Source organism: Miscanthus floridulus, chromosome 13, assembly GCF_019320115.1.
Source record: "Miscanthus floridulus cultivar M001 chromosome 13, ASM1932011v1, whole genome shotgun sequence".
NCBI lineage: Eukaryota > Viridiplantae > Streptophyta > Magnoliopsida > Poales > Poaceae > Miscanthus > Miscanthus floridulus.
This window is the reverse complement of record NC_089592.1, coordinates 81380527-81522936: the sequence shown is the minus strand read 5'-3', so window position 1 is coordinate 81522936 and position 142410 is coordinate 81380527. Positions and strand designations below refer to the sequence as shown.

At 48.9% G+C, this 142410-nt stretch overlaps 7 protein-coding genes and 3 pseudogenes across 11 annotated transcripts; 5 read left to right on the top strand and 5 right to left on the bottom strand.

The window, feature by feature from the left end:
- The first annotated feature begins 19560 nt into the window (after window positions 1-19560).
- Window positions 19561-23536, top strand: LOC136500935 (AT-hook motif nuclear-localized protein 10-like). 3 transcript variants are annotated; one of them, XM_066496414.1, is made up of 6 exons: window positions 19561-19730; window positions 20179-20816; window positions 21278-21331; window positions 22240-22334; window positions 22536-22697; window positions 22872-23536. In XM_066496414.1, the coding sequence occupies exons 2-6, from the start codon at window positions 20285-20287 to the stop codon at window positions 23112-23114; spliced, it is 1086 nt and encodes a 361-aa protein (XP_066352511.1). In that variant the 5' UTR covers window positions 19561-19730; window positions 20179-20284; the 3' UTR covers window positions 23115-23536. The 3 variants fall into 3 exon arrangements, with proteins under 3 accessions (XP_066352511.1, XP_066352509.1, XP_066352510.1); XM_066496412.1 differs by having other exon boundaries at window positions 19563-19730; window positions 21278-21330; window positions 22203-22334; window positions 22872-23530; XM_066496413.1 differs by having other exon boundaries at window positions 19726-19823; window positions 21278-21330; window positions 22203-22334; window positions 22872-23531.
- A 421-nt stretch (window positions 23537-23957) lies between these two features.
- On the bottom strand, window positions 23958-26516 carry LOC136500936 (geranylgeranyl transferase type-2 subunit beta 1-like). Of its 3 annotated transcripts, XM_066496416.1 has the most exons (9): window positions 26168-26366; window positions 25924-26077; window positions 25717-25833; window positions 25487-25553; window positions 25255-25403; window positions 24721-24854; window positions 24529-24627; window positions 24354-24429; window positions 23958-24236 (listed from the first exon to the last, which is right to left on the bottom strand). In XM_066496416.1, exons 1-9 carry the CDS (start codon window positions 26228-26230, stop codon window positions 24142-24144), a joined length of 954 nt encoding a protein of 317 aa, XP_066352513.1. In that variant the 5' UTR covers window positions 26231-26366; the 3' UTR covers window positions 23958-24141. The 3 variants fall into 3 exon arrangements, with proteins under 3 accessions (XP_066352513.1, XP_066352514.1, XP_066352512.1); XM_066496417.1 differs by having other exon boundaries at window positions 24529-24854; window positions 26168-26516; XM_066496415.1 differs by having other exon boundaries at window positions 25924-26366.
- A 44430-nt stretch (window positions 26517-70946) lies between these two features.
- Window positions 70947-72655, bottom strand: LOC136498865 (heavy metal-associated isoprenylated plant protein 44-like). Its single transcript, XM_066494581.1, has 3 exons — window positions 72512-72655; window positions 71777-71849; window positions 70947-71529 (listed from the first exon to the last, which is right to left on the bottom strand). Exons 1-3 carry the CDS (start codon window positions 72515-72517, stop codon window positions 71339-71341), a joined length of 270 nt encoding a protein of 89 aa, XP_066350678.1. The 5' UTR covers window positions 72518-72655; the 3' UTR covers window positions 70947-71338.
- A 1180-nt stretch (window positions 72656-73835) lies between these two features.
- LOC136502075 (uncharacterized) lies at window positions 73836-76495 on the bottom strand. Its single transcript, XM_066497564.1, has 2 exons — window positions 75666-76495; window positions 73836-74442 (listed from the first exon to the last, which is right to left on the bottom strand). The coding sequence occupies exons 1-2, from the start codon at window positions 76088-76090 to the stop codon at window positions 74118-74120; spliced, it is 750 nt and encodes a 249-aa protein (XP_066353661.1). The 5' UTR covers window positions 76091-76495; the 3' UTR covers window positions 73836-74117.
- Window positions 76496-80630: 4135 nt separating this feature from the next.
- LOC136500691 (uncharacterized) lies at window positions 80631-84848 on the top strand (annotated as a pseudogene).
- A 3573-nt stretch (window positions 84849-88421) lies between these two features.
- Window positions 88422-90364, top strand: LOC136501586 (pentatricopeptide repeat-containing protein At2g03880, mitochondrial-like). The gene has a single exon (XM_066497097.1). The coding sequence runs from the start codon at window positions 88422-88424 to the stop codon at window positions 90351-90353; it is 1932 nt and encodes a 643-aa protein (XP_066353194.1). The 3' UTR covers window positions 90354-90364.
- Window positions 90365-90450: 86 nt separating this feature from the next.
- Window positions 90451-93638, top strand: LOC136501587 (uncharacterized). Its single transcript, XM_066497098.1, has 2 exons — window positions 90451-91025; window positions 93142-93638. Exons 1-2 carry the CDS (start codon window positions 90651-90653, stop codon window positions 93313-93315), a joined length of 549 nt encoding a protein of 182 aa, XP_066353195.1. The 5' UTR covers window positions 90451-90650; the 3' UTR covers window positions 93316-93638.
- A 2518-nt stretch (window positions 93639-96156) lies between these two features.
- Window positions 96157-99597, top strand: LOC136500319 (plant intracellular Ras-group-related LRR protein 4-like). The gene is made up of 3 exons (XM_066495659.1): window positions 96157-97571; window positions 97834-98747; window positions 98840-99597. Exons 1-3 carry the CDS (start codon window positions 96887-96889, stop codon window positions 98975-98977), a joined length of 1737 nt encoding a protein of 578 aa, XP_066351756.1. The 5' UTR covers window positions 96157-96886; the 3' UTR covers window positions 98978-99597.
- Window positions 99598-100323: 726 nt separating this feature from the next.
- LOC136500148 (putative wall-associated receptor kinase-like 16) lies at window positions 100324-129501 on the bottom strand (annotated as a pseudogene).
- A 7385-nt stretch (window positions 129502-136886) lies between these two features.
- LOC136500147 (wall-associated receptor kinase-like 9) overlaps window positions 136887-142410 on the bottom strand; it is a 14413-nt pseudogene continuing 8889 nt past the window's right edge.

Sequence of the window (142410 nt, the reverse complement as noted above, 5' to 3'; positions counted from 1 at the left end):
ACCCACGGTGAGCCCCGGTTCATTCCCTGCTCGCCACTGGACCTTGCTACTCTGGCCATGGCGCTCCATACCGTGAGCGCGTAGGACACGGCCATCCCCGGCCTCTAGGCACACTAGCACAGCACACTCACGATGACCGTGACCATCCCCGAGCCCTTGGACGCTATAGGCCTCTCCAGGTTCCCCGGACGCCATAGCCGAGCACACATGCCATGCTCGCAACGCCGCCGCCATGGCGCAGCCACCACCGGAGCACCGGACCACCTCCGAGCACCAGACCACCTCCGAGCACTAGACCACCGTGCCGAGCACCAGACCACCGGTCCGAGCACCCAACCACCGTTCCGAGCACCAGACCACCGTGCCGAGCACCAGACCCCCGATCCAAGCACCCGACCATCGTTCCGAGCACCAGACCACCGTGCCGAGCACCAGACCCCCGGTCCGAGCACCCGACCACCGGTCAGAGCACCGACCACCGTGGCCAGTACTGCTGGGAGCGCCTGGCGCCCCCTTGACTCGTCCGCTCCGTTCGCTGAAGCCACGGGTAACTCACGCGCACGCCGTGACCACCCCGCAAGAGCCCGTAGTGACCCGCGCACCTCGTCGTCTTCACCATGTCGCTGTGGCCGCCGGGAAGACCCTACCGGCCACCTAGAAACCGAAAGTCCTGCCCTGAGCTCTAGATGCCCTCGCCGCGTCCACACGGATCCATAGGAGCCTACACACCCCCACTGTGACGACCCTCCGAGGCCATAGCCACCACACCGACGCCGCCGACATGATCGGAAGGCCGTCCGCTGTGGCCAAAGCCACCGGAGGCCCTGGAGGACCCCTCGACCTACCCAACACGTCCGCTGGAGCATTGTGACACCCATGCGCACCACAGAGCCGGCCAATGCCGCCGCACCCGCGCCATTCCCGCACGCCAGTTGTGCTCGAGCCGCCGTTCGCCGAGACCAGTGACTTAGGATGCACCATCCGTCGCCCTGACTCCACCATTGCAGTCGCCATGGCACAGGGAGGCTTTTCCCCACCTCAAATGGATGCCTGAGCCATTGCGGGAGCTCACCGGTGAGCACGTCGTCGGTGGGTGCGCGCCGTGGAAGAACAGAGGAGAAGGGGCAAGGTGAGCAGCGCAGCCTTGCACCCGGTGCACATGAGCCGAGCCGAGGAGAAATGACGATGGGCTCGGTCCACCATGGACCCTGCCTTAGGGCCATGGACCAGGAGCGCTGGTCCACCGTGAGCCACACGGTGTGAGCCGTGCTGTGGACGAAGCCCAATAAGAGCCCACGGCCGTGACGTGGCTGTGCCACAGCACGCCACTTGTCCGGCCCGACCCGAGCCCACCAAGGCCCGTTTGAGACCCGGCATGTATTGACCGTTGACCGTTCAATGTTGACCGTTGACTTGGCCCCACATGTCAGCAGCACAGACACGCTGGACCCACACGTCAGATGCTGACGTCATGATGACGTCACGAGGGACCCACATGTCTATGACCCAAGAGCCCTGGACCCACCTGTTAGCTCGGAACCGAGACGATGATGTCATGCTGACGTCATGATGATGACAGCATGCCACGTTGACCAGTGACACCGTGACACGTGTCAGCCTAGGATTAATTCAGCCTTTATTCAATTTCAGAAAGGATTTAAACTTCAAGAATTCATAACTAATTCATACGACCTCGGAAAAATACGAGACCAGGACCAAAATTCATCTAAAATCAAGCTCTACGCAATGAACTCATGTTTGAATGCATTTGACTCTTTTGAATTTTTATTGCTTCTTTGTGCTACTCTATAGACGTCGCTAACGCGACTATAATGCAAACGTTGCAGACTCGGAGGAGAACCTGACAGACGAGGACCGTGAGTACCGTGAGGAGAACGGAGACGACTACACTGAAGGTGCCACATCCCACCCAATCTCGTAGCACCTATTACGCATGGCTAATATAGAACTGCTATTGCTTTACTTTACTGTTATAATCATACTATGCTAGGACTTGCATGGTAGTATGCTTGCTTGAAAGCCTTTACCTTGGCGCAACCTTACCCCTGCATACCCTGCTATTAGGCTAGACACACGCTTATTGCTGTACATTTCATTACTCATACTTCTACTACGCTTATACTACGTACGTGGTGGATACTGGTGTTATCTGGACCATGGGGAGAGTGCTGCGTGTGTGACTTAGGTGTGTGGAGAGTGAGGGTTGTGTCGACCAAGTTGGAGTATACGACGAGCCTGGGGCAAGTCTTGCTATGGGATGCTACCTGGGCACCCCTGGAAATGGATACCTGTAGTGAGTAAATGGTATATGAGGTGGACCTGGGTGTGAACCTGTGACGGGTGGAGCCCGGGATGGAGGTGCTGTGGTGGCACGGTAAATGGAAACCCTGATGGAGACATTCTGGCTTGGTCATCCCTAAGGACTTACTAGTACTCAGATTCACCGGGAAGCCTTACGTACCACTCGCCCTATATGGTACGGGACGGCTGGACTACTTGGTAGGATATTGCCACTACTGCTAGGTTGATAGCGGACAGTGTAAGGAGGTACGGGGCGCGAAGAATTCCCCCCACACCCTTCCGAGACTTCATGGAGACCTTGTGGACCCGGCTCGTGACTCACAGTTTCAGCCACCCCAGACTAGACTTGGGGTGAACCAGGGCTGAATGGTAGAGTGGCATTATCCTAGGCTAACAAGCGGCCGGAATCAGCCTAGTTGACGACGGTCAGCGAGGAAGGCGGATCTTGTGGTTATGTAAAACCTCTGCAGAGTGTATGGTTGATCGATCGATACATGTGCCGACTTGTCGGCTATGGACCTTTCCTGGGTTTCGCTTAAACTAGATAGAGAGATGAGTCCTTCTTTTCTCCCCTGGGATGAGTGATCGGACGTAGCCAAGGGCTACGGGCCTTGAGACAGTGCCGAGAGGGAGTTGGCCTGTTGACTGAGCGATGGTATGGCTGTGGTATGACGATGGTGTGGGGATGGTGGTTATCGTTCCTGGCTCTGGAAAGGGAATGGGATGGAATGGGTGTGTGAATGGAGTTAAAACTTGACCAACTATTGTTATATACTTGATTTACTAATGCATAGGAAACCCCAGCCTTATAGGTTCCTTTTGACTATATCCAACTTGCATCCAATTTCCACAAAGCAATGCTCGTAGGGTTGGGAGTGGCCAGTACAAATCGTACTGATAAATTTTGGCACACAGGTTCTGCTGAGGTGTTTAGCTCCGAGGAGTTTGACGGATGAGGGATTCGTGCCTACGCTCGAGTTTGGCGATCTTATCTTCAAGCTGTTCTGAATGAATGCTACTTTTGATTCCGCTAATGCGGCGATGTAATAAATTATGTAATTCCGCACTATTTGTACTCTGATATTATCGTTGTATGGATGTGATATTCGACTGAAATTTAGATAATATGATCTACAACGATCTTATTACACTTCGACGCTGTGGATTTCCCTTTGTGGAAATCGGGGTCGTTTCACGAAAGCAGCTAAATTATGAGCTACCTTATTACAATCACGTTTGCACACACTAATTTTACATGAGACGAACTCACTGTTTATCAGGTGCTTCATCTCCGTGATTATTCCACCAACTGCAGAAAGTCGGTAGGAGTTCTCCATTAGTTCCACCTTGACCAGTGTTGCATCAGTCTCCACACGTACCCGTGTTATCCCCAGCCGGGCTGCTACCTGCATCCCTGCTTGAAATCCCAGGAGTTCAGAGTGGAAAGCGTCGAACACGAACTTCTCACTTCCAGCAGCTCTGCTCTCGCAACTCGGCCCAGATCATCTCAGATTACAAAACCTCATCCCCCTTCTTTCGTGACACTGTCAAAATCCCCATCTGAGTTGATTTTCAGTTCACACGTGTTCGGTCTCTGCCATTTGCTTCTTCAGAGCGTACTCTGTCTGTACTGCAGCTAGGTACGCAATTTCTGCTACTCCTCCTTTCGCCACCACTGTTCCGGTAAGTACAGAGATTAGTCTCAATCATAGCTACTATTCCAGTTGATCTAGAAAATTTTGGGGGAGTTTTAGTTTCAATTGGAAGTAGATACTCACATTATGGATCCGGCTTACCAACTAACTCTTAGTATTTTTCTTCACTATATATTCATCCTTGCTGAAATTTCTCCTTTCACTACTACACAAAATCTTTTGCGATGCGTTTTCAAATTGACCTCGGAGGCGGGCGGGCGGGCTTTCAAACCGCCTCGGTTAATGTCTGGGATTAACCGAGGCGGTCATTTTTTATTAACTGAGACGGGCACAGTCAATCGCCTCGCAAAATCGATTTATCGAGGCGGTTAAAAAAATAACCACCTCCTAAAATCTATTAACCGAGACGGGCATCTTAAGACAGCCGCCTAAAAAAATGGTCTATTTTCGGAGGTTATTTTCCTGGTCGCCTCAAAAAAATTGGCCCGAGGCCCAAATAAGCCCAGAAGGACCATTACCTTAGTCACATATAAAACCAGCACTTAGGGTTTTGTCCCTCACTTCTCTCCCCCTCGCGCAGTCCCTCACTTCTCCCTCCCACCGTTCCTCGCGTCGTCGCGTCTCCTAGGTGTGCGGCCGTGACTCCCTCTCTCCTCTCCCTCACCTCTCTCACTCTCTTCTCTCCCTCACTTCTCTCCCTCACGGGCGCGGCGGGCCACGTCCCGGCGGTGTGGTGCAGGTGCTGGACGTGGGGCTGGTCGGGAGGGTACCGGCGGTGTAGGTGCTGGACGTGGCAGGCGCGTGCACCGACGGCCTCAACCAGCTCGCCACCGGCTTCGACGATCGACGCGCTCGGGCCAGTCCTTCACCGACCCGGGGTGCGTCGGGGTACACCGACATCGCCGGCGTCTGCTGCGGGAGCGGCCAGTGCTCGCGGCCTCTTTCCCTCGCCCGTGCTCAGATCCATGGCGGCGCTCCTCCCCTCCCCACCCTTCAGCTCGCAGATCCGGCAGCGGGCGGCCCGATCCGACGGCGTGCGGCTGGATCCAGCGGCGGGCGACCGGATCCAAAGGCGGGCGACCGGATCCCGGCGGTCTGGCGAGGATGCGTCACCGGCGAGCAGCAGCGGCGCGTGGATGGGCTCGCCAGGCTTGTCCATGGATTTTTTTTCTTTTTTTCTTTTTTATTTGATTAACCGAGGGGGGCAACCAATCACCTCGAAAAATACCGCATTTACCCTGACCTTTGAATCGAGGCGATTGCGATGCCCGCCTCGATTAATTATTTTTGCCCGCCTCGGTAAAGTTTCCTGTAGCAGTGTTTCTCCTTGAAAATTGATGAAATTTCTGATTTTTAAAGGAAGCTGCTATAGTTTTCATGTTTTGCCTTAAGAAGGTGACATTAGATAGAACAATATGCTTTATAAGTGGACTTGAGCTCATTTGCGAAATGAATGAGAAGATGGGTACCATTTCATAATTTTCCTTTGAAATGGATGCATTTTACGGGAGACCCTGTAATTCTTTTCTTGCAACTGTGGAAAGAAGTGCCACTTATATCCTTTTTATTCTAGCAACTTGGGAGTATGCAAAGGCGATTCAGTTCATCATCTATGTTTTCTGTTTTACAGGGAAATTGCTGATTTCAATAAATTTGTAATATAAAGGTCATCGTGCTGTCTTGTTTTGCTGGCTCTTTGTGTTTTGGGCCTCGCTTGAAGAGGACAAGCGTAGAAGTCTCTGCATGGGCCAGACCGGTTCACTGCCAAAGTTGACGGCCAACGTGGGATTTGAAAATAATATAAATAAGCAAGCGCCAAGGAAACCAGGAGGTCCATGTCACCATGTGCTATTGAAATGATCAAGATGTTCAAGAGGAGGTTGAATTGGACTAATTCTAAAATTCTTTACAATAATTAAATTCTACGGTTAGCCCACTTCACCCCTTGTACCTAGAAAGTATTTCTATTGTTCCAACACACAAAAGTTTAGCGACCTATCTTCCAATCCTATTCTAGCATGCCAATTCTATAAATATAAAGACAAGAATTGAATTGCTAAGAGTAAATGCTTAAAGTAAAGAGAAAAGGAGGAACGCGACGATGTTTTACCGAGGTATCAGAGAGTCGCCACTCCTCACTAGTCCTTGTTGGAGCATCCGCGAAAGGGTGTAGCTCCCCCTTGATCCACGTAAGGATCAAGTGCTCTCTACGGGTTGATTCTTCGACACTCCGTCGTGGTGAATCACCCACAACCGCTCACAACTTGAGTTGGGTTATCCACAAGCTCCGCCAGATGATCACCAAGCTCCCAATCACCACCAAGCGGTCTAGGTGATGGCGATCACCAAGAATAACAAGCACGAACTCTCACTTGATCACGACAAGCCTAATGAGAAGGGTGGATGCACACTTTGCTACTCTTGCTTTCACTAATGAGGTCTCTCTCTTGGATTCTCAAATCTCAATCATCTCACTAGGACCTTGCTCTTCTTGGCACTCTCAAGGGTGTTTCTCAGCTGTTGGAATGAGCAAAAGTGATCCCTTGAGTGAATAGAGGAAGTATTTATAACCCCTCATTCAAAACAAACCGTTATGTGCCACTACGGGGTGACCGAACGCTCTGGTCAGTTCTCCCCACAACCAAGCAGTTAAGTTCTGACCGGACTCTAACCAGCGTCCGGTCAGCACTGACCGGACGCGTCCGGTCACAAAAACTACTCTCTGGAACCTTACTGATGTTGACCGGACTCTGGAACCCAACGTCCGATCACTTTGCTGCTCAACGTTCGGTCAGTAGCCGGAACCTGACCAGCATCCGGTCAGCACTGACCGGACGGGTCCGATCATGATTCTCTCTCTCTGGAACTATACTGGAGTTGATCGGACTCTGGCACCCAGCATCCGGTCATATTTCACTCAGCGTCCGTTCGCATCCAGACGACCTTACCTTGATCAAATGAACTGACCGGACTCTGCGCCAGCGTCCGGTCACACCGGAACTAGCGTCTGGTCAACATTTGACCCTCCATTCACTTCCAACTCGTAATCATATGTGAATAAAGTTTGCTTCAATTGATCTAAGAGCTTTTTAGAAGCTACCTAGTGCTAGATTTAATAAGTGTGCACCACACCTAACCCACTAGACTCACCTAGGTCAAGCTACCCGTCCATACCCCCCTTAATAGTACGGCCAAAGAAAAAACAAAGTCCTAAACTACTCTAAGTGTCTCTTCAACATCAAACGACACTTAGAACTAGTCCATCCTTAACCTTATCGTCCATCCTCTGAAAACCGAAACGATTTCTATCGTAGGGGCATGACAACCATGATTGCCTAATCAATTGTCATTACCATGACCTAACTTAATCGCATCTGTAAAACACACGTTAGTCACAGTAATCTTGTATTCTCATTAATCATTGAAATCCAACTAGGGGCCTAGATGCTTTCAGCTATAAAAGTCTAGACTGATCTGTTCATCAAATCTGTGGTAACTAGTTCGATCAAATTTGACATAGTGTTATATGGAAGTCTTGACCGCTTGAGCAACAAACTCATTTCAGAAAACAAAAAGTGATCTGAATAGAAAAGAAGGCAATCGCTCATAGCACTGTAAGACTGAACAACAGGCGCCGTAGATTTTTTTTTTGAGCTAATAATGCCCTCTTGAACACTCTATTTATGTTTCTTATTGCGAGGCATACAACTGGGAGCTGTAGCAATAGAGTTCATGCTTTCCCAAGGAAAGAGCAATGGAACTAATTGAGTAATTGGAATGCGCAGAAAAGCTAGTCCCAACAACACAAATGATGAGCTAGTGGTATACATATCCGATAAAAACAATGGTTTGAGATGTACATCTGGCTGGGGTAAACCGAAACACATTTCCATAAAACCACTAGATCATGTTAAGGCTACCGTTCTCTGACTTGCTGACTTTGAACTACCCGACGACCTTGTTCTTTGGTCTGGTCGTTTTTCCATAACTCCAAATGTTAGCGTCAAATGTGGTCTTTAGGATTTCTTATAACCAGGAGAATACCCCGCGCGTTGCTGCAGAAATTTCTAGATAATTTAAAAAAGAAATTAGACTATTTATAGTTATAGTTATATGAATGAAACTATCTTACATTAATTTTGATGAATGGTTTGACATCTCGACGTTGACAGCTAAATGAACGTTAGTGGATGAATAGATAACTATCATAATTATATGTGCTAGTTGGCTATAATTGCAAGTTCTAGTAGATTGTTGATGTAGATAGCTTGCATGTTGAGAGAAGAAATCTCCGGTGTTGTTTAGCTTTATAAAAATATAGGATTTATTTTTTTAGGAGAATTTCTTATAGTTTAATTAAAAAGGTAAATAAGATTAAGCCCAATTATCAGCAGGACTCAGGAGAGCGAGTTAGCGGCCCATAACCAAACGGCCCATGAAGATAGAGATGGAGCTCGCTTTCTTCTTTTTTTGGGAAAAAAAATCTTTCCGCAATAGCCAGCCAGGGATATGTGAAGTACTATACTACTACTAGCTATTGGAAGAAACGGTTGGGGTGTCTTTCATAAGATGACCTATCAATCTTTGCCGAAATGGCCATATGCTCATATCTTCATGCACTGCACTGCATCTTCATTGGACTTTGTGATTGTGAGGAGATGGGCTATGGCAACGCCAGAGAGAGATAGAGAGATTGTTAGGTCAAAAGGCTCCAAAGGAGGCTATGATACTGTAATGGCTTTGTGTGAAAGGTGAAGCCGATTTGATCATTTCGAGGGGCACATGGTGTTAGATTCATCTTCACCAATTGGCCCAACGGCCAATTGGGCCCTTGGATCCGCGTCCTGATTGAGGACGTCCAACCGCTCCATGGTTGGTGGGCCCTCATCGCACAATACCATAAAAAGGGAGGTGGGGGCTGGGACACAAGGCACGGAGTTCACCTGAGCCGTCAGATGCTTCACCTATAGTCCCTAAATCCTAAGCCTATCTAGTGAGGGGGCATTGCCAGCGACGGGAAGACCGCCACCGGCCACCGTCGCCTCTGCACCGCCGCCACCGCGTCCGCGACTTCACTGCCGGCCCTCACCGTGCCACCGACAAGCACCCCATGGCAAGCTCGTCTTCTACGAAGACGGCCGATGGTTTGCACCTCCATAACTCCCCCCTCTCTCTCTCTATCTGTTTCTCGCACTAGCATATTCTAGGGTTTGCTATTCAATCAGATGTCAGTATATATGCTAAATCTATGGCTAGTGATCCTGTTATGCAACTATCAATGGTATCAGAGCATAACTAGGCGTAGATCTAGCTCTTGGAGTAGATCAGAACAAGAAATAGAAAGGGGATTCGATTTGAATAAAAGGATAACCCTAACCCTAACCCTAGAGTATGGACGAAGGAGGGAAGGACCTACCCGGACTCTCCGCCACGCGTCACCACCACCGTCGCGCGAGTAGACACCCGCCATAGCGCGGGAAGGAACTCCGTCGCCACCTCACCGACGCACAGGGAGAAGCCGAGCAGCTCTCGCCACCGTGCAAGCGAGTCCGACTGAGGGCACCATCACAGGACCGCTCGACGGCGACGCGCTCACCCACTGAGGAGCGCGTGCTCCGGTGAGGGGACCTACGGCGGTGTCGGTAAAATCTAGGGTTTGGGGTCATGCTCCACCGCAGCGGTGTGGGGGCGCAAAGTGCACCACCGTGGTGTCGCTTCGACTGCGCCGCGCGCGGATCAAGCCACATGCGTGCACCGGCGAAGGGCGCCACAGCGGCGCCACCACGCTTCTCTCTCGGGCCGTCGTGGTTCGGAGTGAGAGTGGGAGACAGAGCCGGCGCAGCGATGAAGAGAGAGAAGAGAAAGTGAAGAATGAGCTAGGGTTCGGGCGTGCGACCGCGGTCGGTGTTTTTATGCGAGCGATAATGACAGGCGACCGTCCGATCTGATCGAATGGCTCCGAGCGCTCGGGCCAAAAGCGGCCTAGGTGGGTTCGGAGATTCCCAGCCCAGGCCCAGGTTGCGGCCTAGGCGCGGGGGAGCGAGCGTGCGCACTGAGTTGGGTCGTTGCTGGGCCACGAGCGCAGGCGCGCGGGCGGCAGTTTGTCGCTGCGCAGAGCATTGTTTCAATGGGTTTGGGCCAAATGAACAGTGGAAACTGTGTTATTGTTTTATTAATTTTTAGAAGCAAATTTTGATGATTTTTTGTCTAGTTTAAATCTCTATCAAAATTTAAACCAACGGGATAATTTTTTCAGAGAGTAGATGAGTCAGTAAAATGCTTCAGAAAAGTAGATAAAGAATTTTTTTAATGTTTCCGCTGCAAAGTTTAATGTTTATTATCTTCTAATTAAATTCGAACCAACGGAAGAATTTAATTTGAAGAGCAGTTATTTTCATTCAGTAAATTATGATATTATTTTTTTTGACCAACGTTGATAATAGCAATATTATAATGATTATTCATAAGTTTTTCTATGCATTAATTCTATTTCTGCCTAACGGTGATGTAGAATTAGTGTATAAGAAAGTTGTATGTTTTAATTTTGACCAACGTTAAATTAAGGCATGCAATTATTATGACATATTTTCTCACTATCTCTGACGGTGTTTTTCAGGACTTAACCCAATGGCATTTATCTCGCACATACCGCCTCTTGAAGGGGGCAACTATAGGGTATGGCGAGAGAAGTATGAACTAGCACTTGCGCTGTCTGAAAATGACCTAGCGCTTATATCCCCGTGTCCTACTAAGCCAGTGGACCCGGTGAGGGAAGAAAATAAGACTAATGTTGATTTCACTGCTCGACAGCGAGATCATGCAGAAGTGCGGATGAAATATGATCTCGAACGCAAAAAAAATGGGACATTTCAAACCGCAAGTGCTTGATAGTGGCTAAGTCCACTATTTTAGATGCGATAAGAGGGTCTATCCCAGATTGTGATACCACCATAGAGTATCTTAAGAAAGTGGAGAGTCAGTTTACTGGCTCTTCAAAGACTTATGCCAGTATTTTGATCAAGAAATTATTCAATGACAAATACACTGGTGGCGGTATCAGATAGCACATACTAAAGATGAGCAACACGGCTTCGAAGCTGAAGCCAATGGATTTAGAGCTCAATGATGAGTTCCTTATTCATTTGGTTTTTGCTTCATTGCCCAAAGAATATAAAACTTTTGTTGTGAACTACAACATGCAGTCCGATAAGTGGGATATAGAGAAGCTCATTGCAATGTGTGTTCAAGAAGAGGAGATGCTAAAAAGCTCATAGGGTGACTCTGCTAACCTTGTGAAGGACAAGAAGAAGAAGAACTTCAATAAGAATGCCAAATCTCAAGGGAAAGCCCCTCAAAATGACCACCATCTGAAAAACAACAATGCTCAAGTTGAGAAGGATCAGTGTAAATGGTGTAAAAAGCATGGACATTACCAGAGGGACTATCTAGACTTCCTGAAGAACCTTCTAAAAAGAGGTGAGGATTTCATTAAATTCATAGATGAGTCCTTGTATTTAAGATATGCAAAATCTACTTGGTGGTTTGATTCAAGTGCAACTGTTCATATTGCAAATTAATTGCAGGGATTCCGTATGAGGAGGATCCTACAAAGAGGAGAAAGAAAAATTAAAGCAGCAAATGGAGTTGAAGCTGAAGTTGAAGCCATTGGAGATCTCTCTCTAGAATTAGATGATGGTTTTAAACTTCAGCTTTCAGATATTCTTTATGTACTCTCTTTGCATAGAAACTTGATAAGTGTCTCATGACTTGACGATGATGGTTATGATTGCCATTTTAGTAATGGCAAATGTCGGATTGTGTATAATAATAAGTGTGTTGGTCTTGCCTTTCGACAAGATAAGCTTTATTTATTATCACTTTCTGAGAATGTGAATGCTGTGAGCACTGAGAATGAAAATGCTTCCTCGTCTATGAATGTAACAAATAAGCGGAAGAGAGTGCATGGTGTATCTTTGAAATTATGGCACTATCATTTATGCCATATTTCGAGGGGGGAATACAACGATTGATTAAGAAATCAATTCTTTCGCCTTTAGAATTTTTAGATTTAGAACAATGCATTGATTGCATAAAAGGAAAATATGTTAAGAAAATAAAGAAAGATGCCAAACGAAACGTATGAATTTTAGAAATAATTCACATAAATATCTGTGGTCCTTTTTCTATGAAGAGTGTGGATGGTTATGATTCATTTATAACATTCATAGATGATTATTCTTGTTTTGGCTATATTTATCTAATTAAGAAAAGATCAGAAGTATTGGATAAATTTAAGATATTCAAGGCTGAAGTAGAAAATCAGCACAACTTAAAGATTAAGGTAGTAAGGTCCGACCGTGGGGGAGAGTACTACGGTCGACACACCTCATATGGCCAAGTTCTTGGACCCTTTGCAAGGTTCTTATAGAAAAATGGCATAGTTGCCCAATATTCTACATCGAGCGAGCCTCAGCAGAATGGAGTAGCTGAAAGACACAACTGTACCTTAATGGATATGGTGAGAAGCATGATAAGTTACTCTGCCCTACCGATAAGTTTATGGATGGAGACATTAAAAACCGCCATTCATATTCTTAATCGAGTGCCAAGCAAGTCGATGCCCAAAACACCGTATGAGTTGTGGACAAGAAATGAACCATCACTTAACTATTTATGTGTGTGGGGTTGTCCAGCCGAGACAAAAATCTTTAACCCAAACATAGGGAAGCTAGACTCCAAGACAGTCAGTTGCCATTTTATTAGCTATCCAGAAAAGTCAAAAGGTTACCGCTTCTATTGTCTTAACAGACAAACGAAGTTTGTAGAAATAAGACATGTTGTGTTCTTGGAGGATGATATGATCAGGGGGAGCATGGTAGCGCGAGAAATTAATTTTGAAGAGAAGCAGGTATATGTGCCCACTCCGATGGTTCATGAACCATTCTTCACGCTACTTGTTGTTGCTGTACCAACAGTGCAAGACATTGTAGTAACAACACATGCTGTTAGTTCTCCTGTGGCAACAATGAATGAACATGAGGAACCTGTCGTTCAGGATCCCATAGAACCCGTTGTCACACATAAGGAAGAGCAACAACGGTCTCATATAGAACAAGAGTTATCTAACGAGGCCCCTAGAAGGTCTCAAAGAGTCAAGAGATTAGCCATTCCTGAAGATTACAAAGTTTATGAATATGAGGAATTTTAAATAGAGGGTGATCCCACCTCATTTAAAGAAGCCATGAGAAGCGCTCACTCATCAAAGTGGCTTGAAGCCATGGAAGATGAGATGAAATAAATAAAAACCAACGGTGTTTGGGACTTAGAAACAATTTCTAAAGGAGCCAAGACAGTAGGTTGTAAATGGGTCTACAAAACCAAACATGACTCCAAATGGAATATAGAAAGATTCAAAGCGAGACTTATAGTGAAAGGGTTCACACAAAGAGAATGTATAGATTATAATGAGACATTTTCTTCAGTCTCATGTAAGGATTCTTTTAGAATCATAATGATGCTTGTAGCACATTATGATTTAGAATTACATCATATGGATGTAAAGACGACGTTCCTAAATGGGGATCCAGAGGAAAATATTTACATGGCACAACCGAAAGGTTTTATTGTGGAAGGAAAAGAACGTATGGGATGCCGCTCGAAGAAGTCCATTTACGGATTAAAATAAGCTTCAGGACAGTGGTATTTGAAGTTTGATAGTACAATAAGAAAGTTTGGGTTTCAAGAAAATATAAAGGACAATTGCATTTATGCAAAGTTTAAGAATGGGAAATACATTTTTCTAATCTTGTATGTGGATGACATCTTGCTCACTAGCAGTGATGTTAATCTACTACTAGAAACAAAGAAGTTCTTGTTCTCGAAGTTTGATATAAAAGATCTCGGTGAAGCTTCGTTCGTCCTAGGAATAGAGATTCACCAAGATAGAGAAAAGAGGGTTTTAGGATTATTACAAAAGGCATATTTAGAAAAAGTTCTAAAGAAATACAATATGCAAAATTGTAAGTCTTCGCCTGCTCCTATAGTCAAGGGTGATAGATATGGTGAACTTCAATGTCCCAGGAACCAATATGAGATCGATCAAATGAAAGCGGTTCCATATAGTTCAGCTGTCGGAAGTTTACAGTATGCTCAAGTGTGTACTCGCCCTGACTTAGCATTTGTTACCGGGTTACTTGGCAGATATCAGAGTAATCCAGGAATAGAACACTAGAAATTAGTAAAGAAAGTTTTGCGTTACCTGCAAGGTGCGAAGAATCTCATGCTAACATATACAAGATCTGATTCCCTGCACATAGAGGGGTATATAGATTCTGATTATGCAGGAGATGACAGAATGTCCACGTCAGGATACATATTCACTCTCGCAGGAGGAGCTATATCGTGGAAAAGCTCAAAGCAAACTGATACTACATCGTCCACAATGTATGCCGAGTTTGTAGCATGTTATGAGACCACAGGGTAGGTGAATTGGCTGAAGAAATTCATGCCCGGGTTAAAAGTGGTAGACGACATACATAAACCACTCAAGTTATACTGCGATAATAATCCAGCAGTATGTTATGCTCACAACAATAAGTTAAGTGGTGATGCTAAACACATTGACATAAAGTATTATGTTGTGAAAGATAAAGTCCAAGATCATATAATTAGTCTTGAGCATATAAGAACAGAAAAGATGCTCTTGGATCCGCTTACAAAAGGCTTACCACCCAGCGTGTTCAGAGAACACTTAGCCCGCATGGGTTTAAGGAAAAGCCTATGATTCCTGGACAATAAGAGCATAGTTGAGAATCTGTTTCAAAACAGAGAGGTGCATTATAGTTGTTTAATTTAATGGCAACAGACCGTGACAATGAGGCACGCTCTATGCACTGATCTGTGATGAAATAGGAACAAGATAAAGCAAGTAAGTTGAGTTTATGTCATAAGGTGAGATCAATGGGGAGAATGTTAGATTGATCTCTACCAATTGACCCAACGGTCAATTGGGCCCTTTGATTCGCTCCCTGATGGGGGCGCCCAACCGCTCCATGGTTGGTGGTCCCCCATCGCACAGCGCCATAAAAAAAGAGGTGGGGGCCGGGGCACAAAGCACGAGGTTCACCTGAACCGCCAGATGCCCCACCTACAGTCCCTAAACCCTAAGCCGATCTAGTGAGGGGGCGTTGCCAGCGACGGAAGACCGCCACCGGCCACCGCCGCCACTGTGTCCGTGACTTCACCGCCGGACCTCATCGTGCCACCGACAAGCACCACATGACAAGCTCGTCTTCTATGAAGGCGGTCGATGGTTTGCATCTCCACAACCTCTCTCTCTGTTTCTCGCACTAGCATATTCTAGGGTTTGCTATTCAATCCGATGTCAGTATATATGCTAGATCTATGGCTAGTGATCTTGTTATGCAAGTATCACATGGGAGTCTCTCTCTCTCTTTTGTTTTCATTTTGTTTAGTCAGTATCATCCTTTTGTTTCCTTCCCTTCACAATTACTACTTTTGATACTCGAGTAGACACTTATGACAGTTTGAATTACATGTCTTACTCTTTTTTATTTTTTATTTAATTTAGTGGCCTGACAGATTGCTACTGGTTCCCTTTGAAAAAGGAGATGAGAGATATCCAGTCAACAATCACACGCATCACTTGCAAACTTTTTGCACTAATTTGTCTCTGATCCCATCATTTAACTCGGTTGGAAAATTGGCGCGGCCTGTTTAACGTACACTCTACGTCTCTACCGATTTATATATATGCATCTCCCATCTCGAGGACGTGTTTTTCTCCCTGCCTAGTGCCTACCATGGGAAAACGGCCCCGCGCCGACTTTCGCAAGAATTTATGTCCTTCATGTTCATGACAGAATACGCCGATCTTCTTGAGTTGAGCCCATGGAATTCAAATTTATTGCATGCACTTGCTACAAATCTTTATAAATAAATCTTTATAAATACGCGCGCGTACATGTGATCATGTCTGAACTCGTGAAGAAAATGTACAAGTATGCTGTGTAGTCTGTACCTTCCCCCACTAGCAGTGCAGCCCAATTCTCTGAAGATTGAAGAAGCAGCAGTCCAGAGTTCTGACGCCGTGCGTCAATGAGATGAGCGAGAGCGGCTGCCCGGCAACAGCGAAAGATTCCAAAACGGAGAGCGATGAGGATGTGGCGCGAAGTCGCTGGCCGCCGTTTCTACCCGCCAACAACTCTCCGGTTTTTCCCCCTCTTCATTTCCTTTAAGCTTTTCTCTTTTTTTGTTTTTTGTTTTCAGTTTGTGTCATTTAGGATAAGCTCGCTCGATGGACAGGCAGGCAGGCACCACTTGGATTTAATAGGTAGAATAGTGTCATGCTGAAAAAGTCATGGCGACAGGACATGCATATACTCGTAGAATGTAAAATGGCGGACGTACGTAGGCATCTGCAAAATTTGGAGGGCAAGGAATAACAAATTGTTTTTGTGATACACCTGTCCCGGCTGTTCGCCACCTGCATGTTCTACATTCGCGTCGTCGTGATGAGCTAGCAAAACAGGGCGCATGTTCCGGCCGGACCACGACGTGTTAAGTTCGTGTTCGGATTTTGCTCCTGTCTCTTTCGTGGATCATGTTGAATAGGTTAAGGCAGCATCGAGGGAGGAATATATGTATACAATATTCTAGTAGAAAATCATTTTTGTTTTCGTATTTTAAGTTTCAATAGTTGTTTAAAGTTAACTAGCTCCACTTTTTTAATATTTATTCATTTATGTCTTTTGAGTTCACCAAACTTAAGTTTGACAATGTGATTTGGGAAAGAAAAATTGGTATATTAGGAGGACCTAATCGCCTTTAAGGGTAACCTAGCGAAAGAAAAAGGCCTTCGAAGGCCACTAGTTGATGAGGTAACATAAGTGAAGAGCCAAGAGCCCCCATCCCCCCTGCAAGGAGGAAGCCCTCCATCCTTCCATCTCAAGGATGTAGCGTCTCTGGAGGAATGAGCCCCCATAAGACAAGGAGGGATCGAGACAAGACTCTAATGAAAGATTTTGGTCTTTGCAGTTTCAAAGAATCGAGTCGGAGGAGGCCTTCGGGAAGCCTCTACCCACTTGCTTCGGGAGAGAGAACACGAAAGGAAGCGGGAAGCCTATAACGGGAGCACTTTGTCGACCAGGACATGAAAGACGACCATGAATTCATGATAGTGGAGGGAGAAACGAAGATTGTCGATGACTCATCTTGTAAGGTCAGGGACCTTAGTCCTGAATGATAGCTCAAAGTCAACAAATGGTAAAATCTAAAGACTTTTCCCACAAAAGATCAACCATAAAGCTTTAGACCATGAGGTGATAATATTGCTAAAATACTTATTATCTATTTTCCATAGCTTCATCTTACTCTAGATCCTTACTACGATGTTGGTTGGGGAGAGTTAGAGCTGGTGAAGCGTCAAACAATGATTTTACATGCTTCAAATTTATTTTGTGAACAGTGATAAAAATAGCTCATTGCTATAGTGTATCTACATTATAGAGAGGAGTCAAAGCCAATGGGGCTTCACCAAACGAGGCCTTACTTCCATAATAACCTATTCTTTGGCATAATATCATAGCAATTTCTTAAGAAGAATATTTTTAGTTTGGGGTACTCAAATCTTAGCACGAAGTATATGCAAGCTTACCGGCTTTCAAGAGGACTCATGTCGGTTCTCGCGAGGGAACTTCTAAAAACGTAAGCTTGGTCTATAGCGGTGCATCAAACCATGTTTTCTAAAAAGCTACGGCAGATGGGATGCCTTATTAGGAGAAAAAGGTATGAACTCCTCCTATTGCTAGTTTTTGGTACTCCAAACTTAACACAGTAAATGCCAAACTTAATGTGCCAGTTTTTATGGTAAAAGCTATTGAAACATAAACCACCAAGTTCTACACATCATAATCAATATCTATAAAGTGTTCCTAAGGCAAAGAAGCTCATGTTTCTTTCCATGATCTGGTCATGCATTTCAATTGTTTTAGGGCTTGTTTGGTTTAAGCAGAACCATAGCATGCCACAGGGGCGGCTACTCCAAAAGCGTGGCAAGCATAACAAGCGCCACACTTTTCGTAAGGAATGGCATCACCTCAAGACAGTAAACGTTGCCGCACATTTGGCTACCCGAAGCTATGACTAAACCAAACTCTGACCTACTACGCTATAAGCGTGGCATGGCTAACTCTCTCATGGACTAAATAGGACCTTAGTTTCTTGCTTGGTAATATGATCAGTCAAATAGATGCTGCTTAGGTCAATCAGCCACAACCTCCTATATAAACCAAATAAAGAAAACAACACATAAATCATCCAGATAGGTTCTATTTGCTTTATACTAAGATAAATTTGTCAAACATGCGAAGCAACCCAGGCATGCGATTTTAGACACTTATAAAATGTATGAGCTAGCACTAGCTCTAAGCTAATAAATATAAAGGAAAAAGATACTGCAATAAGTAGTCTTAAACATCGTGCTATGAGAGAGATGTGTCGTGAAATGTGCTAAACTATCTCTCGAGTCCAAATTAATCTCTTGCTTTTCATATTATTTCACGATTAAAAAATTGATTCAAAGTTTGATTATTAGAGGTGGCCTTTGGGCCATATTGTTGCCTTGGTGATAGGGAGACTTAGGTCCTGTTTAGATTCATGGGGGCTAAACTTTAGTTCAGAGCTAAAGATTAGCTTTTAAAACGAAGGAGCTAAAGTTTAGTCTATAGGACTGTTTGGATTCAGAGGCTAAAGATTAGTCATGTACCCTACCATGACCCATTTACCCCTAATTAATACTTATGCATAGGACTAAATGAGGGGGTGAAGGTAATATGCGTCTTTTATCATGAAGGGACCACTTTTAGCCCTCTTTAGGGCATGTTTGGTTCCATGGACTAAACCAAAATGCTCACTTTTAGTCCCTAAAATGCCAAACACATGGACTAAAATTTGGACTAAAAGGTTTAGTCCTCTAGTCCATGAGGGGGTGACTAAACTGGACTAAAGTGTTCTGGAGACAATCCTGCCCCTCGTTACTCCTCATCCCACCCGTGGCCAGCAGCTGTAATATCTCCATCTCAACAGGGGTAATATTGTCTTTATACAACTGCATTAATAGACTTTAGTCCCTGGAACCAAATAGGGTCCGGACTAAACTTTAGTCCGCGGACTAAAGGAACCGAACAGGCCCTTAGCCCCACCTTGAAGGGGCTAATGAAAAAAGGGTGGGTTAAAGTTTAGCTTCCACTTTTAGCCCTATGTTTGGATCTATGAGGGCTAAAAGATGACTAAAAGGAATATGCTAAACTTTAGCCCCATTGATCCAAACATGCCCTTATTAGAGCCAAACAAAGTCGCTTATGCTGAAATTTAACTTATGTTAATACTTATGCTAAAATATTGTGAGAGAAAAGTACCGTTCCATGGCTGGAAAATAGCTTAGGCGAAGAGGGGATCTCAAAGTAAATACCACATAGCGCTGGGGTCAAATGAGGTAGACCGCCGCATCCGTGATCCATCTACTCCTCTTCCCTTCTGATCTGCTACAGCAATAAATCCCCCGAGGCAATTTTGGCGTGCTTTACTTACCTGCTTCCTATTTTCCCTTTTCTGCGTCAAAACCCTTTTTGTTAATTGCGAAAACGAAAGAGCCCGTGCGAACTGGAGAGGTGAGGAAAAGAGGAAAAAAGAGAGATAAATTGGAGGCCATTAGCAAGAAACCATGAGTTCTAGGTTTGCTGAAATCTCCCGTATCTTAATCTGTTCATCTCCTTGCGTGAGTCTGTGGTGCTAGTGTGATGCCTTCTCCTAGCTCATGAGTTTCCGGTCTGGAACTTGCTTATCCTTTTGAACTCATATTTATTTTTCTTCATTCTCCAACTGTTGGGTCAGAAATTCTGGTGATTTGTTGGGTATCCCCCCTGCGAAATCCGGGCAAAAGTGGGGATCTACAGCTTCTGTGCTTTGTTGGCTTTAAACCTACCTTTTTCTTGGACCTTTTACCATTTCCTTTGCCCATTTTTTTAAATCTCCCATTTCCGCCAGTAATTTACTTTTCTTTTCATTTCTACTTATTTCCATCTTCCATTTCTTCGAGAAATTTGCCGGCCGTAAAACTGTGTGTTTGTCGCGTGAAAGATCTCGTACTTGAGGAGTGAAGGGTTTTATGGGTTTTTTGCAGGTTCGCAATCCCTAGTCCTGACTTCACTTGAGCGCTCGTGAGCTCTCTCCAGTGGCTAAAGATTGCAGATTTGAGTTCTAGTCCAAGAAACGCGTGGTGGTCCGCCATGGAGGTGAGGTCCGAGCAAGGGCTGATGGCAGGGAGGGATCTATTCGGCATGCCGAAGAGCCCGCCGGCGCCGGTGCCCGGGCCGCCGGCGTCCGCCGCCATGCAGAGCGTGCGCATGGCGTACACCGCGGACGGCACCGCTGTGTACGCTCCGGTTAGCTCCTCGCCTACGACGCCGTCTTACCAGCCGCAGGGCGCAGACCACGGCGCTAGCATGTCCGCGGCGACGGTCGTTGGTGGCAATGGTGCGTCAACTGCGCCGGGCATGGGGGAGCCGGTGGCCAAGAAGAAGCGCGGGCGACCAAGAAAGTACGGGCCCGACGGGTCCATGGCGCTGGCATTGGTGCCTGCGTCGGCAGCTACGGGGTCGCCGGCTACAGGGTCGCCGGCGACAGGGCAGGGTTCTTCCGGGCCGTTCTCACCGGCTGGGTTAAATCTGGCGAGCTCTCTGCTGGTGGTGTCGCCAGATGGATTTAAGAAGCGGGGCCGGCCTAAGGGTTCTACCAACAAGCCGCGCGTGGATGTTGCCAGTAAAATTTCTACTCCTATCATTTACACTGATTTTAAGGTTTTGGTATGGTTTCTAGACTCAGAATTAGTAGGAACTGGAGAACTACTTGTGGATAGTTTCAGCATGATATATCAGGATAAAGTTGTTATTGAGATTGAACTGGCTCAAGTGCCGTTGTCCTTTTAGAATTTGAATCTGCTTCATGGTGAGCTGAAGGATGTACTGGTTATACTACCCTTCTAGCTTTAATTAGTTAACTGTGCAAAACTATAAATTGTGGATGGACTTATTTGTCCTCAGTTATTTCAGTGTACAATTTACCACGTGTTCGTTATGAGAGTGGTGGCATGTGGTTATTTCTCTGCTGAATTATGTTACATGCTGCTAGTTATTCTAAGTTCTGCAAAGCTGATGTACATTGACTCATTTTTCTGTTGATGATTTCTGCATAACTAGCCCTAACATGAAATCATCTTGCAGGGTCATCAGGAGCTGGATTTACACCTCATGTTATCACAGTTCAAGCTGGCGAGGTATAATACGCTATCTTGCATTTGAACATGTTGATTGTTTCTTTTTTATTGTCAGAATATGTTCTTGCTTTTATTTGCACTTGTCTACATTCTTTTGGACTTTCTCTTTTTGCTCTACTTTTCTATATATAACATTCCCACTAGGCAACCTTTTTTACAAAAACAAAAAAGGTATGGTTTGTCGTTCCGTCAGTAAGTTGAACTGCCAAATTGTTCATTCAGACATTTAATTTGAAGCACTAAACAATTCCAACTAAGCTATCACATTATGCTTAGCTGTCTTCCTTCCATGATTTGGTGCTGAAAGTAAATTCTGCCATTTTGACATTTTGTACTTTGGTAACTGATTGTTCTTCTCTTGATTGTTTGGAACATTTCAAGTTTTGCCCTCCCAGTTTTGGCTTGTGCATATGGTTGGCACTTTTTAGCATTATTGTTTAACCTTCATGTTTGTCTATTTCATTATATGATGTTTGATGTCAAAGAATTTTGGTTGCTGTAGCTTTGCCAATTACTGGTACTCCCATAGCATTTTATTCCAGAGGCACCGGTGCGTAGTGGAATCCTAAGCCAGGATAGTAACGTGAAGAGAGGCAGAGGAAGACCGAAGTTGACTTGGGTAGAGGCAATAAAAGGAGACTTGAAAGGATGGAATATACCCAAAGACTTAGCCTTAGATAGGAGTGCTTGGAAGACAGCTATTCACGTGCCTGAACCTTGATTGCTTCTGATGGGTTTCAACTCTAGCCTACCCCAACTTGTTTGGGACTAAGGCTTTGTTGTTGTTGTTGTTGTTGTTGTTGTTGCTAAGGTGTTGAGTTCTGGACGTGTGTTTTCTGAAATAATAACAAAACAAACACACTTCTTTTCAGGATGTGTCATCAAAGATTATGTCATTTTCTCAGCATGGAACCCGTGCAGTTTGTGTTCTTTCAGCAAATGGCGCCATATCAAATGTAACGCTTCGTCAGACTGCTACATCAGGGGGAACTGTAACATACGAGGTTTGTGCATATGGCCAGTGGAAGCTAATAAACATACTTCTCGGTGAAATAGAAATAGTTTCAAGCTTTTAATTGTGAAGGTTCTAGATATTATGATTTGATCATGAGAGGTGGAAACTTCTGGTCTAGTTGCAGACTCAATCACTGTACAATGTAGATACCTGTATTACAAATGATTATAATTTCCTTTTTTCCCTGTAGGGTCGATTTGAGATACTATCACTGTCAGGCTCATTCCTCCTGGTGGAGAATGGTGGTCAGCGTAGTCGGACTGGAGGCCTCAGTGTGTCATTGGCTGGTCCTGATGGTCGTCTGTTGGGTGGTGGAGTCGCAGGACTTCTCATAGCAGCTTCACCAGTTCAGGTCCACTGCAATTTTCCTGCATTCTCTCGTTTTCTAAATGCAGTGCTCCAAAATGGGTTTCATATCATTGAAGTCTGAAATCACTGTGTAATTTCTACTGCCTTACTTTCTTGATTGTTGTACGTGTACGCTCAAGACAATGATGCTGATTATCTCTGCATATATTCTCTGCAGATAGTACTGGGAAGCTTCAATTCTGGAGGCAAAAAAGAGCCAAAAAAGCATGCTCCTTCAGAACCCACATCAGTGCCACTGAAGGTCGCTCCGACAACCGGGATGGGACCTAACAGCCCTCCTTCAAGAGGTACATTGAGCGAGTCATCTGGTGGCGCTGGAAGCCCACCACCACTGCATCAAGGCATGGCTGCTAGCAATAATTACCAACCGCCATTCCTGTCAAGCATGCCGTGGAAATGAGTTTGCAGTTTGCATCCTCTTGACCAATTCCAGGCATATACCATTATCAGCAAACTGCCTCCCGGGCGGGATGTAGCAATTTGCGGTTCAGTAGCGCTCATTCTCTGAGTAGCTCTTATGTAGTATAAATCAGAAGCTTGAGTAGGAAGAGAATTGCATCTGGTAAATTTGTAGCTCTATTGTAGGTTTCACCCTGAATTCCTGTGCTAGGTGTATTGAGCTGTAACCAATGTGATCCTTTGAGCGTTATCAAATGTTATTTAGTTAAATGTTCTACCAAGGCATCGATCTGAATCAGAAGATTCTTGTATGAATTTGTTGTTTGTGCCTGGCCATTGTTGCTTTGGAGCCAAGAGGCTTTTTTTTTTTGGAGGACAGTCCTCACTGAAATTTGAGCCTTTTCCCTTGTGGCAAGCCTTGTATGCGCCTGACCGTTTTTTGCTTTGGAGCCAAAGGCTTTGTGCAAATATTTTTGGTCCTCACTGAAATCTGAGCCTTCTACCTTGAAAACGTTTTGCTTCCTTGATGGTATGGCGAGCCATCGAAGGTTCTGTGTCAGACTATGCCCACTGAGATGGCGTGGCTAACCTTGTTTTTCATTTAGAAACAAAAGAAGTGACCTGCTGTTTATCCATATATAGCTCATGACTAGTGTGTCAACAAACACACAATGTTGCGACTTAAACAAGAGAATCAGATCAACTGGCAAAACACAACATACATGAAACATTCGACAGGGCAAGTGGCAAATGCTAGAAAAAACAGTATCTAAGCACAAATTTAGGAAGCGGTCACAGGCCTACGTTTGCGGCCGAGTTAAACGGTAGGACTTCAGTCCTGATGTATGGTCGACGCTCAAAAAAGTCCAAGATGTGCTATTATGATATTCCAACATGTTCCTGTTTCCATGTAAAATTGATTCTACACCTCAGCTATTTCTCCGTCAAAGCTAACTGCTGTGATTCTGTGAAGTAGCGTCCACATTCGACAGTGTAATCTGAGCATATCTCAGCATAGATGGAATGTTCTATTTTTTCAAGAAAATCCGATTGACAACATCCAATGGCAGTGCATAGGCAGGATCCAAAGGCTTCACCCCAGGGTACTCCATTAATGAAAGCCCTGCTTGCAAGAGAGGCTAACTGATTCAGCAAATAGTTCATAATCTGTTCCATTTACCTGCCACACAAAGATTCTTATAATAAAAATACCACAGTGTTATGGGAAGAAAAGCAGCACCTGCAATTCCAAAGTATGTGTGATAGATATCGACTGCATTATCTGGTCTATCTGAAATGCCACCATTCTCTTTGTCCTTCAGATCAACATGAATGAGAAAAGTTGGAACCAATATTTATAAGTCAAGGGACATACGGTTATCCACATGGCGGTAGTGGGAATAATAAACAGTTACCTGACAGTTTAGTATGAATTTAGTTAACTTCTCCTTGTCAATCCAATGCACTCTATCAATCATTACTAGGCTTGATAAAACCCACCATGAGTAGCAAACCTTGAGAATTTGGAACGGTTCAATTAAATCCATAGTGGCAACATGTATTGAAGAATGCAAAGCATACACGACATATGACAAAGTAAACCTCACATCAGCTAGTTTCTCAGGCCGCCCATTAAGTCCTCCGTCTTTACACTGGCGCTCACAGAGCCACCATCCGAGGAGATCTCTATCAATGTGATGGAGGGAACCGGTGATTGCAAGTGCACCGACACAACAAAATACTGCATGCAAATGCATATGGTGTTCAGGTTACCTGGACCACTGTTAAAGCGATAGCTTGCAGAAAATACTTGAGTTTGGATTTGAAATAATCACATTCAGCAAAGGTAGTTTCAAGCTACTAGGCAGCTAGTCTTATGGTGATACTAGAGTAGGTCAATTAAAATGTCATCAATAACCAAACGAAGTTGTAGTGCTACAAGCCTACAATAGTACAAGTCAGATTATATGTAAAAAAAATTAGTAATATTCCTTTTAAAAATAGTCTACTGCATTCTGTAACCAGTTTGCCCATTCTCATTCTTTGATAAAGCATCCTCTAGAACCAATAGATTAAATACCAGTTGCATTCAGAAATACCACAAAGCAGATTTTTTAATGAAGTCAAGGTATAATACATACTTTGTCCAGCATGAGATTCCCCTCCTGGCATAGCACCAAATCCACCATCCAAGTTCTTACAGCTAACAATGAAATCGACAGCTTTTTGCACATCGATTTTATGCAGACGGTGCAGTAATGATAAGGTGCATAAGGCAATATACGAGAACCTACATACAGAAATAAAAAGCAACATCTGACATGGATTATTATGTTGGGACCTTGAAATTGGGAACACATAAAAGGTTTTTACCTAGTGTCAACTTCACCCCAAATATCGCCAGAAAATGATCCATCCTTGTTTTGCAGTCCGGCGACATCTGTCATGATTTAGATAAGGAAAAGGAACTGGATTTCAAGTTCAGTGAGCTTAATAATAAAACCAAGGTTACAGAATTCGTTTTGCTCATTAGGACATTGGTAATCTCAAGTTTACATACACCAACAGCATGAACCCAACTCAAAATCTGGGAAAAAGGATACAATCAGCAACCTTGTCGACATCAAGGACATCGAGCCGATCGAAGAGGCAGAGGACCTGCACGGCGCTAAGCGTGTAGAGGACATGCGGATCGTGCCCAACGTTTCCTCCAAATCCGCCTGCGCAACCACATACAGTCCAAGCAGACCACACATACGAATCAACAACCTAATTCTCCACAGTCCAATTCACCGTGGGGGTTGAGGTACCAGATTCGGGGTGGTAGCAGGACATGATCCAGTCGACGACCTCGGCGGCGTCGACGGCGTGGAGCTTGTGGAGGAGGTCGAGCGTGGTGAGGCCCCAGTAGGCGCCGTTGAGGCGGATGTGCTCCATCACCAACGACTCGAACGAGTCCTTCTTCTGCGCCGACGACAACAGCGGGCGTTGGAAAGCGGAGGGAGGAGTCGAGGGGGCGTAGGGCGGGAAGGGCGCGGTGGCCGCGCTCGTTACCTTCTCCACGGTGACGATGTAGCGGACGTGCTGGTCCGCCGTGAGCTCGGCCTCGTCCGCCATGGCCAATTTCTGCTCCGCTCGTGCTCCTCCTTCCTGAACTGACCAGTCTTCGCTGATTGAATCCTGCTGGGATGAAGGGAGCTGCCGCCCGCTGGCCGATTTGATGGTGACGCGCCTAGCGCTGCGCGGTGCAGGGGCACCAGGCTGCAACTGCAAGGGGCCGGGATCTGGGAGGGGTGCCGCCAGACTACGTCGCCGCCGGCCGCCGCTCGTCGTACGCCTGGCGGAGTGCGTCGGGCGTGCTGGGCGGTGTGGCTGTGCGGGAGGCTGGGAGTCCGGGATTCGGGACGCGGCGTTGGTGATTTTTTTTAACACTTTTTAAACTAATTTTAAATGTACCATTGTTTGGTCGTTTTTCTCCAAAACTAACACTTTTGACCGCGTCTATTATCATAGCATGGCAAAACGTCTGTGCCGCGCCATGTATGGTGGTGTGGCGGGAGGATGACGTGGCACTTCCACGCACTATGGCCGCTGACGTGGCAGGAGCTGCCGCGCCGTCATGCATGGCGCGGCACTGCCGCTCCCTGGCCCACGGCGCGTCCCTTCGCCAGATGTGTTCTGCCTTGCCGTAACGATGGTCTGTTCTCCGTTCAATGTACCTTTTTCAAACTTTGTATCTCGCTTCTATGGTCCCGTTCGCTGGTCTGAAACTTGGCTGAAAAACACTGTTTCGGCTGGTTTGTTGTGAGAAAAAACACTGTTCGGCTGGTTTGGTGGACAGTAACTTGTGAGTGGGATCAGCCGACTGGCTGGACGAGTCCAGACCAGCGAACGCCGCCTATGTTGTTGTACTTGTCCTACTGTATCACATCTTATTGGTTTATCGTGACTTACATAGCACTGCATTGCTGACTCTAGTTTCATAGCCCTGAACTATAGGTCATGCTGCTTTGCTCTGTTACGCAAGACTGGTCATACCGTGTCGGGTACCATAAAACGAGGTACCCCGAGCATACACCAAAAGAATCACTTAAACCCCATCAAAAACAAAGCCAAAGGGTAAGCCATTTGTTAAATCCCGGCCTCGTCGAATCCCACCGGCTCACCGCCTCGCTCCTAGTCTCGCACGGGAGGTCTCGGCGGCCTGCCAAATCTCCGCCTCGCGCGAGGCCTCGCACAGGGGGCCTCGACGGGGAACCGATTCTCCGTCTCGCCCGAGGCCCCGCGCGTAAAGCCTCGAACAAGATGTTGATTCTCCGCCTCGCTCGAAGCCGGCTCGGCAACGACCCGCCGCTTCCGCCTCGACCAGTCTCCCCGACAGCGCGTCACGTCTCATTAATGTGCCAACTACTACCGCGATATCAGCCGAACGACGCCCCGACACCGCAGAGCGACCGACGAGACGGGAAGTCACGTCAACGCCATACCGTCCCGGACAGAGCGCGGCGGGGATTACCGGCCACTGTGCTCCGGTGCTGTGCCCACGATCAGCGCCTGTGCTACACTGTACCACCTAACCCCCGCCCCAGAGACAACGTGGCATGGGGAGTCTAGTCCGGGTCATCATAGCCTCGAAATCAGCGTACGAGATCAAATGTTCCCTCCGAGCCTCGGCAATCTACGTCAGGGTCTCGGCAATCTCGGGATTCACGTCTGCCGAGACCCCCACGATGGCTCAGCCTCGGCACCAACTGAGCCTCGGCTTCTCACGCAGTCAACACACAGTGACCAGCACGTCGACCGCCACGCCCGCTTCAAGGTAATACTGGAGTTCCCACGACGCACAGGATCGGATGTGACCAGCGCGTCGCCCCAGTACTTCAAGGACGAGACCACTCCGTCGCCCACACCGCCACAGTAACAGGCTACAGGGCTCGGACACGCCACCTCCGTTCGCACGACGCTATGTGGCTAGCGCATGTGTCACCCTTGTCCCCCCTTCAACTATAAAAGGGAGGGATCAGGACCGTTTCTAGGGAGGAGACGAACGATTAGGCCTATGCCTACGCAACGAACTCACGCATGAACACACAGACGAACGCTCGAGATTCCCCGCTGTCTGAGATCAACATCTCAAGAAATCCACACCACTCCACGTAGAGACCTGGGACTAGCTCTCTCTCTCGCCCTGCTTGTAACCCCCTACTACGAGCACTTCGGTGCAAGGAATACAAGATCGATCTCTCAAACTGGACGTAGGGTGCTCATTACCCGAACCAGTATAAGCCTTGTGTCTCTTTGCATCACCATCCAGGATTAGGAACACGCAGTACAAATTTACTAGTTGATTGAGGACCCGCCGGTCCGAAACACCAACAGTTGGCGCGCCAGGTAGGGGCCTCTGCGTGTCAGCTTCGTCATCCCAACAAGTTTCGGATGGCAGACCCCGTACGACCACTGCGTCTTGGCACGGTGGTCTGGTTTGGGAGCCTAGAGTTCATGTCTCTAGGGCACGAGTATGACATGGTACTCCTCACACCCCGAGCCCCGCCTGTCGATGACGACGTCACGCACCCACAGCCCAGGCGCAGGCGGTGCCCGGGCGGCCACTCTTGTCGCGCTTGCCAGGCACGACGCGAGTGGGGCCACGCCGACACCATGTGAACCCAGGACGACACGCCGCGCTCCACCGGTATCCCATGCCTAGTTGTTGGCACAAGGTCCCTGGTTGGGGACCTGTCTGGCCTGAACCTAGATAGGGGAAAGACGCCAGTGGCGTGCGGCAATGCCTCGTCACCAAGCTCTACCCCGCCACCTCCTGAGGAGCCGGCTCCGACGAAGCGGAACTCGGCGATGGCACCATCTTCGTACCCCTTCGGGTTGAGAAATGCCGCCGCCTCCTATGCTTATGCCTACGCTTCCATTCACGCGGAGCCCTCAGGACACCACCAACGTTTCGCCCCCGACTTCGGTACCGCGACTTCGACTCACTCCCACGCCGACTCCTCGGAGGAGGACGAGGCGTGGGCCGGAGCGGATTTCTTTGGGCTTCGTGACCCTAAAGTCATGCGCCGCTTCCTGGCCGCGAGTGACTATTGCTTTGGCTACTTCGACTCTGACGATGAAGGTACTTACGATCCCACTCGTGAGTGCTTCCACGTCGGACTTGGGATGCCAAGCATGGGCGATGAGGATGAGGGGGCAGGCAACCGTACTCTGCTTCATCAAGGAACGGGTGATGCCACGCCCTCATGCATTGTCCCACCGGCAGCGTGGAACGAGAACCTTGCCCTCGGACAACTTCGACGCCCGGACCTAGAGCAGCTCTGTGAGCTTCAGGCCAAGGTCGAGCAAGATCGTCTCCTTCTGCAATAGCTCCGAAACACTCTCGAGCAGGAGCAGCAGGGCCGCGGTGACGGCGGAGGAGCCCGGCGGCGGGCTCGCGATGTCCACCACCGCATCAATGACGACGAAGGGGACGATCATCCCCCAATCTTCAATCGCGCTAGCCAGAATGTCGCAGCTGCGGCGATGCTAGTGCGCACGATGCCCGAGCCCTCTACCACGGAGGGGTGATGGGTTCGTGGCGAGCTCCGGGATCTCCTCAAGACCGCCGCGGTGCAGCAGGCCGAGAGTTCCGCCTCCCGGCAGCGCAGAGCCGCCTCGGACTTCCCCTCGGCACTGCATCGGTAGGATAGGGAGGCCTCGGTTTGTCCCGAGCCCGCTCGAGCGCCGACAATCAATAGGGTCCCCTCGGTCCACGACCGCCTCGACAACCGACGTGAGGCGCAGGGCGACCACGAGGTGGTCGCCCGACGACGGCGCCACGACAGTGAGGGGCCCACCCGGGGCTACCATCCGTATCGGGGCGGCCGCTACGATAGTGAGGAGGACCGCAGTCCCTCTCCTGAGCCACCTGGCCCGCGAGTTTTTAGCAGAGCCATCCGCGTTGCTCATTTCCCGGCCCAGTTTCGGCAACCAGCCAACCTCGCGAAGTACAACGGCGAGACCAACCCCAAGCTTTGGCTTGCTGATTACCGCCTAGCTTGTCAGCTAGGCAGCGCGGACGATGACCTGCTCATCATCCACAATCTCCCCTTGCTCTTGTCAGACTCAGCACGAGCCTGGCTCAAACACCTTCCTCCCTCACAGATCCACGACTGGCGTGACTTGGTTAGGGTCTTTGTCGGGAACTTCCAGGGCACATACGTGCACCCTGGAAACTCCTGGGACCTTAAGAGCTGTCGCTAGAAACCGAACAAGTCTCTCCGAGACTTCATCCGGTGCTTCTCCAAACAGTGCACCGAGTTGCCCAGCGTCGACGACTTAGAAATCGTCCAGGCTTTCCTCTCCGGCACCACCTACCGAGATTTGGTCTAAGAGTTAGGCCAGAACGTGCCGCGCTCAGCTGCCGTGCTCCTCGACATCGCCACCAACTTTGCCTCGGGTGAAGAGGCAGTTGGAGCCATCTTCCCCGACAACAACACCAAGGGAAAGCAGAGGGACGAGGCCACCGAGGCCTCGGCTCCCCGCCTTCCTAGGAAAAAGAAAAAGGGTCGCTAGGGGAAGCAGGAGATCCTCGAGGCTGATCTAGTCACAGCCGCGGAGCGCAAGAATCCCCGAGGCCCTAGGGGCCCTGGGCTCTTTGACGACATGCTGAAGAAGCCCTGCCCTTATCACCAGGGCCCGGTGAGGCACGCCCTCGAGGATTGCACCATGCTTCGGCGTTATTACGCCAAGCTCAGGCTCCCCGACGACGATGCCAAGAAGAGGGGCGCCAGCGACCGGGACGACGACAAGGACGAAGGGTTCCTCGAGGTGCACAACGCCTTCATGATCTTTGGTGGACCCTCGGCATGCCTTATGGCGCGCCAGCGAAAGAGGGAACGCCAAGAGGTCTTCTCGATTAAGGTGGCCACTCCCCGGTACCTCGACTGGTCTCGAGAAGCGATTACCTTTGGTTGGGATGACCACCCCGACCATGTCCCGAACCCTGGGCAGTACCCACTTGTCGTCGACCCGATCATCAGCAACACCCGACTCACCAAGGTGTTGATGGACGGAGGCAGCGGCCTCAACATCCTCTACGCCAACACCCTAGAGCTCCTGGAAATCAATCGGTCGCAGCTCTGGGGTGACGCTGCACCTTTCCACGGCATCGTGCCGAGGAAACGCACGTGACCCCTCGGGCGTATCGACCTTTCCGTTTGCTTTGGTACCCCCTCCAACTACCGCAAGGAGGTCCTTACCTTCGAGGTGGTTGGGTTCAAAGGAACCTACCATGCTGTCCTGGGGCGGCCATGCTACGCCAAGTTCATGGCGGTCCCCAACTACACCTACCTCAAGCTCAAGATGTCAGGTCCCAATGGCATCATCATGATTGAGTCGATGTACGAACATGCATACGACTGCGACGTCGAGTGCATCGAGTACGCTGAGGCTCTCGTGGAGGCCGAGACCCTCATCGTCGACCTTGACTGACTCGGCAGCCACCTGCCTGAGCCCAAGCGTCGAGCTGGGACTTTTGAGCCCACAGAGGCCATCAAACTCGTCCTAGTCGACCCTGTGTGCCCCGACGACTGGGCGCTGAGGATCAGCGCCACTCTCGACATCAAATAGGAAGCCGTGCTCGTCGACTTTCTCCACACGAATGCCGATATGTTCGCGTGGAGTCCCTCGGACATGCCGGGCATACCGAGGGAGGTCGCCGAGCACGCCTTGAATATCCAGGCCGGCTCCAGGCCGGTGAAGCAGCGCCTACGCCAATTCGACAAGGAAAAATGCATGACCATTGGCGAGGAGTTGCAGAAGCTTTTGGCGGCCAGATTCATCAAGGAGGTATCCCATCTAGAGTGGTTAGCTAACCCTGTGTTGGTCAAGAAGAAAAATGGGAAGTGGAGGATGTGTGTAGATTACACCGGTTTGAATAAAGTCTGTCCAAAAGTTCCCTTCCCATTACCCTGAATCGATCAAATCATTGACTTCACTGCAGGATGCGAGACTCTATCTTTCCTTGATGCGTACTCCGGTTACCATCAAATCAAGATGAAAGAGTCCGACCAGCTCGCGACTTCTTTTATCACACTGTTCGGCATGTACTGCTATGTGACTATGCCTTTCGGCCTCAGAAACGTAGGAGCCACATACCAGCGGTGCATGACCTAGGTCTTTGGCGAGCACATTGGGCGAACCATCGAGGCCTATGTGGATGGCATCGTGGTCAAGTCTAGAAAGGCCGGGGATCTCGTCGATGACCTAGAGATAGCCTTCAAATGCCTCAGAGAGAAGGGCATCAAGCTCAACCCTGAGAAGTGTGTGTTCGGGGTTCCCCGAGGCATGCTCTTAGGGTTCATAGTCTCAGAACGTGGCATCGAGGCCAACCCGGAGAAGGTCTCGGCCGTAACCAGCATGGGACTAATCCGAGACCTCAAGGGAGTGCAGAGGGTCATGGGATGCCTTGCGGCCCTGAGCCGCTTCATGTCGCGCCTTGGCGAAAAGGGCTTGCCTCTGTACCGCCTCTTGAGAAAATCCAAATGCTTTTCTTGGACCCCTGAGGCTGAAGAAGCCCTCGCCAAGCTCAAGGCACTGCTCACCGGTCCTCCCATCCTGGTACCACCAGCCAGAGACAAGGCCCTCTTACTCTACGTCGCCACAACGACCCAAGTGGTCAGTGCGACCGTGGTAGTGGAGAGGCGAGAAGAGGGGCACGCTTTACCCATCCAGCGACCTGTCTACTTCATCAGCAAAGTGCTCTCCGAGACCAAAACACGCTACCCCCACATCCAGAAGCTGATCTACGCCGTAGTCTTGGCTCGGCGCAAGCTGTGTCACTACTTCGAGTCCCACCTAGTGACCGTGGTATCGTCTTTCCCCTTGGGAGAGATAATCCATAACTAGGAGGCCTCAGGTAGGATAGCCAAGTGGGCCGTCAAGCTTATGGGGGAAGCCTTGACTTTTGCGCCTCAGAAAGTGATTAAGTCTCAGGTCTTGGCTGATTTTGTGGCTGAGTGGATCGACACCCAACTGCCAGCTGCTCAAATTCAGACGGAGTGCTGGACCATGTACTTCGACGGATCCTTGATGAAGACCGGGGCAGGCGCGGGTCTGCTCTTCATCTCGCCCCTTGGAGTACACATGCGCTACATGGTTCGGCTCCACTTCGTCGCCTCCAACAACACGGCCGAGTACGAAGCCCTCATCAATGGCTTGCAAATCGCCATCGAACTTGGGGTACGGCGTCTCGACGTCTGGGGCGACTCGTAGCTCGTCGTTGATCAAGTCATGAAGGAGTCAAACTGCCTCGACCCCAAAATGGAGGCGTACTGCAAGATGGTATGTCGCCTAGAAGACAAGTTCGATGGTCTCGAACTCAACCACATCGCATGGAAATACAATGAGGCCGCGGACGAATTGGCAAAGATGGTGTCGGCACAGGCTCTGGTCCTCCCAAACGTCTTCGCCAGAGACCTCCATAAGCCTTCCATCGACTATGCCTCGGCAGCGGAGGAGAGCCCACCGGCCGAACCCACCGTAGGCCTCGAAGCCCCCTCTGCCGCCGAGACTCCTTCGGCCGAGCTCAAGGTCATGGAAGTCGACGCGGAGACTCCCTAGACCGACCAGGACACGGACTGGCGAGTCCCATTCCTTGATTGGCTCGCTCGAGGAGAGCTTCCTAGTGATAGAACCAAAGCCCGACGGCTTGCGCGACAAGCCAAAACTTACATCCTCTACAATGGCGAGATGTACAGGCGAAGTCCAACTGGCATCCTCCAACGATGCATCGCCACCGAGGCAGGCTAGGCCCTACTTGGGGACTTGCACGCAGGGGCCTATGGGCACCATGCGGCGCCTCAGACGCTCATCGGAAACGCCTTCCGCCAAGGGTTCTACTGGCCGACGGCGGTTGCTGATGCCACCAAGTTAGTACGCTCTTGCGAAGGATACCAGTACTACGCGCGGCAGACGCACCTCCTGGCCCAGGCCCTCCAAACCATCCCCATTACATGGCCATTTGCCGTGTGGGGGCTCGACATGGTCGGGCCTCTGTAGAAGGCCCTTGGGGGCTACACCCATCTGCTGGTAGCAATCGATAAGTTCTCCAAATGGATCGAGGCTTGCCCGATCAATCAAATCAAATCCCAGCAAGCGGTGTTATTCTTCACTAACATCATCCACATGTTTGGGGTTCCGAACACCATCATCACCGACAATGAAACACAGTTCACTGGCCAAAAATTCCTGACATTCTACGATGACCACCACATCCGGGTGGCCTAGTTGGCCGTAGGACACCCTAGGACAAATGGCCAAGTAGAACGCGCCAACGGCATGATCCTACAAGGCCTCAAGCCAAGAATTTACAACCGGTTGAAAAAGTTTGGCAAGAAATGGCTCGCCGAACTCCCGTCGGTCATCTGGAGCCCGAGGAACACTCCAAGCCGAGCCACGGGGTTCACACCTTTCTTCCTGGTCTATGGAGCCGAGGTCGTCCTCCCCACTGACTTGGAATATGGTTCCCCGAGGCTATAGGCCTACAACGAGCAAAGCAACCGCACCACCCACGAAGACGCCCTCGACCAACTGGAGGAAGCCAGAGATGTGGCGCTACTACATTCGGCCAAGTACCAGCAAGCCCTATGGCGCTATCAGGCCCGGCGCATTCGAAGCCAAGACCTGAAGGTAGGCGACCTAGTGTTGAGGCTAAGGCAGAGCAACAAGGGCCGCCACAAGCTGACTCCACCATGGGAAGGACCATACATCGTCACCCAAGTGCTGAAGCCCGGGACCTACAAGCTAGCCAACGAGAAGGGCGCAATTCTCAACAACGCTTGGAAGATAGAACAGCTATGTCACTTTTACCCTTAAATTTCCAAGCATTGTATACATTGTTTTCTCGGAATACAATTAAGAAGTGCTCTTCAGTTGTTTTAATTCCTCGAGAAACCTCCCTAGCCCCATCATGGGCCTGAGTAGTATGATAACATCACAAGGGAGACACGGCTCTGCTTCTGCAGAACCAAGCCTCCCTCGGGGGCTAGATGGGGGATTCCCCCCTAAGTCCCACGCACCATTTTTTAGTCGTTTTTCGAAAAAATTCCTACGCTAAACTCTCTAGCACGCTCTGATGAATCGGTTGTAAAAAACCCAAGGACCAAAAAGTCTGTTCCAGGGACAGAAGGCCGGTAGAGTCGTGAGATAGCCTATGCCCCCGGGCTATGGCACTCCCTCACCACCTTTCGCCCAAGGGCGGCTTAGGTTCCGAGGAGGTTTTTTGCAAAAGAAATCTGATCAGAGACAACAGAGGGCAGAGGCTCAGAAATACAAGAAAAACCATTAAGAAACACGAGTACTTTAAAAAAAGCCTCAATGGCCACAAGTGTTTCGATACAAAGTTAATCCCTATTCTATTTACATGGCCTCTTGGGTCCAGGTCATGGCTCAGGGCCTCTAGCATCGGCAGACGGTGGGGGAGGGACCACCTCCTCTTCGAACAGCTTGGCCAGCGCCGTGCTGGGGCCCTCCGCCGCCTCCATCAGCTTCACGACCGCCTCGTCAGCCTCCTTGTCATCGTCGGGCAGGACATAGCCATCGCTGATGGCCTAGAGGTCAACGCCAATGTAGTACGAAGCGATGATGACTAGCGCGCGCTTGACGCCCGTATGCAGCGCCCCTCGGAGTCGCTCGCCCACTTGGTCGCTCAACGCAATCAGGCAGCTCCCGAGAGAGCTTCCTGACTAGACCCCCTCGACTTCCAGGGCCTCGCAGGTGGTACAGGCGGTGCTCTTCAGCGCATCGTGCTCCCCGATCTCGGTTTCAAGCACCGCCTGCACTGCGGCGGAGGCCTCAGCCACCTAGGTGACCTCCTTCTCCAGCTCTGTGCCAAATGCAACGGAACAAGGTTGAGCGCAAAGGAGTACAAGCCAGAACGAGGTCGGAAGCCTATGGAACTCACCCTCGGCCTTCTGCCCCCGGCGTCGAGCCTCGACCTGAGAGGCCTCGGCTTTCTCCTTCCAACGCTGGGCCTCAACCCGAGACGCCTTGGCCTTCTCCTTCAGGCGCTGAGCCTCGACCCGAGTAGCCTCGACCGCCCTGAAACTCTCTCTCCCCAGCTCTACATTACACTAGGGAGTTAGGGAGAGAACACAAGAAAAGCGAATAAAACGAGGGGAATAGGACTCACCCTCGGCCGTTCTCCTCCAGACCACAGCCTCAGTCCAGGAGGCCTCAGCCATCGTAAGGGCCTCATCTAAGGCGCCTTTCATCAGCTAGTGCGCACTCTGCTCTGCCCCTAGCTGCCCAGCAAGGACCTTGCCCGAGGCCGTGGCTTCTCCAGCCCGGGACCTGAAGGCGTCCCGCTCACTGGCCACACGGGTCAGCTCCTCCTCCAACTCCTTGACCCGCGCCACCAGAGGGGCGACCTGCTCCTGGGCCGTGGCTGCCTTGACCTTTGCATCAGCACAATGAAGGCGGAGGTCCTCCACCTCCGTGCTCCATGCCGCCAGAAGTTCATTGGCGCCGGCAAGCAGGCCCTTCTGCCGCTGGAGCTGGTCCCAGACATCCCTCTCCCATTAGAGAAAGACCGACTTCCCGAGGGACCGGGTCTCGAGCTCCTGGGTAAGCAGAATAGGGGTCATTCACTACAAGAAAACTTGAGAAAAGACAACACCGCATGAGAAAAGAAAGCGTGAACCTGGGCGACACTGGGCAGATCATCGGCCACCACGGACAGCGCCGTCCGTAGTGACCACTCCGACAGCTGGCGGTATCGCTCGAAGGTGTCCCAGCGCCCGCCCTCAGCTGTGTCCTCAAGGGCGAACAGAGGCTCCCCCTCAGGGTCATCCTGGCTCTGCCATAGGACACGTGGGTGATCCCACCCATAGGGCTCGGGTCGTACCCGCACGAGGGCCGAGCTTCCCTCGCCTAAGGTCGGAACCGGCTGTTCCTCGGCGCCGGCCACCTCAGCGTCGACCACCTCCTGCACCCGGGAAGTATCGTCGGAGGAGATCGGATGGACCTCCACCTCCCGGGCGCTCTCCCGCAATGACGGCGGACCTTGAGCCAAGGGTGCCACCAAGGCCTCCGCCACCTTCGTCTCCACTTCTGGGGCCGACGGCCTCGCTGTGATCACGTTGGCCTCGGTGGTCCCGGGGGCTCCGGCCTCCGCCATCGTGGCCTCGGTGGTCGTGGGGGCTCTGGCGCCTGCCGCTGCGGCCTCGGCGGTCCTGGGCGCCCCGACCTCCATCGCCTTGGCCTCGGAGACCCTAGGGGCCTCGACCTCTGTGGCCTCGGCAACTGAGGGCACCTTGGCCTCATCCGACTCATGGGCCTTGCCCTCATAGGGTGGAGGCGCCCCCTCCCCCGTCTGTGCCGGGGGCCACCTCGGCAGCCCCTCCTTGGGTGGCCGGCTCCTTCAGGTCGGCCCTCGCCGACGCCGCGCCACGTTGTAGGGCGGCTTGCGCCTCCGCCACCCAGTAGGCGGTGGAGCCAGGGTTCACCTTGAGCGCTTTAAGGGGCGCCAAGGTAGGCACCTCCGCAGGTCGCTTCCAGCTAAGGACAAAACACTTACAGGGTCCGCACGAGACAAAAGAACGAACGGAAAACGCCGTGGCTCCACCAAAAATACGCTTACCTCGAGCGAAGCTACAACCGCTTCAGCACGGCGACCCTTGTCTGCAAAGGTGGCGGCGGCGGCAGAGGCATGGCCTCCACATCCGTCGGCGCCGACTGGTCCTCGATGGACCTGGCGCCCCCTCGATCCTCTGCAGGGGCTGTTGCGTCGCGCCCGCCGCCACTCGCTCCACCGCTGCCGCCGAGCCCACCGGGCTGACGGCATGCTTGCCCAACGCCCGCTCCTCAGGCGTGTCGGCCTCGGCCCCGAGGCGGGCAATCGCTGACCCCGGGGTGGCTCCTCCTCCTCCTCCTAGGAGCGCCGGGCCGCTTGCCGACGCCCCGGGCACTGTCTCCTCAATATCAGGGAGATGGTCCAGGGAACCCCGCCCTATCTCGCCCTCGTCATCTCTGTCCGAGGCATCCGTCGATAGCGATGGCGATGGGGACTCCTCCAACGGGAGACCGTCCTTCCTTTGCTGCCGACGGCGCTTATCCAGTTCCTCGCACACAAGGATCTTCTTCATGCGCTTCACCACCTTGGCATCCTTCCGCCTTTTCTGCGCCTCGGCGTGCGCCCGGTTAGCCACCTGCCACCTTGCGTCCTCGGGAACGGGCAGTGGGGAGGCTCGCACGTCCCTCATCGCCTGCAGGAACGGCGAACATGGATAAGGGAACAAGAAACAATGAGAAACGGGGACGCCTTGGGGGTCGCAGCGGCACGTGACTTACCAGCGAGAGGAACCCCCGCGACGGGCGCATCGCGAAGGGGGTCAGGCCACTACCCCTCAGCTTCGCCTCCACTATCTCCCCCACCCAGTGAAGAATTTCCTCATCGGAAAGGGCGGAGGCAGACATCCGGATGCCCTCGATTGGCTCATCCGGCCTCATCTCGAACAGGCGCTGCCACCGAGCCATCAGCGGCAGCACCCTTCGGCGGTGGAAGGTGGCCACGACCACGACCATAGTAAGTCCATGGCCCCACAGCCTCTCTAGCCCCTCTAGGAGCGGCTGCATCTTGGGCTGATCCTCCCTCGGGACGCCATACTTCCACCTCTCCGGGCAGCTCCCCATGATCCGCCCGATGTAGGGGGGAAGTCCACTGTCATCGTTGCAAAGATAGAACCAGCTCGAGTACCATCGGCGATTGGTTGATGAAAGCTAGGCTGGGATGTAGAGGTGCTGACGGTCCTGGCGCACTTGGAGAGTGCAGCCGCCAGCCCTCACCGCCTTCCTTGTGCCTGACGTACCTATCAGCTTGGTAGTATGCCCCGCTCGAAAGAGGTGGAGCCATAACTCCCAATGGGGAGCAATCCCCAGATACCCCTCGCAGACAGCGACGAAGATGGCCGCCTGTGCGATGGAATTGGGGTTGAAGTTGTGGAGCTCCACACCATCGTAGTGCGGGAGCGCCTGCATGAACCGGTCCACCAAAAGGCTGAGGCCACGCTCGTGAAAAGACACGAAGCTCATGACGTAACCGTCGCGAGGCCTCAGCCCTGGCTCGCCTGATGGAGCGATCCACTCTGGCCTGTTGGGGTCGGTAACTGGACGAAGGAGCCCGCCATCGACGAGCGACTGAAGCATCTCCATGGTGACGTCGGATGGACCCCAAGGGTCCGCCTCGATGACAACAATGTCGCCGGCCATGAGTGCGGTGGAGGGATCGACTACGGCGGTGAGTCTCTCTCTCTCTTTCTCCGCCTCGCCTCTCTCCCTTCTTCCTCCCGGGGCTCTCTGCTCTAGCGACGGCTCAAAGACGGCAAAGCTATTGCAAGCAAGGTAAGGAGGGGAGGGGCGAGGCTCATTGCGTATTTATGTAGGATGAAGGTGAAATGGACGGGCGACGAAATCGGGGAAGTTTCCCTCAGATCCGGCGCGGTTAATCCCGATCCGATTTTACTGCCCACGTGCCCACCTTTTCCTCATTAATCGCGGGAACAGTTACGTCCCATCCGGTGACACCACGTCACGCTTGACCACTACAGCAGCAGGCGTCGTTCCACCTCCCCAAGAAATTCACCTCAAAAGGCACGCCAGCCGTTGTCGAGCCGATGGGGGAGACATTCCCCCCACCCTATTCCTTTCAGATGAAGGAACTGGGCGCCGAGCCCATTATGGTCTAGGGGTTTGAAGGTTGGGCCCCTAAGGGTTTCGATAGCTGCCCTAGGGCAACAGAGTCAGGGACGACCATGGGTGAGCCCACATGGGGCCGAGGCCCAAGCAAGCGAAACGCTTGGGACGCCCTGAGTCATGTCCGAGACCGGTAGGGAGGTCTCCGAATGGGATCCCACCGTAGGGAGGCACCGAGCCACCGGGGCCCAGCAAACAGCCTCGGCACCCACTAGAGAAACCCTCTGGTACTCTTGGAGTGTGTCTCTGGACCACTAGCCGACCCCTAGCGAATGGGGCATGGGCCTCCACTTGCACTCACCCGACAACAGCTCACCGGAAATGCCACCGCTCGCGCCCATCGAGGGTAGCTTCGGCATATTCCACCCCTCCTTCCGAACGAAAAGGAAGCGCGAGGGTCGTACGAAAAGCTAGGAAGACGCCTGATGGCCCTCTTGCTCCGTGCAGAGGCTAAGGGGCTCCTCCTGCAACCTTGTCGAGACCCAGTGACCCAGGCTCGCATTCGAGGGGGCTCGGCAAAACAACCCCTCCATCCGAGCGAAAAGGACGCACGAGGGTTGATTCAAAAAAGTTAGGGGAACTCCTGATGGCCCTCTTGCTCCGTGCAGAGGCTAAGGAGCTCTTCCTGTAGATATGCCGAGACCCCGCGACCCAGGCTCGCACCTGAGGGGGGCTCGGCAAACAAACCCTCATGCGCGAGGGGCATATAAAAAGCCAGGGAAACTCCTGATCGCCCTCTTGCTCCGTGTAGAGGCTTGAGGGCTCTCCCTGTAGTTTTGCCGAGACCCAGCGACCCAGGCTCGCACATGAGTGGGCTCAGCAAAAAACCCCTCCGTCCAAATGAAAAGGATGTGCGAGGGTCGAACAAAAAAGTTAGGGGGACCCCTGACCGCCCTCTTGCCCTATGTGGAGGCTTGGGGGCTCCTCCTGCACCCAAGACAAAGACAAGTGACCCAAGCCCGCACTTGAAAATTCGAGAAAATGCGACAAAGGGCATCGAGCCCGTTACGGTCCAGGGGTTCGAAGGCTGGGCCCCTAAAGGTTTTGACAGCCGCCCCAGGGCAACAGAGTCAGGGACGACTATGGGCAAGCCCACACGGGGCCGAGGCCCAAGAAAGCAAAACGCTTGGGACGCCCTAAGTCGTGTCCGAGACCAGTAGGGAGGTCTCCGAATGGGATCCCACCGAAGGGAGGCACCGAGCCACCGGGGCCTAGCGAACGGCCTTGGCACCCACTAGAGAAACCCTCTGGTACTCTTGGAGTACGTCTCTAGACTGCTAGCTGACCCCTAGTGAATGGGGCACGGGCCTCCACTCGGACTCACCCGATAACAGCTCACCGGAAATGTCACCGCTCGCGCCCACCGAGGGTAGCCTATCATATTCCACCCCTCCTTCCGAGCGAAAAGGAAGCGCGAGGGTCGCACAAAAAGTCAGGAGGACTCCTGATCGCCCTCTTGCCCCGTGAAGAGGCATGGGGGTTCTTCCTGCGACCTTTCTGAGACCCCGTGACCCGAACTCGCACTTGTGGGCTCGGTAAATACGATAGCATCCCTCGGTCAACGTGAGAAAAAGACCCTGGAGGAATGAATCCCGTGTCGAATCCCACCGGCTCACCGCCTCGCTCCTAGTCTCGCACGGGAGGTCTTGGTGGCCTGCCAAATCTCCACCTCGCGCGAGGCCTTGCACAGGGGGCCTCGATGGGGAACCGATTCTCCGTCTCGCCCAAGGCCCCGCGCGTAAAGCCTCGAACAAGATGTCGATTCTCTGCCTCGCTCAAAGCTGGCTCGGCAACGACCCGCCGCTTCCGCCTCGACCAGTCTCCCCAACAGCACATCGCGTTTCATTAATGTGCCAACTACTCCCGTGATATCAGCCGAACGACGGCTCGACACCACGGAGCGGCCGACGAGACGGGAAGTCACGTCAATGCCATACCGTCCTAGACAGAGCGCGGCGGGGATTACCGGCCACTGTGCTTCGGTGTTGTGCCCACGATCAGCGCCTGTGCTACACTGTACCACCTAACCCCTGCCCCAGAGACAACGCGGCATGGGGAGTCTAGTTTGGGTCATCATAGCCTCGGAATCAGCGTACGAGATCAACTGTTCCCTCCGAGCCTCAGCAATCTACGTCAAGGTCTCGGCAATCTCAGGATTCACGTCTGTCGAGACCCCCACGATGGCTCAGCCTCAGCACCAACTGAGCCTCGGCTTCTCACGCAGTCAACACACAATGACCAGCACACCGACCGCCATGCCTGCTTTAAGGTAACACTGGAGTTCCCACGATGCACAGGAGCAGATGTGACTAGCGTGTCGCCCCAGTACTTCAAGGACGAGACCACTCCGTCGCCCACGCCACCACAGTAACAGGCTACAGGGCTCGGACACGCCACCTCCGTTCACATGACGCCGTGTGGCTAGCGCATGTGTCACCCTTGTCCCCCCCCCTTCAACTATAAAAGGGAGGGATCAGGACCGTTTCTAGGGAGGAGATGAACGATTAGGCCTATGCCTACGCAATGAACTCATGCATGAACACACAGACGAACGCTCGAGCTTCTCTGCTATCTGAGATCAACATCTCAAGCAATCCACGCCACTCCACGTAGAGACCTGGGACTAGCTCCCTCTCTCGCCCTGCTTGTAACCCCCTACTACAAGCACTTTGGTGCAAGGAATACAAGATCGATCTCTCAAACTGGATGTATGGTGCTCATTACCCGAACCAGTATAAGCCTTGTATCTCTTTGCATCACCATCCGGGATTGGGAACACGTAGTACAAATTTACTAGTTGGTTGAGGACCCGCCGGTCCGAAACATCGACATACCGTCTAATCAGAACCAACTTTTTGTAGTCTGAGACGACGTGCGTGTAGATGCTGTTGTCGGTGCTGTAAACAACTACAAGTGCTGCCGTGATGCATTAAAATGAATATGAAGCAAATAAATGGAGTCCGTGCGCAAGTTGACAAGTTGCCACATAACATTTTCATTGGTTCATGAGTCTGCAAGTTTCGAACGACAATATTTGTTCGACATAAGTTCGACATAACAAACTAAGTTCTAGGAGTGTAAGGACCCCTCGGACACCTCTGTCTCTTTAGATTTGTAGGCAACACATTAGGAGTGTAGCCAACGTCGGTGTGGTCGTGTTGCCGGTGCGTACGGCTCGTACCCTGCAAGTATATGATATGCACGATTACTTATAATCTTTATGATCGTTAGTTCATGGAGCCTACGTATTTAAAAAAGAACTACCTTTGTTACTACCTGTGAGGCTCTTTGAGTACCAAACAGGGCACCACCTAGCTGACACATGTCGATCTCATCCTGCGGCCAATCGTCCCATTGGTCGTGCTGTCTGTGGAAGCCTGAGGGGTCATCGTCCTCGCTTATAGGGTCCTTTCCAGCGCTATGATGTGGTGGTGTACGCATTGTGGAAGTGACACCTGTCACCGGCTGAGAAGAACCGACTGGTGTCCTCAAAGAGCCAGAAGACGTGCCACCCGACCGTGCCAGGACTACCAGTTCCACCCAAGGAGTGTCCATGCAGCTCAGCTTCTGAGCTAGCTTCATGCAGCTCCGCTTCACCTTCTGCATAAATAGACATTAAAGTTAGTGTATTTTCCAAATGCATATACACTAAAGAAACATTTTTGGAACAAAAAAGTTTATTTTTACCTCCACAAAAGCCTCGAGAACGCCTGGCCCTAGCCCTCTCTAGACTCGTAAAGCCGAAACGCTGCTTCGTTGGAGAGCCTTGACAATTGTGTCGTCTAGGTACAGAAACACGGTTGGATAGTTTTAGTACACATCCAAATACCAAATGGATAACAAATTGTACCATTTGAGTATCTTACCACGTATTTTTGAAACGGGGCTCTCTGTAGTTGTGTGTCGTCCCTAGTGGCAACGTTGTACACATTTTCGATCACATCTGCTTTGTCAATCATCTCCTCAGTGTATGGGGGCTTGATATGTGTCCTCGTAGACCTATGGAGCCATAGTAGGTACTCATCGAAGGTGTGCTGGTCGTGTGGGGGACCAGCATCGACCGGTTGCTGGTCCCTGTTCTACCACAACTGGATGTACGCGTTGTGTGTCATGCACCAATCCTTGGTCTTGTACCTCTTCCTGCGGTCATACCTACAACAAAACGATTGTTAGTTGTACCATACACACCTCTGAATTGTAGCTTTGTTATTAATCGATAATGCACCCGTGCAATTCTTGGTTGGTGGAGTAAAGCGGTGGTGGGTAGCCTGTTATTCTTCCAATCTGCCTGCAAACCCTGATGGGCAAGTAAATCTCGACCACGTGGAAGAAAATAAGAAGGACGTTGCAGCGATACTCGTCTAACTCATCCCTAGTGACATGACTCAGATAGTACTCGAGCTCCGGAGCATCCCAAGGACACCAATGCACCTGAACATTTTATAATTGAGTTAGGTTGTGATATAGTGTACATCAAACAAGACACATGTATAATAGTAAAGAGAGCGTAACCTGGTGCTGTGTCAGGACGTCGAGACCATCCGTGTACTCCCTATACTTATGCCTCGCATTCCCTCTAACTAACTCTGCTTGCGTCCAGATATACAGAGTTGTAGGGAGTGTATCCAGCCCGTTCTAATGCTGCATTGAACAAAATAATGAATTAGCCATTAATAATTTAATCATATGTAATTGCCTCAAAGAATATAGTGAACTGAAGTACTTACCGGTAAACCAGTAGCAAGGGGCCTCCCAATGGGCCATCATTCCCAACACCAAACCTGGAGTAGGTAGGAGCAACCCCCAAGGTTCGCATACCCTAAGTTGCGACGGCAGGCAACGCATAGCTATCGATACGTCCATGTTAGGACTGCGCTGCCCCAGCTGTATGCCGCTATGTTATCCCACGGCTGGCGTAGTATGTCAAGGAAGATACAGTTGATGGTGTTGCTCGAGGCGAATGGGAAGAGGAAAGCACCAAGGAAGTGCCAGAGTCACACTCTAGCAAATCTATCGATCTGAGCCTCATCAGCCTATGGGTCCAAGTACTCAAAGCGCTCTGTGATCCACGGCGATGAAACACCAGAACTTTTCTTGAAATTCACCAAAGAAAATGAGACCCGATGGCTGCAGGAAAGCAATGCAAGTATTAAATATGCTTGAATTGTTCACTTATTTTTCTTGGAAACCTCATCGTCCAGTGGAAGAAAGCCAATGAACTGAGCCACTCGCTCCAGTGATCGTTGTCAACTATACCTATCACTGAAAGTCCCCCCAATCGAAGGCCAAAGATAGCCTTCATGTCCTATATGGTCAAGGTCATCTCGCCGTAAGGTAGGTGGAACGGGTGGGTCTCAGGGCTCCACCTATTATAAGAATAGAACAACTGTTAGTTGCCTCAAATTTGTTATAAGAATGTTTACGTACAATGAAGGCACTCGCACCTATCTACAGCTACAGTAAGTAGTGCTGGGTCAAGGGGCGAAAGACCGTAGTTGACAACACGGACAAACTCGAGGAAGCCGGCACGCCGTATGTACAGTGCGTAACGCTCGTCCCACTGGTGTGCCCTGGTGTATGTGCGGGGCCTCAAAGGAGGCAAGGGCACCTCTATGTCGGTGTCACTCAAAAAGTGTGCTCAGTGCGGCTCGTCGTACTCCACCTCAAGAAGGGGGTACAACGGGTGCTGCGTGGGAGGGACCATCCTGTTATAAATTGATAAACAAAGGGTTAGAGTATTCAAATTAATGATATTCAAATTAACATTATGTAGCATTGCAAAATTTGAACTACTTGTTATGCAATAGGAACACAATATGAAAGCACATGCATATATTCAAAGTAACATTAACAGACATATTAAACAACTTTACTTAGAAAATAAGCAACTTCTATGTATTCAAATGGACACAAACGTCATTGAAGCTAGGAGGTTCATCAAATCATTCCAAATTGCCGTATCACGCACTACTAAGTACCGACACTTGAAAACTAGTATCTATATTGATAACATTTACTACTATAAACTAACTAAATAACAAATACCTAATCAATCCCTAAACCCAAAGGCCTAACTAACAGTAACCTAAACCCTAACTACCTAACCAAACCTTAACTATACTACAACACACAACCTAAACCCTAAAAACTACCTACCTAAATAAACAAATTCACTAACCTAACTATACTAAATCACTAACCCTAACTATTCTAAATCACTAACCCTAACTAAAATAACATTCATAATAACAAGAAATCGAGAGAGAGAGAGAGAGCTACCTTGATATGAGCCGAAGGAGAGGAGGCGGCGCTGGCGGGCGAGGCGGCGGCGGCTGGCGCAGGTGAGGAGGCGACGCTGGCAGGCGGCGGCGCTGTGAAAGGACCTAGGATGCTATCTAGAGGGGGGTGAATAGGCGTTTCTGAAAATTAACACCTTTAAATGCGGAAATGATTAGTAAAGGGAGTTTCCAAAATGGAAACTCCAAATACAGAGTAGTACCACCCCTCGCAAGTTAGCCACAGAGTATACAAGGTATAAAGAATATATCTAGAAGCTACAACCCTGGAATACAAAGTTAGAATAGAGAATGAATATATTCAGCACAGGCAGGAAATACCGAACGTGTCCGGTAGGTATACCGGACGTGTCCGGCATGCACGTGTTCTTCAGAACTGCCTGACACAGTGATCAATACCAGACGTGTCTGGTATGAATACTAGACGTGTTTGGTATACACGATTTCTGCAGAACAGCCCCAAACTTGCTCCCTTCGATTTCTATCTTCAAACCAAACTGCAGGTATCTATTGGAGATGACAATATACACAGAGAACCTACGTAAGAGCTAGAGCAATACAAATATCAAATGAAATGCAAATTGAGACATGATATTTGTTTTACCGAAGTTTGGACTCGTTTGAGTCCTATTCTCCGTTGAGGGGGCTGCGGGCGACCCAGCGAAGGTCAGCCCTAGAGGGTACTACGAAGGTCACTCTAGCCGGAGTCTTTTCCAACTCCTTTTCCTCCTTCCACTAAATGATTCCGAGGCGGCGGAATCGACCGTTACAAACTTTCCGTGGCACACCACAATCTCTCGGGTGCTCTCCGGCGACGCCTAACCATCTAGGACTGAAGAGTCCAAGAGTAACAAATGTGAATCACGAGATTGACAATATGCACAAGTGCTCAAGTGGTGGCTTGCTCTCTTTTTCAAATTCTCTCTTAACCCACAAATGGATTTTGCAATTTGTATCACACACTCACTAAGAGAGGGTTTAGGAGAGTTGGCAAGGCTCAAAAACGTGTGTGTATGTCAGCAGAATCAGTAGCCTCCAAAGGTGGAGGCTTGGGGGTATTTATAGCCTCCTTGAAAAACTAGTCGTTTTATAGCTGTTGCCAGGTATGCATACCGGACACGTCCGGTATGACTTACACTGCGCCAACGATAACTAAGTTATAATGATGTTGTGAGGCATCGGAGCTCCCGAGGAATGTCGAGACTTCCGACCGTCGGAACTCCCGACTCACGTCGGAACTCCCAACCCTCAGCAATTTTAAAAACATGTAACTGAGTTAAAGTTAGTGTGGTGTCAGAACTCCCGACACATGCTGGAACTTCCAACCATCGGAACTCCTGACTCACGTTGGAACTCCCGACCCTCAAGGCTTTTGAAAACTAGCCGTTGGCTTCTGGTCATGCATACCGGACACGTCCGGTATGACCAGGACAACGAACCATCCAAGTCAGTTCAAGTGCAAGATGTCGGAACTCCCGACCCTTGTCGGAACTCCCAACGAACCAACCTGAGAACAACAATTTTAGCACTGCTGGGTAAATACCGGACACGTCCGGTATTGCCAGATCAGTAAAAATAAAGTTAGCTCTTTTGTCGCTCAAATACTCAAAACTCACATGGGTTGGCTTGAGCACTTATAAAACATTATCTATCAACATGATGCATCCCTCTTAATAGTACGGCATTCCTATTAACTCAAAATTAAAAGTATAACAAAATAAAACCTTTTGAGTTAATCTCTTTCAACCGAAGCCGTGTATTCCAATCTTCATTAAGTGAGGGTGCTAACATGTCAACTTTGATCTTTTCACCTGAGCATAGCCATCTTGAGCACGTGACTTGATTCCATTCATCAAATATGAATAACTCCAAAATGTATCAAGTCACTTCCATCAAACAGTCCAATAGTGATTTGATCCTCCACATAAACGTGGCCATCATAGCTTGATTAGTACCTCAACTAAATGCAAGTACTTCCTTCTTCACCCTAGCTAGGTTCTTCGGCCGCCAAGCCGTCGCTTGCCCTTCACCCTTGCTTAGTACCTCGAAGCCTTTCCTTGCTATTTTCACCATCTCAAGCCATCAAGTCATATCTTGTGTTGAATCATCCATTCATGTATTGTTATCTTTTTCATTTCAATTTAGCAAGCTTCAAATATGAGACCAATCCATATGCAATCCCTTATGTCTCATTAATTAATTCTTACAAGCTTGCTTTCACATAGAACATGGAAATTCCACAATAAATAAGCCTTTGCATGAATTCTATTTGCATTGTTGTCTTGTGCTTGAACTAGATTGTTTACACAACAACACATCATTTTGGCTTTTATTAAGTACCTGTGAGATAACCTATTACCTATCCACACTTAGCAAACGGGTTAGTCTTTTAATCACGTTGTCATTCAATCATCCAAAACCCACTAAAGGGCTAGATGCACTTTTAATCTCCCCCTTTTTGGTGATTGATGACAACTTGATTAAAGCTTACAAAATGATATAAACATTTAAACTTTTGGGTTCAATGATTTATGAGAGGCTCCCCCTTAATATGTGCTTATGATTAGAATTCACAAAATGACCTCAAATGTCAATTGCACATACTAAAACATATAGGAGACTCCCCCTAAATCATTGCATCCGTGGGGTGCAAATGTGTGTGACAAAGTGGAACCGTGATGCATATGACAAGATATATCACACAAGACTAAACAAAAAGCATTAGACCATACAAAGTCAGTCTAAAACATGCATGGTCCTTATGAAAGTAAATACATCATATATATCACACACATAGCACTCATCACAAAGATTTCTCAAGTCATATCTCTCCCCTTGTCATAGCTACTTTCCCCCTTTCATAGCTAGACACAAGGTTGCACTTTTGAAGCTTTAAACATATCTCTCCCCCTTAAGCTTTCATCTCTCTCCTCCTTAAGCTTTAATCATATCTCTCCCCCTTTGTCATCTATCGCCAAAAGGGTCACACAAAGCACAAAGGGTGCTTAAGGTTCAAACTTTGTACTAATCTCTCCCCCTTTGTATTAAGCTCTCCCCCTTTGTCATCTTAAAGAGGTTGTACTTGTCACTTGTTTGCAATTCAAAATAGATCAAGTACATGGGTTCACTAGCTTATGAACAAACTCATACACTAACCACTAGATCATATAATCATTCAAGCAATAGTGGTAGTCTATGAATCTAAAAATTTTCATTTGTAATGCATGATCCTATAAGCCTATACTATATGCACTAACCGCATACTAGTAAGGGATGAAAAATGATCATGCACAATACAATGATACCTTTGCTATGTTGGAGAGGAAGATAGTCATATAGATTTCAATTCATTTCTCCAATAGCACCATGAAGTCCAATTATAAGCTTGGTGAAGACCAATAGATACCAATTTTTGAATTCCTATTCTTCACCCATATGAATTGAGAATCACTAATGATCAAGTGCACTCTTCTTGTTGTGGTTGGCTTGCTTCTTTTTTATCATTGCTTGCTTGAGAGAACTAAAAGATGCACCACTTGAAATTTCATGATACCACTTGAAATTTCATGACTTGTTCTCTTTTGAGTGTTGCTTGCTTTCTAGACCAATCTCTTGATTTTCTTCAACCAAGTACCTCAAATGTCCCTTTAGATTACCACTTTGATTTTAGCCATCCAAGCCTAGGGCGAAGTGACCTCTCTCCAAAGAACCATCCTTGATACTCACTTGAAAGATTTTGTTTGATCGATCCATATTGCTGGACTTAATTTGATGAATAACTTTGAATCCTTTTCTTTCTAGTTGTTTAAGTCCTTTTCTTTCTATCAAAAGATCTCCAATTATCACTAGAACTTAAACTCCATCTTCATCTTGATCTTGGTCTTGATCTCTAGCTTGAGTACCAAATGTGTACCAGATACACTCTTCAAACAAATTGTCTTGTACTCATCATTTGTCATGCTTCTATCTCAAACCAAAACCAAAACATAGGTACCTCAATCACTTATAGATATGATTCTAATTTGAGGACCTTTGAATCTAAGTGACTTTTGATCAATCCAATAATTGTTACATTCCTGGCAGATTCTGTACTCTTCAAAGAATAAATCATATCTCCCAAAGTACATATCCAAAAACCACGAAATTTGGTGAAGATGTGACACACTAAGTCTTCTAGTAGCTGTAAAAATTTGAGCTTTTTTTGACTTCTATATTACTACCAGATTTTACATCTTTCTACACTGCTACATGCTAAAAACTGCTGCACTATAGCTGACAAGATCTACTCTAAATCTGAAGTATCACTTATCCAAATCTCATGAAATTTGCACAGAAACTAATACCATAAGTGTAGAGCATGCAGACCAAATTTCAAGCCAATACAAATAGATTTGATTACTCAAACATGTCTACGATCACTGCTAGCTCAGATTTTTAATATTGGACAAATTTCAATAATTGAGCTATTTTTCTCCAAATGGAACCAAACTTGAAATTAACTTGTTTGAATACTCTCACAAGACATATGTCCATTCAAACCACTTACTAGAAGAAATCTTATGAACATATCCAATCAAACCAACTTCAAACTTGATTACTTAAGCATTTAATCCATTCAAACATCTCATAGCAAGCAACATATGCATATATATCCAATTCAATTAACTCATATGCACCCAAATAAACTTTGATCAACAAGAGATATACCTTGATAGCTTATGATCATCTTTGCAAGCTTCAACTCCACTTATTTGCAGGCCTTCAAATATATCAATAAATTCCCACAACTTGAATATGACACTTGTATGGTGATAGCATATGGACTTCACTCAATTTTGACTTGGCATTGGGATAGAATTGCACTAGGCTTTAATACTTGACTCAACATAAGATGAACAACAATAATTTCATTGAATCAAGTCTCCAATGCCATGGTACCTATAAACAATCATCCACTTTTGATGGTACCCAAACTAGTTTGGGTCCTCTCATGTTAGACGCAACATACTTAGGCACAGCCTTAGTATGAATAGCGGAATTTTTTGCAATACTAACCAATAAGGTACCATAACAAACCTTCGTAGGCATAATATTTGCATCAATTGAAATAGGCTTAGGATTCTCACTTAGGGGACATGAATTAGCCAAGAATTGATTTTCTCTTTTTCGAATATTTGGCAAATTTATGATTTTCAAAACTTGAGAGAGATTTTAGATGGACATAGGGATTTTTATGGTCTTGAGAGAACCATGTCACATGTGATTAGGCAAATAATCAACCAAAGGTAGCAATAATCACAATATGACATGACTAGGTCACAAAGACCCAAAAACCACATGATTTTCAAAAACCACACCACCTACACATGCTAGTTAGGGATTTTGAAAAACATCTATCCTATATCACACAAATGCACACACTAGCATATAAAGGGCCTTAGATGCACTTATAATGCATGTATGTAAATACATACCTTTGCCTTGATCCCACAAGAATTCCACTAAGAAGATATATAGCATGATAGTCTTTATGTTGACCTTAATTGTCAAATAATCATGCTAGTTACGAATTCAACTTTTCATCCAAAGGACTACAAAGAATGCTAGATAAATTTGTTAGTCCACAAGGTGCAAAACAGAAATTTAGCTCCCCCTAAATAAGTGCTTCAAGTAATTTAAATGACTTTCCACGATCACTTTTATTCTATTAAGAATTTGGGAGTCAATTTTCTATTTTGAACCACAACCAAAAAATTTGCCATAAGTAAATTTGAGTATAAGAGATGCTCACAATCCACTTAGATTTGGTAGACCATAAGCTTCTGAGTAAATTGAGGATATATGAAAATATATGGGTGAAAAACTCAGTTGCTTATCCAATTAGTGTTCTGGTTCCTACAATACTGGACATGTCCGGTAGGTATACCGGATATGTCCAGAATACACAGAATAGAAACACTCAATTTCTGTCCTTGGCCATACCGGACACGTCTGATAGTAATACCGGACACGTCCGATAGGTGCAGGACAGAACCAATTAATTCGCTGCTTGTGATTCTTCATTTAGCTCTAGTATTTATTGTAAACTTGCATCTCAACAAATGAATTGGTTTACTAGAGAGCCGTTAAAAGCATCATATGGCAAAGTAAAATTCTTTTTAATTGAATCTAATTAGCCACTTTCATTATTTCACAAATGTACCTATTTGTGAACTATAGAACACGAAACGAACAAAGTGGCTATCCTAAAAGGTTTAGGTACTTGTTACCAATGGTGAGGATGAAATATATGATATGTTCATTGAATTATCTTCGGGTCAACCATATAAGGGATTATGATAATAATTGGTTGATAGATTGAGTGAATATTGTCAAATTGCTTGCTCAACCACCCCGAAGCCTTCATATCATCACCAAGTACCTATATCATTAATCTAAGCACACTTTGGTACCCAACTCTTGTTGGGTCCTTTTGAGTTAGTCAACAAGTGCTTAGGCACCCAAATGGCTTTAGCACTAGTTTGTGGTGAACACATCACCTTGCTAATGCTAACTCCATTTGTGGTCTTCCTAAGCATATCATTATAAACAAATGTGTTCGGCTTTGGTGAGTTACCATTTGGGCATTCATAGCTTAGATGCCCCTTTCTTTTACAAGCATAGCATATGCGGCCTTTGTTTGCTCTATGCTTGTTTTGCTTGTATGGACATCCATCAACCTTATGGCCCATCTTATTGCATCCATAGCATCTTCTTGTTGCAACTTGGGCTTCCTTTCTTGCCTATTTGTACATTGGGCATTTCTTGGTAGGATGCCCCAATTTCTTGCTCATGAGACAAGCGCTTTGTCCATCACTCTTCATTTGTTTGGCCTCCTTGGTAGAAGCCTTTTGATTGGCGGCTTCAACCTTGTCGGCCCAACTCTTGTGTGGACACATAGCCCACTCATGCCCATACAATCCACAACCATAGCACATCCTTTTTCCATGTTTCTTGCTCTTGGTTGGGTTGGCCTTGCTTGAGATGTGATTCTTTTGTTGGGCTTTGGAGGAAGCAAGGTTTGAACCCTTCTCAAGCTTCTTCACCATGTTATCACGGTTATCTTGAGAAGGTTGTGCTTTCTCCTTACCCTTCAACCGAATCACATCTTTCTTTAATCTTTCCACTTCTTCTTTGAGCTCTATGTTTTCTATGAGATTTAGCTCAATCGAAGATTGGCTTGCTTGAGGAGCACACTCATTAGTACAAGAAATATTTAATTGAGATGGTGTACTAGTGAGTGAATGTGTAAGAGGTTGAGAAAATTTTACCGATGTGATCACAACCTCATGAGCTACCTCAAGCATGATGCTTGATTCTACTACTTCCTCATGAGAGCACTTTAGATGAACATAGTTTTCTTGTAGCACATTATACTTGCTTGATAGTTCATCTAGCCTTGCCTTGAGCTCAAAGTTTTCCTTCTCTAGTTGTGAAACACTAGGAGAGGAGTTAGTAACTAAAGCATGCTCAATTGATAATTTTTCATACCTTTCACTTAGAGCCTTTAGTTCTTCCATCTTGGAGATGAGAAACAATTCTTGCTTTTGAAGTGATTGCTCTTGCTTCTCAATCTCTTCTTCAAGCTCATCATTCTTTTCAACTATCTTCATGGTGATGAACTTGTCTTTGCGGTTGAGATGATCAAGGTTGTAGTTGTCTTCAACTTCAACATCACTCTCATCTTGATCATCTACTTCTGCTTTCTCCTTTTCTTGATCTTTCTTGTTACTCTTTTTCTTGCTTTTCTTAGCCATGAGACACAAGTGATGAGTATCATGAGATACTGAGGTTGACTCATCACTTAGTCGCCACCGGGCTTGAGCATCGTTGCAAATAGCTGCTTGCTGGTCTACTGCCTCGGCCATACTGGACACGTCCGGTAGGCATACCGGACACGTCCGGTACACGCAGGCAGACAGCAGGTCATGCGCTGCTTGCACTTCTTGCTCTAGCTCGGCGCTCTTGAGGTCTTGTGAGGCTTCTTCGCTGCATGAAGACACAATGGACATACTTTCCATTGACTCGATCTCAAGTGCATCATCACATTTAGATTTTCCATATAAATCAAAAAGTCTAGTCCAAATGAGATGAGCACTCTCCGAAGGTGGTTGTCCATTGAAGATTGCCTCATCTTGAACCTCTACACTCAATGTACTCAAAATAATATTAATAGCTTAAGCATTGAGTTGCACGCATATCTCTTCCTCTTTTGACAAATTTTTGTAGTTGCTCCAATCAACTATAGAAAGAGGTATGCTTGCATCCACAATATGCTCAATAAGAGGACTAATATCTCTAAAAGCATTGAGTACATGTATTGACCAAGTTAGAAAGTTTGAACCATTATTTTGGAGAAGCACCGGCTCCAACTCGATAGACGTCGACATCCTTTTCTCACGGCGATGAAGCTTTAGGTGAGAACCTCGCTCTGATACCAATTGAAAGGACCTAGGATGCCGCCTAGAGGGGGGGTGAATAGGCGTTTCTGAAAATTAACACCTTTAAATGCGGAAATGATTAGTAAAGGGAGTTTCCAAAATGGAAACTCCAAATAAAAAGTAGTACCACCCCTCACAAGTTAGCCACAGAGTATACAAGGTATAAAGAATATATCAAGAAGCTACAACCCTGCAACACAAAGTTAGAATAGAGAATGAATATATTCAGCACAGGCAGGAAATATCGGACGTGTTCGGTAGGTATACCGGACGTGTCCGGTATGCACGTGTTCTTCAGAATAGCCTGACACAGTGATCAATACCGGACGTGTCCGGTATACATGATTTCTGCAGAATAGCCCCAAACTTGCTCCCTTCGATTTCTATCTTCAAACCAAACTGCAGGTATCTACTAGAGATGATAATATACACAGAGAACCTACGCAAGAGCTAGAGCAATACAAATATCAAATGAAATGCCAATTGAGACACGATATTTGTTTTACCGAAGTTTGGACTTGTTTGAGTCCTACTCTCCGTTGAGGGGGCTGCGGGCGACCCAGTGAAGGTTAGCCCTAGAGGGTACCACGAAGGTCACTCTAGCCGGAGTCTTTTCCAACTCCTTTTCCTCCTTCCACTAAATGATTCCGAGGTGGCGAAATCGACCATTACAAACTTTTTGTGGCACACCACAATCTCTCGGGTGCTCTCCGACGACGCCTAACCGTCTAGGACCGAAGAGTCCAAGAGTAACAAATGCAAATCAGGAGATTGACAATATGCACAAGTGCTCAAGTGGTGGCTTGCTCTCTTTTTCAAATTCTCTCTTAACCCACAAATGGATTTTGCAATTTGTATCACACACTCACTAAGAGAGGGTTTAGGAGAGTTGGCAAGGCTCAAAAACATGTGTGTATGTTAGCAGAATCAGCAGCCTCCAAAGGTGGAGGCTTGGGGGTATTTATAGCCCCCTTGAAAAACTAGTCGTTTTATAGCCGTTGCCAGGTATGCATACCGGACACGTCCGGTATGACTTACACTGCGCCAACGGTAACTAAGTTACAGTGATGTTGTGAGGCGTCGGAGCTCCCGATGAATGCCGGGACTTCCGACCGTCGGAACTCCCGACCCTCAGCAATTTTAAAAACATGTAACTGAGTTAAAGTTAGTGAGGTGTCGGAACTCCCGACACATGCTGGAACTTCCGACCATCGGAACTCCTGACTCACGTCGGAACTCCCGACCCTCAAGGCTTTTGAAAACTAGCCGTTGGCTTCTGGTCATGCATACCGGACACGTCCGGTATGACCAGGACAGCGAACCCTCAACGTCGAAACTCCTGACCCTTGCCGGAACTCCCGACCGTCGGAACTCCCGACTTACATCGGAACTCCCGATGAACCAACCCAAGAACAACAATTTTAGCACTGCTGGGTAAATACCGAACACGTCCGGTATTGCCAGACCAACAAAAATAAAGTTAGCTCTTTTGTCGCTCAAATACTCAAAACTCACATGGGTTGGCTTGAGCACTTATGAAACATTATCTATCAACATGATGCATCCCTCTTAATAGTACGACATTCCTATTAACTCAAAATTAAAAGTATAACGAAATTAAACCTTTTGAGTTAATCTCTTTCAACCAAAGCCGTGTATTCCAATCTTCATTAAGTGAGGGTGCTAACATGTCAACTTTGATCTTTTCACCTGAGCATAGCCATCTTGAGCACGTGACTTGATTCCATTCATCAAATATGAATAACTCCAAAATGTATCAAGTCACTTCCATCAAACACTCCAATAGTGATTTGATCCTCCACATAAATATGGCCATCATAGCTTGATTAGTACCTCAACTAAATGCAAGTACTTCCTTCTTCACCCTAGCTAGGTTCTTCGGCCGCCAAGCCGTCGCTTGCCCTTCACCCTTGCTTAGTACCTCGAAGCCTTTCCTTGCTATTTTCACCATCTCAAGCCATCAAGTCACATCTTGTGTTGAATCATCCATTCATGTATTGTTATCTTTTTCATTTCAATTTAGCAAGCTTCAAATATGAGACCAATCCATATGCAATCCCTTATGTCTCATTAATTAATTCTTACAAGCTTGCTTTCACATAGAACATGGAAATCCCACAATAAATAAGCCTTTGCATGAATTCTATTTGCATTGTTGTCTTGTGCTTGAACTAGATTGTTTACACAACAACACATCATTTTGGCTTTCATTAAGTACCTGTGAGATAACCTATTACCTGTCCACACTTAGCAAACGGGTTAGTCTTTTAATCACGTTGTCATTCAATCATCCAAAATCCACTAAAGGGCTAGATGCACTTTCACGCTGGCAGGGGCTGGGCGGGCAGGGGCATAGGAGAGGCGAGGCGAGGCGGCGCTGGGTGGGTGGCGGCGTAGGTGGCAGCATCGTTTAAGGGCGAGGACGGGCGAAGTGGGGGCGTCGCGGGCTTTTAATTGGGCCTTGCGGCGCCACCAGTGATGACGCGCCAAGATGGTTGGCGCGGTAGACCCTGCCATGACGATGCCACATCATCCTCCCGCCGTGCCACCATGCATGGCGCGGCACAGGTGTTTCGCCGAGCCATGACAATAGGCACAACCAAAAGTATTAGTTTTGGAGAAAAAATAAACAGTGTTAGATTTAAAATTAGTTTACAAAAAGTGTTAAAAATCGCGTTGGTCACGCTTGGGAGCCGGGAGGTAGGTTGCGCTGCATCCAAATCGGCCCAAACGCGTTCGATGCTGTATCCGATTTAGTACGTATCCGTACCCGATACGTATGTGGAATACAGGATACAGACGTCCCCTAAAGTATCCACGCATCATGTGCCCTGTTCGCTTGGCTGATAAGTCATGGCTGAAAGTACTGTTGGCTGATTTCTTGTGAGAGAAAAATATTGTTCATTGGCTAAAAAATATGACTTATAAGCCAAGCGAATAGGGTGATAGTTCCTGAGTCCTCCCCTTAACTGACCCCTCCACGATGGCTAAGAATTTTGTGCCCGAGGCTATTTTGATTTCGAATATTAATCACATTCCAACTCAAGCGGGTATGTGTAAATAGTATTGTATCAAGAAAATTGTCAACCATCCAAATTGGTAAGGATAACAGCAACTCCAAGAGACTCTTATACCCTTCCTAATTTGTTAGGAATAGAGATTTTGATGACAAAAAAAACTCCTCCAACAGCTTTTTTATTTGGTTATCCAACTAAACCATCTTCTCTTCTAGATTTCTCGCTAGCCAAAGATAGAAAACGAGAATGACTCTCTAGAATATACACAAGTTATGAAAAAACTATTGGAGAGCGAAAAGATATAGAAATCGATTTTTATGTAAATGACTCTCCAAATGATGATTTAGATAGTGGGATTTAGAAAGACTATTGGATATGCTCTAAACAAGCTTAACCATTTTCGTTTCCACAATTGATTACGACAAAAAAATAGAAATGAAAACAAAATTCTGGAACATGGAAACAAACAAATATAGGCAGGAACTAAAAACTTCTTTTAACGCAAATGACAGGAGCTCTACATTTCAATTAGATAGAGAGATACAAACAACCCAAAAAAATGAAGAGGCAATGGCCAGCTTCTACACTACACCACTGAAACATGAAGAGCCCCCAAAGGCTGATGCCCTGTTCGCTTGGCTAATAAGCCATGACTGAAAGTATTGTTGGCTGATTTGTTGCGAGAGAAAAATACTGTTTGTTGACTAAAAAAGTACGGCTTATAAGCAAGCGAACAGGACGTGGGAAACCTCCCCTGAACACATGGATACACTAAGCAAGGAAAAGAGTATTAAAAGCCCTTTTGCACTAAGAAATGTCTTCCTTAACTTTTAGAGCTACTTGCTGCGTTATTTGGGACATACTGTCAAAGATGCTTTGGTTATGCTATTTTCAGATATTACACATGATATACATGGCTATACCACAAAAATTGTGCCTCTTGTCTTGTGGGATCTTACACGTGTTTTCTCCCACTATCAGGTTCATAAACCCGGGGTCCCTCGGGGACCGGCTTCCACGCCCAGGCTCGGCCCAGGAAAACAACATGTAGGCCCGCCCAAGAGTCTAAAACACAATGGGCCAGAAGGGCAGTCCGGTCGCCGAACGGAAGGTCTACCCAAAAGAACAAGCGTCCGCTCATCAACTTCTTCGGCCCACCTCTCCGACCGGAGCACTCGCTTCGGACACCAGCCGTCTCCGAGCGGTCTCTCCAATCGGAAGGCCTAGTCTAAAACACTGCTTCCTACTTCGACCCCGCGACCAGGGCTCATGGGAACCCTGCTCACCGCTCTTCTCCGACCGGCGCACTCAGAGCCGACTGGAGCCATCCGACCGGGGGTGCCCCGGTCGGTAGGAACCAGAAGACGTGCGGAGAAAGACAAGACAAGGCTCACAAGTCAAAATCACTATACCAAGGACCATACCCTGCATGAAATAGTACTCTGTAGCCACCATCTCCCCCTACAGTATTGTAGGGGGTGCTAAAACTACCATACGGTAAGCCCCCCGTGTGTCTCTAGACATCGATCGCGGTATGGGTACCAGGATTTGCCATACCGGGTGAACATAGCACGACTCCCCACATGCCACTAGGCATCAAATAATATTTGTAGGTACTAGCGTTCATCCTTCCTGAAGAAGATAGCAAGACCTCACGTGCGCATCCAACATTCTACAGCGATCCAGTCTTCATCAACGTGGGCAACAAGGCTTAGAAAAATCCGCACTCTCTCTCTCACCTGTAAAGCCATCCCCTTCATCTATAAAAGGGGATGCGCTCCCTCCAACAAGGGACGGACTTCTTCAAGTTCAGAGTTCCTCAGATCAACATCAACGCCCCACAACCGCAGAACCACCAAGTTCCGACCGCAACCCTTCCGGTCGGAGCCAACCGAACCTCTTGTACACCCCATCTTTCTCTCTCTCATTTGTAACCCCACTGCAAACTTCGAGCACCTGGGCTCAGGAATAAAGTCACTGACCGACCCTGACTAGACGTAGGGCACGTTGCCCGAACTAGTATAATCCTGTGTCATTGAGTGCTAGGCCACCTCCGATCACAACATACAGCAAAACTACAAATATTCACTAGTTGGTCATTTTATACACCGACAGTTGGCGCCGTCCATGGGGAGGACGCTGTACGTTCAACACTTTTCAGTCATTGGATGACCCATTTTTCCGCCACCCCAGCCGTGGCGGGCTCAGATGATACGATTCGCTTCGGCTCGCTGGAGTTTCCCACACTCTCGCCCACCGGGATGTGGGTTCCACCCATCTTCGAGCTGTCCCAGGCCTTCCTCTTCAGAAGCCTGGACTTCGTCGCCGACTGACTTGGCGTACTCCACCTCCGCAAGGAGGCTCGCGACCCAGCACCTATCGGAGGGACGTCCTCCATCGACTCCGGGATGCGTGACTTCAATGGCATGGCATCTGCGCGTCATTTCAAGCAAACTCTCTGCTCAAACCCCGCTGTAAGTAATTTGTGTACTACTACTCGCTCTTTATTTACTATCTCTCACCGATCACCCAGAGGGAATGTACCGCCCACGCCACAAACACCATACGATCGGTTCCCCTGCGGCCTCGCGGCCTCCGCGGATGCATATGCTCGGGGGCTCCAAAGGATGCTAGCACCATCCCCCCTCACGTCCAAGTTCGTGGGAATGTAAGTATGCGTTCCTGCCATTTCCCACAAACTCCTGGATGGTGATGGCGAGAGCGACGGTTCCAGCATCGGTGATGTGGCGCCCTGCCACTGTCTGTCCCGGGAGTACGCTATGGCGGATGCTCTAGGACAACCACCGATGGTTGCAGAGTCCGCACAAACTCACACCCCTCTAGACCCGCGTGTGGGGGCTCTTGTGTCTGCACAAGCACATGCTGAGGAATTACGACAACGATGGCAGAACCAGCCATCGCCTGCACCGGCGCCATCAGTACAGCCCGTTGCGCCCCATGTGCATGGCCCGGCGGCCGGTGGCCGGGGTCATGCTCGTCAGGTCCAACATGACATCATGAACAAGGGGAACGATCTCCTTCAATTCGCTTGGGCTAGCCAGAACATCGCCGCTGCGGCAATGCTTCTGTGCGGCGCCCCCGAGCCCGTCGACCCCTAGGAGTAGGCAGTCTATCGAAACCTCCGGGTTCTAGTAGAAGCCGCCGCCGTCCAACACGCGAAAAGCTCCACGTCGTGACTTCGACCCATGCCCTCTCTCCCCACCGGGGGGACGAGGACGCACCAAACGAGTCGCTCTGTTCACTCATCGCCACAGTCGTCAGGCCTAGCTCGAGATGCAGCGGTCGTGCCACGGTCCAACCTGGCGCCTGCTCCATGCCAACCACCGGTACACGAGTGGCCCAATCCGCATCAGGACGCTCGCAGCGTCATCGACAACCGGCGTCAGGCTCGATGCGGTAGTGACGTCCACCGTGCGGCAGCAGGCGACATGGACCTCGGCCAAACCATCGAGGGAAGTTGTGAAACGCGCCCCAGGTGCGGCCGTCGGCCAGACGATCGGAGCCCTAGCCCTGAGGGCCTGGGGCCATGGGCCTTTAGCCAGCGTATCCAGAGAGCATCATTCCCGCAGCATTTCCGACCGCCCACCAACATCACCAAATACACTGGGGAGACCAACCCAGGCATTTGGCTCGAAGACTTCCGGCTCGCCTGTCGGGCCGGAGGAGCGGATGATGACTTTTTCATCATCCAATACCTTCCCATTTGCGTGGGGGAACATGTTCGGGCATGGCTCGAATTCCTTCCGCACAACAGCATCCGCAACTAGACGGACCTCAAGAGGGTCTTCGTCGGGAATTTCCAAGGGACGTACGTCCACCGGGAAAACTCCTAGGACCTCAAGAGCTGTCACTAGGAGCCCAACGAGTCCCTACGAGATTACATCCGAAGGTTCTTCCAACGATGCAACTCCCTCCCCGATGTTGTCCACGCAGACATCATCAGCGCGTTCCTCTCCGGGACGAACTATGAGTCCCTGATCCACAAGCTTGGCTGCTTGAAACCCCGTACCACCGGTGACCTGCTCGACGTCGCCACCAACCACGCCTCTGGCGAGGAGGCGGTCAGAGTGGTCTTCGGTGGAGGCTAGGACAAGCTCAAAGCCAAGCGCACGGACCCGGATGAAGGCCCCTCTACGCAGAGGGGCAAGAAAAATAAAAAAGATCGACGCCAGTCGGACAGCCTCACGCTGGTCGCCGCGGCCGATTGCGCGGCCAGGCAGCCCCAGTAGGGACTGCCTGACCACTTCAACAAGCTCATGGATGGCCTGTGCCCCAACCATGCCTACCCTGTCAAACACCTCTACAGGGAGTGCAAGCTTCTCAAATATTTCCTTCGACAGGCCAGCGGGCCAAAGGAGGGAAACGGCAAGGAGCCAGTAGCCAAGAGGGGAGGCGCGTTAGGCAAGGACAGAGATGGGTTCCCCGAACCCAAAGAGTGCATCATGATCTTTGGTGGGTCCGACGCCATCTGGACTAAACGCCAGCATAAGGTACGCTACAGGGAGGCATGCGCTGCTGAAACAGTCGTCCCCTCCTTCCTCAGCTGGTCAGAATCCCCGATCACTTTTGATCAGAGGGACCATCCCTCCTACGTCGCAAGACCAGGACGCTACCCTCTCGTCATCGACCCCATCGTCCGCAAGAAGCGCCTCACCAAGGTGCTGATGGACAGAGGTAGCAGCCTCAATATCCTGTACATCGACACTCTTGATGCCATGCGCATCCCCCGATCGGAGCTCCGCCTGACAGGCTCCCCCTTCCATGGGGTAATACCGGGAGCATAGGCATACCCGCTTGGATAGATCGATCTGCCTGTCACGTTTGCTAGGTGGGCCAACTTTTGCTCGGAGGTCCTCACCTTCGAAGTGGTGGACTTTCCAGGGTCCTACCACGCCATCTTGGGGTGGCCATGCTACGCAAGACTTATGGCAATCTCCAACTACACTTATCTCAAGCTGAAGATGCCAGGACAAAACGGCATCATCACCGTGAGTAGCGCCTTCTCGCACGCCTTTGAGTGCGACCACGAGCACTACGAGCTCTCCACCATGGTCGTCAACTAGTCCGAGCTCCCACAGCTTTGGGAGTCATCAACCCCAGCAGTCCTAGACTACAACAAACCAACCTCCTCGATAGCCTTCCACCCACTCAAGGAAACCAAGGCAGTGAGTGTTGACCCCACCGACCCAGCCAAAACGGCACGAATCAGGACCCAGCTCTCGGCCCAATAGGAACATGAGCTCGTCGGCTTCCTACGCGATAATCGCGATGTCTTCGCATGGCAGCCTTCTGACATGGCGGGGATACCACAGGAGGTCACCGAGCATGCACTATGCCTTATCCTAGGCTCAAAGCCCACCAAGCAACACCTGCGTCGTTTCAACGATGAGAGACGCAGGGCCATAGGCGAAGAGATCGTCAAGCTCCTAGCAGCCGAATTCATCAGGGAGGTTTTTCACTCTGACTGGCTCGCCAATCTCGTCCTTGTTAGGAAAAAGACCAGGAAATGGAGAATGTGCGTTGATTATACTAGACTCAACAAGGCATGTCCTAAAGGATCACTTTCCTTTGCCGCGCATAGACCAGATAATCGACTCCACTTCGGGTTACGAGATCCTCTCCTTTCTGAATGCCTACTCAGGCTATCACCAGATCGCAATGAAAGAGTCCGATCAACTCGCAACCTCGTTCATCACCCCATATGGTTTGTACTGTTATGTAACCATGCCTTTTGGCTTGAAGAACACTGGCGCCACCTACCAAAGGTGCATGCAGCAATGCTTCACCGACCAAATTGACCCGCCCAATCAGCCTGATCAGGCCGAACGGCCAAAACCAACAATCGCCGTCTATGTCTATGACATAGTGGTCAAAACGGCTCGAGTGTGCGATCGGATCGCAAACTTAGCCGCAACGTTCATGAACCTCTGAAGGTTCAACATCAAGCTGAATCCCAAAAAATGTATTTTTGGGGTTCCGAAGGGGAAGCTGCTCGGATACATCGTATCCGAGCACGACATCGAAGCCAACCCTGAAAAGATTGCAGCCATCTCCAACATGGGTCCCATACGCGACGTCAAGGGCGTACAGAGGCTCATTGGCTGCCTGGCTGCCCTAAGCTGCTTCATCTCCCGGCTCGGCAAAAGGGAGATGCCACTCTACAAGCTTCTCAAAAAGACGGATGCCTTTGTCTGGACTAAGGAAGCCCAGTGGGCTCTCAAAAGCCTCAAAACGTCCCTAACATCGGCCCCAATCCTCGTCGCTCCTGAGCGGGGAGAACCCCTCCTCCTTTACATCGCGGCGAGTAACCACATGGTGAGCGCCGCCCTAGTTGTCGAGAGGGAGGAACCAGGACACCAGCTCAAGGTACAGTGACCCGTATACTTCGTCGAAGAAGTACTTACCAACCCCAAGGTCTGGTATCCTCAGGTGCAGAAACTCCTATACGCTGTACTGATGGCAACCAGGAAGCTCCTACACTACTTCACCGACCACGAAGTTATAGTCGTCACCTCATACCCGCTCGGAGACATCATCCGCAACTGCGATGCCGCGGGATGAATCTCCAAGTGGGCACTTGAACTCATGGGCCATGACATCAGATATAGCCCTCGCACTGCTATTAAGTCTTAGGCTCTCGCGGATTTTGTCACCGAATGGACGGAGGTCCAGCTCCCGACCCCGGACGTCACCCACGAGTACTAGACAATGTACTTCGACGGGTCCATGATGGCGCCCGGCTCAAGCGCCAGGGTGGTTCTGATCTCCCCAGATGGGAGTAGGCTCCGCTACGCCATCCGCCTCCACTTCTCGGCTTCAAACAATGCCGCGGAGTATGAGGCCCTTATCAATGGGCTCCGCATCACCGTCGAGCTCGGAGCTACGCGACTCTACGTCCATGGTGACTCGGAACTAGTCATTGATCAGGTCATGAAGGAGTCCTCCTGCAAAAGCCCCCTCATGATAGCATACTGCCAAGAGGTGCGCAAGCTCGAGGACAAATTCTAGAGAATCGAACTGCATCACGTCCCTCGAAGGGACAACAATGCCGTCGATTTCCTTGCAAAACTAGCCGCCAGGCGGGATCCATCCCCAAGCGGGGTCTTCATCAACGACATCCACGAGTCGTTCGTCCGCATCCTAGGAGGTCCGACCCAAACACACCTCGACACCCCACCAGCACTCGAGGGCTCCGCTCTCGATGCCCGGCCAGCGCCTAGGGACTTCGACCCCAGTACCCCTACGTCACCCACAAACGTCGCCGTACTGGCACTCTATCAAACTGACTGGCGAGTACCGCTACTCGCCTACCTCCTTGAGGAGGTTCTTCCACCCAAAAGGGCTGAAGCCCGACAGATCGCTCGACGCGCAAAAACCTTCATCGCGCTCAGTGACGAGCTCTACAAACGGAGCCCATCAGGAGTACTCATGAAGTGTATCCCCACCGACCAAGGGAGGCAACTCCTCCTTGAGGTCCATGCTGGCATTTGCGGGCATCATGTGGCCCCAAGGTTGCTGGTTGGAAAAGCCTTCCGCCAAGGTTCTTACTGGCCAACCACGCTACGAGATGCGGAGGAGGTCGTCCGCAGGTGTGAAGGATGCCAGTTCTACGCTCGGCAAACCCATTTGCCAGCACAGGAGCTCCAAACCATCCCCATCACCTGGCCGTTCATGGTCTGGGGCCTCGACATGGTAGGACCCCTCAAAAAGGTCCCAGGCAGTTTCACTCACCTACTTGTAGCAATCGACAAATTCACCAAGTGGATAGAGGCCAAACCCATCACCAACGTCTAGTCGGAAGAGGCAGTCAAATTCTTCCTCGACATCATCTACCAGTTCGGTGTTCCTAACTGTATCATCACTAACCATGGGACCAACTTCACCGGAAAAAAGTTCCTAGACTTCAGCAACGGATATGGTATCAGGATCGACTGGGCTTCGGTCGGACATCCACGAACTAACGGTTAGGTCGAACGTGCCAACGGCATGGTCCTCCAAGGACTTAAGTCGCGCATCTTCAACCAACTCAATAAGTATGCTGGGCGTTGGGTAGCAGAGGTTCCAGCGATCCTCTAGAGCATAAGAATGACCCCAAACCGATCCATGGGATTCACACCCTTCTTCCTGGCCTATGGGGCTGAGGCAGTATTGCCCTCCGACCTCAACCACGGTGCACCAAGAGTGAAGGCTTTCGACCATGACCGAGCCGTAGAGGCTCAACAAGACGTGATCGACCTACTCAAAGAGGCCCACGAAATGACCGTCATCCACTCTGCTCGTTACCAGCAAACCCTCCGCAGGTACCATGAAAGGAAGATTAGGGGAAAGATACTCGAAGTCGGCGATCTTGTGCTCCGGAGGACCCAATCAACAAAGGAAAAGCACAAGCTCTCTCCACCATGGGAAGGGCCCTATACGGTGATTGAGGTAATCCGACTGGGCACCTACCGACTAGAGGACAACAACGGCAACGCTCTCACCAACACTTGGAACATTGAACAGCTATGTCGTTTCTTCCCCTAAATATAGTCTAAACCGCTTTTTAGTTAAAACATGCTCCCGTAAGAGCACCCTTGCCCGAAACACTTTTTAGCCTGGGTCGCTTGGGGGCTCCATAAGGGTACAATATTGTATATTACCTCCTTTTTCTTTTGTCATCACATAACAAAATACCTTGTCCTCGAACGGAAGCACATTCTATGTCCTTGATTACCCTACATAACTCTGTTCTTACTACGAACCGAACGCACCCCGCCTTTCCCTACGGACGCGAGCAGTCAAGCCCCGCGGGCCACGCCCCGGACTCCCAAGGTCGCACCCGATGGGACAAATGGAAATGGGCAGGTACGAGAGGGAGAAAGGGTAAGAACAAAGGTTATGCTAGGATATAAATAAGGAAAGCATATCGTGGTTCTGTCATAAGGTTATGCTACGGACTCACCCACAAACTTAACTTTTACATTTTCTACTATTGCAAATACCACTGCGACCACCAAGGGCCCGCTCGGTTCCACTCCCTCGGCTTCGGCAAGCACAAACGGATACCTCAAGGGCGTCACACCCATAGATGTTCAGTAGGAGAACAGGGGATCAAGGTCCCGATCGGACATTTCCAACTAAAGCCCTCCGAACCCCGTCACTCCAATCGTCAAGGTAAGTACTATCAAACCCCCTCTATTTCATTACAATCATTCATACATCCATACGCGCATTCATCTCATACGCCTGAACCCCCCGGACGGTTAGGGCATGAACTGCCCGGGGGCTCGGGAACTAAGCATCGCACGTGCAGCGAAACACACCAGAACGCTCCATGTTGCGCCACGAAGTGGCGGTTGCCTCATTCGACATAAGCAAACAACAGAGCCAGGGGAGAAAACCATAGATGAGCACCTTGCGGCCTTCGCCCGGTCTGGCAAACCGGGTCATCTCAACCTTCTCGTTCGATCCTAAACCTCTCGCCAAGCCCACAGAATCTCCATCGAGGGGAGGCCATTAGGCCACCCGGGTCGGTCTCCGAAACGACCTAGGCATCTACCGGGTTATAGGTAAAGGAGTAGTGGAATGTCATAAGAGGGCTATGCCGACCCCATCACGAACAACGGACCCGGATTCTGCTCAATCACACCCGTTAGCGAGCTCACTGAGCTAGTCTTCGAGCCCGAGCGATCGGGACAGGCGATGAAACTCAACCCCTCTAGTTGTGAGGAACCGGATGGGGTAGCGCAAAATGACTCACATCGACCCCCACGAAGGCCCAATAAGGCTCGGGGGCTCAAATGCCAAAAACCTTGGGACCGCGACTCCGAACTCGCGTCGACAGGATCTATGACATCTGGCTATGGCTTGGGACCGCGACTCTGAACTCGTGTAATAGCTTCACTTCCGACAAAAACCCTGGGACCATGACTCCGAACTCGCGTCGATAGGATCTATGACATCCGGCTATGGCTTGGGACCGTGGCTCCGAACTCGCGTCGATAGGATCTATGACATTCGGCTACGGCTTGAGACCACGACTCTGAACTCGCGTCGACAGGATTTATGACATCTGGCTACGGCCTGGGACCGTGACTCCAAACTCGCATAACGGCTTCACTACTGACTGCACTCCAAAAAGCCCTGGCCAGGGACCACAACTCCAAACTCACAAACAACTAACTGAACTAACTACCTCGGCTACCCAGGTCGCACCAACATCAGGACCCATGGGCTTCGTCTCGTCCATCTCCAGAACTAAGCTATCTCCGCTCAACGGCGCACACCGACGCCAGGGTTTGTCTCAAACTAAACTTCCTCGCCCGATCCCCAGCGCACACCGACACCGGGATCAGTAAGTTCTGTCTTGATCTAATCCTCACGCCTAAAAACGCCTTAGCTGCACAACGATGCCGTGGTTAAACAAAATTCCGTCTCAAAACTAAAAACACGCACACCCACGAGTGCGCTCGCGCACACCCACCAACACGACACAAAACCTCTCCCGCTAACAACACAGAAACCCCCCAGCCGGTTCCACCTGAACCGCCTGGGGGCTTAGGGGCTACACCCGCGGGTGCGCTCGCGCGCACCCTCCGGCAAGACAAAAATCCCCCGGATGATTCGGCTCAAATCGCCCGAGGGCTCGGGGGCTCCTGTCAGGTTCATAAACCTGGGGTCCCTCGGGGACCGGCTTCCACGCCCGAGCTCGGCCTAGGAAAACAACATGTAATTCATGGGCCGGCCCAAGAGTCTAAAACACAACGGACCGGAAGGGCAGTCCGGTCGCCGACCGGAAGGTCTACCCAAAAGAACAAGCGCCCGCTCGTCAACTTCTTCGGCCCACCTCTCCGACCAGAGCACTCGCTTCGGACACCAGCCGTCTCCGAGCGGTCTCTCCAATCGGAAGGCCTGGCCCAAAACACTGCTTCCTACTCTGACCCCGCGACTCCGACCCCACGACCGGGGCTCGTGGGAACCCTGCTCACCGCTCTTCTCTGACCGGCGCACTCAGAGCCGACTGGAGCCATCCGACCGGGGGCACCCCGATCGGTAGGAACCAGAAGACATGCGGAGAAAGGCAAGACAATGCTCACAAGTCAAAACCACTGTACCAGGGACCATACCCTACACGAAACAGTACTCTGCAGCCACCATCTCCCCCTACAGTATTGTAGGGGGCGCTAAAACTACCATACGGTAAGCCCCCGTGTGTCTCTGGACATCGATCGCGGTATGGGTACCAGGATTTGCCATACCGGGTGAACATAGCGCGACTCCCCACATGCCACTAGGCATCAAATAATATTTGTAGGTACCGGCGTTCATCCTTCCTGAAGAAGATAGCAAGACCTCACGTGTGCATCCGACATTCTACAACGATCCAGTCTTCATCAACGTGGGCAACAAGGCTTAGAAAAATCCGCACTCTCTCTCTCGCTTATAAAGCCATCCCCTTCATCTATAAAAGGGGATACGCTCCCTCCAACAAGGGACGGACTTCTTCAAGTTCAGAGTTCCTCCGATCGACATCAACGCCCCACAACCGCAGAACCACCAAGTTCCGACCGCAACCCTTCCTGTCGGAGCCAACCGAACCTCTTGTATACCCCATCTTTCTCTCTCTCGTTTGTAACCCCACTGTAAACTTCGAGCACCTGGGCTCAGGAATAAAGTCATTGACCGACCCCGACTGGACGTTGGGCACGTTGCCCGAACCAGTATAATCCTGTGTCATTGAGTGCTAGGCCATCTCCGATCACAACATACAGCAAAACTATAAATATTCACTAGTTGGTCATTTTCTGCACCGACACCCACCAACCACTGATTGCGGTGCTCACATCCAAAAGCACAGGTAGCCTCATCCCGGAGATGCTCCCATGTAAAACATGATTTTAGATAGCAGCAAAGATGTCTTCCAGTCTTAGAGGCCCCATTACACAACACACATACGTCATGGTGAGGCTAACCCTTAATGCCAATTTTTTCGCGGTTAGGAGGATTTTATCTTGCACTAAAATCCAAGTGAAGAATTTGTATTCGTTTTCCGCATGTGTTTTTCAAATTAAGTTTAGTTTGTGAATAGATTAGGAGCCTTGAATTGCGCCTTGTATGCCAACTGAGTGGGAATATTGCCCATCAGTCGTCCATCTCTAGCTGATGGAATCTCGCACTCTAAGTTGTAGATGCACGTCTTGCAACCGAATTCCCAAGGCAACAAATTCTTCGATCTGAATTGTGGTTGTTATTTTGTTCCCTAATTCTTGTTCCACTAAAACTTAATATGCCGACATATTAGGAGCCTTATTATGCCTTAGTACATCCTAGCTAAGATTATTAGGAGCCTTATTAAAGTGCCTTATAACTTAATATGCCAAGATTATGATTTAATATGACTTATAACATCCTAATATGCCGACATATTAGTAGCCTTGTTAAAGTGCCTCATGGGCTTCTTGAGGCCCTCTAGAAGGAGTTTTCAAATACTTTGATTAATACTTATCATAAAAATCTAATGTTCAAACAGTTACTTCTTCTACTCCTTTGTCCCTGAATTTTCATTAAAAAAACGAGATGAATATGGGAAATAGGATATCAGGAAAAAAAACTGAAAGCACATCATTTCGTTATTACCATATTTTTCATAATTATGAAAATGGATGGGGCGGGCAAGTATAGAGAACAGGACGGAACGGGATTTGTAATGTCCATTTTCATCCCAACAAATTAGGGTCAATTGGTCAATATAAACGGTTATTTTCTAAACTTCAGGGCCCTTTTTCAGAATATTCAGTAATCGTGATCCGAAACAAGGGGTTTTCTGCAACTGATGGGTCCCGGTCCGGCGAAGGCACTCTCCGCGCCGGCGACCACCGCGGGGCGCCGCCACCGTGCAGGCGTGCACCCCGCAGTCCCGCACTCTCCGACTGCCATGCCGCTCCGTCAACAGCTCAGGCACGTTGCTTTGACCGCGGGATCCCGTGAGGGCGGCAGGGAAAACAGGCCTGATGGGCTGGTTCTTTTGGGCTTCAACCGGTGTGCGCCGACCCTGGCCCACCTGGACTGTAGCTGGTCGTGGCCCGGCCCGTCGCCGGTGGCAACCGAGCTGTGTGCCACACACAGACACAGCAGCAACGCTGCAATTGTGCAATGCAGAGTTTCTTGCCAAGATTCAAGCATGGTGGTTCCCATCGGACCTGACCGACGAACCATGCATGTCATGGCACCGGCCGGCTCAGTTTTTGGCAAGATTCAAAACATTTTACACCTGCTTAAGGTTGCAGCCTCGCCATTTGTGGATACTACTGCACTGCACGCAGCCATACAATACATCTAGAGCTAGCTCTTGCAGCCCCAAAAGAAAGAGAAAGCAGAGAGAGAAGTTAAAATGCCATCTTTGTGTACAATACACGCGGAACGTACGTCTTGATGCACGTTCCCAAACCCAAGCAAGCCAAGCACGCAAAGAGAAAAGAAGCTACTACTAGCTAGAAGGATCCAACTACAGCTAGTCCCCAGCTTTGTGAAGGTACGTCCTCCATCTGTACTGCATACCACCGGCCGGGCGATCGAGATCTCGAGATATATGGTGGAGGTGGCCGGTGAGACTAGCGATCGATCGAGATGCTAGTAGCTGCTGCATGATGGATGAGCAGATACTGGAATTGATCAGAAGAAGGCGTAGGAGTTGTTGAACATGAGGGTGGTGGCGGCGTAGGCGCTGAGCAGCTCGTTGTGCGGCGACCATGGCTCGGCGCGGAGCCCCACCCGGCGGAGCGCCTTGAGGATCTTGCTCCGGTTCACGCACCCCGTCACCACCACCTTCTGCAGGCTCGCCTCCACCTCCACCCGCTCGATCCCTGGATGTCCATGATCTATGACGTCAGGGGGCAGGCTTTGGGTAAAGAAGAAGGAGCTAAAGGACGTTCATAATTCAGATCTAGCAGCTAAATGGACATGGACGACGACGGCAGCAGCAGCTACTGTCGATCGTACTGGAAATGATCTGCCAGCTGCCTGTATATGCCGGCCCCTGGCCCCAGGCTGGCTGGCTGGCTGGCCGGAATGGGCTTTATTAGCTGAAGAAGGCGCTCATCAGGTACGTACCTTTCACTTTGGACAGGCATTTGCGTACCCGCTTCTCATGCAATGCCACCATCTCCACTTTCAGCTCCGTGCTCTGCGAACGCCAGCAATCAGGAAATGCACACAGGGTTGTTATTGCCATGCCTTTCATGCATGCATGCATGTGCAGTCCTAGCTTAATTGCATCGCATTATTGCATTGCTTGCGAGTACATCCATCATGCAAAGGAAAAGCAACACTGCAGATTAAAGTGTGCTAGTATATATCTCATGATTATGATCATACTGATTCACTGTTTCAGCAGAAGCTTGCACTTTTTGCTACCTGCTTGTAGGCGTGTACGCCTAACGTCTTGTTGCATTGCAATGCAGGCGGCTAAACATGATCATGCGCGTAGTATATGTTGCTGCATTATATATGTACAGTTTCTGATAGGATTAACTATAATAACCGATGAACGACAAAAAGTTTAATGTTGAGAGAGACCAGAGACAAAAACCAAAAAAGAAAAGAAAGAAAGAAAAGCCCATCAGAAACTAGTTGGAGTTCTTTATATGTTCAACATTAAGATCGTCTGAACAAATTCCTTTTTCCCCCGTTGAGATCGTCAATAATTGAACCCATAATAAAACATCATTGAATCATCACAACCTTACATGAACAACCAACCTATATAACATGTTAACACACATATATATATGCACATTTATCAGACCATGAATTCCATTGAGATAGAATGGAAGCAATCCCCCATACCTCCATGGAAGATTGGAAGAAACCGGCGGTTGGGTTCTGTCTGGTTGATGATGCTATACTATGCTGCCGTCTGGCCGGCTTTCGATCGATCGGAGACGGGAAGGAGAAGAAGAAGGGAATAAGACGAGAGCAGGAGCAGCCTTCTTATAGCGGCAAGCAACAGCAGCAGCAACCCTAACAAAAGGCCAAAAGATCGAGCAGGGGGCAGGATGTGATGAAGGGAAAAGGTTAAAGACGGTGCTCAAGAGATTCGTTCCTGGCTGTTGTTATTGCAATCTAGTCTAAATAAGCTAAGCTATAAGTCCTCTACGACCCTACCTAATTATGTGCATGACACAGTGACCTCCTCTGCTTTCTCAAAGGCAACCCCTAGGTCTTCATTGGAGAAGAGCGACCGGTGGTCTCATCGATCGAGGCCCTGGCTCTCTTCTTGCTCATCCTTCCAGCCACTATAGTTTACTTGCCGAGCTCCCTTCTCAATGGTCCATGGCTCATGCATGGCACGAAAGGAGAGGTTGATCTCCAACCCTCTGATCGACTGCGGTCAGCTTCTAGAAACGGTGCCGCACATGTGTGTCAGCATTGAGTCCATGGTTAAGAGTGATTTGGCCGTAGAGGATCCTGGTATGGCCTACGATCGATGACATGGACAAGGACGGACGGACGCCATTGACGAGTCCAAGCAGCTCGCTTTTCGCGGTGTCGGGCAGAGGCTGGTGCAGACGTACAGTTTGGAATGTCTGGAGATCTGCAGGAGTGACCTAGCTAAATGTGGAGTGACCTAGCTAAATGTGGTTACAGCTTACAAAAAGAGCAAAAGCGCAAAAGGTTAAAGCGAGCCACGATTGAGGAGGTGAGGTGATGACTGAATGGAGAAGAAAAAAGAGGGCGACGAGACAGCAATATGGACCGTGACGCAAGTTTGGTATTCTTGCGTGCCCCCTGCTGCTGTGCCTGTCTGTCTCCACACGGCACACGCATGAACAGGGACAGGGGACAGATGAATATTCCCTTCTCCTTCAAGAACACCATGACGCAACTCATTATGTATGTAGCAGTTGCAGTCTAACTGCTAGTGCCTGTTAACCTCTTTTTTTAGTTTGCTTTCAGTTGACTCAATCACTCAAGAGAGAGAGAGAAAAAAAAAGAAACAGGATATACACTAGTATATATGAAAATGGTGAGCTACCTCTCGCAAAAATAGAAAAGAAAAGAAATGTGAGCTACTGGAGCAGGTGTATTGCATCACAGTGATCACATTCACATGCAAATGCAATGACACCAAGGTATAGTATATAACCAACAGATTAAGCAACTTGTCACTAGCAGCTACACGGTTCCATATATTCATATCACTAAATAATTATATAATAATCATCCTCCAGATTAAACCCAGCTATGGAGAGATACCTTTCCAAAACTTTATGCTCTGCCGGACAAAACTCACTCAACTCTCAGACAGATTATACACTTGTTGGAGAGAAAAAAAAACGAAGGGGACGGCCTGCTGACAGGCCAACTAACGCCTATGGCGATGCATTCCTCGCCGCTAATTCAGCTGCAATTCTGCAAATTCTCTTGACCTGACCATGCATCTCTGCTAATCTCAGTAGCTGGGGAAGAGATCCTTGAGGTGGACGGCGAAGAAGTCATAGCCGCCGCCGGCTCCGGCGCCGCGGCGGCAGCCCTCCTCGTGGCAGTTACCGTCCACCTTGCGGAGGCAGCCGAGGTCGCTGCAGCTGATCCCCGGGATGACGTGGCCGCCGAAGTCGTCCCCGGTGGCGGCGTGGTGGCTGCACGTCTCCACCGTGAGGTCGTCCAGGGTGCCCTCCCGGTACACGATGAGCCCGTCCTCCTCTGGGCTGCAGTTCCGCATCGGCCGGAACACCTTGTCGAACGCCCGGTCGTGCGGGCTCGTCACCGGCATCAGCCTGCCACGTACGCAAGAACGGTGAAACAAAAATAAATCAATGTTCTCGCAGGAAAAGAAAAAAAAAACGAAGACCGTGCATGCCGAACTGGGCTCTGATCCCAGGCCCAACTACAAAGTGTCAGCCTGCATAACTTTCATTGCAATGTTTCTAAAGGGCTGGGCTGATCGGGCCTGAAAAAAAAAGCCCAACGCTAGGATGCCAAGTGCCCTCAAAGTGTAAACGAGAAAGATTGCCTATAAAACACTCGTAATTCGTTTCCACACACAAAAAAATCGCCTATTTAAACTCTTTTTGGACCATTTCACCAACTGTATTTTTGGACGATTTCACCAACTGTAAAATACTCGAAAACTCAGAATCCGGTAGCCTGTTTCTTCTTGTACATTACGTAGTAGCATGGCTGCATCGCTGAGAACCGGTAAAACAGGGCAGTACGTAGTACAATGAACGACAGACCAATTCCATCTAAGATGAAAGGTGGAAAAAAAAAACAAGACAGCGACATTTCACATTTCAGAGCTCATGCAATACCCATCATCTCCTCGATGATACCAAAGGGCTGGGTGGGCTGATAGGTAGCAGTGAGACACCGGACTCGATCTCCGTTGGCAGCTAGAAAGAACGAACAAGCAGCAAGTTTGATGTGACAAACCGAACTTTACTATTTACCACGATCATGCATCTTAATCACATCACGCTAATGGACTGAACGGCCTTCACCTTTCATGTCAAAAATAAATAAATAACAATTACTTGCTTAAAACCCCTCCTCCTGCCATGTTGAGTTGATCCAGTCAGTTTCGCAAACGCGAAAGCGTGAGCAACTTGATTAGCGTCCCACCTAATATCCTATCAAATCCCAATCAACCCTAAAAAAACACGAGCAAATTTGTCCCCCTTTTAGGTTGCTCGAGGATTTCGCGGGATTTCCTAGCGGCCGCTATCAGCGAAATTCGTATGCGATTTAGAAGAAATCGTATCTCTACTAGAGACCGGCACGCCGGCGATGTGTGTGCAGTGCAAGAGAGCGTACGTGCAACAAAAGCTAGGTGCCGAGCGGTCGTAACAAAGCTGAGGCTAGGCGTGTTCCTATCCGGACAGCAAGTAGGAGTAGGCAACAAACAAAGCACGGGAGCAGAGGCGGCGGCGGCGGCGAGAAAAGTCAAACGCAACCAGGGGGTGGGGGGGCCGGGGAGGCAGCGAGACGGCGACGCACGCACCTGACGTGGAAGAGGTTGGAGACGCGGTGGGCGCCGAGGTAGGCCTCGACGGTGCCGAGGAAGGCCTCGTACGTCTTGAGGTGGAGGCCGTCGACGCGCGGGTACGGGAGGCGCGGGCGCGGGCCCAGCCACCGCCGCGGGGCCGCCGCCGCCGGGCTCGCATTGCCGCCGCCCAGGAACGCGTACTCGCGCCACGCCACCCCGGGCCGCTCGCGCTCGCGCTGGCGGTCGTCCTGCTGCTGCTTGGGAGGCGCGGGCGCCGGGGCCGCCGGCAGCGCCACGAAGCCGGCCGCGCACAGGATGGGCTCCAGCTCGGCGTGGGTCAGGATGGGCCGGAACGTGGCCGTGTGCCACAGCGACAGCTTCTTCGCCACCTCCTCGATGGACACCCGCCGCTCCCGGCCCTTGCCGGCCGGCTGCGCCATGGCCGCCGCGCGCCGCGCGTGCGGGGGGGTTTTCTCGGGGTTTATGGTGGCCTGGTGGGTGGGTGGGTGGGTGGATGAAGGAGACGGGGACAGGGCGACGACTCCTCTCGCGTTGTTTATGCGCGGCGCAGAGATTGTCTTCTCGACGAATCAAATCAAAGGCGAGAGAGAATGGCAAGGTTTAAAAGGGGAGGAGGCCGGAGGAGGGCACCGCACAGCACAAGGGGGGCGGTGAGGTGGAGGAGATGGAGATGGAAATGGAGACGGAGACGGAGACGGAGCCGGGCATTGGGATTCTGTCTGCGGCGCATTTTTTTTTCTTCGTCATCAAGCAGCCCGGCCCGGCAGAAACGCTTGCCGTACCAGGACGCCGTGGAGAAACGCCCCGCGTGGCCGCCTGGCGTGTCTCTGACAGGTGGGGCCTCCCTCACGCGCGCTGTGATGAATCATGGTTCATGAATGCCCTGTGATCTGTAACAGGAGGATGAACTGTGCCCTCGCTTGAGTTGTCTTGAATCGGAGGAGGGTTTTAGTTTGAGGGATCCGAGCGTGGTGGACTCTACGCGTTATCGTGTTTGTTGATGGACGACGAGTGTTGCCATATCGGTGATGTTTATCGTTATAGTGCCAGTGGTATAGAATATGTTACAACCTTTAAAATGTATTGGCGCTTACCAAACAAGCATATGCAGAGCCTATTGGACCCTCCCTCGTAGTTGGAATGGCACAGCTCTTACTCTGTGCAGAAGGGGTTTCTATTCGAAACGGCACCGGCGCCCAACTTAATTATATTCTCAAGCTGCTACTTTGTCGTTTATTGAACACGCCGTACCATGTTCTCTGTCGTTTGCCATGAAACGCGGAAGCTCGAGCTCAGTGAATGCTGAGAAGAGTTCATTATGTTTTTAGCAGCAAATCACATTGTTATCGTGTTTATCAATGAACGACAAGTGTTACCATATCGGCGATGCTTACCGTTATAGTGCCAGCGTTATAGAATACATTACATCCTTTAAAATCTATTGTTGCTTACCAAACAAGCGTATATAGAACCTATTGGACCCTCCCTCCACGAGGGGTGGTCCTAGTTGGAACGGCACATCTCTTACTCCCTACAGCTGCAGAAGGGGTTTTTATTCGAAACGGCATTGGCGTCCAACTTAATTAGATTCTCTAACAGCTGCTTTGTCGTTTATTGAACATGACGTACCATTCGCAATGAAACGCGGAAGCTCGAGCTTAGTGAAGGCTGAGAAAGGTTCATTCGTAGTAAACGTAGGAGTTGCCTTACTCGTAGGAGACAACTCTATGTACGAATGGGTTGCTTGGATACATGTCCGGAAATCTTGCTTGATCCTGACACATATCAATCTTAAACATCCATTTTTTACGGTCTCGGGTTAGATGCATCTGGTTGGGCTAGTAGAACCCCATACCAGATCGAGCTCCATCTAAACAAGCCTATACTAACCTTCATGTGCCTAGATAGGAAAGAGAAGGGTTAAAATCCCAAAAACAGGCGGAGCCCACAGGTCAGGGGCACGGTGCACACTGATATGGCGCAAAACCGCGTGTGCTCCTAGCCACAGCCGTGTTCCAGGGCGGCCCTTCGGTGGGGCATCGATGGATGGAAATGGAACGCAGGCAGGCAGGCAGGGGGCGCAGGGCACGCGAAGGCAACCAAACACATGCCACTGAACCGGATCAGTTTCGCTTCAGTTTTGTTTACTCCCTCGCCACAAGTGCCCGGCAGCGACAATGATCCCCGCCTGGCCTGCACGCTGTGCACGCCGCGCCGCCCTAGCGTGGTCTGCTGCTGCTTCTGGCTGACGCTGACGCTCATGCTCCCCGCCCCGGCCACGGGCCCAACCGCGTCTCCGCGGCAGTTCTCATTCGGCGCCGCGCTCGCTCTTTCCTCCCCGGGTTTTCGGGGCCCTCTCCACCTGGGCCGACGCGCCGCCTGCCTCGCGTGTGGTGGTCTTGTGCCCCAACCCCGTGTCGCGTTTGCTGGTGGTGGTGCGCGCGCGGTTCCTCGTGTAGGGAGAGAGCAGAGAAAATGAGAAACTGCCCCAGGAAACCGCGAGAGGAACCGCGGCCGCCCGCGCACGACGGCACGAGGCGCCCGGTGGCTACCGGAGGCGAAACGGCCAGTGCTGCTGTGCACCTGCTGCTGGATTGGCATTCGCGTACCGGAGGCGGCGTACGTTCTAATTGACCATATGGATGGAAGTCGTGATCGGTAACCGGCTGACAGTAAACCATAGAATTGGGCATTTGAGTAGAATGAAGCCTATAACTATGAACCAAGGTGTCGACAAAGGCCGCGTCAAAGAGCGGGTTAGTACTTGCTGGCACCGAAGGAATTGAATAGGACTCGTAGTTAAGTAGTAGTATTAGTAGTGTATCGTCTATAGATTTGAATAGAACTCATCACACAATTATGACCTGTTTGTTTGGCTGATAAGCTATGGCTAAAAATACCGTTGACTGATTTATTGTGAGAGAAAAAATATTGTTCGTTGATAAAAAATACGGCTTATAAGAGAAACGAACATGAGGTAGCTAAAGCATGCTCCAATTACACTATGTAGAACGGTGCCAAAGTAAGGCAGGAATCAAATGTGAATAATCTGTCAGGGAGTTGATATCATCCAAGGCACTAGCCAAGTAGCTAGTGATTTTGACTTTACCGTTCGATGTTTATGTGTTTGTCTTTTATTATTTGGATACTTGTACTAATAGCCAAAAATATATGACGCGTTTGAAGTACTTTTTGATAAACATTTTAGTAAAAACGTGAATGAAATAAATAGCATCTCCGTGGCCCTTCACTTAATCATCTACTAGACAGGCTTTCTTTTTTGAGACAATTCTTTAATTTAGAGAATCCTTTCTCGTATTTTTATTTGTTTATTATATGCTTAGAACTAGATAATTTGACCTAACACGCACTTAGTAGCCTTGACTGATGTCTATACATTTTTTTTTCATTTATCTTAAATCCCTGTCCCCATGCAAAACACTGTAGCAACAGCTGGTCGTCTGATATTCTGAGCACTGTTGCACGGGTGTTGTTGTCTTCCTCCTGCAAAACACATAAACATCGAACGGTAAAGTCAAAACTGGTGGACGTCACTGTAGCGGCTGCGTCTGGAAAGTAGTCCACCCGAACAATGCCGCTATTTTTTTTACCACTTTGGAACTGCCGCTGTTTATCTACTTCCAACTTCTAGAGCAAATGCCATCTTTTTTAGAACCATGCAACAAACCAACCAAACACACACTTTAGTGTTGAATAAAAATCATATTCCATGTGGGTATGAATCTTGATGAAGCTGTATGTGATGAAGTAACAAAACCTAGACCTAGCCATGTGAAAAAGAACAATGTGCTTTCGTGGGTCTCATTTTAGGCCACCGGTGGATCTAGTACTTGAATGGAGCCCGGACGAAGCTAAAGGCGTCTATGAGATTATGTGTTTTAACCTTCTAGCAGGGCACAAAAGCAACATTTTCTTCAGTGTGCGTGGGCACCGGAACCTAGGCAAGCGTCCGGGGCCACCGTGTCCTTGGTCCACCATTGTTTTAGGCCACACATTAAAACCATCGAACCAAATCAAAACCAAACTCACTACTTGTTCAGTTTGCACCACCAGTAGAGCTACCCTGTCTTCTATTCGAACTAACAGCCCGTGCCTCACTTTCTCTTAGCGTTAGGTTATGCTGACCAATAGAGCAACTTGTTTCACATCAAACCATTCCTATCCAACTAGTGTTTCACGACATCTTACACTTTCTCTTTTTCTTATTGTATTGAAATACAATAGTTATGGGTTTCATCCACTTATATATCTTTTCCCATACGTAGGCCATGTGTTGGCTTGGCTGCTACTAGAATCTAGCAGCATTTACGTGCTCTGCCAATGCATTTTTTCAATAGTGGGTGGTAGTGTAAATATCGATTGTTTTGGCCTACGTAGTAGGAATAATCATAAAACATGCATTTGGGGGGGTGTGTGTGGGGTGGGGGTGGGGGGGGGGGGGTTGAGATTGTTGATTATTCTCACTAGAACCAACTAAATGCGCCCATAGCCTTGTTCTCTCCCTTAACTTGCTACCCTGTTAGGCCACCTATTTACTCTCTTCCTAAGCTTTGCAATCTATTGATCCATGCATGTTGCTTATTCTCAAGCTATCTCTTTTCACTTAGATATTTTGTATCTTGACCATCTTTCACAAATATATCTGATGACATCCTTGTTGCAATGTTAACTATCAGTTGCCACTGTGAATATGATGTGCCGTATAAGGCACATGTTAGTGTGGCAAGTGCTGTTACCACATCATTATAAAGGAGAGGTTGCAGTGGCAATATAAATCTGTTCGTTGTAGATTTCTACGGCAGCAGCTGTGGCAGAGTGCTGGCTGCAGCCGCTGCACCGAACACACCAGTAGTACTCCGTATTTTGTATCTTGAGGTGAGCATCTCATGCTACTTCACGGTCAGTTAAAAAATCACGCACGAATCTCAATTTCACAAAAACAAAGAGAAAAGATGTTGGGCCACGTCACTTCACCATCACCCTGCATCCCCAGCCGTCGCCACTAACCCAGCCACCACGACCCATCTCATCGCCATGGGAACCAGGAATCTTACACGGAACTCCCCCGCTTCCATGGCGACGGCATCGACCACGCTGCTCCTCTCCCTCTCCCTCGCCCTCCTCGCCTTCGCCTGGGCGGCATCGCCGTCGCCGGATGCGGAGGCGATTCTCCCGGTTCCAGGAGTACCTCCGCATCGACACGGCGCAGCCGGCGCCCGACTACGCCGCGGCCGTGGCCTTCCTCCGGAACCAGGCCTCCGAGGCCGGGTTCGAGGCGCGCACGCTGGAGCTCGTCGCCGGGAAGCCCCTGCTGCTGCTGCGGTGGCCCGGGCGGCGGCCGTCGCTCCCCTCGATACTCCTCAACTCCCACACTGACGTCGTGCCGTCGGAGCCGAACAAGTGGGACCACCCGCCCTTTTCCGCCGCCCTCGATGAGGCGTCCGGTCGCATCTACGCGCGAGGCTCCCAGGTGAGATGTACTTCCTTACTAAATAGATCGCTTAAAGCCGCGATTGTTGGTTGTTCAGTTTGAGCCGTATACACGTGGTATGCTGCGCATCTTCATAAGGGCTATTATTGGCGCCGCCTTGTTCAGTTTGATCGTTGTCGACGCTTTGGCTTGATTCCTTAATTCGTAGTTAGGTCTGTGACATGGATATTCACTTGGGAGTGTAATCTACCTCGAGCAGGAAAGCGATCTTTATAAGTGGATTTGCTCATGATGTTTTATTTTGTGGCTGTGGCTGGGATTGCATATAGATGCTTTTACTGTTAATGGCATTTTTTTAGCTGTGCCAAATGGTAGGATGCTAAATGCTAGAGGTGTTTAGTTTATTTAGTACTAAGTGTATATTGACCGGCAAAATTCCATTTCAATGTAAGTGTGAAGTTGCACTGATTTTTACACTGAATTCACTAGGGTAATCTTCTTCACGTGAACAAGTCACTCTTAGGCTGTATATACATGTTCCCTGTACATCTCTTCCCGGAGTGTCCATCTCCCCTTACTAAAATGCTAATATTATCTTAACCTGTTTGCTAAAATCATTTTTATTCTCTTTGCTTTGTATTAGGATTAGCTTTCCATCATGCTTTTCATGAAATGGTCAAAAGTTCCAAATCTCTAAAAATCCACTAGATTTACATGTATACCGCATCTACTAAATTCTTGGACTTCCCTGTGTTTTGTGCAGGACATGAAGTGTGTGGGGATGCAGTACCTTGAAGCCATCCGCCGTCTCCGTTCTGCAGGATTTGTTCCAGATCGAACTATCTATATAACATTTGTTCCGGACGAGGAGATTGGTGGGCATGGGGGTGTTGAACCGTTTGTTTCATCTAAGGAGTTCAAAGACATGAATGTGGCATTAGTCCTTGATGAAGGGCTTGCATCTCCAGGGGAGGAGTACCGTGTGTTCTATGCAGAGCGTAGCCCTTGGTGGCTTTCTATAAAAGCAATGGGCGCACCAGGGCACGGTGCGAAGTTGTATGATGGTAGTGCAATGGAGAATTTGATGAAGAGCGTGGAGGCTATTAGGAGGTTCAGGACATCACAGTTTGATTTAGTGAAATCTGGAGAGAAGGCTGAAGGAGATGTTGTGTCGGTGAATTTTGCGTACCTGAAGGCTGGCACACCTACACCAACGGTTAGTTGATAATATTTTTGTGTTACTTATGTGCTGAGCTGCAGTTTTAGTCTTTCGAGAATTTAGCTGGTCTTTCACTAGATCTCATTAAATTATATTGGTAGCTTGATCACCTGATCCCGTATGAGTTACTAATGTGATGGTGTAGTTCCTTATTATCCTATGATATTATTGAAAATCAGAACAATCATCTGTTGTTATTTGGTATTTACTAAGATGGACCAATTGAAGGGCGGGCTTGTGCAAGCGGTAGAGTCTTACCGCCTGTGACCGGAAGGTCCCAGGTTCGAGTCACGGTCTCCTCGCATTGCACAGGCGAGGGTAAGGCTTGCCACTAACACCCTTCCCCAGACCCCGCACAGAGCGGGAGCTCTCTGCACTGGGTACGCCCTTTTTTTAAGATGGACCAATTAATATCTTTGATTAGGAATTCTTATTCACTACATAATATCTGTTCTTTGCACTGGTTTTGTTTAGCTTTTGGTCTTTAAGAGTCTTTGGTGTACTGTGAGTTCACTTTCAACCTATAGGCCGACAACCAACAAATGAATATGAACTATACATCTTCTCAAAAAATAGGACCTTATGCTTGCAGTATCCAGTCATTTTATCATTGCATGAGTGCTGTACTTAAAGAACTTTGGCTTGTTTTCATTAGGAAGAATGTAAGATGGCTCTGACTTGCTGTTATATTTACAGATACACATCTGAGTTTAAAATGGCATTATTCTTGATTCCTGAATTTTATAGTCTTTTGTACTTTCCAACTTCTGATTAGTGTATTCTTACCTGTCTTACTCATCTACCTTGCATAAATTGGGAGTAGTTCATCATCCAATTAAACCAGGTCAACTCATGCTCTGATCCGTAATGTTTCTTACTAATCACTTTATCTTTGATTTCTTTCAGGGTTTTGTCATGAATCTTCAACCATCTGAAGCAGAGATAGGTCTTGACATCCGAATCCCTCCTAGTGCCCATGTTGAAGCACTGGAGAGACGCCTTGTGGAAGAATGGGCACCACCTTCACACAACTTGACCTTTGAGGTATGATTCCATAGTGGTTCAACTGATGGCATATATACTCTATACACTCTATACACATGTTAACTAGCTCCTCAATCATGTGGGGACAGCTTTTTGAACCAATAGAAACAATGTTCACTTTCACATTTATTTGTTGAATTTATGGACAACAAAACGGCATGGAATTGAGGCAATAAGAATAATTGAAGAATTTAAGAATATTTCAAAAATATTGCTGCAGTTCTGTCATTATGGCTTTCAAGATTTATTTGGTATTTTTGCTGATAAAGTTAGTTCATTTAGATAACATGCTTCTGTTTTTTCCAATATTTCTGCCATGCTAATGGATTTGTATTTCTCAATGGGGCTCTTTTTTTTCAGAAATCTTTATTTCATTATATGAGACATTCAATTTTCGGTTTTTTGTTTTTTTTTTGCTTCTGTTAGAGGTGTTATTCTTTTGACTATCTTAGTTTATTGATGATAGTAGCACACAAATTTTTTAGTCTTAGTTTGAAATTAGTAGTTGTTCTGTTCCCGTTAAATGTTAACAAAGATAAGAATGCATTGCATTTTGATTTTTTTATGTCCAACACAAACGTTCAGTTCTACTTTCTGTAAGTAACTACAATACTTTATTATCCATACGCATGACCTTGGTCGTGTGAATTTCATAAAGTTTTCAATCATATATCCTGGTTATCTGTTCTGCAGTTTAAACAGAAGATGTCTGTCCTGGACAACTTTGGGAAGCCAGCCATGACACCCACAGACAGCACAAACCCATGGTGGTTGTTGCTTGAAGAAGCTGTGAAGAGTGCTGGTGGCAAACTTGGCAAGCCGGAGATATTCCCAGCCTCTACTGATGCTCGCTACTTCCGGCAAATTGGATTACCAGCATTTGGTTTTTCACCTATGGCGAACACCCCGATATTGCTCCATGACCATAATGAGGTTTGTGTCATTAGTTTTGATTTGACGATCTGATGCCATTAAGGTATATTCTTTGTATTTGCTATATCTAGCATGTTTGTTGAATCAACATTTTTGTATCATGTAGTTTCTGAGCAAAGATGAGTACCTCAAAGGAATCGGGATATATGAGTCCATTATCAGGACACTGGCCACTCATAAAGATGGCGGTAAAGACGATGAATCCAGGGCAGAGCTATGAGGAAAACCTTGACCTTACCTCGCCTTGTTGCGGACCAAATGGAGCACTGAAATCATGTTTCAGCATTATGCAGCTACCTGCTCATGCTTCTGCTACAGCGTCGAAATGGTAGAACTGCAAACATCATCTTTGTACATTCTCAAGAGGGTTTATGCACTGAATAATTGAAATGACATATGCAAGTTCGTCTGCGCAATTCAGGGCTCACCCTGTTGCCACTTGATGCTTCAGTATTGATTGTGTATCAAACTTATATTCGCTGTATCAGTATTCAGTAACGGACTGCACGTTGCTTAAGTGCTTTGTGCCTTTGTTTCATTTCACATGATAGCATAACAGTCGATTATGCACAAATCCAAACTCACGGCTGACATGAAATATCACGGAAACTGCCCGCGAGGTCGTTACAGCCCAGAAATTCGTCTGTTTTCTACTTGAGATTGAGTTATTCCAAACCGTGTTTCACAGGCTATTTGGAACAACGAAACACAAATTCTGTAGAAACTCGTCTGCTTGAGATTGACTTATTGCCACAATTCGTGTTTCAGGGAGCCGGGCCTCGCGAGTCCTGCATTCTGCAGTTCTGCCTACATCTGAATATCTGATGACCTCCTTGTTCAAACGCCCCCATCGCAACGAGAAAATTGAATATTTGACACATAATTTGCGCGCCCGTGAACATTTGACATCCAATTCCCACGTCATTGAAAATTTAACACTCTATGCGAATTCGTTGAAAGCAGGTGTTTTCTTATTTTTTTCTCCATTCAATATTTTTTCCTATTTTCTTTTGGCTTTCATGGCAATGCTGAATGACCAAAGTACCCTTGGCTTTTATCCATCCATTTCTTCTGAGAACGAACGCATCTCGTACTCTGTTTTCTTCAGCTGGGTGCCGCAGCCGCTGGGTCCCGTACTCTCCATCCCTTGCCCGCCGCCGCTGGGTGCAGGAGGCACCGCCGCTGGCTGGGCGTGCACTGGGCCGGTCACGGGGTGCTGGGCGTGGGCCATGCGTTCGCGGGGCCGGTCACCGGTGCTAGAGAGCGGCCATGTGTGTGCATGCCCGGTCGCTGGTGCTGGGCGCCGGCTCTAGGGCAGTGCCACCGCAGGAAGGAGCAGAACCACTGCAGCTCATCGTCGGCGTGCGACGCGCACCGCTCCAGCAGCACCCCGCACTTCAGGCGTTGAGGAGACCGAGTACAGAAGTTCAAGATGTGATTTTTTTCTTTGTCTGAACCTGTCGGTGGCCAGTGGCAAAGGAGATGAACAATTCTTTTGTGCAGTGCTATGAATTGTGCATCGATGCAATTTGTGAATGATGTATATGAAGCCAATTTATGAATAATTCTTTTGTGCAGTGCTGTGAATTGTGCATCGGTGCAATTTATGAATGATGTATATGAAGCCGATTTGTTTAATCACTTGTAACTGGCATAGGAGTTGAACTTTCCTGCGTATCAACCTTTTGCCTTTTAGGTGTACCAGAAGTTGCATCTCCTTTGTTGGAGGCAACTGGATTACGAGGCCTCCCTTGCTTGGCACGACTCTTCCTGTAAAATTAAAAGGGTTGAGATTAAGAAATCTATTTCACTCAAATAGCAGAAAAATAGATTTTTGTACCTCTTTTTAGTTCCAAGCGGGCACTTTGGGGATCCAGTTCTATGCCCATAAGCAAAGCAAGTCTTGCATTGTACCTACCACATGCCTTTGGTACTACAACCATTTAGGAAGCCATCTATGCTAGGTTTGAAACAAAAAAAAACTCAGCCTACGGTGGGCAGACAGCCCCCGCAACTTTGTGCTTAAGGAAGAAGACCTTCTCACGCAGGCCGAGAAAACCCCCGAACACCGTGTCCCGCCCTTACACAGGGGCCCGTTACCCTGTGAGTGGGCCGGTCCGTTGCCTTTGCTTTGGGAAACTCGAGACAGGTGAGGGGATTTTTTTAACTCCGGGCAGGCGAACGAGCGCACCCGTGGGGGCTCGAACCCTGCCCGCGAGAGTACCAGCCGGACGTCCCGACCAACCGGTCAGAGGAGCCGCTGGTTAGGTTTGAAACAACAAAAGAATCTATGGAAATATACACCATCTGGCTTTTGTATTACATCTATCTCTACAACACTTCCAGGCATTCTGAGCTCAACCTCTGCCTTGAAATTGAACAAGTATCCAAAGCTCTCTTCCCATGTACCAAAAATGTGTTCAACTGCCTTCTTCCTATCGAGGCACACTGTATGATACCCAATTGAGACCTGATACTTGTCCTCCAACTTTTTTTGCAATTTCTTGGGACCCATGTTTGGGTCCTTCTTTAGAAAAGGGCATTGCCTTCTCTGCTACCCAATGGTAGGTTACCATCTTTGTCCTCACCCTCCCAGTGGATGGACAAAAATGTTCTTCCTTGTTCAAAGTAACCTGCCAATCAAAATAGCATATATTAGTAAAATTAAAAATATAGTTAAGTTTGTCATATCAATAATTTTAGTTAAAAGTCCAATCAGAAAATCACAAAAGTTAGCAAAGTATACCCTGACATGCTTTTTATCACTCATCAACCTTGCTACGATAGCCCATGGACAGCCCTCGGCTTTGCAGTAACCCCTGAACCTATCTGTACATGATTTTTCTGTTCCAAGATCAAATTGACCCATTATAGCATGTTTTCTCACTACTGATCTGAACTCATTCATACTAGCATATATGGTTCAACTTCCATTGGAGGGTTTTCCTTGTCATAAAAAATAGAATCTTCACCAGGAATACAATCATCAACAGGCAACTCAGCACCCTCTAGGTCCATAGGCCCAGCATTAGTTTCATTCTCATTTTCAGCATCAAAGCTAGCTTTCTTTGCTCTCTCATCCTCTGCTCTAAGACCAAGAAATTCATACATTGCATCTTCACTCATCAAAGGGACTGCGCTACCAATCTGATCTTCAGTAAGTGGAATTATCTCTAAATTATCCCAATCAATTCCATGTTCAGCAGCAGGCTCAAAGCTTGATTGCACTGGTGCACTATTATTATCATTATCCACATTGCTCAAGATTTCTGTTGCTTCTGAAACAACTGAGGTTGCAACCAATTCTACAGGTTTCTCTTCCACATCAACATATAGAAACATCTTCTTATCGATCAGTCTTTTGGAGAAGGCAACAGACAAATCTTTATCATCCACTATTTTCCTTTCCCCACCTTTGCTCATATCAAATTCAGATATTACAGGATGCTGGTTGCTTCCCCACTTGGCCCTAATTGTCAGGTCATTTTCTAAGTTCTGCAAATTATAATAGGGATAGTCCACCACCCATTCATCATATTTGCGCTGAACATCAACTGAGTTAGCATTATCTAGTTTTGCTGTGAAAGGTGAAACCTGAACACATAGTTCAAATGCCCCATCCGAATTGACTCTACCGAGTTGAAAAAAAGAGAGAACATAACCATGAGCATCAGCCATGCTTCTCCCCCAAATCCAAAAAAGCAACCTTGGAGAGGACAGGGGAGGGATAGGGATCTGCGTTCTTACCCTGGGGGGACCTCGAAGGGGATCATAGCCGATCTGATCCGACCACCCAAAGCTCCTCCTGCAATCCGAGGACCAAACCCTAGCAACTTCTGTTCACTCATGAGAGAGAGAGAGAGGCAATGAGAGAAAGAGAGGAACAGGAGAGAGAAGGAATGTAATGCTTCTCATCCAGCAGATACGTTCCATAAAGAGATAAGGCTAATGGGTACTTTGGTCATTCAGTCTTGCCTTGGAGGCCAAAAGAAAATAGAAAAAATGTGAATGGAAAAAAGAAGAAGAAAACATTGCTTTCAACGAATTCGCACCTAGAGTGTTAAATTTTTAAGGGCGTGTGAATTGGATGTCAAATGTTCACATGCGCGCGGGTGTCAAATATTCAATTTTCTCCCCTCGCAACCGCCTTGCCGCCGCTCGGCGGAGCAGCCGCCGCGTCCACACACAACCGCGCCCGCACCCTTCCCTCGCCATCTTCTCCCGCCTCTGCATCGAGGGGCCGTTACCCGCCGCGCTCGCGCTGCTCCCTGACCTCGCCGCGGCGGGGCTCCGCGCGGACCCCGTCTCCCTCACCCGCCTCGTCAAGCTCTGCGTGCGCCACGGCACGGCAAGCGACGGCCGGCTCATCCATCGCCACGTCGAGGCCCATGGACCGCTGTCTCACTACAGCGCCGGCGTCGGCCTCTTTGTCTCCAACTCGCTCGTCTCGATGTACGCCATGTTCGGCCTGCTCGACGAAGCGCTCAGGCTGTTCGACGGAATGCCGGAGAGGAACGTCGTCACCTGGACGACCGTCGTCGCGGCGCTGGCAAACTCAGACGGGAGGAAGGAGGAGGCGCTCAGGTTCCTGGTGGCCATGCGGAGGGACGGCGTGGCGCCCAACGCGTACACGTTCTCAAGTGTCCTTGGCGCATGTGCCACGCCGTGGGTGCTCGCGGCCGTGCACGCGAGCACTGTCAAGGTAGGGCTGGACTCAGATGTGTTCGTGCGGAGCTCATTAATCGACGCGTACATGAAGCTTGGGGATCTGGACGGTGGGCGGCGTGTGTTTGACGAGATGGTGACTGGAGATTTGGTCGTTTGGAATTCAATCATTGCGGGTTTCGCACAGAGTGGAGATGGGGTTGGGGCGATAGAGCTGTTCACGAGGATGAAGGATGCTGGGTTCTCGGCTAACCAGGGTACCTTGACAAGCGTCCTGCGAGCGTGCACCGGGATGGTCATGCTTGAAGTGGGGAGGCAGGTGCATGCTCATGTGCTCAAGTATGATAAGGACTTGATCCTTCACAATGCGCTTCTAGACATGTACTGCAAGTGTGGGAGCTTGGAGGATGCAGATGCCTTGTTCCACAGGATGCCACAGAGGGATGTAATCTCATGGAGCACCATGATATCTGGTTTGGCGCAGAATGGGAAAAGCGCTGAGGCGTTGAGGGTTTTTGACTTGATGAAATCTGAAGGAGTGGCACCGAACCGCATAACGATGGTTGGAGTACTCTTTGCCTGCAGCCATGCTGGTCTAGTGGAAGATGGCTGGTACTACTTTAGGTCCATGAAGAAGCTCTTTGGCATTCAACCTGAGAGAGAACACCACAACTGCATGGTCGATCTCCTTGGTCGAGCTGGGAAGCTCGATGAGGCTGTCGAATTCATCCGTGATATGAACCTTGAGCCAGATTCAGTCATTTGGAGAACTCTCCTAGGTGCTTGCAGGATGCATAAAAATGCCAATCTTGCAGCATACGCAGCCAGAGAAATACTTAAACTGGAGCCTGATGACCAAGGTGCTTGTGTATTGTTGTCAAACACATATGCGGATCTGCGGCAGTGGACAGATGCTGAGAAGTCATGGAAAGCGATGAGGGACGAAGGTATGAAGAAAGAACCAGGGCGAAGTTGGATTGAGCTGGAAAAACATATCCATGTGTTCATTGCTGGGGGCTTATCACACCCATGCTCTGACACCATAGTTCAGGAGCTGAACCGGTTGATCGGAAGGATCAGTGCTCTTGGTTATGTTCCACAGACAGAATTTGTGCTGCAGGACCTCGCAATCGAGCAGAAGGAAGATCTGCTGAAATATCACAGTGAGAAGATGGCGATCGCATTTGGAACGATGCATGCGGTAGACGGGAAGCCCATCAGAATCATGAAGAACCTGAGGATCTGTGGTGACTGCCATGCATTCGCAAAGCTTGTCTCCAAGAGCGAAGGCAGGATGATCATCATCAGAGACCCTGTTCGGTTCCACCATTTCCAGGATGGACCTTGCTCCTGTGGTGCCTACTGGTAGGTGGTAGCCAGGTACTGTATGTTGTTCTATTCCACATTGGCCTCACTTGATGAGGTTGTGGTTATTGGTGGCAAGACAACCACATCTATCCAAGCATTCTTTGATCCTTATTATGGAAGTGGATGCAGAAATGTCCTCTGTTCACTAGTGGCCAGAATTATCTAGATGCTATTTATTGAAAGAAGAGCTAGAAAAGAATGCTGTCTTCTAGTAAAAAAGAGTAAAGAAAAAAGAAGATTAGTTAATTAAAAAAAGTAGAAAAAGGTAAGTAAAGGGAGCAAACGGAATTCATGGCCCATGAAGGCCCACTGGGTCACCTCTTCTCCCTGGTCCACCTCATCTACGCTGCATCGCGAAAGACGCCAAGGTTTCCGGCGGCATCCACCCGCCCGTGGAAGCTGCCGCCTGCCGGTGACACCGCGCCGAGAGCAAGAGTGCAAGGAAGGAGCGGTGCCGTTGCTGGTGGGAGCGGTGTCCGTGAGGCGCGGCGAGATGTCTGTGCGGATAAAGGCGGTGGTGGACAAGTTCGTGATGGAGCTCAAGGAGGCACTGGACGCGGACATCCAGGACCGCATCATGAAGGAGCGGGAGATGCAGAGCTACATCGCGGAGCGCGAGCGCGAGGTCGCCGAGCGGGAAGCCGCGTGGAAGGCCGAGCTCTCCCGCCGTGAGGTACCGTGTCCCCGACCCCTCTCGCCTCCTGCTCAATTCTCTGTTCCATCCATCCCGCATCTCGTCTTGGCCAGCATCTTTTACTGTCAGCTGTTCCGAGATCACGGAACCGTTTCGATTTGTTTCTTGTGATATATGAATCGTATGGATGATGCATTTTCAATTCTCGCTGGAAATATGATTGAGATGACACTGAACCTGCATCTGTACTGCACAGACTTTCTTTCATTAGTTGATGTCAATGCCCTTCAGTTTTCTGTGATGCCAGACAAGTACATTGTAAGAGATTGTTCCTTGCTTTTCACTCTACTCTAGTTGTCACCGAAGGCAGTGAGGGGAATAAAGCTGGTGTGTTTCAGTTCCGTAGAGAGTATAGAAACCATAGAAAGGTGATAGGTCGGGTGAAGATAAGAATATATAAGAGTTGCCTCTTGTCTGCAAAGCACATGCGCTGATTCTATTGAGTAGTGCTAACCCATAATACACAGATTAGAAAAGAAAATGTTACATTAAATATCCATTAACTTATATTTCAAAATCCAAATATCCATTTTGACTTCTTAAGTAGGAAACATCATTGTTTCCTCTACAACTGTGCAACATATAGTAGTAACTGTACATGGTAAGATTTGGAAACTTAAACTGGCGTCTGCTTTGTACTATCTGACAATGTAATTCTTGTACCGTGCTATAGTGGGCTAGTAAATCATAGAAAGGTGATAGATGAGGTGTAGCTGAAGAATTCTTCTAAGGAAAAGCAATGAATTGAGAGTACATTAACACTGTTGATTTATGTTATATGAGACACCAACTACCAGCACAGATTAAGGTAACTAATAGCAATATTCTATATTCTATTAAAGAAAAAGATGCAACAAACATGGTGCTGGTTCCAATATACTGAGGAACAAGGGGAAAATTGATCTAGAATTGAGATCTAGTTCTCATTTCTCAATCTCAGCACATGAACAATATGAATATGTAACTTCTTCATAACTTCCTAGAATTCCATTGACGTAAGAAGCGAATTTAGCTGCAAGACTCAACCTTTGAGCGTAAATGGAAGTCAGCCTTAATTATGTGATGGTCGATGATGCCTATCAGAAGTGATTGGTGATGCCACAGAGGAGTGATGAGAGCGGTATCTTCCCCCCAAGGGTCTACATCAATGTGGAAACACAACTGTTAGGTTGTCCTAACAGTTGAGCTGCTCACCCATTAATGTGAATGAAACAACACAAGGCAGGAAAGTGACCCTGTATTGTGCAATAGAGGAAACAACTCCCATATGGATAACAGTAGGAGTGGTCTGGAACTAGGAAGAGTTTCTTCCATTCTTGGATAGACCAGGTCGGCGGATGGGGTGAGAAAGTAAATAGAGATAAGTGTTTGGGCCCTGCTAGGTAGGGATACAGCAATCTTGTTTTGCGTAGAGAGTCCCTACCCATACTGATTCGATGCTCTGTTTCCAGCTTATAAGGATATTGTCTCATCTCAATTTTCATCAGCTCAGGCTATATAATTGAATATACCTCTTAGGTTGACGTCCAGCGTCACTGGAGACACCTTTCTGATTGCGAGCAGCATATACTTTCAATTTGTGGTCAATAAACTATATGAGGCTATAAATTGGATAAGCAGCAATCAAATGAGCATGATGGATGTCATAGTCATCAATAGATCAGATTTACGTTCAGAAGATGAACCTAATCTACTACACTCATGATGACACTGAGTTACTCCTATCAAGCAAAAGAACAGATAACTACACTCATGATGAAAAGACCATGATTGACAGTGAGGTGTTCACTTAGGCTATGGAGATATTTATCCTAGACTTTAATTAAATTGTCCACTTCTCCGACACAACAACATCCTTACCTGAATTCATCTTTTTGGTAAAGTGAAGACTAAGAAATAAAGACAATCGATCCAAGTAGTGGGTTGTAAATAAACATTTCCAATACCATGTCTCATAGGTGAACCAGAGGATCTGCTGAACTCCCACATCCAACTCTTTTTTCTTTTGGTCTTTTCCTTGTACCTCTTCATCATTGACAGAACCTTTGGGACCCGCAATTTGACATGGCACGCTTTTGTTTTCGTTTTTTGGCAGGCTGAGATTGCGAGACAAGAGGCGAGGCTGAAGATCGAGAGGGAGAACCTGGAGAAAGAGAAGAGCGTCCTCAAGGGCACGGCTTCGAATCAGGATAACCAGGATGGAACCCTGGAGATCACCGTCAGCGGCGAGAAGTACAGGTGCCTCCGGTTCTCCAAGGCAAAGAAGTGAGAGGTGAGCTAGGACAGGACGACACTGATGAATTAGTCACGGGTGGTAGTGGTACACTGAAATCAGTTTGAAGGCTAGTTTTTGGAGTATCTGTCGATCTGATACAGACTGCGGCTGTACGAGTTGGTGTGGTACTCACTGCATCGTGCATCCTCATCCTCATTGATAGGGGCATTGAACCAACGCACAACCTGAGCATGATTCAGCTGTCCTGGGGTCACTGTTCGTATCATGAACTTCAGAATTGATGACCTCTGTTTCGGATACAATTAAATTGACTGCCAAGCTTTGTGTTCGTCTGGAAGGTAAAATCCTGCGGTCTCTGTGTTTACCCCTGGGCCCTGGAACATGCTTGATCCGTTGTTCGAAATGGGAGTTCGTCTCTTCTTCCAGATTGGATGTGAAAGCATAATGAGATATTGAGATCCTCTTTGGTAGGGATGAAAACGGTACGGATATTTTCCGATTATATTCGATCTGTCCGTATCCGAGTTCGGATATCCAACATCCGATACCGTATCCGAATACTCAAATCGCATATTTATGATGTCGATATCCAATCGTATCCTATCCGACATAGTTGACACTATCCGTATTCGAATCCGAATCCGGACAGAAATATGAAAATAAATGTAATATCGGTGATATCCGTCCGTATCCGATCCGTTTTCATCCCTACTATTTGGTCCCGTTCGCTTGGAGGAATTTTGGAGGAATCTGGATAAATTTGGAGGAATTTGTGAGAGAAAAACACTGTTCCGGATAAAAAAAAGAAGCGGATCAAGTCGGGTTTAAGGGCACGCGAACGTGCACGATTTCGGCTTCACTGAACTGACACAATTTAAAACCCTGGTAAAGAGGGCTTAAACTCTCGTCGTCTTTTGGTACGGTATAGGCTGTAGGTTTCCCCGTATGGGACTGGGACGTTGCGATGGCGACGTTGTTATCTTGAATGACGACGGGGGGGCCCAGGTTTTAGAGCTCCTATCCTATCCTGACAAGGACCGTTACCTGAAAAGCCAGAGGTGTTTTGTCGAAGCGTGTGATGTGCTCTACCAATCCGTTCGCTACTTACGTGTCTGCAGATCCACGCGGCTGGCTCCTGCATGTCAACTCGTGTGAGTGCCAGAGTGAGAATGGTTCGGCTGGCTGGCATAGATCATGGATTATTTACCGGTTTAGTTAGTTTAGTGTGAAAAAAAATATTATTTTAGCTTATATTCCACGATCCATCGTATAAGCCCAGCGATCTCCCTGCCTGCGTCCTCTGAAACTTCTGCAGCGGATGCGGCAGCCATGTGCTGCGACCTGCACGCCACGAGTGCCGCCAGTGCGACACCCACCCACACAAACTTCATCTTGCACTGCACCATGGTCGTCTGGCTGCCATGTGGGCCGGGCGCTTCGGCGGCCCCACGCGCCAGTGGCACAGGACTCGCCTTTTGTGTGGAGTGGCGTGGCAACTGGCAAGTGGTTTGCATGCATGATCCCAGGCCAGCGAACGCAACGCACTTGAGGTCATTGCGTGTGCAGCAACTGTTTTGTAGCCGAGATCGGAAAAGAAAAGAAAAAAAAAGGGCCATAAACGCATCAGCTGCCGCCGTGGCGATCCAGCCAGGGCCACGGCACGAGTAGGATAGGACAGTGGAGCAAGTTCGGCGAGCAGGGTGCGCGTGTCCCCCCTCGCCGACGTGCTGGCGCGGTGGAGTGGTGGTGGTGGGGGCGGTGGCTGGCTTCCTGGCCCATGCGGCCATGCGCGTCTGCCGCCTCCGGCGAGGCAAAGCTCCCCGTCCCCCACAGGTCACAGGCACCACAGGGGCAGGCAGGGAGGACGCACCGCACCGGCACGGCAGGAACCGCGCGATCGCGATCGCGATCGCGACCCGAGAACCCCCACCCGACCCACCGGACCCAGCCCCAGGCGTCGTTGCTGCGTGCAGCGGTTCGAGGAGGTTTCCGCCCGCACGTGGCCCCGCCGCCCCACCCGATGCAGTGCTGGGGACTGCGGACTGACTGACTGACCGCTTGCCCATCATTCGTTCGCCTTTGTCAGGACACGAGCCCGGACTTACCACTGGTGGTGTTGGATCATAGTTCTTTACTCTTTATTCTACGGGATGTTCGACACATGTGTATTAAATATAAACTTAAAAAAATAACTAATTATATAGTTTACGACTAATTTACGAGACAAATCTTCTCAGCCTAATTAGTTCATAATTTGACAATGTGGTGCTACAGTAACATATGGGCTAATGCGGATTAATCAGGCTTAATAAATTCGTCTCGCGGATTACTGACGAATTCTGTAATTTATTTTTTATTCATATCCGAACATCCCATTCGACACCCCCAAACTTTACACCCATCCGGTTGTTCCAGTCTGGGAATGTGAGGCGGCCGAGAGATTCTTTCCGGACATTGGATGGAGGCGGTGTCGGTAAATGGTCATTGATTAATTAACTAATCACTCGCTCCAGTTTACCTTGACGGTGGAGGAAGAACCTGCATCATGATCAAGGTGGTGGTATCTTGTTCCTCGGACACCGTTAAACGACGTGCGAGCGGGCGATTTAATGTAAAATAGAAGGAACAACGCCGATTGCCACCAAATCTACACAAAGTTGCCAACGATTTTTCATCCACCCTTTGTTCTTCCTTGCGAAGAAAACAAGATCCACCCCGGGCGGCGTCCCGTCCCAAGGCGGCAGCCGATCCGATACTGACGTCACAGGACAAGGACAAGGACAGCACAGCACCCTCACACTCTCTCGGTCTCTCCCATGCCCGAGCAGGGCTCCCGGCTCCATTTCTACGTGACCCCAGCGGCTAGCCCGCTTCCCTGGCTGCCAACCCGAACTGTACCAATTCATTTCCGATCCCCCCATCCCGAGAAACGCCCCTAGAAACCAGGGGCAGGCACGCACCAAGAACCACCCACGGCGACCACCGCCCCCGCCCGCCCGCCTGCGCATTGCACACACCTACCTACCTCGTTGAGCCGTGAACGAGCCCCCAATTCCCCAATCCCTACCACCACCGGCAATTCGGTGCCTGTTCTTCCCTTCTCTCCTTCCCTCGCGCGCGCAGCCCGGGCCGGCGAGTGTGAGTTCCTCGTTCCGGATTTTCGTTTCCCTTGCGAGCCATCCACGTCCACCTCGCGCTGTTGGATCGGGTCACCGCCGCCGCGGAAAAAGCTGCCTTTTTTTTTCGCTCGAGCGGGCGCGCCGAGCTGTGTGATCCGGCGTCGCACACCTGGGCTCTGGTGGTTCCGGTTCTTATCCGGAAAGGGGGGGCGGCATCCGAGGCGGGAGGGAGAGTGGGTCGGGCCACAGGCCACGAGCGCCACGTGACGAGCGGTTGGCGATGGCGACGACGGGTGCGGGAAAGCGCAGCGGCGAGGGACCGGCGCTGAGGTTTACATAAGGAGGAGGAGGGCGGGGATCCCGTTGCGTGCCGTACCGTGGGAAGGGACCGACCGAGGGACAGGATAGGAGCGGAGTGGAGATCTGGGCTGTTCCGTTCCTGAGCTGCTGCGAGTGGGGAGGGTCGACGACTCGTCGATCGAGGAATGGGGACCGCGATGGATGCCGTGGCCTTCGGGTCGGTGGACGGCGTGGTTGGGGAGATCATGCGGCTGCACCGCTCCCTGCCGGCGCGCCCGGCGCTGGAGGAGGTGGAGGCCGCCGAGGCGCTGGCGCACGCCGCCGACCGGGAGGAGCGGGCGCGCCTCGACGCTGTCGCGCGCCTGCGCAGGCCGCCCGCCGTCCCCGACGAGCTCTTCGGCGTCGCCCTCGAGATGCACCGCGCGCTCGCCGCCTTCCACTGCCGGGAGCAGAAGCGCGACGCCACAAGGCTCCTCGAGCTCCACGCGCTCCACGGCCTCTTCGACGACCTCATCCAGCGCGCGTCGCAGTGCGTGCCGTCCAGCTCCAGCTCCACCCGCGCCGCGCCGCGCGTCACTGCTTCCAACAAGGCCGCTGTGACCACCGCTGCCGCTTCGTCTTCCTCCTCCGCCACGTCGTCATCAGCGGTGGCTGCGGACAGCAGCGCTGACCGCTACTCGTCCATGGGCGCTAATGGGTTCAGTGCGCCGAGGATGGTGACCAGCGTGGGGCGAGTCTCGATGGACGACAGCTACGTCAAGAAGGCCAAGGCCGCAGTATGGGACGACGGGGTTGTGGCAGCGAGCTCTCATATGCCGCGAGGAGCAGTTGCTGCAAACTCAGTGGCGACTCGTGTGGACGGCAGTTATGGTGAGCCAATTCTACCTTGAACTGCTTTGTTACCAAATTTGTGATTTCAGTGGAGTGCTTAGATACACCTTCATGTAAATTGTTAGCATTTAGAGATTTAGTGAGTTAAATTGGAAGCATATGCATTGTTGTCTTGTATGAGACAATGGAATTTCCTTAGCTACCAACTAGTCCATGATTTGTGATAATTAGTTGGACGTTGGAAGTATGTACAAGTATCTACGTATTGATTGATTCTTTGCTTCATGATTGGCTTTTGCAGGTGATGACAACGAGAAATTGACCCTCATTAAGCTAGCTAGCATGATTGAAGTGGCTGCAAAGAAAGGTGCTCGCGACCTCAACCTGCAAGGCAAACTCATGAACCAGATTGAGTGGCTCCCTGATTCAATTGGAAAGCTCACTGGACTTGTCACCCTTGATATTTCGGAGAATCGGATCTTGGCCTTGCCAGAAGTAATTGGGAGGCTTTCTTCTTTGGCCAAGCTTGATGTTCATTCTAACAGAATTGCTCAGCTTCCTGAGTCAATTGGGGATCTTTCCAACCTGATATATCTCGACCTGAGGGGTAATCAGCTTGCATCATTGCCGCCAAGTCTTGGTAGGCTGGTGAAGCTTGAGGAGCTTGATGTGAGTGCAAACCATCTTACCTCACTCCCTGACGCAATTGGAAGCCTCACACGTCTGAAGAAGTTAATCGTCGAGACAAACAACCTTGATGAGTTGCCGTACACTATTGGCAATTGTGTGTCACTGGTGGAATTGCGGGCAGGCTACAATCACCTCAAGGCCCTCCCAGAGGCTGTCGGAAAGCTAGAGTCTCTGGAGGTCCTCTCTGTGCGATACAACAGTATTAGGGGCCTTCCAACAACAATGGCATCTCTCACAAAGCTGAAGGAGGTTGATGCAAGCTTTAATGAGCTTGTGTCTATTCCTGAGAATTTCTGCTTCGTTACTTCTCTTGTTAAACTGAACGTCGGGAACAATTTCGCTGACCTGCAATCCCTGCCTCGTTCTATTGGCAACCTTGAGATGCTGGAAGAGTTGGATATAAGCAATAACCAGATTAGGGTGCTTCCTGATTCTTTTGGAAACCTGCAGCATCTCCGTGTGCTCCGTGCCGAAGAGAATCCTCTGCAAGTGCCACCAAGAGATGTAGCTTTGAAGGGAGCTCAGGTGATTTTCTTTACTTGAACTACTAGTATATATTAGCGACCATTTGTGGCAAGGTTTGTTCATTATTGTTTTCCCTTTCTTTTGTTTCATAGGCTGCTGTTCAATACATGACTGAATATGTTGCCAAGAAAGCCACAAGGTCACAACCAACGAAGACAAAGAAGACTTGGGCTCAGTTCTGCTTTTTCTCCCGGCCTAACAAAAGAAAGCATGACCGGATAGCGTCGTGATTTATTGTGAGATTGATGGCATGAAACTGCTGTTTTTTCAACCCTTCACTTCTGAAGAGAACTAATGGGTGCATCATCTTCGATTGCTACTGTTGTGAGTATGGGTCAACAAGATGTGGTGCCCAGAGCTTTCCCTTGGACGATGCTGCAGCTTTCACCTCTAGAACCAAGATGGTCAGGTTTCATGGAACCTACTCATTCTTCGTTCCACCACGCCAGCTCAACTTTGAATAACCCCCGGAAGAGTTTTGCTTCAGCTAAAGAATCTAGAAGTTGTGTAATCTCTCGGCCTTTTCCTATGATCGAGGGCAGCTGAGTAAAGAGATCTAGAAAGACTACTAAAGTTCGTTAGTCCGCGACTTGTCAATGTGCATAATATACATGCATCCGGTGAAACTAAGACCTTGGTTATTTATAATATTTGCTTTCAGAGATTTTTTTCTTTATTTGACCATATATGTTCTTGTAAACTTCTAAGTTAGGACTAGAATTCTGCAAGATACCAGATGGACTGGTTTGCTGCAGTCAAATCTTAAGGATACGATGGTCAAACTTTATTGGCCCCCTTTTTTGTATTCCTTAATATTTATTTAGTGCATTCTGAGAAGTGTCTGTTATAACTAGTGTGCTACAATCTTTCTGAAGAGATTCATAAAACACAAGATTTTGCATGTTTTTCTCTGATACGATTCTGCTCTCTTGTAATCTGGGGCATTAGACTATCTCCAACAATATCACCCAAAATACAAGACCTATTTCACGTTTGGGTAGCGTTACAGGTAAATTATTCAATACCCATTTTTGGTCTTCTCCAACAACAGGACCCAAAAGAGAACTCTTTCTGCAAATGAGTCTTTAAGAGAGAGAATACTCATATTTGGGTTATGAGTCTGTTGTAACCCAAAATGCGTTTTGCATATAGATAATCTATTGGAGGTCCGAAACAGTATCATCCAATACCCATTTTGGGTTTGGGTACCCATATGGATAAGCTCTCGGAGACAGTCTTACAAGCAGCATTCGGGGCATTCAGCACAAGGGCCTGGAATGTAGTTTTTTTCTGTGAAAAAAATAAACTGATTTATGTTAAATTCTTCAACAATTCTTGCGCTCGAAAGGGGCCATAATTGTTGATTTCAGATGGTTCGATGTTGATGGCATGTGACCCGGTGTTTATGCAATCTGACATATCTGAATGAACACAGCACATGGCAATGGCATCGTTAAAGTATTTGAGTAACTTTCGATGCAGAAACCGGACAGTGACATCAGCAAAGAGGGTAGATCTGGAAGGGCTCAATACCTCAACAGATCCGAAGGGATCTTGGGTCTTAATCCGAATCCATTCAAGTTTGCAACATCAGTAACCACTGAGCAGTGACGCGGCCCCACCCGCGCACGCAGCCGGCGAACCGGGCCACCTGACGATGCTTTCTTCCATGACGCAGCAGCCAGTGCTCATCCCTGTCCATGACGGCGACGTCTCCGTGGAGACGAGAGGACATGGAAGCTTGCAAGCCTTGCCTTTGCATGCATGCATGCCAGCTGCGTCTCATACACAGATCCATGCATGATTGCTCCGTTCCATGATTGGTCCTGACTTCAGCGGCAGCGCCATGGATCTGGCTGGCTGGAAGTGGCCCCTCTCTTGTTTGCCGGCGGACTCATGAAATTCTGGCAGGATTTGCAATCTAAGCAATGTCCAATAATCCTGAAAATCACTTGCAAATGTCGTGCGCAAATTCATGCTTGAAAGCAGTGGGATCGTACGATTTGTTTCAGCTTGAGCTTTAGCATGTCCGAGAGAAGGTAGGCGGCGTGCTGGAAAACAACCAGATGAGTTTTAAAGGGAGTGCTATACAGAAGTCAGGTGCTAAACAGTAAACGCTCACTGCTACCTTCAGCTTTATTTGCTAACCTATGAGAGGAAGATGGGCCGGTGACCGTCATGGCGAGCTGTATTTCATTGACTGATTGGAAATTGTGTTCTTAGTTCTTACTTCTTAGCTGTCCACATTTCAGTGTCCAAAAAAATGTCTTCGCAGCTCTCGATCTGCCTCACATCATTGCAAGCATAAATAGGCCTAGAGAGAGCACTTTAGCTGCATTCTCCAACTAATACATTTGTCCATTACACTGCTTTTAAATACTAGGATCTTACAAGCTTACAGCACACAAGAACAGTCAACGTTCAATTAACAAAAAGGTAAGCACACTACTATTATCTTTAGTGTTCATGTAAGGAACCATGCATCTACATTACAACAAATGCATTAGCTCAAAGACTTCATCGAATAATTTTCAAAACACAGCCACGGAAGTTAATCATTGTTCATGAGTCATGACTACACAAGTTCATCGAGGGTAACTTGCCGATAATAGCATTTCCTGTTCCATAGTGTATTGTCTGCTTGCGCCGTTAGTTACCGGTTCAATTGACATGTACTGAACCTGTGTCCCGTCCTCATTATGTCTCCTTGCTGTTGTAATACATGGGACAAGCTTTTTCTTCAATAACAAGTTTTCAAGTCTCATCTCCACTTCCTTCATTGTAGGCCGATCTTCTCCCCTTAAGTTAGTACATATCACTGCATGTGCGGCCACCTCTTGGATGTCTCCATCTTCTTCCTCTGCGACTTGAGGATCTACTATATTGGCTAGGTTGTTTGTTGTGAGCATCTTCTCAAAATGTGAAACAAGATTGTCTCCATCATTGGACCTATAGTTGAATGGTTTCTTTCTAGTAAGCAATTCTATAAGAAGAACACCAAGCTGAAGACATCGCTCTTGTCCGTTAATCGACCTGTATAATGATGCATAGGATCTAAGTATCCCAGTGTTCCTTGAACAATAGTTGTTACTCCTGGTTATTGGGATGTACCTTGAAGCTCCAAAGTCTGATACTTTTTCTGTTAAACTATCATCAAGAAGTATATTGGATGACTTAATATCTCTATGAAATATCGGCATAGAAGAGCCTGAATGTAGATAGGACAAAGCTCTAGTAATTTCAAGTGCAATCCTTATTCTATCAGCCCAAAATAGTGGTGTTGGTCCTTCAACATGAAGATGGTTATAAAGGGTTCCATTTGAAATGAACTCATAAACTAGCAGCGGGACTTCAGTCTCAAGGCAACATCCTAAGAGCTTCACCACATTTATGTGGTTTACTTGAGAAAGAACTACAACTTCATTTATGAATTCCTTGATTTCTCTTTGCACTACTATCTTTGATTTCTTGATTTCTCTTTGCACTACTATCTTTGATTTCTTGATTGCCACAACATGCAGATCTAGAATTCTTTAAACACAACTCCATGCCCTCCACCACCAACCACACGAGAGCTATCAAAATTGTCTGTGGCCTTCTCTATATCCCATAGGGCAACTATCATTCTTTCGCCAATGTCTGTGTTGCTTGATACTAATTGCTTCAATAATAACCCATGATTTTGGTTGAATTTTTTTTATTTCATCTTCTTCAACCTCTGCCGTTTGATTTTACGTACTATGAGGGGTCCACCAAGTGTTAGAAGCAAAAGTGTTGTACTACCACCCACTCCTAACCCAATGCTTAAACCTGAAAAGAAATACCCCATCAAATTCATGACCATGGAGTTAGGACATATTAAGGGCCGGGGCAAATATTTAATTTGTGAATGGTTACAACTAATCCACACTTTAAAAAGGTAACAAAGGGCATATTGCAGAATGGTACCTTTAGAGGATTTTCTTGATTCTAATGAACTCTTATTTTGCACGAGGACCTCCGTAGGTTCCATAAGTACATTGATAAATAAAACTTCCAGTAGATTTTTGGCAAGACTCCATAGGATTGATATGCTCTAGGGTTCTCATGCTCATTTACATATAAAATATAAGTGTATACAAAATATGCAAGAGCAAGAACGTTTATAATATATTGAAAGGAAATCATGCATTTCGACTATAAGAATAAAACACCAATTTGGTAGTACTAGTCTATCAACTCATGCTCAAGAATTGTCTAAGGGCCTGTATGTTTGAGTTGTATGCATTCTTTAATTATCCAATTGTGATAAATTATTGTTAGTGATTACTCCATGCATTTACATCATCATTCTTATTTTTTCCTATTTGCAGTCACATGCCCATGTTTGTTTTGCATGCATTTAGTTGAAATATTAGCTTGAGTTATGCCAACTCTTGTTTCCTATTTTGTGAATTGTATAATCCATTTGGCTTCCCATTTTTTATCTTGTTACAATTTGTTATAAAGGTTTACCTCATGTTAAGTTGAAAACCTAGCTTTTCTTATACATCTTGTTGCATACCCTCACTTTGAATTTTATTAAGAGTTTGGACTATAGGTTAAAGGCTATACTCTTAGTTATTGTTATGGTATTAACGAGCTTTCTCCCTGCACCACCTACCCAAAATATAAAATTTCCACTATAAAAAAGCTATGAGTGTAGTCGTATATCAATGCAAATATGCTATTATTTTTAATTAAAATAATGTTTATAGAAAGTATCAACTTATATATTTTTCTATTGTTAACTATAATATAATTTAGCAAGGTTTACTATTAACATTTAGAATTTTCATGATTCATAAAACATGAAAATCGACAAGTTCGTCACTCCCGTCATACATGTATACATGTGTCGGTGTTTTGGAACCGGGGGTCCCTCAACCAACGAGTGAATTTGTGCTGCGTGCCCCTAATCCCGGATGGTGATGCAAAGAGACACAAGGTTTATACTGGTTCAGGCAATCGAGGCCCTACGTCCAGTCTGAGAGATCGATCTTGTATTCCTTGCATCGGAGTGCTCGTAGTAGGGGGTTACAAGCTAGGTGAGAGAGGGAGCTAGCCCCAGGTCTCGGCGAGGGTGGCGCGGGCTGCTTGAGGCGTTGTTCCCAAGCAGCGTGGAAGTGTGTAGTTCTATCGGTGTGTTCGTCTTTCTGCCTGTTGCTCCCCCCCCCCCCCAGAAATGGCCCCGGTCCCTCCCTTTTATACTCTAAGGCAGAACCGGGAACGTACATATGTTGCTACATAGCGCTTCTATAAATGGGGGTGGCGTGTCCGAGCCCTGTAGCCGGCCACTGTTGTGGTATGGTCGATGGAGTGGCCCCGTCCTTGTCGTGCAGAAGTGACGCGCTGGTCATACTTGATCTTATGCGTCGTGGGGCTCCAGTACAGCTTGATGCAGGACATGGCGGGCGACGTGCTGGTCACCGTGCGATGACGTCGTAGGGAGCTGTGGCTCTGCAGATGCCGAGGCCGAGCCATCGCGGGGGGCTCGGCGGACATGGATCCTCAGGCTGCCGAGCCCCTGAAGCCAACTGTCGAGGCCTTGGAGGGAATTATTGGTCCTGGGTACTGATTCCGAGGCCACAGTAGCCCAGACGTGGCTCCCCACGCTGCGTTGTCCTCGGAGCAGGAGTTGGCAGCACAGTGAGGCATGGGCGTCAACCATGTGCATGGTGGTTAGTACAGTGGTGGGTAACCCCTGCCCAGTCCGGGCGACGTGCAGGTCATCGTGTGATGACGTCGTAGGGAGCTGCGGCTCTGCAGGTGCCGAGGCCGAGCCATCGCGGGGGGCTCGGCGGACATGGATCCTCAGGCTGCCGAGCCCCTGCAGCAAACTGCCGAGGCCCTGGAGGGAATTATTGGCCCTGGGTACTGATTCCGTGGCCACAGTAGCCCAGACGTGGCTCCCCACGCTGCGTTGTCCTCGGAGCAGGAGTTGGCAGCATAGTGAGGTACGGGCGTCAACCATGTGCATAGTGGTTAGCACAGTGGCGGGTAACCCCTGCCCAGTCCTGCCTCCTGTCCCGTCGGCCATTCCGCTGTACTGTGCCGAGCATGCGGCCGATGTTAGGGGCAGCAGTTGGCTGAGTTAATGCGATACGATGTTTTGTCAGAGGGACGGGAGAAGGAAGAGGCAGCGGAGTGCTCCCGAGCCCGCCTCGCGCGAGACGGAGGGTCGGTGGCCCGGCCGAGGCCTTTGGTGGGGGATCGCTCGAGGTCAGTGGTGAGGGGGCCTCGGGCGAGTCGGAGAATCGGCCGAGGCCAGCGGTGTTTAGCTGGTTTCAATTTTTACGAAGTCTAAGCAGTCGTTTTTTGGGTCTTGCTTAGGGTACCCCTTCTCACGGTATCCGACAGTAGCCCCCGAGCCTTGGGGGGAGTGGAGGCACTCCCCCTGAGGTTCTGACGAGAATTGGCTCTTGATAGTTCCTGTCGGGATGGTGTTTTGTACTCGAGGTTTCGGTGGGTGCGCGCGAGCGCACCCGCCGGGTGTAGCCCCCGAGGCCCTGGAGGAGTGATTTCACTTCTTCAGGGGCTTTTTTCTCTTTCGAGTGAGGCATTTTCATTGTGTTTGCCGGGCCCGTGGGTGCGAGTTCGGATCGCAGGGCCTCGACGATGCTGCGGAAAGAGCCCCTTAGCCTCCGTCTGGAGCGAGAGGGCCGTCAGGGGTTCCCCCGGCTTTTTGTACGACCCTCGTGCTTCCTTTTCGCTCGGAAGGAGGGGTGGAAGATGCCATGCTACCCTCGGTGGGCACGAGCGACGGCATTTCCGGTGAGCTGTTATCGGGTAAGTCCGAGTGGAGGCCCGTACCCCGTTCGTTGGGGGTCGGCTAGCGGTCCGGAGACGCGCTCCAAGAGTACCGGCAGGTTTCTCTAGTGGGTGCCGAGGCCGTTCGCTGGGCCTCGGTGGCTCGGTGCCTCCCTACGGTGGGATCCCATTCGGAGACCTCCCTACCGGTCTCGGACACGACACAGGGCGTGCCCGTACAGGCTCGCCCGTAGTCATCCCTGACTCTTTTGCCCTGGGGCAGCTGTCGAAACCCCTGGGGACCCAGCCTTCGAACCCCTGGACCATAACGGGCTTGGGTCGCTCTGTCTTTATCTTGGGTGCAGGAAGAGCCCCCGAGCCTCTGCACGGAGCGAGAGGGCGGTCAGGGGTCCTCCCGACTTTTTTGTCCGTCCCCCGCACGTCCTTTTCGCTCGGACGGGGGGGCTGTTTGCCGAGCCCACTCGTGTGCGAGCTTGAGCCGCTGGGTCTCGGCAAAGTTGCAGGAGGAGCCCCCGAGTCTCTCGCATGGAGCGAGAGAGCGGTCAGAGGTCCCCCTGGCTTTTGGTTCGCCCCTCGCGCGTGAGGGTCTGTCTGCCGAGCCCCCCTCGGGTGCGAGCCTAGGTCGCGGGGTCTCGGCGTCTTTTGCAGAAGGAGCTCCCTAGCCTCTGCACGGAGCAAGAGGGCCGTCAGGAGTTCTTCTGGCTTTTTGAACGACCCTCGCGCTTCCTTTTTGCTCGGAAGGAGGGTTTGTTTTGCCGAGCCCCCTCGTGTGCGAGCCTAAGTCGCTGGGCCTCGGCAATGTTTTGCAGGAAGAGTCCCTTAGCCTCAGAGGGCCGTCAGGGATTCTCCTGACTTTTTATTCGACCCTCGCGCTTCCTTTTCGCTCGGAAGGAGGGGTGGAATGTGCCACGCTACCCTCGGTGGGCGCGAGCGATGGCATTTCCGGTGAGCTGTTATCGGGTAAGTCCGAGTGGAGGCCCGTACCCCGTTCGCTGGGGGTCGGCTAGCGGTCTGGAGATGCGCTCCAAGAGTACCGGAGGGTTTCTCTAGTGGGTGCCGAGGCCGTTCGCTGGGCCTCGGTGGCTCGGTGCCTCCCTACGGTGGGATCCCATTCGGAGACCTCCCTACCGGTCTCGGACACGACACAGGGCGTCCCAAGCGTTTCGCTTGCTTGGGCCTCGGCCTCGTATAGGCTTGCCCGTAGTCGCCCCTAACTCTGTTGCCCTGGGGCGGCTGTTGAAACCCCTAAGGGCCCAGCCTTCGAACCCCTGGACCGTAGCGGGCTCGGTGCCCAGTTCCTTTGCCTGAAAGGAATCGGGGGGGGGGGGGTTATTTCTCTCCCTACGGCTAATAATGGCAGGCGCGTCGTTTGAGGCAGCTTTTTTGGGGAGGCGAAACGGCGCCTGCTGCTGCTGCGGTTGGACGCGACGTGGCGTCAGCCGACGGGACGTATCTGCACGCGCGATTTAATGAGGAGGGAGTGGGCGCGTGGGCGGTAAGACTGGATCTGGATAACCACGCCGGATTTTTTGGGGGAAACTTCCCCGATTTCGTCGCCCGGTGGTTTCGTCTTGTCCCTGCATAAATACGCAAAGAACCTCGCCCTTCCCCTTCTTACCTTTTCCGCATTCACTTTTGCTGCCTCCGTGCCGTTGCTGAGAGCATAGAGCGCCGGGGAGGAGAAGGGCGAGAGCGAGAGACTGAAAGAGAGAGGGAGAGAGAGATTACCGCCGTAGCAGCGTCCTCCGCCGCGCAATGGCTGGTGGTCCCGTCATCCTCCCGGCGGATCCCTGGGAGCGGTCCGACGTCACCGAGGAGAAGCTGCAGTCGCTCCGGGGAATGAGTCGGAGCCGAGGCCGCGCGACGGCTACGTGGTGAGCTTCGTCGTCTTCCACGAGCGAGGCCTCGGGTTGCCGGTGGATAACTTCATGCGGGCGCTCCCGCACTACTATGGCGTGGAGCTTCACAATTTCAGCCCCAACTCCATCGCGCAGGCGGCCATCTTCGTCGCCGTTTGTGAGGGGTACTTGGGGATTGCTCCCCACTGGGAGTTGTGGCTCCACTTGTTCTGAGCGACGTTCACCACCAAGCCGGGGGGAACGAGGGGGGCTCGGAAGGTGCAGAGGGCCGGCGGCTGCACCCTTCACGTGCACCAAGACTGGCAGTCCCTCTATATCCCAGCCCAGCTGTCATCGTCCAACCGTCGTTGGTATGACGGCTGGTTCTACCTCCGCAACGACGGCGGAGGACTTCCCCCTTATACCGGGCGGGTTGTAGAGAGTCAACCAGAGAAATGGGGATACAGCGTCATCAAGGTCGATCAGCCTAGGCTGGAACCGCTCTTGAGGGCCTTGGGGAAGCTGCGTGACCACGGCCTTTCGGCGGCCGTGGTCGTGGCAGCTTTTCACCGCCGGAGGGTGTTGCCGTTGATGGCCTGGCGGCGGTGGCTGTTCGAGATGACCCCGGGCGATCCGATCACCGGTATCAAGATGTCCGCCTTCGCCCTTACCGATGACGAGACCCTGCGTCGGGTGAGAGAGGCAGTAGACGGGAAGCCGAAGATTGACGATTTGATGCCGTTCCCGATGCGCCCGTCGCGGGGGTATGTCTCGCTGGTAAGTTGGATGTTGCCGAGGCTTTCGCGGCCTTCTTGTTTTTTGCCTTTTTTGTCTGTTGTCTTACTTCTTCATTCCCACAGGGGATAAGAGACGTGCGAGGCTCTCCGCCGCCCGTTCCCGAGGATGCCCGGCGGCGATCCGTGAATAGGGCCCGCACCGAGGAGGAGAAGAAGAAGAAAGATGCCAGGGAGGCGAAGCGCATGAAGAAGCTCCTCGTGCGCGAAAAGCTGGACACCCGTCGCCGGGTGTCAGAAGCTTGACGGTCTCCCGTTGGAGCCGTCTCCCTCGTCGTCGGTGTCGGATTCTTCGGGCGACGGCGGCGGGCCCGAGGTGGGGACGGCCTGCCTGGAACACCTCCCCGACATTAGGGAGATGGTGCCCGGGGTGCCGGCAAGGAGCCTGACGCTCCTTGGAGGAGGAGGTGTCCCGGGGCCGGTGGCGGCCCGTCTCGGGGCCGAGGCCGACACACCCGAGGCGCGGGTGTCGGAGGAGCGTGCCGTCAGCCCGATGGGCTCGACGGTGGAGGTGGAGCGGGCGACGGTGGGGGCGACCCCATTGTCTCCGCGAAGGGTCGAGGAGGTGCCGGGGTCCGACGGAGTCCAGCTGGCACCGGTGGACACCGAGGCCGCGCTTGCTGCCACCACCGCCGCCGTTGCAGAGGAGGCTGGCGGTGTCGAAGAGGCTGCATCCCGTTCGCGGTAAGCGTCTTTTCTGGTGGAGTCCGTAGTACTTCTTGTTTTCCCCTTGGTCGCATGCTGACCTTGGGAGTGTCTTTGCTTCCAGCCAGACGCATCTGGTGGAAGATCCTGCCTTGGCGCCCCGTAAGGCGCTCAAGGTGAACGTTAGCTCCTCCGCCCATTAGGCAGCGGAGGCGCAGGCTGGCGTGCAGCGTGGCGCGGCGTCGGGCGGGGCCGTTTCGGAGGAGGCGGCTGCCCAGGAAAAGGGTGCCGAGGCGGCCCGCGGAGCGAGTGGAGGAGGAGGAGCCCACGCCTCGCGATGTCGTGGGTCTTGGGGTGAAGGAGGCTGGGGCGTCCCACCATTGCCGAGGCCATTGAGGGTGAGGCCGGAGCCCCCAAGACCTCCGAAGTCAGGGCGGTGGACACCGGGGCCACCGAGGTAGAGATGGCGGAGGCCAGAGCCCCTGGGTCCGTCGAGGCCGAGGCGATGGAGATGGAGACGGAGCAAGTTTTGGCGCCGCCCCTGGTTCAGACAATCTCGTTTGATGATTCCTCCCGAGGGAAGGATGCAACGGACGTCGAGGCGGCCAGTACCGTGGAGCAGCCAGTCCCAGATCCCGCCGAGGGGAGTTCGGCCCTTGCCCGGCTACGGCCCAAGCCCCGTGGGTGGAACTTCCCGCGTGTTTTTTGGCGGAACCAGGCTGATCTCGAGGGGGAGCCTGTGTTCGCCCTTGAAGATATCGCAAGAGGGGGGGCGGTGGGATACCCTCGAGCAGTACCATCAACTGGCAGTGCGGTCGCTGCAGACAGCGATGACTGTTATGGAAGGGGACTTGCCTGGTGTCACTCAGGTAAGTACTTTCGTCTCTCGTGCCGAGTTGTCCTCGCAGTGTTTGACGTGCGTTTTTTACCTCTTTAGGAGCTCGAGACCCGGTCCCTTGGGAAATCGGTGTTCCTACGAAGGGAGAGGGATATCTAGGACCAGCTCCGGTGGCAGAAGGGCCTACTTGCCGATGCCCAGGGGCTTTTGTCGGCGCGGAGTGCGGAAGTGGAGGACCTCCGCCTTCGTTGTGCTGACCTTCAGGCCGAGCTGGTCATGGCTAAGGGGCAGTCTGCCCTCTGGTGGCGAAGATCAAGGAACTGGAGGAGGAGCGAGACTCCTTTAGGTCTCGGGCCTAAGAAGCGACGGCCTCTGCGAAGGCCACAGCCGGGCAGCTGGGTGCGGAGCAGAGCGAGCATCAGGCGACGAAAGTCGCCTTGGCAGAGGCTACCAAGGCGGCCGAGGCCTCTCGGGTCGAGGTCTTAGCCTGGAAGAACAAGGCCGAGGGTAAGTTCCGCTGAACCGTGTTCCTTGTTTCATTTGTTCCGGTTCGCGTTTGACTCCTGACCCCTCGTTGCGACGTAGATCTAGAGAAAGAGGCTTCCCAGGCGGCTGAGGCCTCCGTCGCAGTGCAAGCGGCACTGGATGTTGAGGTCCGAGAGCATGAGGCGCTGCGCAGCACTGTCCGTACCGCCTGCGAGGCCCTAGACGTCGAGGAGGTCCAATCAGCCAGCTCCCTTGGGAGCCGCCTGATTGCGTTGAGCGGCCGCGTCCACGAGAGGCTCCGGGGGGCGTTGCACACGGGTGTCAAGCGCGCCCTGGCCGTCGTCTCCTCGCACTACGCCATCAACCTCGAGGCTGTCAGCGATGGCTACGTGTTGCCAGAAGATGACGAGGAGGCTGATGCGGAGGTCGTGAAGCTGTTGGAGGCGGCCGAGGCACCTGGCACAGCGCTGGCCAGTCTATTTGAAGAAGAGGTGGTCCCTCCCGCGTCGGCCGCCGATCCTTGAGCTTTGACCTGGGCCAAAAGGGGCCATGTAACCGGATTGGGTTAGTTGTCATACCGTGACGTCTTTGTGGCCGTTGAGGCCTTTAAAGTATTTGCGTATGTGCGTCTTTTAACCGTTTTCTGTTCTACTTTCGAGCCTGTGCCCTCTGTCTCGATCTTGGGAACCCGCAAAGAAATCCCTCGAGACCTAAGTCGTCCTTCGGCGAAGGGTGGTGAGGGAGCTGCTGTAGCCTAGAGGCGTAGGCTGTTCTCATGACTCGACCGGCCCTTTGGCCTCTAGACAAGCTTTTGGTCTTTGGGTTTCTTGTGAGGGTCCCGTCAGAGCGCGAGAGAGTTTGGCGTAGAAATTTTTTGAAAGACCATTAACAAACGGTGTTCGGGACTTAGGGGGTTCCCCCTTTTTAGCCCCCGAGGGAGGCTCGGCATTGCAGAGGCAGAGCCGAGTCTCCCTTATAGCGCTATTGTGACGTCAAGCCCCTATTGATAGACAAGCTCTCTGCACAGAACTTCCTCGGAGCCTACGCTGTCCTTTGGGTGAAAAGGTGGTGAGGGAGCTGCCGTAGCCCGGAGGCGTAGGCCGTTCTCACGGCTCGGCCGGCCTTTTCGCCTTTGAGACGATCGTACGGTCCTTAGGTTCTATACAATCGACTTGTCTATAAGGGGGGTTCCTCGAAAGATTATAACAACTAAGAACGCTTCTTTATTGTATTTCGAGAAACAATGTAAACAACGTTTGGAAATTTAAGGGTAGAAACGACGTAGCTGTTCTATGTTCCAAGCGTTGGTGAAGATTTCGCCCTTCTCGTTGGCTAACTTGTAGGTCCCGGGCTTCAGCACTTGAGCGACGATGTACGGCCCTTCCCAGGGTGGGGTCAGCTTGTGGCGGCCCTTGTTGCTCTGCCTCAGTCTCAGCACCAGGTCGCCCACCTTCAGGTCTTGGCTTTGGACGCGCTGGGCTTGGTAGCGTCGTAGGGCTTGCTGGTACCTGGCTGAGTGTAGCAGCGCGACGTCTCGGGCTTCCTCCAGTTGGTCGAGGGCGTCTTCGCGGGCAGTGCGGTTGCTCTGCTCGTTGTACGCCTGTAGCCTCGGGGAACCGTATTCTAAGTCAGTGGGGAGGATGGCCTCGGCTCCATAGACCAGGAAGAACGGTGTGAATCCCGTGGCTTGGCTCGGGGTATTCCTTAGGCTCCAGATGACTAACGGGAGCTCGGCAAGCCATTTCTTGCCAAACTTCTTCAACTGATTGAATATTCTTGGCTTAAGGCCTTGTAGGATCATGCCGTTGGCATGCTCTACTTGGCCATTCGTCCTTGGGTGCCCTACGGCCGACCAGGCCACCCAGATGTGGTGGTCGTCGCAGAACATTAGGAACTTGCGACCGGTGAATTGTGTCCCATTGTCAGTGATGATGGTGTTAGGAACCCCGAATCTGTGGATGATATCCATAAAGAACAGCACCGCTTGCTCGGATTTGATCTGAGCGATCGGACGAGCCTCGATCCATTTGGAGAATTTGTCGATGGCTACCAGCAGATGGGTATAGCCCCCCGGTGCCTTCTGGAGAGGCCCAACCATGTCCAGCCCCCACACAGCGAATGGCCATGTGATGGGGATGGTTTGGAGGGCTTGGGCCGGGAGGTGCGTCTGTCGAGCATAGTACTGGCATCCCTCGCAGGAGTGTACTAGCTTCGTGGCGTCGGCCACCGCTGTTGGCCAATAGAAACCTTGGCGGAAGGCATTACCTACGAGCGCCCGAGGCGCCACGTGGTGCCCGCAGACTCCCGCGTGCAAGTCCCAAAGTAGGGATTGGCCAGCCTCGGTGGTGATGCATCGTTGGAGAATACCAGATGGGCTACGCCTATACAACTCGCCGTCGCAGAGGACGTAAGTCTTGGCGCGTCGCGCAAGCCGTCGGGCTTCAGTTCTATCAGCAGGAAGCTCTCCTCGAACGAGGCGATCAAGGAAAGGGACTCGCCAGTCCGTTCCTTGGTCGGCCTTGGGAGGCTCTGCGTCAATCGCCATGGCCTCGGGCTCGGCGGGCGGGGGTCTCGGTAGCAGAGGGGGCCTCGGGCCCTGCGGTGGGCTCGGCCGATGGGCCCTCTTCCGTCGCCGAGGCGTAGTCGACGGATGGCTTGTGGAGGTCTCTGGCGAAGACGTTTGGGGGGACCGGGGTCCGTGCTGATGCCATCTTTGCCAGTTCGTCCGCGGCCTCGTTGAACTTTCGCGCAACGTGGTTGAGTTCGAGACCGTCGAACTTGTTCTCCAGGCGACGTACTATCGCGCAGTACGCCTTCATTTTGGGGTCATGGCAGCTTGACTCTTTCATCACCTGATCGACGACGAGCTGCGAATCACCCCGTACGTCGAGACGTCGTACTCCAAGTTCGATGGCGATTTGCAGGCCGTTGACGAGGGCCTCGTATTCGGCGACATTGTTGGAGGCAGCGAAGTGAAGCCGGATCATGTAGCGCATGTGTACTCTGAGGGGTGAGACCAGGAGCAGGCCCGCGCCAGCCCCAGTCTTCATCAGAGACCCGTCGAAGTACATGGTCCAGCATTCTGATTGGATCTGAACGGGTGGCAGCTGTGTGTCGGTCCATTCGGCTACAAAGTCGGACAGGACCTATGATTTGATCGCTTTCCGAGGCGCGAAAGACAAGGTTTCCCCCATGAGTTCGACAGCCCACTTGGCTATTCTACCCGAGGCCTCCCGGTTTTGGATTATCTCTCCCGGAGGAAAAGACAACACCACAGTCACCGGGTGGGACTCGAAGTAGTGACGCAGCTTGCGTCGAGCCAAGACTATGGTGTAAACCAGCTTCTGGATGTGGGGGTAACGCGTCTTAGTCTCGGAGAGCACTTCGCTGATGAAGTAAACAGGTCGTTGGATGGGTAGAGCATGTCCCTTCTCCTGCCTCTCGACTACTATGGCCGCGCTGACCACTTGGGTCGTCGCAGTGATGTAGAGTAAGAGGTGCTCGCCCTCGATGGGCAGAACCAGGACGGGGGGGGGGGGGGGTTGGTGAGCAGTGCTTTGAGCCTGGCGAGGGCTTCCTCGGCCTTGGTGGTCCAAGAAAAGTGCTCGGACTTTCTCAAGAGGCGGTATAGGGGCATGCCTTTTTCACCGAGGCGCGAGATGAAGCGGCTTAGGGCCGCAAGGCATCCCATGACCCTCTGCACCCCTTTGAGGTCTCGGATCGGGCCCATGTTGGTCACGGCCGAGACCTTCTCCGGGTTGGCCTCGATCCCACGTTCTGAGACTATGAATCCCAAGAGCATGCCTTGGGGAACCCCGAAGACACACTTCTCGGGGTTGAGCTTGATGCCCTTCTCTCTGAGACATGTGAAGGCAACCTCCAAGTCGCCGACGAGATCACCGGCCTTCCTAGACTTGACTACAATGTCATCCACGTAGGCCTCAACGGTTCGTCCGATGTGTTCGCCAAAGACTTGGATCATGCACCGTTGGTAAGTAGCCCCTGCGTTTCTGAGGCCGAACGGCATGGTTATGTAGCAGTACATGCCGAATGGAGTGATGAAAGAAGTCGCGAGCTGGTCAGACTCTTTCATCTTGATTTGGTGGTAACCGGAATACGCATCAAGGAAAGAGAGGGTTTCGCATCCTGCAGTGGAGTCGACGATTTGGTCAATTCGTGGTAGTGGGAATGGGACTTTCGGGCATGCTTTATTTAGACCAGTGTAGTCCACGCACATCCTCCACTTGCCACTTTTCTTCCTGACTAATACAGGGTTAGCCAACCACTCTGGATGGAATACTTCCTTGATGAACCCGGCCGCCATGAGCTTCTGCACTTCTTCGCCGATGGCCCTGCGCTTCTCCTCGTCAAATCGGCGTAGGCGCTGCTTTGCCGGCCTGGAGCCTGCCTGGATATCTAAGGCGTGCTCGGCGACCTCCCTTGGTATGCCCGGCATGTCCGAGGGACTCCATGCGAACATATCGATGTTCGCACGGAGAAAGTCGACGAGCACGGCCTCCTATTTGCTGTCGAGGGTGGCGCCGATCTTCAGTCCTCGGCCATCGGGGATGGTGGGATCGACGGGGACGAGCTTGACGGCCTCCGCGGGCTCAAAGGTCCCGGCGCGCCGCTTGGCGTCGGGAACCTCGCTACCAAGCTGGTCGAGATCGGCGATGAGGGTCTCGGCCTCCACGATGGCCTCGGCGTACTCGATGCACTCGACGTCGCAGTCGTATGCATGTTCGTACGTGGACTCAACGGTGATGATGCCGTTGGGGCCTGGCATCTTGAGCTTGAGGTAGGTGTAGTTGGGGATTGCCATGAACTTGGCGTAGCACGGGCGCCCCAAGATGGCGTGGTAAGCCCCCTTGAATTCAACCACCTCGAAGGTGAGGACCTCCTTACGGTAGTTGGAGGGAGTGCCAAAGCAGACGGGTAAGTCGATGCGCCCGAGGGGTCGTGTGCGCTTTCCTGGCACAACGCCGTGGAAGGGCGCGGAACCACCTCGAAGCCGTGATTGGTCGAGCTCCAGAGTGTTGACGTAGAGGATGTTGAGGCCGCTGCCCCCATCCATGAGCACTTTGGTGAGCTGGGTGTTGCCGATGATCGGGTCGACGACCAGCGGGTACTGCCCGGGACTCGGAATACGGTCGGGGTGGTCACCTCGGTCGAAGGTGATCGCCTCTCGGGACCAGTCGAGGTACTAGGGGGTGGCCACTTTGACCGAGAAGACTTCTCGGTGTTCCCTCTTGCGCTGCCGCGCCGTAAGGCATGCCGAGGGCCCACCGAAGATCATGAAAGCGTTGCGTACCTCGGGGAACCCGTCGTCCTTGTCCTCGTCCCGACCGCCAGCGCCCTTCTGCTTGGCGTCGTCGTCGGGGAGCCCGAGCCTGGCGTAGTAGCGCCGCAGCATGGTGCAATCCTCGAGAGCGTGCCTGACCGGGCCCTGGTGGTAAGGGTAGGGTTTCTTGAGCATGTCGTCGAAGGGTCTAGGGCCTTTGGGGCCTCGGGGATTCTTGCGCTCTGCGGTCGCGACCAGGTCAGCCTCCAGGACCTCCTGCTTCCCTAGGCGCCCCTTCTTCTTTTTCTTAGGGAGGCTGAGGCCTCGGGGGCCTCTTCCCTCCACTTACCCTTGGTATCGGCATTGGGGAAGATGGCTCCGACAGCCTCTTCTCCTGAGGCGAAGCTGGTGGCGATGTCGAGGAGCGCGGCAGCAGAGCGCGGGACATTGCGACCTAACTCTCGGACCAAGTCTCGACAAGTGTTGCCGGAGAGGAAAGCCTGGACGATCTCCGAGTCGCCGACGCTGGGTAGCTCGGTGCATTGTTTGGAGAAGCGCCGGATGAAGTCTCGAAGAGACTCGTCCGGCTTCTGGCGACAGCTCTTAAGATCCCAGGAATTCCCAGGGCACACGTATGTGCCCTGGAAGTTCCCGACGAAGATCCTAACCAAGTCGCGCCAGTCATGGATTTGCGAGGGAGGGAGATGCTCGAGCCAGGCTCGTGCCGAGTCCGACAAGAGCAAAGGGAGATTGCGGATGATGAGCTGGTCATCGTCCGCGCCACCTAGCTGGCAGGCCAGGCGATAATCAGCAAGCCAGAGCTCCGGGTTGGTCTTGCCGTTGTACTTCGCGAGGTTGGCTGGCTGTCGGAACCGGGCGGGGAAAGGAGCAACGCGGATGGCCCTGCTGAAGACCCGAGGGCCTGGCGGCTCAGGGGAAGGACTGCGGTCCTCACCACTGTCGTAGCGACCGCCTCGGTGTGGGTGGTAGCCCCGAGCGGGCCCCTCATCGTCGTGGCGTCGTCGCCTGCTGACCACCTCATGGTCTCCCTGCACCTCGCGTCGATTGCCGAGGCGGTCCAGAAGCACGGGGACCCTGTGGGCTATCGGCGCTCGGTCGGGGTTGGGACGAGCTGAGGCTTCCCTGTCCTGCCGAGGTGGTGCCGTGAGGAGGTTCGAGGCGCCCCCGCGCCATCGGGAGGTGGAACTCTCGGCCTGCTGAACCGCAGCGGTCTCTAGGAGATCGCGGAGCTCGCCGCGGACCCGCCGCCCCTCCGTGGTAGAAGGCTCGGGCATTGCACGAACCAGCATTGCCGCAGCCACGACGTTCTGGCTGGCGCGATTGAAGACTGGGGGTTGCTCGCTCCCTTCGTCATCATGGATGCGGTGATGCACATCGCGAGCTCTTCGTCGGGCTCCCCCACCTTCGCCGCGGCCTCGCTATTCCTATTCGAGAGAGTCTCGAAGCTGCTGCAGAAGGAGTTGGTCTTGCTCGACCTTGGCCTAGAGCTCACGGAGTTGCTCTAGGTCTGGGCGCTGAGGTCGTGCAAGAGCGACGTTCTCATTTCGTGCGGCCGGCAGGGCATTGCGTGGGGGCGTGACGGCGCCCGCCCCTGGACGAAGTGGGGAGCGGCTACCTGCCCCCTCATCCTCTTCGCCTGCCCTCGGCATCCCGAGCCCGACGTGAAAACACTCGCGAGTGGGGTCGTAAGTGCCTTCGTCGTCGGAGTCGGAGTAACCGAAGCAGTAGTCGCTTGCGGCCAAGAACTGGCGCAAAGCCCCAGGGTTGTGGAGTTCGGAGAAATCCACCCCGGGCCACGCCTCGTCCTCGTTCGAGGAGTCGAAGCAGGTGCTCAGGCCGAGAGCGAAGCGCTGGCGGCGTTCTGAGGGGTGCTCGTGAGCGGCAGCGTAAGCGTAGGCATAAGAGGCGGCGGTATTTCTCAACCCAAAGGGGTATAGAGACGGTGCCGTCTCCATATTCTGCCCTACTAGGGTCGGCTCTTCGGGGAGTGGTGGAGCGGAGCTAGACGACTAGGCATCGGCGCGAGCCACCGGCGATTTTCCTTCGTCCATGCTCAGGCCAGACAGGTCCCCAGCCAGGGACCCCGTACCAACAGCTGGTCGTAGGATATCGGTGGGGAGTGGCGTGCTGCCCCGGGCTCGCGTAGTGTCGGGGTGGCCTTGCTCGTGTCGTGCCTGGCGAGCGTGGCGAGAGCGGCCGCCCGGGCGCCGCCTGCGCCTGGGCTGCCGAGGCGTGACTTCATCGTCGGACGGTGGGGCTCGAGGAGTGAGGAGTACCATGTCGTACTCATGCCCTAGAGACATGAACTCTAGGCTCCCAAACCAAACTACGGTGCTGAGACGCAATGGTCGTATGGGGTCTGCCATCCGGAACCTGCTGGGATGACGAAACCGACACGCAGCTACCCCTACCTGGTGCGCCAACTGTTGGTGTTTTGGAACCGAGGGTCCCTTAACCAACGAGTGAATTTGTGCTGCGTGCCCCTAATCTCGGATGGTGATGCAAAGAGACACAAGGTTTATACTGGTTCAGGCAATCGAGGCCCTACGTCCAGTCTGAGAGATCGATCTTGTATTCCTTGCACCGGAGTGCTCGTAGTAGGGGGTTACAAGCTAGGTGAGAGAGGGAGCTAGCCCCAGGTCTCAGCGAGGGTGGCGCGGGCTGCTTGAGGCGTTGTTCCCAAGCAGCGTGGAAGTGTGTAGTTCTATCGGTGTGTTCGTCTTTCTGCCTGTTGCTCCCCCCCAGAAATGGCCCCGGTCCCTCCCTTTTATACTCTAAGGCAGAACCGGGAACGTACATATGTTGCTACATAGCGCTTCTATAAATGGGGGTGGCGTGTCCGAGCCCTGTAGCCGGCCACTATTGTGGTATGGTCGATGGAGTGGCCCCGTCCTTGTCGTGCAGAAGTGACGCGTCGGTCATACTTGATCTTATGCGTCGTGGGGCTCCAGTACAGCTTGATGCAGGACATGGCGGGCGATGTGCTGGTCACCGTGCGATGACGTCGTAGGGAGCTGTGGCTCTGCAGATGCCGAGGCCAAGCCATCGCGGGGGGCTCGGCGGACATGGATCCTTAGGCTGCCGAGCCCCTGAAGCCAACTGCCGAGGCCTTGGAGGGAATTATTGGTCCTGGGTACTGATTCCGAGGCCACAGTAGCCCAGACGTGGCTCCCCACGCTGCGTTGTCCTCGGAGCAGGAGTTGGCAGCACAGTGAGGCATGGGCGTCAACCATGTGCATGGTGGTTAGTACAGTGGCGGGTAACCCCTGCCCAGTCCGGGTGACGTGCAGGTCATCGTGTGATGACGTCGTAGGGAGCTGTGGCTCTGCAGGTGCCGAGGCCGAGCCATCGCGGGGGGCTCGGCGGACATGGATCCTCAGGCTGCCGAGCCCCTGCAGCAAACTGCCGAGGCCCTGGAGGGAATTATTGGCCCTGGGTACTGATTCCGAGGCCACAGTAGCCCAGACATGGCTCCCCATGCTGCATTGTCCTCGGAGCAGGAGTTGGCAGCATAGTGAGGTACGGGCGTCAACCATGTGCATAGTGGTTAGCACAGTGGCGGGTAACCCCTGCCCAGTCCTACCTCCTGTCCCGTCGGCCATTCCGCTGTACTGTGCCGAGCATGCGGCCGATGTCAAGGGCAGCAGTTGGCTGAGTTAATGCGACACGACGTTTTGTCAGAGGGACGGGAGAAGGAAGAGGCAGCGGAGTGCTGCCGAGCCCGCCTCACGCGAGACGGAGGGTCGGTGGCCCGGCCGAGGCCTTTGGTGGGGGGTCGCTTGAGGTTAGTGGTGAGGGGGCCTCGGGCGAGTCGGAGAATCGGCCGAGGCCAGCGGTGTTTAGCTGGTTTCGATTTTTACGAAGTCTAAGCAGTCGTTTTTTGGGTCTTGCTTAGGGTACCCCTTCTCATGGTATCCGACAACATGTGTCTACTGTTGATAACCTTGGCTAACAGGGGTTGCTCTGCCGCTGGTGAAAGGCCCATTTAGGTTTTGGTAATTAATGAGAACATTTATGGACTAATGATTTCATATGAGACATGAAAGGTCAAGTGATAGTCCACAAGCAAGGCTGAGCTACATGAAGGCCGTGGAGATGGCATGATCATGAGATGCAAAAGCTCAACAATGTGGCGAGATAAGAAGAAATGGAGTGGAAGACAAAGTGAAGGCAAAGGTATAGGCATAGGTTTTGTCTTCCACCAGCCATGAGGTGACTAGAGAAGTTAAAATGGTCAGATTGATAGGACAGAGATTCATACTATAAAGAGGGGGCAAATCAAGTTTGCAAACATGGTTATCTAATGCCACTTGTGAGAAATGAGATCTAACATTGCATATGCATTAGGATCGATGGCGAAGTGAGATCAAGTGAAAAACCTTTGAAAAATATTTGCAAAATGCTAACTTAGCATTAAAGGTTTTGGTCATCCCATGGAAGGCCCAACTGGAGTTAGTCATTTTAAAAGGTTTGAGAAAAGGGGCTCGGTGGAGTGGTTTTGCACTCGCTGGAGCTCTTCGGTGTGCACTAGAGTGGTGGCACCAGAGCTTAGGTAGTGCTCCAGTTGAGGAAAATTTTTAACATGTGCACCTTATATTCTAGTGGCACCGGACTATTGAGCACCAGAGGTTAGGAATAGTACACAACCAGACAATGGCAATTTCAAAAGAGGGCACCAGAGGTCTCCAGTGTGGCACTGGAGTTGCTAAAAGCCATAGTTTGGTTTTGGTAATTGAGTGACAACTAGTGGACTAATGCTTTCAGTGGAGATGATTGAGCTAGGTCCACATGATGGAGTTGAGCAAGGCTAGGAGATAGCGGAGATGATGTTCATACCATATGCAAGTGCTCAACCTTGGAGATGAAGGTGCTACATGTAGGCTTTGGCCCTGTTCGTTTGAGCTTATCAGCCAGAATCAGCCCTACTTTTCAGCCATGGGAACAATGTTTTTCTCTCACAACAAATCAGCCTTACAAATCAGTCACAACAGTAATAAGTCCTGCCAAACAGGGCCTTTCATGATTCCATACCTTTGCATCCATTTGGGATCGAAGCACTAACTATAAGGAAGTATCGCCTATATAGACAGTAGGGCACTGACAAATATATACATGCTTGGAAATTTGCATTCATGGTGTCGCTGCCACAAGGGAAGCTTGGAAATTTGCATTCATGGTGTCGCTGCCACAAGGGAAGAGCATCAAAATCATGGCAACTGCCACAACAAATGCTATAACTCCTAAAGTAACCTTCTCCATGTGTGAGTGCACTAGAGAATAGACTTTTGGCCTGCCCCCTTCGCCCCTTTGCAACTCGCGACTCACCTCGTCAGAGCCGCCGCCGCCGGTGAAAGCCCTAGTTTGGTTTTGGCTAATTGATGAAACCTTGTGTACTAACCCTTGTCATTAAGTGTTATATACGAGATGGGGTGGTACACACCAATTGGTGGAGCTAGATGATGGTCATGGTGATGGAGGTGACCAAAAGTGAAGATCAAGTGCTCCAACTTGGAAAAGAAAAAAGAGAAAAACAAAAATCCTATGGAGATCAAGGCAAAGGTATATGATAGGATTTTGTTTTGGCACTCAAGACACCATAGATGGTGTGAGTGTATTTAGGATAGATAGACGTACTATAAGAGGGGAGAAATCATAGTTGATGCAGGTTGTTAAATGCCATTAGGTGATCTAACTTGTTACATGTGCATTGGAACCTAATGAGCTAACTCACTCTTGGAAATTGACTTAAAATATTGCTAACTTACGTACACATGTGTTGGAATGCTTGGAGATGGTACACATGCACAAGGTGAAGAGATTGGAGAGAAGAAGACTAGAGAGGACCGGACTCTGCTCAGCTGCACCGACTAGACGCTGGCTGGTGAGTCCGGTCTAGATGTGCAGAGGAGGCACAACTTCTGGAGGCGACCGGACTCGCTAGTGCTCCTATTCACATGTCCAGTCTCGTTGTCCTGGAGTGTTGGTGGTTGAGGCAGTAGTGACCGGACCCTGGCTGCATCCGTTCATGGTGGACAGGACGCGTCTGGTCGCGTGTTTCCCTCTCTGACACCTATCTAGACTAGACCGAACCCTGGGTTGTGCAGAGTCTGATCATGGCGCATGCTCGTCTAGTCAGTGGCATGCATGCGCGAGCGAGGGCACAACAGTCAAATTTGAATTGGTAGTGATGTGGCTGGTGCTGGTTCACTGGAGGTGGTGATCGGACCCGCCTGACTGGACGCTAGGCAGCGAGTTCGGTCAGTGCGTCTGGTACCCTTTCGGGAGCCCAACGACTCTATTTGTTGAGGGTGCCTATTTAAGTGATTTGGCCGGTCTTGGGGTGCTCTATGTAGGGGTATGACCCCTGGTATCCATAGGACAAGACATGGGCCGCACCATCAGAGGTGGCCCAGCCCATAAGATTAAGGCGTGCAGGTGCACAACACTGGTCGCCGTGCACCGTAAGGCTATAAGAAGATATTGTAATACCAAATAAGATATTTTCCTTGTAACCCTACCCCTCTAGAGTATATAAGGAGGGGCATGGGTCCCCTAGATGATATATCGAATCTGATATGCAATACAATCTATAAAGACACATGATATAGGATATTATGTCAAGCCGACGGCCTGAAACCTGTCTAATCGCTGTCTCTTGCGTTCTGTGTCACCATCCGGTTTTCTTACGCGCACATCCACCGATTCATCTACTACCGTGGGCATACCCCTCGGTAGACTGCCGACTAGATTTCTTCGACAGTGGCACGCCTAGGTAGGGGATGTGTGTGCTGATTCTATGGCGAACCAGATGGGAATCTTTTCTTCAACCAACGTCGTTGGCAACTCGGACATTCAACGGCAACTCAATGCTGGCACGCAACATATTGCTTTCCTCGGCGAACGGCCGTGCGTACTAGAGTCTGACACCTTGCCATAGCGCCTTCAACAGATGCAACACGCGACCATAAGATCGAAGTCAAGCAATCTAAGAAAGCTAAGTCAAGTAGCTTCCTAATTAAATATTGTTATTATACTTCCAGATATATCAGTATGTCTGCATGATTTTGATTGGGAGAAACCTAATCACATCTTGTTGTTGCTTGTGATTTCTGATCGGATATGCAAGATCATTTCCATGGATCACAACAACCAGCAATCAAGAAAGGCTGGCCGATGATAACTGCGATGTGGAGCAGTGTTTCCACCAAAGATGCTGATCAGCCGTACAAGCTAATTAGAGTAGTTGAAGAGATATACAAGCACATATGCATCTGGATCTACACCACCATGCAAGTAACCTCACATATCTCAGTCATGCAAGGAAGATCTCGAATTGCGCCCTCGCCTCGGTCGGACACGCTCAAGGGCTTCGCCTCCCCCACGCGGATTGACTCCGTCCGGCTCCAATTACGCCCATTCGCCTATGACTCCACGTACCTATCCAAGCTATCAAGCAAGCCGTCCGAGCTGCCAAGCGAGCCAGTCCGAGCTGTTAAGTGAGACATCCGAGCTGCCAAGCGAACCATCCGAGCTGTCAAGCGAGCCGTCCAAGCTATCAAACGAGCCATCTAAATCACACCCATCTACTCAGGACATCATGACTCACCGACTCCTCTACTCCACTCGGCGTCAATCAAGCTAAGTCACGTTTTAATATTCTTCTAAACATTCTCTAATCTTCATACATCCTCAATATCGCTCCATGTTGTTTTCTCCATAATTATTCTCCAAATGACTTTTTTCTCCGCGTATACCATCTTATAGATGACACATGTTTTTGACTCAATAAATCCTCGAACAATAATGTTGATGCTCGGATGTCCCCAGAGACTGGCCATGTCTTCGACTTCTTCCTACACGTGCACAAGCGTTTGCCCTCTGCGTTACGAGTGGTCGGCAACAGCTCCTTGGCAACGCTTTGTTCTTCCTAAACGCACACGGGCTCCGTGCTCCGTGTTATGATTAACGGGCTAGCCAGGGCTAGAGACTCAGCTACAAACTAACTGTTTGGATGGTTTATATTAAATATAAACACTTCATCCAAAAACAAACATAATGTTCATCTACAACTAATCGCCGAGCTGCATACGCTATTTCATCACTGTTGATTTTTCTCCAGGTTTCATATATTTTATTTTTACATCATGAACTACTCAGTTCTACATATTTTTATTTTAGGGGCCTGGTTCAGTCAACGAGCTTACACTCAGGGACTGGATCCGTCAGGAAGGATAAGAGGATCAATCGTCTGGGTGGTTGCGCACCACCTGGCACTCGGACATCACCACCGACCAACTGGTCGGACCGTTCAGCTCATGAATTTCATCGTCGACCTAGTTGGTCGGACTGTTCGACGTTCACTTCTACTCAGGCATTCACTTCATCGCCAACCTAGTTGGTTAGACTACTTCGGTGCTCATCACCAACCCGTTGGTCATATTACTCGTCGCTTCGGCTTCATCGACAACTATGCTAGGGACTTGCCAGCTATGCTAAGGACTCCTCGGCACTTGGATTCTTCGTGTAAGAGTCGTAAGCTAAGCTAGGGACTCCCTTGGCATTTGAATTTTGCTACGTCTCATCGCTGTGCTTTCAAGTTGCTCCATGTTGTTCGGATAAGGGTGCTGATCTTGGGTAGCACATCTGGGGTCTTGATAAGTACATGACAGATGGTGCTAGGCAAGCTTTCAGATTTATTTCCTTTGACCCTGCTACAAGATTTATTTCTTCATCTTCCATCAGGCTTAAGGACTAAGTGGCTATACTTCACCTAACGGTGAATAAAGTGTTTTTTTTTCTGATTTACCCTTCTTATCGACTAAGGAGTCTAAGTGGCTACATTTCACCTAAGGAGAAGAATTTTTAAATTTTATCATGAGCCCCTTACATCCTTCTGGCAAGCCTTACTCGTGTAAGTCCGAGGCCTACCGACTAGTTTGCTTCAATCTTCACCGCTCAGATTACCAGGTCAAACTGGTCGGCTTTAATCTTCACCGCTCGGCTTCATGATAAACTGCTCAGACTTGATCAAGACGGCATTGCCAAGTAGATACAATGCGCTCGGGACTAGCTGTGGGGGTATGACCCCCGGTATCCATAGGACAAGATATGGGACGCACCATTAGAGGTGACCCAGTCCATAAGATAAAGACTGTGCGACGCACGACACTGGTCGGTGTGCACCGCAAGGCTACAAGAAGATATTGTAATACCAAATAGGATATTTTCCTTGTAACCCTACCCCTCTAGAGTATATAAAGAGGGGCAGGGGTCCCTTAGATGATATATCGAATCTGATACACAATACAATACACAAAGACACATGACGTAGTGTATTACGTCAAGCCGACGGACACATGACAGTAGTGTATTACGTCAAGCCTGACGGCCCGAACCTATCTAATTGTTGTCTCTTGCGTTCTGTGTCACCGTCTAGTTTCCTCCTGCACACCTCCACCGATTCATCTATTACCATGGGCATACCCCTTGGTAGACTGCCGACCAAATTTTGTCGACACTCTCTTGGCACTTTGACATACTTGTCACCCTTTGAGCTGAGATACACCACTCTCACTCATCTCTCTTGATTGTTGATCATCCAAGTGAGTTGGGAGAGCATCCAAGTACATTTGCATCACGTTGGCGCTTCTAGTGGCACTTGTGGTTGCATCCGCTGTGATTTCTCTTGTTACTCTTGGTGGTTGCCACCACCTAGACGGCTTGGAGTAGCTATTGGTGATTGGCACGATTGGAGCTTGTTCATGGCCATCCTGATCATGATTGTGAGGGGTTCTTGACCTTTTCCCGGTGGAGAGCCAAAAGGTACTCTAGTGGATTGCTTGTGTCATTGAGTTATCCTCACTTTGAGTAGGTTCTTGCAGGTGCCCTAGTGAAGGGCTTGGCGTGGTGCCAATTAGCTCGTGAACTACCAAGTGAAGGGTCGACACAACAGGGGACTAGCATGCTGGCAAGCACGTGAATCTCAGGATAAAAATCGTGTGTCTTTTGTCCCTTGGTATTCACTTGGATTTCATTGATTGATTATATATCTCTTGCCATGATGGTATAATCATCATATCCCATCTTGCATTACCTTTGTTTACTTCTTGTAGTAGAGGTAGTTTGAGTAGTGTAGCTCTCTTGCTAAGCTAGTTAGTTGAGTAGCTTGTTTAGCCTCTAGTCCTTGTTAGCTAGCTCAATTAGAGTAAGAGTAGTGACATAGCCTTGGTGTGTGCCTAGAGCACTAGAATTGATGGTATAGATGGCTTGCAACCCTTACTAGAGCTAGTGCAAAAAGCTTCGCTTATTATTTGACTAACACCTTGCTCTAGTAATTTGTAGAAATTTTTTAGGCTATTCACCCCCCTCTAGCCATTAGGACCTTTCAATTGGTCCCGCCTCCACCACCGTTGGTCCTCTCCCTCCCTTCCCCCTCCGGCATCTCACTAGAGGCCAGAGGGAGGATCCATCATTTTATAAGTTTTCTAGTAGATCAAGTCCTTTAGGTTAGAGTCTCACCATGCCAAGTTTCTTGGTATTGGGGATTTATCTCCTCCTCCTCATCTCTGACGACGGCGAGGGGATAAGATGGATTCGTTTTCTCCATGGCGGCTCTGTTGAAGATAATGACGATAACGGACATCAACAACTTCCTCGGCTTGACAACATGGAGACTTGGCTTTCCGGACGGCGATAGCAAGGCGGAGATGATGTTGCCGCCATGGAATAATTTTCTCATGTCTCTTCTTCGTTTTGTTGTTGTTAGATTTGACCACGATGAAGGACTAGGGAGAATAGTTTTTAGATCAATCTTCTTTAGTCTTTAGTGGCACAAAGAAGAAGGAAGACACAAGAAAAAGAAGTTTCTCCACTTCGCCTGTAGGAATGTTGGCCGTCGTTCGTTGGACATCTGTTCTCAGGCCTTTTGCCGAGTGTTTGCCTGTGCGGTCATCTATACGAATCGTCATACATGCTTGGAGTTGAGATTTGGAGCTATACAAAGCGTGCGTACAATTTAGATGATAAGTTTCTAGATATACGTAGTGTATTCTAGAGTGCTTGTAACGTGATGATGTACTTAGCTATAATTTAATATAATTATTCTTTCGTCTAAAAAAACCTTATCCACGTGTGTGTGTGTGTGTGTGTACAAAAGATAAAGCACTACACTTTTCTTTTTGCCGGGGGGAAGCACTTTTCCTTATCATTAGTTTATTACAATAGTACTCATCCTTATGTGTGTGCATTGTATGTCGATGGAGCGCGTTTCATAGGGACTGTCTTATTTATTTGTGGTGCCCGCATAGTTTTAGTTATCCTTAGAACACTGACTAGTTGACTTACCTAGATATATGGTGTATGATTAACATCTAGATAGGCCTATGGTTTTTAACTGTCTGATGCAACTAAAATTAAGTAAGCTAGAATAAACTAAACTCGGGTACATCAGGCACAAACAAGTCATTTTAAGCATGTCCCCACCAGCTCACAAATAAAGCATTTTAAGTTGGGTGCCCATCAACCTTGCCTAAAATGGTATATTTAATTTGCACATCGCTTGCATCCCTACTCACTTCAGTTGCCTCTCTAGTCTCTATCCCTGGAAAATTATGTCACCATGGGACCTAGAAGGTAAAAAAAAACTGGGATTTTTGTTCTTACTGCTTACTGGTCAACCACCAAGTGTCTGTCACTTCTATTTTTTTGTTTGACAATTTCTTTATATATCTTTCCTTTCTATGCTATTACCTCCCTTCTGAAATATAAGGGACACTTCCCGGTGCAAAGGCAGGATTCCTTATATTTTAGGATGAAGGCAATATTATTTTTTATTACACTTGTTTTTTCGTACCAACTTTGTTGATTCAAACATTTGTAGTGAATATGGGTCTCCTTGGCCATATTTGTTGTGACTTTGGCAACTGAAGAGACAACATGGTCATTATGACTAACATATCTGCCAAGTATGTCATTCATAGGTATTATGGTCCCAAGGATGCAAAGCAAAGAAACAACATGAAGAATGGATAAAAAAACAAGTCAAAACAAGCCAGACCAAGAAGATATAAAGGACTGGATGGTTCGGTAGGTGGAAAAATGAACTGATTGGACTACGCCTCTGAGCATAGTATGATTGAATAGTATAGCTTCAATTATAGACAAGGCGGTCTACGACTTGACTTGATCAGACTATTGAAGATGAAAAGAGAATGGAATTTATGCACTAGATGGTACGGTGAGTAGAAAAACAATCTAACTTCACTATTTATAGTAGCTACTAGGGAAGACGAGAGAAGAATTCAATAGACAAGATAATTAGTGCGGATAAAAAACGGGCACTAGATTAACATCTTTAATAGAAAAATAAATGCACTACCAAATATAGTTCATTGTGAATGCAATAAAATTAATTTAGATTGTAATGTCGGCGTATTTTTCTATAATTTTATTAGAACCAGATAAACTTTACTTAGAACAAAACTAAAGAGACCTATGTTTTGGAACATAAGGAGTCAATATAGTAAGTGCACACATAATGGCATGTACCTGTGGATAAGTGATTGATTGATGTACAACCCCCTTTTGTCCAAGGGTTTCCGTAGGTCCCATGTTTACATTGGCACCGGAAACTCCCAGGGTAGTTTAGGCAGACTCCATAGCATGAGTTGGCTTCTGGGTTCTCACACTCATCTATGTCTAGAAAAAAATAAATGTACTTCAAAGATTATTGATATGAAAATTCCATATGTTGAGAAGCAAATGTAAACTGGCAATGCACTAGTCCATCAACCGTGCTCTTGTATGTGTTATAATATTCAAAGACACAAATATACAAAGTTTGTGGATAAGTTTATTACCTATAGCTGTCCATATTTCTTATCTTTGACCTCTCCCTTCATTCATTTAACATAGATACTATGTATGTAATCTCTATCTGAATAGCAAACTTTAGTTATGAATTACTCTATATGTTTTCCATAGATATTCTTCGTTTTCCTCCCTTCAATCACACCTCCATGTGTCTTCAGTCTATGCTATGTTAAACCACTTACGTTATGCTAGCTTGCAGTCCATATGTCATGACTCCGTGAATTTAGATTTTGGATTTGCAATGCAATTTTATATTATTAATCATTGATTTTTTTTGATCCATATGTTAAGTTGAAACTTAGTGTCTGTTGTACCTTTATTCAAAATATTAAAGATATGAATTCTAATTCGAAATTGTACTCTTATTTATTACCACATTGGCATAGACTATCATTTTAGCCTACACCTAGTGCTCATGATGTTGAATCTATTATACTACACCAGGAAGTAGAAAGGATTTTACACACACACACACACAATGTTTCATTAAAGTGTATACTTTTGAACATGAGTATTGATATAAATTAAAATGCCTTGTTTGTGTCATGTATTTAATTCATTTAGGAAACATTTTCATGATTGCTAAACTACTAAAATATGTATTTTGGATCATGCATGTACATAACTTGGTCTGAATGGTGGTAGGCAACTTGTATCTATTTTAGAATCTTATACTTTATGGTATTTTTGGTCACATCGTATGTCGGTAATTTTGATATAGAAAATTCAGTTATTTTAGTCATGGCTTGCAGGAGTAATTTCGATGAAAACTTAGGGGCTTGATGTAAACTATGTTTCATCATGACAAATGGGAGTTTAAATGCAAATTTAGGTAGTTACTTACATCATATTTAAAAATGGCTGAGGTGGTTAATTTAGATATTTATCTAGTGGTTAATTATAATATTTTTTGTAATAGCAATTGTGGGTATTTTAAATATAACCTTACAGTTATGAATTGGGTAGTCCTTTCGAAGCCTCCATATTAATCCTCGTGACATGCAATAGAAAAATGATAAATCTTAAAAATTATTAACAATCAATAGATTCCACCACAAATCTAGTAGACACTAATCATCATTGATAATAATAGCCATTGGATATATTGTATCTTTTAATGTATTACCGACCCCTATCTTGACAAAAACAGTATAGAGTCATCATCTAAATCTATATCTAAATTACGAGTCATTGCCATTATAAAGGAACTCCTAATTTATATCTAAATTATCAATTATACTAATATACAAATATTCTAAGTAAACTCCTAATCCTATATCTAAATTACTCATCGATGACATTTGAATAATAGCTTAGTTCTCAAATCTTTGTCTAAGTTACCCACTTATGAAAAATATTCTAGGATAATACATAAATATGCATCTACATTACCCATCATCACATTGTTAGAACTAACTAAAAGTAAGGATCGACCTATGCCATGATGAAAAATAACTGCAGGTAACCCTCTAATTTCCATCTGAATTACTAACTTCCACCACTATTAACTATAACATATATTAATAACCTTAAAATTGCATCTAAACCACCTTACGAAAAGATATCCCAAAGTACTCATATATATGCCTCTAGATCATACACTTTTGATATAGTTAATATAGCAAAAATTAACTCAAGGTGTACCGCATGATTGGTGACACCATTTGGATCACATATACATTTATCTAGGAAGCAATGATTATATTAATTTCCATGCCAAACACGCATGCAATTGCAACACAAATTATAGAAGAAAACTATGAATGTGGAGGATGAAAACCATATATGATCACATTAACCTAGACAAAGATAATAAAGTATGTGACAATAAAGCTGTAAGAAATATGTCTCTTAAAACTACTAGCTTGCGTAGAGGTACGGTGTGATGGACAAGTAGATCCCATGGTTATTGTTGTTAAAGATGATTAGATTTAGACAGTTTTTTAATGAGAAATACTCAAGCACAGTTGCCTGATAATCTGCTTATCCATCAGTCGACGGACTCACAAGCAAATAAACGATTGACTAATCACTACGGGAAACACGTGATTTGCCGAGTGCAAAAATCTTTGCCGAGTGCCAAATTTCGGGCACTCGGCAAAGACCTGCTTTGCCGAGCGCCGCACTCGGCAAAATATGGCACTCGGCAAAGACCTGCACTCGGCAAAGGTAGACACTCGGCAAAGATTGGTAGGGGCCTAACGGCATCCAGCGACGTCCTCTTTGCCGAGTGCCCTCTGTTTGGCACTCGACAAATTTTTTTTTTGGTTTTTTGCCACCAATTTTTTTGAAGCTTTAGTACACTACCACAAACAACATGTTTAAATTTGAGACATTTTCATTGCCTTTTGGCATATTTCTATAGTTTATTTTGTTTTGTTGAATTTTTCTAGAAAATGTAAGTTTGAACTGCAGGTGCATCGAATAATGGATTACATTCGTTCAAAAAATGTTATCCTTGTTTCTTAGTGTAAATTTAGGCTAAATCCAGGAACTGTCTCGAAATTTTGATCAACGTGCTCACGGGGCAACGCCGCCAACTTGCGTGGAAGTGGTTTTTTAATTGTATAAAATGCTAACGAATTCCAAAAATCATGAAACTTGTCGAGTTGTCGCCATATCGTATGCATATGCCGTGGAAAAAATTTGAAAAAGTTTCGACCACGTTGTCACGTACGATGCTCACAAACCAGGACATCTCCCCGCCCGGCCTCCACCGCCTGCGCCGGCCCCCTTGGCGGCTACCTCCCCCGCCTGCGCGCCCCCCTCGGCGGCCACCTCCCCCGTCGACAGCCACTGCCCCCGCCGGCGGCCACTGCAGAAGAGAGGAGGAGGAGGCAGGGGAGAAGAGAGGAGAAGGGGAGAAGAGAGGAGGAGGGGAGAAGAGAGGAGAAGGAAGGTGCCGGCCTAGGCCCGTCGACCCTCACGCCGCTGCGGTCGTCCCCGCCGTCGTCGCCGACCCTCGTTGTTGCCATTCTCGTCGCGAAGGTATGCCCTACACCTGTAGTAGTTAGTAGTAGTACTTAGTAGTGTTAGTAGTAGTTAGTAAGTAGTAGTTAGTAGTTAGTAGTGTTAGTAGTATTGTTAGTAGTAAGTAGTGATAGTAGTAGTGTTAGTAGTAGTAGTGTTAGTAGTAGTAGTAGTTGTAGTGGTAGTAGTACTTGTTGTTGTACTACTTCGATACTTTCATCTGCGTGGAAAGAGAACTAAAGTACATGGCTCGTCTTGGTACATATATGTTTGTTGGCCTTCGTGCCTATGTTTGGTATATATGTGGTTGTTGGCCATCGCGCCTACGTTTCTTGCAGGTTTTGGAAACCTCCCCGTGTAGGGGAGGTGCTGCCGAAATTTTCAATGGATTCTAACCTATTGCCTTTTTATGTAGGAGAAGGACCCGTGGGAGGGACTCGGCGACCCCGATCGTCTTCGTCGGCACTGCTAGTCTGCCTGCACCGCATCGCCTCACCACTGCACCGACACGCCCAGACATGGGTAATCTTCTTTGTGTTTTCATCTTTATTTATTTATTCTAACGCTCAATTCTCATTACTTGTAATCATGTTTGTGTTTTCCTCGCAGTCCCAGGCGCACCAAGGCCAGGAATGCAACGAGTTCATGGGGTACGCCCTGGCACACAAGGGCAAGGCGATGGCCCCGGAAGTCACCTACAACCCGATGGACGGGCCCGAGGCGTACACCAACGCGAGCGTCCACAGCAAGCTTAGCGAGTACACCTCGGCGGCCTACGAGCGCCATGGGGAGGACTTCGATCCGGTCACCCAGCCCCTGGACACAGACCTCCTGATGAGGCTGGGAGGAGGAAAGCAGCACGGCCGGTACTGGATGGCGGACAACATAGTCGACTCCGCCTCTGTTCCCATCCTCGCCGAGATTCGAGCAAGGAGCACGAGCTCCTCCCTCCCCATACGCTCTCGGCAGCAGAGCTCATAGCAGCAGATGGCGGAACTCCAGGTTAGTACTATTTTATTCGTCGTTCATTGCTTTTACACATCTACCTTGCCTTTGTATTGTTTAAACATTGCGGGTGGAATGTTGCAGGCCGACTTGCGGAGGTTGGAGGCCCAGCAGGCGGCTCAGGCGGAGGCCCATCGGCTGGAGATGGAGGCTGTACAAGCCTAGAGGGCGGCCGAGGCGCAGAGGTTGCAGGACATGTTCAGCTTCATGGCGAGCCTTCAGGCCTTGCCAGGTGTGGTCGTGCCCCAGTCGCTGCTCGCTCCAGTTGTGGCTCCTCCTCCTCCTGTAGGGACTCCGGTGAGTATATATGGTTGTTTATTCCTTTAGCTTGTGCGGCCCTCTTGTAGATACTCATGAATTCGCTTCTCCTTTGTGCAGCCACAGTCGGCGGGTTCGAACCCGACTCCTCAAGGTGGCCCTTCTCCACAGGCCGGGTGGCCAACTGGCCCTCCTCAAGGTGGCAGTTCACACTCCGGGTGGGGAGACTGGCAGTAGGTACCGTTTATTTGTTTTTTTCATGTTGCATGGACTTGTGTTATACTTAGCCTTATGTTAGACTACTACTAGAGACATATATATTGTGATGGATATTGTCATGGATGATGCGAATGTATGTGATGGATTATGGACAATGGATTTGTATGTGATGTATTATGGATGGTGGATGTGTATGTGATGGGTTATGGATGTGTATGTGATGGAATATGGATGTGTATGTGATATATCATGTGCTGTGTGTTGATATATATGTGATTTCTTTGTTTGTGCTGATGGAAAGCAAAAAACAAAAAAAAAATAGCATTTTTCCCCTCTTTGCCGAGTGCCACACTCGGCAAAGAGGGCTTTGCCGAGTGCCGTGACCATGGCATTCGGCAAAGCTGTGAAGCAGAGACCCAATTTCTCAGCTTTGCCGAGTGCCAGAGCCATGGCACTCGGCAAAGATTTTTTTTTTAAAAGAAAAAATTTCTTTGCCGAGTGCAAGAGTATGGCACTCGGCAAAGAATTTTCAAAAAAAGAAAAAGAAAAAATTCTTTGCCGAGTGTCGCTGAGGTGGCACTCGGCAAAGAGGCCGTCAGAGTTGACGTCAGATTTGTTTTTGCCGAATGCTGACGTGACACTCGACAAAGGCTTTACCGAGTGCCCGATATGTGGCACTCGGCAAAGAAACCTTTGCCGACGGGTTCTTTGCCGACTGCTCTTTGCCGAGTGCAATAGGGGCTTTGCCGAGTGTCCTAAGCACTCGGCGAAGAGCCCGTCTGCAGTAGTGAATTAACTCCGACGCTGTGCCCAGCCAGGCACCGGCCGGCCAGTGATCTCTCCCAGTCAGCCAGGCACCGCGTGCCGGTCCACTGACGCCGCTAGATAGCTCAGGGGCGCTTGCACATCGGGGGTTCCTGTGCGGTGCAGTCCAGGGCGCATAGGCAGGTAGGTATAGCAAGGTCAAGCAAGCAAGGAAGGGCCGGCGGCCCGGCGCGCGGGTCAGCAAGCGATGCTTTTGCGGCTGTAGTTGCACACTTACACGACGAGGCAGGACGGCACCAAGGGCTGGCTAGCTCGGGGCACTCGGCGGAGCAAGAGGTTGAAGATGACTGAAGCTTATGCAAAATCTTAGGCAACTGCTGTGGAGACACACCCTTTTTTAATTTTCTGCTATTTGTCTCTTTTCTAGCTCGTATTGTTGGGATTAATGCAGAAGCTCTAAATAAAGAAGCCTCAAATTAGTAATAGTACGATTGTTATTGGTCTTATTTTCCAAGAAGAAAGAGAGGCACTTTAAAAACAAAAGGAGCATTTGCAACAAAAACAACATGAAAAAAAATGAACACGAAGATGAACCTGGGCATCCGTTGATGAGGTAAGGGTTGCCTTTGTATCCACTGGAGCAGCTACAGGCGTAGCCCGCATCATTGTTGACGCATTGGCTATTGTTGGCGACACAAGCATAGGGCACATTCTTGTCATTTTTTGCACTTTTACATTTCTTGCGTGTAATACCCCATTGCATCACGACAGGTGCCGTTGCGTTGTCAGTGTCATAGAACGCTGACGATGTGAGATAAGTGGTGTTGAATTTGAAGGCTTTTCTCTCTATCACAGTGACATAATTGCAAGGGTACTCCTCCCTCTGCATCTGATCAAAATCTGATTCTGACTGGTGTTATGCCATGGGTCGGTAAAAGAGACTTGACCTGCACACTCCTCGGGAGGTTGACCTGGCAGCACCCAGCAGTAGGGGAGCGTGTGCCGTCCTTGAGATCATCGTCGCATGACGTCTGGCAGCCGATAATGTACTGGGAATGTTGCGGAAAATTTCATATCAGCTAGCTGGAGTTGATAGATACTCGTAGCATAGCACTCAGGATAATAACGGGAGTATATGTTTAGAGACGTTGGCCTTGTACGGGTCTCGTTTAGTCAAAAACTTTACTTTGTTCATTTGTGTGGGTGGCTGTAAGATGGAGTTCTTTACGGCTCGTGTGTTGGCCTACGGGCCGAACCTTATAATAATTGGCCTGATTCTAACTGTTGGTAGATGAAGCCGGGTATGAACTATCATTTATCTAAAAAAAAATATGTTTAGAGTGCCGTGGAATATTAAGATTACTTACATGTAGGCAGAACTTCCGCACCCGAGACAGATGACTGTGTTATCCTTGTGCGATATCACGTAAGGCGTGCCGGTAATGTTCATCCGCGCTTCGTTGGATTGATTGTAGCACTGCCGAGAGATATGAGTCTTGACCCGGAGCTTGTTATATATGCGCGCGTCACATAGATGTTGATCACCTCCAACTTATATTACCATGACCATCATCATGAAACAGCTTCCTGCCGCCCGCAGCCGTCGTGCAGGTGAGTTACGTTGAAACTGCTTGGTGATTGCGCACTGTGGTTCCAAGCCGAACGGGTAAGGGACGTCGATGTCGCCGCACCTCGTCGAGCAGCCAGGACTCCGTGCCATCGGAATCCCCACACCGCCGAAGGTGTGACAACTCCATGGGACGAGTATTAGTTGCTTTGCCTGGGTCTGGTTTTTCACAGCACCACAGCTGTAGGGTATATTATAGAGGATTGGACGCAGAGGAGACACTTGACTTAATTACTATTGTCAACGCACTGACCTGTTCTATTTTGGATTTTTTTTCCCATGACGCTGCCAGGAACAGTGATTTCGTTAGTGCGCTAAAACGACCGCACCATGACGCTGCTAAGAGTATATATACTTTCTCTGAAACACGGTGTGCCGGCGCTGCCGCCCCGAGCCGGCAATCTGTTGCGTCACCTCGATCAAGATTCGCGCGATTGGCTTACATTTTGATCAGCTAAAGTAAATTTCGTTCTCCTAATTTTTGTCACACAAGTTCGTATACTACTGCTGTTGTGCCCTGCCTGCAGGTAAACACTTTGACTGACGCCACCTTTAGTGATTGGACCTTTATAATATTTATTTACATCATGCTAACATTTAGGAAAAGAAAAAAAAAACACTTCGACGCACTGTCACCCTTACCCACACTGCCTGCTGACAAATGCCTCTCACATGTATTCAAGTGGTTACAAAATGTTCTCTCCTGGACTCAAACGTCAAAACACTTAAAATTAATATTCGTATTTGTCTTTTTGTTTCAAATTTTGTAATATCCAAATTCCTGTCTATCAAACACTCCTAAAAAAATGTACTATTGGTTTGCGTCTAGCTGTAGTGCACTAGAACAAAAACCCTCGAGACCACACTTGGCTTGCAGCTCGTGAGTCCACATTTCAAGGATCTGCAAAATCCAGTTGCTGCACTTTTACTTGAGTAAGTGAAAGATGTCGCTAGCCACGGCAGAGTCACGGACTACTTCAGCCGGTTGGTGGCCATCACAAAGCTCCATCGCGGTCGGGTCCAAACAGGCATGATTTAACACACACATATATAACCACGACAATAATTTATCAAAGCCCACAAAATAGAGGAAAAGAAATAGGGAAGAAATTAAGATCACCAATCAGCCGTTGAAGGAACTTGTTCTTCCATGTCACCAGGATCTAGCAGCAGGTTAGGCTTGGATTTGGTACCATTGTGATTAATACTCACAAAATTGGAAAACATATCAGATATAAATCAAGCCATATGTTATTTCAGAACCGAAACATTTCTTTCAAATACCGTTTCTTCCTGACCTTCTTTGTTTCATGATTGTACTGCTACGCTATTTCTTTTTCAATAAATTTCCGGTAGGGGTTTAAACCCCTCCTGTTCCATAAAAAAAAACTGGAAATCTAGAACTAACTGAATCAGAGAAAAGATCTACAACAACATGGTCACCATTCATAATGAAAGTTCAATGGGTGATCGACTTGGGCAGCTGATTATTTGAATGTCATCCCTACAACATACAGGAAGTAGGCTACACTTATTACAAGAAGATTTCCACATTCAAACATTCAAATAAGCATACACTTAAAAGTTCATCTGGGGTACGCTGCTGACAACAAGATTTCCATTTCCATAGTGTATTGCCTGCTTGCTTCATTGGTAACCAATTCAATCGACTTGTTGTGATCCCTTGTTTGATTAGGACCATATCTCCTTGATGTTTTAATGAAAGGAACCTGCTACTTTTTAAAAATTAAATTCTCAAGTGTCATCTCCACTTCTCTCATTGGAGGCCGATCATCTCTCCTCGATTTGGTACACAATGTCGCCAATCTAGCTACTTCTAGGATTTCTCCATCCTCCTCCTCCATAACCTGAGGATCTATTATGTCACCCGGTCTACCTTTTGTGAGTAGTGATGTAAAACGTGTAACAAGATCATCACCATTGTCAGACCGATAGAAAAATGGTTTTCTTCTAGTTAGCAATTCTATACGAACAACACCAAAACTAAAAACATCACTCTTATCAGTAAACCGACCTGTATTATAGTACATGGGATCTAAATAACCAATTGTTCCTTGAATGGCTGTAGTCACTCCGGTCTGATCAATTCTGATGTACCTTGAAGCACCAAAGTCTGATACCTTTGCAGTTAAATTATCATCAAGAAGTATGTTGGTGGTTTTAATATCTCTATGAAATATTGGCATTGAAGCAGCCAAATATAGGTAGGATAGTGCTCTAGCAACTTCAAGTGCAATTCTTAGTCGATCAGCCCATGATAATGATATTGGTCCTCCAACATGAAGATGATGATAAAGGGTTCTATTTGAAATGAACTCATAAATCAGGAGTGGAACTTATATCTCGAGGCAACATCCTAAAAGCTTAACCACATTTCTATGATTCACTTGAGAAAGAACGACGACTTCATTTATGAATTCATTGATTTCTCTTTGTACTACAATCTTCGATTTCTTGATTGCCACAACATTTAGACCTAGATTCCCTTTAAACACAGTACCATGCCCTCCACCACCAATCACACGCTCTCTATCGAAATTGTTTGTAGCTTTCTCTAGCTCCCTTAAGGTAATAATCATCCTCTCACTGATGTTTGCATTTCGTGATATCAGTTGTTGCAACAATAAACCATAATTTTGCTTGAAAAATTTTTGTTTAATTTTTCTTGTCTTGATCTTACGCATTATGGAGGGGCTGATGAGTGCTAGAACCAAGAAACATGTGCCACTGCCTACTCCAAGCCCGATGCTTAAACCTAAAATGTAAAATGATGGGTCAAAATTCTTGAAGTTGGATTGGAAAAAATATTATTCATTCCATTCCAAGGTATTGGTTGTTTTAGTTTTATCCTAAATAAAAGTTCTCTAACTTTGACCAAATTTATAGAAAAATATACTAAAATCTAAAATGTCAGGTACATTGACTACCAAGACATATTTTATTGTTGATTTAATGAAACTAATTTACATTATAATGTTGGTGTGTTTTTTCTACAAAATTGATTAAAATCTGAATAAATTTTACTTTGGATAAAACTAAAACAACCATCGCTTTGTAACAAAAGGAGTAAATATGGTGGACGCGGTGGCTTGTTACCTGCGGATGAACCCTAGACACATCCCCCCATCCATCCAAGGGCTTCCACAGGTCCCATGTTGACACCAGCACTGGAAACTCCCAGGTAAGTTTCGGTAGACACCATAGCATGAGTTGTGTTATGGGTTCTCACACTCATTTGTATCTACAAAATAAATATACATTGAAGATTATTAAGAAGAAAATTATGTATGTTCGGAAGTCTAGGGATAACATAAGGACCAATGGACAATAAAAATTTCTTATCTTTGCCCTCCCTTTTTATTCATTTTCTAATACACTCATATAGGTTCTATGTAATCTCTATTTAAATGATAGCCTTCAATTATCAATTATTCTACATGGCTTCTATCCCTACCTTTAGTTTTCCCTTGTTTGATTCGCTCCTTAGTGTATCGTTGCCTCGTGTTAATTAAACCATAGCTTAAGTTATGCTAGCTCTTGTATCAGTCCATATGTCATGACTTTGTGAAATGTTGGGGAATGAAGCCTTGCGCCCAAAGGTTCACTAACCATGTCTAATGATGACTTGAAGAATCTTTGACTACAGGCAAAAGGTCCTTAGGGGACGAGGACTAGATCCACACGAAGGCTTCCGGAGAACCAACCAATGGATCAACTCCGAAGGCCAGGCAAACCTTTCGGCAAGAGTCGTCGAGTTGGCCTTCGCGCGAAGCCCCGGAAGGCTTCAGAACACCTCTAGGAGAGAGCGATGACATGAGCATTCGCGCGGGCCCTGAGGGCATCTGGGGAGAAGACTATAAGCGTCTGGCGATTGACTCCGAGAAAGGTGTTTGAAGGTTCGGGGCGCGCCGTTCCCCTAGCTGCTGGAGAGGATGGCTCGGACGGCAAGGGCTCTCGGACCGGGTCAAACAGCCTCGACCAACTGAAGCCTAGGCTCATCAAGGGCCCATTTAGGAAGGCGGTTGTGTATGTAAAGATCATCCCAGCCCCTGAGGCTGTGTACTCAACAGAGAGGGAATACACCTTAGATATACATGTAACTGTACCCTGTAAAAGGGAACTCAAAGAACCCCAATATAGGAGAGATCATTCGGCTCTCCAACCAAGAAATCCTTTGCCTCGGTATTTGTGTCCGTATAGGTCGAAGGCTCCCAGCCCTCATGCTCTTAACACTCTGTCGAGATCCGGCTTTCCCAACATGAATATAGCTTTTGACTTTCTAGTGCAGTTTGAACCTTATTAGTTCTGTACATTCTATTCAAAATTCTTTTATTTTATTAAAATTATCTGTTCCTAAATTATACTCTTAGTTATCACATTGGCAGAAACAATCATTTCATTCTGCACTGAGTGCTCAGGATGTGAATTTACTAAAAATTTATGTGTGAAGTATCGTATTACTTTTTATAAAAACTAAATGAATCGAGTTAATCTGTGAATATAGATATATTAGTGTTTCAATAAAATGTATAAATTATTTATTTATGTCATGGAGAATTAATATAATTCAGAAGACATTGTTAGTGTCACACGTGATCAATCGAGAAACAATTTCTTGATTCATATGCCCTCAAAGTATATATATTTACGGATCATCCATGTACCTATACTTAGTTTATATAGGTGGCAAGTAGCATATTTGTTTACATTGAGTTTATTTTCTAATATTAATAGTGGTAAAAGTGGTACATAATCATATTATTAGGGGTGGTTTAAGACATTTTTCTAATATCATACGTGGTTAATTTAGATGTTCAATTAAAGGATTATTTTGGTTTACTTTTAGTATTGTCTCGTGGAAGTATTTAGAAGCAAATTTTGAGAATTGATTCATAGTATCTTTCATAATGATAGTGGGTAATTTAAATGAAAATTTAGGTAGTTCCTTCACGTGTTATTTCAAAATAGCAGAAATGGTTAATATAGATGCATTTCTAGGGGTTACTTTATCCGGATCTTATAATTGCAATGGTGGGTAATTTTTTTAATACAATGTCAACATTACTAATTGGTGAGTTCTTTCGAAGCCTCCACACTAATCCTCATGTAATAAAAATAATACATACAATTTATTGAAAATTCAAAAACATTGTGCCACCATGTAGACTTTAATCAAAATTGACAATAATAGCCATTATATCTATTCTATTTTCTATAATATTACCCATGCCAAAAAAAAAACTAAAACAAAACTATAGATCTATATTTAAACTATGGTCCTATGCCATTATAAAAAATGCTTCAAAATAACACAAAAAACTATATCTAAATTACCTACCTCTGCCATTACAAAATAGCTAAACTCCCCAATCATTGCCTAAGTTACCCAGTTATGCAAATATCGAAAATAATCTGAGGTAGCCCATAAATATGCATCTCATTACGCCATTATTAGAAATAATCAAAAGTAAGCACACATATGCCATTCTGAAAAACTATTGTAGGGAACACCCTTGGCTTTTATCTAAATTACTTACCTCCACCATTATTAACTAGAACATAAAGTATCCCGTAAATTTTAATATCTCACAGTTGCAGTTAAATTATCATCAAGAAGTATGTTGGTGGTTTTAACATCTCTATGAAATATTGGCATTGAAGTAGCCGAAATGTAGGTAGGATAGTGCTCTAGCAACTTCAAGTGCAATTCTCAGCCGATCAGTCCATGATAATGATATTGGTCCTTCAACATGAAGATGATGATAAAGGGTTCCATTTGAAATGAACTCATAAATTAGGAGTGGGAACTTCTGTCTCAAGGAACCTTGAAGTGATAACTTCAATTATCAATTACTCAGATTTACATGGTTTCCATGCATAATCGGTTTCCTCCATAATCATAGCTTTCCTTGTTTCAATCACGCCTCATTATGTCGTCACTCTGTGTTTAGTACCATAGCTTAATTAATATAAGTTATGCTAGCTCTTGTTGCAGTCTATATGTCATAACTATGTGAATCTAGGTTTTGGATTTCCAATGTAACTTTGAACTTATTAGTTCCTATTGTACATTTTTTCAACATTTTTTTAAAATTTTATTAGAATTATGTGTTCTACATCCTATAGTGTACTCTTAGTTACCATATATTAGAATAAATAATCATTTCAGCCTACATCTAGCGCTCAGGATGTGAATTTCCCCTATGAAAAGTATACATGTAGTATTGTACAAGTTTTTTTAGGATCCGCTGCTTGGTTGAAAATGAAATATGTCCACTGCCTTTGCATGAGCAAGGAAACTGAAGTAAAAAATCAAAATAACGAAGATGAAGATGAACCTGTGCATCCGCCGACGATGTAAGGGTTACCTTCCTCGTATCCGTCTGAGCACTTGCAAACATAGCCCGCATAATTAGTGCTACAATAGCTATTGTTGCTAACACACGCATAAGGTGTAGTCTTGCTGATTTTAGCTTCTGCACATGTATGTTGTGTGATTGCCCATTCCATCACCACTGGTGTCTGTGCATGGTCTCTATCATAAAACAGCGTCGAGGTGACATAAGTGGTGCTGAAGTTGAAGGCTGCTTTCTCCATCACAGTAACATAATTGCAAGGGTGCTCCCTCCATATCTGACTGGTATTGGATAACGGGTTGAAGTAGCCATGATAATACCTCACGCCCCGAGGAAGGTCCACCTGGTAGCACCCGCAGTAAAGGAGCATGAGTTGTTCTTGGGGCTCATATCATCGCAAGTCGTCAAGCAACCAATTGCATACTGCGAATATTAGAAGGCTGTGATGAGTATATATGTGTATGTTTAGAGAAGTGTGGAACATATATCGAAGACTTAAAATGTCGCTGACCATGTAGGCTACACTTTTGAACCCTAGAACGACGATTTTATTATCACCTAATTTGTGGATCCGTTGTAGCACTGCCGAGAGATGTAATTCTTTTGCCAGGCCTTGTTATCCTGCACAGAGATTTTGGTCACCTCAACGATACCCTGAAACAGCTTGGTGACGCCCTGATCAGTTGTGTTGAAGTGGAGATGAAATCCACTGTGGATTGCACACTGGCGTTCACTATGCCAGAAAAGCTTATCAGTGACGCGTCTAGACAGTCATTAGTGACACGGAAAACACGTGTCACTTACATTGCGTATGTGATGTGAAAAGATCAGTAACGTGTAAAAGCGCGTTACTAATGATGGTCCACAGTGACACGTATAG

What these genes read in the sequence shown, in the direction of transcription:
- LOC136500935 (XM_066496413.1), top strand. Translation starts at nt 20,285, where the DNA reads ATGGAGGTGAGGTCCGAGCAAGGGCTGATGGCAGGGAGGGATCTATTC. An exon ending in TCACAGTTCAAGCTGGCGAG is followed by an intron (nt 21,331 to 22,202) that starts GTATAATACGCT and finishes ACTTCTTTTCAG; the next exon opens with GATGTGTCATCAAAGATTAT. An exon ending in TAGCAGCTTCACCAGTTCAG is followed by an intron (nt 22,698 to 22,871) that starts GTCCACTGCAAT and finishes TATTCTCTGCAG; the next exon opens with ATAGTACTGGGAAGCTTCAA.
- LOC136500936 (XM_066496417.1), bottom strand. Translation starts at nt 26,230, where the DNA reads ATGGCGGACGAGGCCGAGCTCACGGCGGACCAGCACGTCCGCTACATC. An exon ending in ACATCGTCACCGTGGAGAAG is followed by an intron (nt 26,078 to 26,167) that starts GTAACGAGCGCG and finishes TCGTCGGCGCAG; the next exon opens with AAGAAGGACTCGTTCGAGTC. An exon ending in CACATACTTTGGAATTGCAG is followed by an intron (nt 24,237 to 24,353) that starts GTGCTGCTTTTC and finishes TCTTGCAAGCAG; the next exon opens with GGCTTTCATTAATGGAGTAC.
- LOC136498865 (XM_066494581.1), bottom strand. An exon ending in ATGCCTGTCCAAAGTGAAAG is followed by an intron (nt 71,530 to 71,776) that starts GTACGTACCTGA and finishes ATGGACATCCAG; the next exon opens with GGATCGAGCGGGTGGAGGTG.
- LOC136502075 (XM_066497564.1), bottom strand. Translation starts at nt 76,090, where the DNA reads ATGGCGCAGCCGGCCGGCAAGGGCCGGGAGCGGCGGGTGTCCATCGAG. An exon ending in TCCAACCTCTTCCACGTCAG is followed by an intron (nt 74,443 to 75,665) that starts GTGCGTGCGTCG and finishes CGTACGTGGCAG; the next exon opens with GCTGATGCCGGTGACGAGCC.
- LOC136501586 (XM_066497097.1), top strand. Translation starts at nt 88,422, where the DNA reads ATGCGCGCGGGTGTCAAATATTCAATTTTCTCCCCTCGCAACCGCCTT.
- LOC136501587 (XM_066497098.1), top strand. Translation starts at nt 90,651, where the DNA reads ATGAAGGCCCACTGGGTCACCTCTTCTCCCTGGTCCACCTCATCTACG. An exon ending in CCGAGCTCTCCCGCCGTGAG is followed by an intron (nt 91,026 to 93,141) that starts GTACCGTGTCCC and finishes GTTTTTTGGCAG; the next exon opens with GCTGAGATTGCGAGACAAGA.
- LOC136500319 (XM_066495659.1), top strand. Translation starts at nt 96,887, where the DNA reads ATGGGGACCGCGATGGATGCCGTGGCCTTCGGGTCGGTGGACGGCGTG. An exon ending in TCGTGTGGACGGCAGTTATG is followed by an intron (nt 97,572 to 97,833) that starts GTGAGCCAATTC and finishes TGGCTTTTGCAG; the next exon opens with GTGATGACAACGAGAAATTG. An exon ending in TAGCTTTGAAGGGAGCTCAG is followed by an intron (nt 98,748 to 98,839) that starts GTGATTTTCTTT and finishes TTTGTTTCATAG; the next exon opens with GCTGCTGTTCAATACATGAC.